Below are 144,179 nucleotides of genomic sequence, written 5' to 3'. Positions count from 1 at the left end.
TGACAAGCTACTGGTGACATAAAAAGCTTAGAGAAAAGACTCATTATTATTTTATTTTTGGAGTTGACACTCATCTGAGGTAGATCTGGCCTGTCTGGATGGAGACATGTTAAAAAGGTGGCTGTGATGTTTAAGTACTCTGCTTGATTTTCACCTGAGACAAGCTTTATTTAAGGTAGTTTATTTAAGGCACCTGTTTGTTTTGTTAATTTAGCATTTATACAGGTGATCAGTTGCTGAGTATTGAACAGTGATAGATTGTTATATCCTTACCACCTGGATATTTTGATGGTTCCCTTTTGCCTCCGGCCCTGTGTGGCCCTAGTTGGGAAAGGAAGGGGTGATACCTTATTCCTCTGGAATTGGTGACAAGGCAGTGGATCCTGGTGTCCTCTGGAGCTTGAGAGTGGAAGAGAACTTTTTTTTTTTTAATTAGGTACAAGGCAAAGATCGTGGCCCTGTCTGTGTGCACATGAGAAACACAGGCGGTAACTTTAAAGTGAGACAATGAGCTCTTATCTTAGTTGGAAATCTTTCTCATTAAGTAACTCTGAAAGTACAATTAAATCTGGTGAGGTAAATAAGGCTGTCCTCTGTTCCCGACAATAGAAAGGAGGAGTGACATCCTAAAACTCCCAGGACTGAGTCAATGGCTCTGGTGTCCAGAAGGAAAGAAACGCTTCCCTGCTGAGTTCTGGGTTCCCTGCTGTGTCTGTAGCCAAGCCTAGGTTTGCTGGAGGTCTTAGCTTGCTGTACCCATGCGTCTTGGTGCCTGGGGGCAGTCAGCTGACTGGTTGTCTTTCTAGGCCGCACCTTTAACAAGGCTGTTGATGGCTAGCTCGGGGCCTTTTTCACTTAAAACAGGGACCCAACAGCTTTTGGGAGTCAGTGAGTGCCAGCATTTGGCAATTTTGTTTTCGGGCTTCTGTCTCTTCCCTGGCACACGTTAAACACCACAGATGACTCTTTTGCCCATGGGGTCAGGAGCCTTGCTCTCCAGATACTTAACTTTTAGCCAGGAACAAGAGATGGATTTTACTCTGTGTCCTGAATTTTTCCTGATGATTGGTGGCTTAAGGACAGCTTTTGGAAGATCTGCCAGTAGGCAGACTGTAAACCGATCCTTTTGGAAGACTTGCCTGAGGCTATAAGCTGTTTTTTTGTTTTGTTTTGTTTTGTTTTTTGTTTTGTTTTGTTTTTTTGGGGTTTTTCTTGGCTTAGGAGCCATCCTGATTATTGTAAACTTAATTGTTTAGATCTCAACTGCTTTTAGACCCGTCTGTGGTTCTCAAGGCAGTTTGAGAATGAGTGGGTGGAGTTAAGGTGAGTTAGGGAGAGCCTTAGAAACCGCCCAAGCCTGCGCATTTGAGCCTGCCCACCGCCGGCACGGAAATCAGACAGAAAAGGTTACGCGTGGCAGATGCTGAAGTGGGAAAAGAAAGGGTTTAGAGCTTTAGCAGAAAGCTCGGAGATGAAGCAACTCTTATTTTCCCATTCGCTGGCTGAAGTACCTGCCACACTGTTATTCGGTCAGGTTTACCAGTACCCGCCCCATCCACCAATGTAAGTGGGTGGTATCCACCCTCTGTCCCATGGCTGTAGCTGAGTGGAAAATAAAAAATGAAAAAAACAAACCGGGACCAGACTCCAATCTTGGGCATCCCCAAAGAATGGAGAGAGATCTAAGAATCAGCTCAAGTTCACCATCCTCTTCGTAAAGGGATGGGAAGGGCTGCGACTGTGCTGCAGTGGTCCACATGGTAGACCAGATGACATTTTTGCTCTGAGAAAAAATGTGCCTGCTGTTGCCAGCACAGCCTGAGGACAACCCCTGGGATTGTCCATCGCAAACATATAGCTCAGATTTCAACCATTAGAACAGCAGACTCACTGTGAAAAATCGTGGCGGTATCAGTAGTGGAAAGCTGCGCTTCTCGTGGCTGGCCACCACCCAGGGCAGCCAGGCTGGAGGTGCGTGCTGGTTGGCGGAAGAATCACAAGCCATGGTTACCTTTCTAGAGCTTTATTGAGAGAGAGAAAGCTAAGATAAAGAGCAACTCTTTCCATTTGCCTGTTCGCTGGCCAGAATTAGTTAAGTCCCGTAAAACATTAGGATTTTTTTGTTAGTTTTTAAAGCATACTTGGGCCATCTCTCAGTACAGAGACAGATAAGCTTGGGAATCTTTAAGCAAGAAGACAGCCTAAGGGAGAGGAAGGACTGATCGAGTTGGAAGCCTTATTTCCCATGTCTGCAGCAGAGAGGCAGAAAAATTAAAAAAACAAATGTGACCTGGAGCCAAGACCTCCCGGAGGCCGGACGGATCTCGGGCACAAGCCACCTTATCAACTCGTCAGCTGATGGGGGGGTGTGCTGTGTGAAGCAAGGACTCCCCAGGAGCTCTTAACGTCCAGCCGCCCCGTTGGGTACGAAGAACATGCCGGCTTCACACAGCCCCAGGACGCACCTGACGATGGTGGTCCTTTCTCGAAAAATATCTCAAGTTGCAGATGTGGGAGGTGGCTGGAAATCTGGGTCTGCCATAGGGGTAGCCAGTGAAGACCGTGGCTGGGGGTTCCCCCAGTTTCAAGAATAACCAGCAAGGCTCAACGGTCAATCTCACGGATTCAGGAAACCATTTACGCTAGCTAGCCGAAAAGCAATCAGAGCAGCGGTGTGGCATGCGGATTTGTGCCACCAGGCTAATGGACAGTAATCTGTCTTGAACGGAGCAGAGTTCCCGGTTTGTGCAGCGCAGTTTCTGTCCCCGGTTCCCAGGTTTCCAGGCGCAGGGCGCCCGGAAGCACCTGTTCCCTCACAGCACCAATGTTAGTTATTTTTGGCACTCTTACCCTGCGAGAAAACGCCCTGAACACGACAAGACCACAGAAGAGTTTTTATTAAAGAGGATAGAAATGTGAATGTGACAGGCCTGTGTGATGCACAGACATGAGTGAGGAGAGGAGAGAAGGTGAGGAGAGGAGAGGAGAGGAGAGGAGAGGAGAGGAGAGGAGAGGAGAGGAGAGGAGAGGAGAGGAGAGGAGAGGAGAGGAGAGGAGAGGAGAGGAGGAGACGAGACCTGTGCAAAATGGCGCAGGCTTTTTAAAGAGTGAGCCTCGCATTTGTACAGGACCGCATGTGGCTACTCCACGCATGCGCGTAGATTACATGGCCCCACGTGCGCTTTACTCAACCATGTAAAGCCACGGAGTCCTAGCCACGTGAGATGTTCTGACCTGGAAATGGCTATTTTGAACCGGAAATAATTAGGCGGTCTGCCGGGCAAGCCCTACCGTGTGGACATGTTGTGATTTCCTATCAGTGACCTGTCCCTCTCTCTACAGCTGGATCTCCCACAATCTCTCTTCAGTTGCTCTGCTTCTGTGGCAAATTTGCCGTGTCATGAAACCAGGTCTGCCTTTCACTAACAGGAAGCTTTAGTGGCTTGGCTGTGGCACTGAACACCTTCTGTTCAGATATCCTGTTTTGGTGTGTATGACAAAGGGCCGTCTGAGTTTGGTTCTGTGAGAGCCTTACACAGCTAGAAGCTTATTCTACACTAAGATGCAGCCATAGGCTGGGGTTTTGCATCTACAGGGCTTTTCCTCTTCTGGTTTCAGTTAATTATATGCTTGGTCATACAAAAGACCAATTGCAGGTTCCTCCTTTAGCCACCAAAGAGAAATATAAAACAAATGGCAACAACCAAAATCTGGGGCTAAGGATGTAGCTCACTTGGGCAGTGTGCTTGCCTAGCAGGCCTGAAACTTTGGGTTCAAGCTCCAGCACACACCTGTAATTCTGTAATTCTAGCACTATAGATGTGGAGGTAGGAAAGAACCAAAGCAGAAAAATAGACACCCCATCCCCCACCCCAACACACACTGAGAAACACCCAAATGCTGGTGCAGAGAGGTGTGATGTGGCCAGGGCTGATGAGGAGTTTCAGTTGGCTGTGAATACCATCAGACATTCATCCCTTTGCCACAAGTTACTGTGCTTCACAGTTTCCTCCCAGAGAGGTTTTTCTCTCCCACCAAAGAACACTTAGCAGTCTATGACAGCTACCGTCCTGGCCGAGCAGCTCCTATGTATTGGGAGAGCTTTTACAGTTCTCAGGAATGTGGGAGGCCAGTGCTGTGTATGAAAATACTTCCTTTGCCTTCTTTTCAGTTCTAAGGTAGAGTTGTCCTATTAAACAGCCGTTTTCAAACTCCAAACTAGCAAAGAGAGGTTGCCATCAGAGAAGTGGCCAAGGGATATACCACCTTCAACCTCCCTCTGGTTTCACTCTCCTGGCTCTGCCCATCCTCCCAGGATAAACTTGAAAATAATGCAGCGCTCTTTAACCCCACCCAGGAGCAGCGGCCACAGCCCCACCCCCAGACATTCCAGAAAAACACGTCCCAGGCTCTGCCATAGGAAAGGAGCAGAGGTGACCCTGCAGAGTCAGGTGACTGTCACCATACCCAGAACACAACTCCTAAGCCAATCAGCGGGGTGGATGGGCAGCGCACATTTCCTGCTTCTAAGCTGAAGGAAAAGCTGCCTTTCGGACACAAGGGGAATCCAGGAGCTGCAGACTGCTAAGGACAGCAAGGTGTGGGGCTATGTGTGCAAGATCAGCGCAAAGTGCAGTCTGTGTTTCTCTACACAGATCAGAGGTCACCTGTGTCCGCTCAGCCTTCCATTGGTCACTTCCCTCTGAATATGGCTGGTACTGAGGTGCTGAGCATGGGGACATGACTCGTCTTTACTGAATTCTTTCTTTTCCGGGAGACTCTCTATACTCAGTGTTAGAGAAGGGTGGAGGCCCTGGATTCTCATTCCAGAACAAGTCCAGCCAATGCCCTTCATAATAGTCATGCATTTATTTACCTGCCATTTATATCATCAAATATTTAATCAGTGTCTACTAAGTGACAGATGGCAGATGAGAACCTGGAACCCCCATGTCATCTACTCATTCATCTTGCTGGAACAGGATGTGGGCCATACCACAAGAGAACTCTGACGCAAACGGAAGTTTGATCCCCAGTAACATATCAACCAGGTGGTACAGGGTGCAATCCTAGTAGAAGTTCAAGGTAACCAATAGGTATATAGTGAATTCAAGGTCAGCCTGAGTATATAAATAAGGCTGTGTGTGTGTGTGTGTGTGTGTATGTGTGTGTGTGTGTGTGTGTAAGAGAGAGACACATATATATACACTATTTGGGAAGTTTGAAATTTACTTTGGGCAGGAAAGAGAAGACAATCATGTCACAAATTTCTCTAGCATAGCCCTTGTTTCTCAAGCTATACCAACCAGGAGAAAAATCAGTAGTACAGGTTATCCTGACCAGGCTTCCTGGAAGCTCTCAGTGATGGAAATCTATCATGTGCCTTAAAAAATTGTTATTTTATTTTATATACATGCATGTTTTGCCTGCTTGTATGTCTGTGCACCACATGCCTGCCTGGTACCCCAGAGGCCAAAAGAGTGCATCTGCTCCCCTGGAACTGGAGTTGTGAGCTGAAAATTGAGTCCCAGACCTCTAGAAGAGCAGTCCAGTGCTCTTAACAGCCGAGCCATCTCTCCAGCCCTGATATCTGCCAAATCCCATGATTTCCCTATAGGAACATGCCCTCCCCTCCTCTACCCTCTGTATGTGGACATGAGAGAACTGTGATCAAGGAGCCCTCCCCTTTCCTCATTCAGACTACACCCATAACCCAAGCTAGATCCATTCCCTACTCTGGGGAATCTCTGAAGAGATTGTCCACTAGTTCCTGCTTCCTAGAGTTCCTCTAACCTGACCTGGTTCCCAGACTTACTGTTTAGCACTGGTATCTTTTTTCTGTGACTATAATAATTGTCTGCAACTAAATAATTTAGAAAGAAAAATGGTATGCTAAGCTCACAGTTCTGTAGGTTCAAGGGCATGGTGCCCGTGTCTGCTCAGGACCCTTGAGGCCATTGTGCTGCTAGGAAAGCATGCAAGAGGGTGATATCATGATGCCAGACAAAAGCCAGACAGTACCTCAGGGGTCAGGCTGAGACTTTTGTAACAGCCCCCTCTTGTGGGAAATAAGTCCCTTATCTTGTCTGAGAGTACAGTGCCAATGACAACATAAGATTCTCTTGCTACGTGGGGCTGGAGAGATGGCTCAGCAGTTAAGAGCCCGGGCTGCTCTTCCAGAGTAGAGGACCTGAGTTCCATTCCCCCCACCCACATGGAAGCCCACAATCATCTATAACTCCATTTCTAGGGGGTCTGATGTCTTCTACTGGCCTCCTCGGGCACTTCATGCAGATAGTACATAGACCTGCACCCAGGCACACACATATATACATAAAACAAAAGTAAACAAATAAATTTTTTTTAGAGGACCTTTAAAAGCCCCACCATTTTGACAGCACCATGCTGGGAGTTGGGCTTCCAACCAGGAATCCTTGAGAGAGCATGTTACAACCAAACCATGGTGTTTGCCCTTTAATTCTGTGAGGTTTCCATATCTTTGCAAGAGCCTTTTAAGATTCTTTCTCTAAAAATGGTAGGAGTTGATTTATGTGGCTCACCACAGTAGCATCTTGACTAACATTCCCTGAAGCTTTACAGAAAGTCATCCCAGAATGCCATAACAATCACCAGCCACAGAACTAGGACCCTCCTGAAAGAAAGCCCTACTGTCCCCTGCAATCACCTCCTCCAGCTTGCCAAAAGACATGGGGGGACCCTGACGGGATAATGCATTGTCAGCTTGAAAGGATTAGGAAACATCTAGATTAGTAAATGAACTCCCTGATGTGTCTGGGAAGATATTTCCAGAAAAAAAATCACAAGAGGAGAAACCTCTCTGTGAATGTGGGTGGTACTACCCTACAAACTAAGGTCCTAAACTGGAAAAAAAAAAAAAAGGAGGAAAATGGAAAAGCCAGTGGTGTAGGATTCATCTGGATGCTTTCTGGCACCAGGAATGGATTGGCTCTGCTCTCGTTGCCATGATTGACGACATCTTTCCTCTCTTAGACTTCTCTTGGGCATTTGGATAGATGGCTCAGTGGGTAAAGAACACTCATTGGGCAAGTGAAAAAACAGGGTTTGGATCCCAGAACCCACATAGCTGCATGCACACCTGTAATCCCAGCACTGTGGAGGGCAGAAACAGGAAAATCACTTCCTGATTGCCATCCTACCTCCAGGTTCAGTGAAAGACTGTGTCTCAAGGGAATAAGATGGAGTGTGACAGAGCATGACACAAGATGTTCTTTGGCCTCTGCACACCCATACACATATATACAAAGTTTTAAAAAAGATAAAGGTGCGACTTGGTTACTGTTCTGTGATGTGATTAAAAAAAAAAAAAAGCACCGGGTGGTGGCAGCACACGCCTTTAATCCCAGCACTCAGGAGGCAGAGGCAGGTGGATCTCTGTGAGTTTGAGGCCAGCCTGAACTACAGAGTGAGTTCCAGGAAAGAAGCAAAGCTACACAGAGAAACCCTGTCTCAACAAACAAGAAAAAAAAACAAAAACAAAAACAAAAACAAAACAAAACAAAACAAAACAAAAAAACACCAAGGCAATTTACAGAAGAAAGTTTATTGGGACCTTATAGCTTCTGGGAGTAGAGTACCTTACCATCATGGTGGGGAGCAAGGCATCAGGCAAGCAGGGATGGTACTGGAGCAGTAGCTGAGAGCTTACATCTTGACCTACAAGATAGGGGCAAAGAAGACACCAGGAAATGACTTGGGCTTTTGAAAACTCAATGCCTGCCTCCAGTAACATACATCTTCCAACAAGGCCACACCTCCTAGTCCTTTCCAAACAGTTCCACTGAACATTCAACTATATGAGCCTGTGGGGTCAGTCTCACACAAAACACCACAAGGTGGAAAAAAAAGAAAAGAAAAGTCAGCAAAAAGAGATAAGTACATGGGGGTCATGGCCAGACACAAGCTTCAAGAACCCTCTCCCAATAAGGCCACACAGGACACACTAATTACTCCAGCATCAGACAAAGTATGGAATGTTGTCATTCAGGGAAGCTCATCAAAAACTCGGTGTCCAAAGTATTTATTGGAAGCTGATCCTACAGGTAGGTTCCCGTTGTCTGCACATACTGTAATTTAAGGTTTCCAGAATGAAAGCAGATGTCACCATAAACCACACTGCACAGCAGCTTAAGCACCAAGGTGTAGTTGGAGAGCTTCTCTCCAGGTTCCATCAAGCCCCAGCAGTCCCACAACCCACGTATAAAATAATCATACAGACATTTATATTATTTAAACTGTTTGGCCATTAGCTCAGGCCTACCATTGTCTAGCTCTTACTCTTATATTTAGCCCATTTTTGTTAGTCTATACTTTGCCACATGGCTTGTGGCTTACTGGTGCATTACATCTCGCTTTTCATGGTGGTGGCTTGCAATCTTTTTCTCTTCTCTGCTTTTCCCATCTATACTTCCTGCCTGGCTACTGGCCAATCAGCATTTTATTTTCACAGAGTGATATCCACAGCACTAAGGCCTTTCTCATCAGTTAGGGAGTTTGGGAGGGAACTTTCCTAAAATCAACCAAGCACCAACTTTGAAAAAAGCCTTTGCAAGGGAACAGCATCAGGCCTGGTATGTCAACACTTTTTTCACAGATGAATGCACTGTCTCCCTTTTACCTTTATAATTATTCATTTCCTATAGGATAGATTTTGCTTAAGCATCTCTTAAGAATGGTATATTGGTTAGAGTTTGTTAATTTAAAACAAACTAGAGTAACTAGGTATTGGTGGTGAATACCTTTAATCACAGCACTTGGGAGGTAGAGGCAGGAAGATCTCTATGAGTTTGAGGCTAGCCTGGTTTACAAGGGCAAGTTCCAGGACAGCCAAGGCTTCACAGAGAAACCCTGTCTCAACAAAACAAAACAAAAACAAACACAATTCAATCCTCAACTGAAGAATTGCCTACATTAGGCAATTACCTGTAGGCATGTCTATGGGGAATTAATTGTCTTGGTTAATGATTGATGTAGGAGGGCTATGTCCACAATGGGCAGTGCCACCTCTGGGAAGATGGTCCTGGGTTCTGTAAGAAGACATGCTGAGCAAATCATGGAAAACAAGCTAGTAAGTAGTGTTCCTCCTTCCTCTGTGTGGTTTGAATAGGAATGACCCCCATAGCCTCATGTGTTTGATTGCTTAACCTATAGGAAATGAAACTATTAGGAGGCATGGTCTTGTTAGAGTAGGTGTGGCCTTGTTGGAGGAAGTGTGTCACTGTGGGGACGGGCTTTGAGGTCTCATGTACACTCAAGCTACACCCAGTACACAGTCTCTCCTGCCTGTGGATCAAGATGTAGAACTCTCAGCTCCTTCTCCAGCACCATGTCTGCCTTCATGCCTCCATGTACTGCCATGATGATAATGGCCTGAAACTCTGAAACTGTAAGCATGCCCCAGTTAAACGTTTTCCTTTATAAAAGTTGCTGTGGTCATGGTATCTCTTTACAGCAATAGAAATCTAAACTAAGACATTCCCCAAGTTCTTCTTTGTCAGTATTTGATCTCAGCAACAGACAGCAAGGTAGAACAGATGGTACAATGTGTTTCTGTTCCCTGTATTTCCCATGAGCTGGTAGTTCCATCTATAGGCAGCTTGAGTGGTGGCTATGTTTGCTGCCATTTTTCTTCCTGGTAAAAAGATGACTTCATAAGTAGTGCTGTGTACCTTGAGATTTGTCACACTGGGTGGTTTCTCTACTATGATTCCACTGCCTCCAAGCTAACCTCCCATTCTCTTATGCATGAGGGGTACATGTAGAGAGCTGCGTACAGCCGCACCTTCCTTGCTGGTCGAGGTGGTCGTGACAGGTACAGAGTGATAATATCCTTTCATAGTATCTATTTGCTAGAATAGTCTATAAGGAGACACTTCTCTCATTACATTTGATTGCTCAGTGGCAGTTTGTGAATAATTAGCACTACTCACCCCCCCCCCCAGTTTTAAAACTAATGAGGTCCTCTAGATGCCTCTAAATGTTCATATTTTTGGAATATCATTATACAATTACAGGTTTCACTAACCTATTCCCATTGTTGCCCACAGTAAGTCTCTGCAGTTTAGACTATTTTTTAAGTTACTATTATTTTATTTTTAGGAGTGTGTGTGTGTGTGTGTGTGTGTGTGTGTATGTGTGTGTGTGTTACTGCAGTGGCCATGGATATCAGAAGAGGGCATCAGATATCAGGAGTTACAAGGCAGCTGTAAGCTGCCTGAAGTGGGTGTTGGGAGTCAAACATGGGCCTTTGCAAGAGCAGAAAACACTCTTAACTGCTGTCTTAGTTAGGGTTTCCATTACTGTGAAGAGACACCATGACCACAGCAACTCTTACAAAGGAAAACATTTCATTGGGTGGCTTACAGTTCAGAGGTGCAGTACAGGCAGACATGGTGCTGATGAGGTAGCTGAGAATTCTACATCATACATAGACAACAGGAACTGAACTGTCTCACTGGATGTGACAAGCATATATGAGACCACAAAGCCCGCCTCCATAGTGACACACTTCCTCCAACAAGACCACACCTACCCCAACAAGGCCATGCCTCCTAATAGTGTCATTCCCTTTAGGGGCCATTTTCTTTCAAACTACCACAAACGCTGAACCTTCTGTACAGTTCCAAAACCTGATGTGTGATTCTTCTGGTCTTTGCAAAACAACTCACTTTCTTTCTTTCTTTTTTTTTTTTTAAAGTGTTTATTGTTTTTATTTTATGTGCATTGGTGTTTTGCCTACATGTATATCTGTGTGAAGGTGCCAGATCCCTTGAACTGGAGTTATAGACAATTGTGGGCTGCCATATGGGTGCTGGGAATTGAACCCTGGTCCTGTGGAAGAGCAGCTAGTGCTCTTAACCTCTGAGGCATCTCTGCAGCTCTGATCAACTCACTTTGTTTGTTTTTTCTGTCTTTTAAGGCAAGTTATCCCAAGACCCCCATGTGTATTTCTTGTTCAAATCTTGAACAAGTAGTTTCTCCAAGAAATCTTTCTTACTTTAAGAGAAAATTGATATTTAGCATTTATAACATAGGTTTTAAAGCACTTAATCTTAGCCAGACAGTGGTGGCCCATGTCTTTCATCCCAGCACTCGAAAGGCAGAGGCAGGCAGATCTCTGTGAGTTTGAGGCCAGCCTCCTCTACAGAGCAAGTTCTGGGACAACTAGGGCTACACAAAGAAACTCTGTCTTGAAAAACAAAAACAAACAAACAAAAAAAGCACTCAATCTTAATTTTTGAAAGGGGATGATGAGACAAAAAAAATGGTATTTTAACATTGTATACATTTGTGGAAAAATTATAAATATTTGCCCTAGCTGAATTTTTGTAAGGCGGCTCAGGAAGGATTCACAAGAAATTAACTTCAATCAGACTCCTTAGGAGTGGGGTCCAGGCACTGGGATTTTATAAAGCCCCCTTGAAAATCCAAGTATAGCCAACACTGAATTTCACCCCATTAAAGATTAAATTTCTGCCTCCTCAAGTTCATCAGGGCTGGCATGGAGTGGAACATTGGGTAAAATCACCTGTACATTAATAAAATTTTAAAAGTTTGAATTTTTTTCTTTTTTCTTTTTGGTTTTTCGAGACAGGGTTTCTCTGTGTAGCTTTGCGCCTTTCCTGGAACTCACTTTGTAGGCCAGGCTGGCCTCGAACTCACAGAGATCCGCCTGCCTCTGCCTCCCGAGTGCTGGGATGAAAGGTGTGTGCCACCACCGCCCGGCGCCTTGAATTATTTTCTTAAATATGTTCTCTTCAGCCCAATTTCAAACCCTCCCTTTCCTTCCTTTCTGCACATACATCCGGTTGCGTTTTAAGGTCTATGCTGTGTAATGCTGTCTCCACTCCACTGTCGCCCACAGCTTAGATTCCTGTCTTCCTTGATTTTCATCTCCCAGTGTATGCTCTGCTCTCAAGCCTTCCATCCAGTTCTGACCCCTCCCCCTTCACTTGCTATTCAGGAAGACCCCAGCTGTCACCTGAATAAAACACTTCAACAACCACCTTGACCATCAGCCTTCCTGAGTCGGATGTGCCAATCATGTCTTGAGGGAGCCCATTCTCACATTGTTGCACAGTGTTGTACATGGCTTAGTAAGGCATGCCAGTTGATGGCAGGGAAGAAGCCTTCTTTGGTTCTCTGAGAATAGATGTGATGTTATGGGGTTAGCTGCTGACTGAGTGAAAGAGAATTAATGGCAGAAAACTCAGAGGGGAGAGAAAAGACCAAAGCTCTTTGGCCTCCTGCAAGGCAGGCCCTGGGGATCCAGTTATGAAGGCACAGTACCGGCCTTAAGGAAATCACAGCCTTAGAGGAAGCCTGTAATTAAACAGGTGAGTCAATGTCTCATGGAAAGTGCTTGCTAAAGATGAGCAGGGCTATATGGAAGCCTTCTAGAAAGATGCCAGGAGGGTTCCACTTTACTTTTAACTTAAAAATATATGGGTAGTGTGGGTTCAGTGTAGGAAGTCAAAATGAGTTAAGAAAGGATGCTGAAGGTAAGTAACTAAAAACATCCACAGAAAGTGTTCTGCCTTTTGCCAAGTTGGAGGGAGTTAAAAGAGAGATCAAACATGTAATGACTCCCTTGTATCCAGTGCTACCCTGGACTTGCCTGGAGATGCTGGAAGAGTGTTATGCTGAAGTCAGCACTCTGCAAAGAATGCAGAAACAAGTGGATCCAAGGCCTGGTCTTTACAGGAGCTGGCTTCCACCCTCCACGTTATAGACAAGTGACTTGAAAGATCCTCCTGTTGGGATCTGCCTTTGCATCCTATTTTTTTCTTCATCATATCTTTTTCCAGACATATGAGGAGTACAGAATACTAAAGGAAATACAGATGAGGTATTCTTTCAAGTACCAATGTCTCTATTATATGTCCTCAAGCATGAGAATATTTTCTGAGTTGAAATCCCAGTTCTTAACATATAAATATTGTTAAAGAATGAGTGTATGAAGCAAGGGCTAGTGTTGCAGTTCAGTGCTAGAGAACCTATCTGCCCAATAAGCTCAAGGTTCTGACTTTGATCTCCAGCAACAAACATGCACACACACACACACACACACACACACACACACACACACGGGCGTGCACATGAAGGAAAGGGAGACCTGAGGTTGGCAGATGACTCCCAAGTACTGCCTGCTAGAATCTCTGAGGAGCAAACTGGGAGAAGCTGCACTATGAGCTAGGGGACTGTGGGAACACACTAGTGTTTGTAGCCAAGAAAGAAAGGGAACTTTAAAAAATAGACAAAAATGGTCCAGAGGCCTTCGGAGAGGCCTCAGCTCCTCGAGCAGAGTGAGTGCAAGCTTCAGATGGAAAGCCTGACCATGTGCACTCTACTTTCAGTACCAGATTTACAGAGCAGAGCGGGGTGGGAGCGGGGTGGGGGGGGGAGGGAGAGAGAGAGGCCCAGAGAGCCCATGGCAGCTGCATATGCGGTCAGAGACCAAAAGCAAAACAAAAAACAAAATAGAGATTCAAAATATACCCCCACACTGGACATGTTACTGACTAGATTTGCAGTCCATCCAGACAGTAATCTTTGGGTCCACACAGAATACACACACCAGGAAGCCATCTCCTCCTAGCTTCTGACCAGAGCAACCTCCAGAAGTGGAGAACGCATGCCTTTAATCCCAGCACTCGGGAGGCAGAGGCAGGCAGATCTCTGTGAGTTTGAGGCCAGCCTGGTCTACAGAGCAAGATCCAGGAAAGGTGCAAAGCTACTCAGAGAAACCCTGTTTTGAAAAACAAAACAAAACAAAACAAAACAAAAAACCAAGACCAAAACCAAAATCAAACCAAAAAACAAAACAAAACAAACAAACAAACAAACAACCCCAGAAACTGATTTTAAAAGACCATTGCTGAGCAATTGGCTAGGTGGCTGTAGAGGCAAAGATGCCTCCTTTGACTACGTTGTGACCAATGGGGCATGTGTCAAGGGACTATTCACGGAGTGCTGGCACACAGACTATTTGGCTGAACCCATCTAGACCTAACTAGTTTTCTGGAAGAGGAAAGGGCAGTACCAAGTGTTTAAAGATGCTGGTGTCCAGTGTAAGTCAGTGGAGAGCTTCCTGGCAGTCCCAGGTAGTACCCAGAGACTTAAAGACATCTCTAGTTACAATTCCTAAGGCCCAGCACACAAACAATACCCTATGGTTGCTGAGCAAACAACCAAAGGTCAACACAGGAAATGAAATACCACAAAGGTTTTGTTTTGGTCAGAAGCCACCAACACAAATAGAAAGAGAAGAAAAAGAAGAAGACACAGAAACAGGATCTGCATCTGTGCTCAGGTGAGTGCAGCACAGACGCAGACACTATTCAATCGCTAATTTAATGTTGGGGACCATTTTGTCCTAAGCCTGCCCCCCACTCCTCTCTTTATGCGGCCTCTCCCAAGGGCTGGAGCTGGGCCTGGGAAGCTCTCCGACGGCCTCTTGAGTGCTGGATTGTCTTAGTTTGTGTGACTGCAGCTCTTTACTTCTTTCTCTTTGGCCGGAGCTGCCTTATCTTCTCTTGCTTTTACTGTTCCTTCTTTTCTACTTACATTTCCCTTTTCTATTTTTTTCTCCGATGATATGGCTAGCTTTCTCAGATTTTTTTTTTTCCTGACTTCTACACTTAGCAACAAATATATTTTTTGTTTTGTTTTGAGACGGGTCCTTTCTACACAGTCCTGGAACTCACTTTGTAGACCAGGCTGACCTTGAACCTACAGAGATCTGCCATCCTCTGCCTCTTGAGTGCTGGGTTTAAAGGCGTGTGCCACCATGCCAGGCTTTTTTTTTTTTTTTTTTTTTTTTTTTTTTTTTTTACTGTATTTTCATAGTAGGCCTATCCATTAGCTATGGTTGCTTTTGAAGTTAGTTTTTCTGTTCTTAGCTACTACTGGGCTATATCTTCAGTCCAGTAAGGAAGATTTATACCTCAATCCTACCTCAGCCTGATGCTGCTTGAACAGTGTGCAAATACTTCAACTGAGAGAATGCAGATGATCACAGTATTGCAGCCAAAACCACCCAGCCAGATGTGCATGTCTCACTGCAGAAATGCAAGAAAACTGAGACTTAAGGCAGCATGAGTCTTCCAAAAATTAGCAGCTTTATAGCAATGAGACTGAATTAGATAAAATCCCAAACATTGAAAAAAGAATGATTATAAGAATTTTCCACATAATAAGGAAACAAATTACACAGGCAGTGGTGGCATATGTCTTTAATTCCAGCACTTGGGAGTTCAAGGCCAACCTGGTCTACAAAGCAAGTTCCAGGACAGCCAGAGCTATACAGAGAAACCCTGTCTCAAAAAATTAACCCCCTGCCCCCCCCAAAAAAGAAAAGAACGAAAGGGAAATGAATTAACTCCTGAATGAATCCAAAGTGATTATAAAAATCTAAATGAAATAAGGAAACCAGCATAGGATATGAAAGAGAATTTCAAAAAAGAGATGAGAAATAATGAAAAAAAATGAAGCAGACTTTAAAACGAAAAACCTCAGTAAGTCACAAAAAAGTTGAAATAAACATAAACTGAACTCAGTGGAAAACATTACCAACAGAATGGCTCAAGAGAAGTACAGGCAGATAATGAGAAATATAAAGTAGTGAGAACGCGTGAACCGTGACTGGAAAGTGGGTGACTGGTTAAGAGAGCTTGCTATTCTTCCAGAGGAAACTGGTATGGTACCCAACACCCATGTTAGGCAGCTCACAACCACTAGTAACTCCTGTTCCAGGAGGGGTTTTTGTTTTGTTTTGTTTGTTTGTTTATTTTGTTTTGTTTGTTTTGTGTGCATTCTTTGGATTTGTTTTGTTTTTCTAGACAGGGTTTCTCAGTGTTAACAATCCTGGCTGTCCTGGAACTCCCAGAGATCCACTCCCTCTGTCTCCCAAGCACTGGGATTAAAGGCATGCGCCACCACTGCCCAGCTCTATGGGACTCATTTTATGAACCATTGTCATAGAAGAATGAGAACTATAAGCTAAAGACATAGAAAATAATTTCAATAAATAAAATTTTCTGAGTCTAGGGAAAGATGGCTATCCAAATATAGGAGGAATGTAGAACACCAAAATAGATAAAACCAAAAAGGAATATCTCCATGTCATACTATAAATAAAATAGTAAACATATAAGATAAAGAATGTTGAAAACTTCAAGAGAGAACATCAAGTCACATATAAAGGCAAGCCCCGAAGAAAAATAGCAGATTTCTAAACAAAAAACAAAACACTGTAAAATCCAGGAGAGCAAAGAATGGTAGGAATAGCATATTTCAGTCTTTAAAAGACAACCACCAACAATCCAGATTACTATATCCAGAATTACCTTTTATAGTAGAAGGAGAAATAAAAACTTCCCATGATGAATACAAACTAATGGACTTTGTGACCCCTAAGCCAGCACTACATCAGGTACTCGAAGGAATCCTACACACTAAGGAAAAAGGTAAGCACATCCACATGGCCAAAAGAAAGAATGGACTCACCAGAATGGTAAATGAGCAAACGGGGACCAGGAGAGACAAACACTACAGAAACAGCAGGCTGTGGAGCTCGCCACGGAAACGGCGGGCTGTGGAGCTAACAGACACCTTCCCATAACAACTCCGGACATTAATGGTCTCAGTTCTCCAATAAAAATTCATAGAGGGTTGGATTTTAAAATGAACCTTTTGTTTTGTTTTTCTTCAAGACAAGATTTCTCTGTGTATCCTTGGCTGTCCTAGAATAACTTAATGTCTTTTGTTTATTATGGAATGAAAACTATAAATCAATAGGAAGAGAAACCAGAGAAAATCAAAATAATATTGTTGTATTTGTATAGATAAATATCTTTATATCTGGAGTATGTACATAGTAAAAGAATTACTGGATTATATGATAACTCAATATTTAACATTTTTAAGAAATAACCAGTGTTTTCCAAAGTATCCGCACAATTTCTCATCCTTAGCTGTGTATAAGGGAGCTGAGTTTAGTCTATTTCTGTCAATTTTTTTTTTTGTTTTCTTTTCTTTTGATTTTCTGTTACTGGTTCTGTTATCACTGTGATCTACATGACAATTTTGGTTCACATTTTAGCAACAGTTTATGTAAATTGTGAACATTCTGTGTAATGTTTCTTTTCCTAGGAGATGTTCGTTTGTTTGTTTCCCTGATCCAGTTAGGGAATGTGGTTCTCTGAGGCCAGCTTATATTACCCCCTTGCCCTTACTGCAGTCGGAAGCCCACCAGGGGTCTCTGCAAAGCCTGGTGGACACATCAGAGCTGTAATCCTGGACCTGATCTGCACTTTCAACTCCTCAGTACAATGAGATTTAGTGCTCATTGGTGTTCTTCTTGCCTCCATCTGCTAAGAGTTTTGATCTCTTACTTCCTGGCTTAGGAATCAGCAAACACTTTGATAGACTAAGAGGGCACACCCTCCGCCTCGATTCTCTGTGTTTATCATTTTGCTGCTCTCTTAGCCCTCCGATCCCAGCTCCCTGGCTAGCCCTCAACTCTGCATTCTGTTTCTGTTGCCTCTTGAGACTCTAAAAATTTCTCTGAATCTTAGTGGCCCTAAGATTCTCCCTTATGATTCAGCAGGTGTTCCGAGGAGGAACATAGTGGAGACGGTTACCTTGATGTAATAACGGCTTTCTCTTTCTTCATATTTAGTCCATCAAGTCCTGGATGCCTTGATTCTTGCCTGATGCGTTCAAAGAGTTGCTGCTGCTGCTGCTGTTTCAATATAATCGATGGAGAAAGTCAGTAAGACATTTGCTCTAAAGCCAGCTACTGTGTCGGAGCTGGAAGCAGATGCCCAATGGGTGATAATTTAATGAAACTCCAGCGCTTTGCTGACAGCACACACAATGCCGGCAGTGGAGATGTGGGCTGTTTTCTGCCTGGCTCACTAACAGAGCCACATGCTGTGTGAGGATTTGATCCTCTCAACATTTTTGTCTAGTTCTGAACCACTGTGGAGTGCTTGCTCTTGGAGGCTGCCAGCATTTTGGTACTTATTTAGAAGGAATAAATCTGTTTAGTGCAAGAACATAGCTCTCTTTTTCCTAAATTGCCTCTGACAATTCAAATACCATTACTTCCTTGTCAGTCCTGTAGACATAAAATGCAAGGTTGGACCCTTGGATGCAGGAAAAAAAAAAAAAAAAGTCAACTAGACGATCCTATGACACATTAAAAAGTTATCATATAAATGAAAACAGCAAGGCCCCAATCATCTCATTCCATTCTTATAGAACATTAACACTGGGTGTACTGATGATCCTTGTATGAGAAATACTGTATCTATACAGTTTTTGGTATATAAAGTGACACTTGGCATTTATGTTACTTAACTTTTTTTTTTCTTTTATGTGTTTTTGAGACAGGGTTTCACTGTAGCTTTGGAGCCTGTCCTGAACTAGCTTTGTAGACCAGGCTGGCTTCAAACTCACAGAGATCCACCTGCCTTTGCCTCCCGAGTGCTGGGATTATAGGCGTGTGCCGGCACTTAACTTTTTTTTGAATTAAAAAAAAAATGTGTGTCTTTGTCTGTGTGCCACATATGTCCTGGTGCCCATGAGACAGAAGAGGGCATTGGATTTCCTGCAGCTAGAGTTAGAAGGTACCTGTATGCTGCCCAATATAGGTGCTAAGAACTAAACCAAGGTTCTCTGCAAGAGCAGCACGCACTCTTAACGACTGAGCTCCTATGTTGTTTATTACGACCTAGTTGTTTTGATTTTTCTGATAATAAAACTGTGTAAACCTTCCCTATAAAGAAAAGAGGAGTAACATTGTAGAAATATAGAAGAGAAGAACATTACTGATATAAGCAACCCCCGAGACAGCTTGGAAGAAGTGACCTCAGCATATACCTGATGAAAGTGGACTCTCAGATTCCTAGTACAAGAGATGAGCAAGGATGTCTAGTAAGACACCAGCAATACACTGCGAGGGCCAAAGAGGAGAGGCAGATGGTCCCTGAGCACACAGCAAGCCACTTGGCAACTCCTGGAATGTTACTCTCCACCCACGTTACCTCCATTTCTTCCTGAAGGAATGAATTAACCCTTCACCTCTTCACATGAAAAATGGAAGCTATGAAGATGTGGGCAATTTTCTAGGAACATCCTCAGAGCTGTGCACATTTAAGTATTTGTGATGTTTCAAGGTCCAGAGACCCAGCACCTGGCTGTATTTTCATTGTTGCTGCTGTGTGTGGTTTTATTATTATTATTATTATTATTATTATTATTATTATTTCAGAATCTTAAGAGTCTGAACTTTGATTCTTGCAGCAGAGCATGTACAAATGGGCACGTACACATGAGTACATGTGGGTACATATGCTGGCATTTGCTGCTAGGTTTATATATATACAGACCTACATACACATATACAATGTATTTTGATTATATTAACCTCCATGTCTCCCTTCTCACTTCATAGCCTCCATTTTTTCTTAAACCACTGAGTCCAGTTAATGTTCTGTAGGCTGAAGTTTTAGTCGTCTTAGAATCACTTGGGTTTGATTACAAGGGAAGTTGAACAAAAGACACTCTATCAGCACACTGTGAAGTTCTGGCAGCACAGATAGGATGCTACGCCATAAATCAAGAAGGGAAATCATCCTCTTTCTGCGGAAGAATTTGGACTATGAAAAATCTCAGAGACTAGGGTCTAGAGAGATGGCTCTGTGGTTAAGAGCACTCCCTGCTCTTATAGAGGACCTGGGTTCGGTTCCCGGCACCCACATGGGTCATAACTGTCTCTTGTAGTTAGAGTTTTCCTGCCTGGCCCAGTCAGGACAAATCTCTCTTACCCGCCAGTCCCACAGTCACTCAGACCCAACCAAGAAAGCATACAGAAACTTATATTGTTTAGAAACTGTATGGCCGTGGCAGGCTGCTTGTTATCTACTTCTTCTATCTTAAATTAACCCATTTCTGTTAGTCTATACTTTGCCACATGGCTTGTGGCTTACCAGTGTCTTTACATGTTGCTTTTCATGGCGGCAGCTGGCGGTGTCTCCATCCAGTCTCCTACTTCCCACAATTCTCTCCTCTCTTGTCCCGCTTATACTTCCTGCCTGGCCACTGGCCAATCAGAACTTTATTTACACAGAGCAATATCCACAGCACTTCCCCTTTTCTTTTTTTTTTTAAAGGAAGGTTTTAACTTTTACATAGTACAATTACATATAACAAAACAATTATCAAGCAAGAATTACAGTTACAATATTAAAGAAGATATCCTATCTATCTTATATTTGTGAGTCTAAGGTTTTATATCTAACTTATCTTTTATCATAACTGAGGAAATTATAACCATCTAGTCTTCAACCACATCAAAGACCTCAGAAGGATATAATATTACCTGAGAACCGGGAGAAGGATGTAAGCATTTTTCAGGAGTCTTGCAAGAGTAGACAGAGACAGCTGGCAGCCTGGACAGTCACCTAATGTTCCTTTGTAAAGTTGGGGCATTTGTTTTCAGCCCACAGGGCTAGAGTCTCTCGTTCACTTCTCTCAGTGTCCTGTAGAATGTCTGGCAGTTTCCTCTGTGAAGCAGGAACCTGAAGGACCATTTTGTCAAACAAAGTTTAGTGGTCACCTTTCTATGGGTCCTGCATGTCCAGTTGATCAAGCAGTCTAGGCAAGAACAGTTTCTTGCCCAAATGGCTATTTTTGCCAAGGTGAAGATAAGATATGAAGTGTCTTCAATGCCCATCCTTGTCTCTGAAGTAAATCGGTGCTGCCAGGAGCAGACATGTCTCACTGTCCAGAAAGTCTAAATTTTAAATGCCATATTCTGTAGACCTTTGAAGTGTTTGAAGATTACCTGTCTATCTGAAATATCTCTGTGTATACCTAGAAGACTTAACTAACATGGCTATGAGTATGATTATCATAGATGACCAGTTATTAATCTATTTTTAATTATCCATTACAATTTAAATGAGCTATACAAACATAATACCTTAAACACAGTAGAAATATATACATAGTATAACAAAATTAACTTTAAGTTTGTATCAATAGACTAAAATCTAAACCAATGTAAAACATTTTAAACAAGTTGTTGCTCTTTAGAAGTAAGTTCCTTAATCTACCCTTTCATCCTATTATATCTGTATCATATCCCCTTTTCTTCTTTAGAAAGAGATCTCATTTATAATCAACCTGCTTTAAATAAAAATATTGGTTTTTCTCTGTCCCACACCAGAGGGCTCTTCTGATTTGGGACACAAGAATCTCTTAACCTTTTCTTTTAGCAATATGTCTGGGTTTAGAGAAGGAGTGAGCCAGTTCCATCTCCAAAACCAGCTTGATAATTTTGGGAATGTGGGCGTAGTTTCTCTTACTACTTCCTGCTGGAGGGGGGCGCTGTATCTTATGGGGACACAAAGAAAATTTTAGGATTATGGAGTAGTCCATTAGGGTGAACCTCTGAGCCAGTTGCCTTGAAAGCATTCTGGATGTTGGATCATCTGGGCCATTGTGTCATTGGAGACCTTTCAGGTGGTCTTGGCTGATCAAACCTGATGTATCTTAATCTGGAACAAATCCACAGCCTCTTGCTTTCTGTGGAAACAAAAGCAGAGACTCCTTTCCAAAGCAACATATCCTTATATCCAAATTTTGAAGTCAAGGTGTCTTTAAAATTTACATATTTGTTTAACTCAGCAGTTTTTATGATCAAATCTTTTTTTGTAGTTAAAAATCCCAAAGACAAGACAAACCAGATTCTCTGTGTAATATCCATCTTTGTAAGATTGAAACGCCTCTGTGGCTGCTGGCTCCACCCCACCTCAGCTTCCCAACATGGCAGTGGTACAGTTTACTGCCAGCTCTGGGTCTGGAGCCATGTGTACCATCAACTATCAGAAGCAGTTTTATCAAAACAGTGCATAGCCCAGAATTTTTTTTTTTTTTAAACTAGCAAAGGCTAAATCTACCACACAGCAGAGTAAAGTGCCGCTTGTAGATTCCTCATTCCTGCCACACTGCAGGTCAGACACACATGCCAGGAACCCGCCATAGTAGCTCAAACCGGCAGGCTGTCGCTACCTTGAGAAAAACAACTAGGAATATTTTTAGAATATTTTTTCTCAGGTTTTAGGTGGAAATTCTTGCCAACACGTTGGGCGCCATTTGTAGTTAGAGTTTTCCTGCCTGGCCCAGTCAGGACAAATCTCTCTTACCCGCCAGTCCCACAGTCGCTCAGACCCAACCAAGAAAGCATACAGAAACTTATATTGTTTAGAAACTGTATGGCCGTGGCAGGCTGCTTGTTATCTACTTCTTCTATCTTAAATTAACCCATTTCTGTTAGTCTATACTTTGCCACATGGCTTGTGGCTTACCAGTGTCTTTACATGTTGCTTTTCATGGCGGCAGCTGGCGGTGTCTCCATCCAGTCTCCTACTTCCCACAATTCTCTCCTCTCTTGTCCTGCTTATACTTCCTGCCTGGCCACTGGCCAATCAGAACTTTATTTACACAGAGCAATATCCACAGCAGTCTCTAACTCCAGTTCTAGGGGATCTGACACCCTCTGCTAGCTTCTATGGGTACCAAATACACATGCATACCTGTAGGCAAAACACTCATCCATATAAACAAAAACAAATCATTTTTTAAAAATCTTAAAAGTCTGAGCTTTGATTCTTGTAGCAGAGCTTGTACAAGTGAGCATGTACACATGAGTGTATGTGGGTATATATGTTGGCATTTGCTATATATACAGACCTACAAATCTCCCATCTAAAGAGCACTTTAAGATGAATATAGTGGATAGTCCTTTTGGGCCCGGAACTTGACTGGACTGGGTAAATTCAGAAGTGGACAGCTGAGCTATTCTTCCGCTGTCAGTGGTGAGAGACAGAGGCAGAGTTCTACACTGTCACCCTCAGTGAGTGGCTCCCTTATCTGTTCTAAACCTCCACCCAGGCAAACACAGGATTCATGACTTGAACACAGGAAAGAACTTTGGAAGTAGCCAGCATGAAGCAGAGTTGGGGTTTTATGAAAAACAGCAAAAGAAGTGCTCCAGAAAATAATTAGAGCATCCCAAAGAATGTGATGGGGCTTCTGATGAAAAGTTGTGTTGTAAGTGTCCTCATGGTGACTGCACCTAGGATTCTTGAGTTCTCTGGGATGTCATAGCTCGATGGGTCTCTGAGGGACACATCCCTCCACCACTGTTCCCTTCTTCCATAAGTGAGATTCTAGGGCGGTACCAGAGGTTCCTGGATGAGATAACAGTCTGATAACATGGAACCAGGAACCACTAGTGTTGGACAAAGGGTTTATGACATGGCTTTTTCCAGTTAATCGGTTTTCTGGTGAGATGCCTAGAAAATTGTAGATTTATAGCTGGGAAGGGAGAGAGGTCTCAAATGATTGCTAACTGTGTTGGAATTCTTGCTTTCTTCACTGACTAGAGGTTACAGCCTGCACTCTGGAGCAAGGAGCATAACTACTTATGGCCTGGATTTAATAATACTCATTGTAAAAGTGTGCATCACGCAGCAGGGAGGCATCATGGTGTGTGGAAGGTGCTCTCTTCCTTACAGCTAGGAATTGTGTGAGATGCTTAGTTGGCTGCTATAGTGAAATCAAAAAGAGCCATGCATGTGGAGGTCAGAGGAAAACTTGCAGGAGTCTATTCTGTTTCTGCCATGTGGGTCCCATGGATCAAATTCAGGCAGACAGGGTAGGCAACAACTGCCCTTACCTGCTGAGCCATCTTATCAACCCCAAATTCCCTGTATTTTGACTGTAGTGTATGCTACTGAAATTCACCCAAGTGTTTGCTTTCCACAGTTATAATGTACTGCATTACCTTTATTAACACCAACTACGCCAGGCGGTGGTGGCGCACGCCTGTAATCCCAGCACTCGGGAGGCAGAGCCAGGCGGATCTCTGTGAGTTTGAGGCCAGCCTGGACTACCAAGTGAGTTCCAGGAAAGGCGCAAAGCTACACAGAGAAACCCTGTCTCGAAAAACAAACAAACAAAAAACCAAAACAAACAAACAAACAAACAAACAAAAACCACCAACTATAATTCTCGCTTCCACTCAGTAGAAGAACTGTGTTTTTATTTGAAGTGGCAGTATGCTTTCCTTGCATCTTGGGGTGGCTGTTGGAAATGATCTGATCTGTGATGTGCAAATAGGAATTCCCTCATTTGGGCTTCTATTCTTGGAAAAGGGCAAATTCAGGTAGCCATGTGCTCCTGGTCTTTCTCCTTTCCTTACCAGAAGTAAAGAATTGGTGCTGGAGTTGCCATCCCAAGATTGTGAGGTGACAAGCAGGAAGGAATTTGGGAAGGAGGGGAGAGAGAGATCACAAGTCTACATCATTGTGGGACCGTTGTGCCGTGGAGAACAATAAACCTCTTACTTAATCACTGCTTGAAAGTCTTTTGTTATTTGTATCCAGACATGATGTCAAAGACTCAGACTCGTCTCTCTTTTAAAGGATTGAGTTTGCAGTTTCTAAATCTCAGATCCATCTCACAGACCTAAATCAAGCTTGTTTCGGATCTTAATTATTTAGGGCTTCCCTGGCTCAGGACACTGCAGAGCCAGGCATCTTTTCCTGGCCTGGACTCCCTGACCAGCTGTTCTGCCTAGTCCCGACTTCCTCTCACTTGCCCAAGACACTCAGAACTGGGCTCTGAGCCCCTATCTTTCACTATGATGTGCTGTGCTGACTGAAAGCTGACGTGCTTCCTTTTCTGCTTCAAGTTATTATCCCAGTCAGCTGCTTCTGAGTCATGACTGCTTTCTTTTTTTTTTTTTCCAAAATAGAAAGATTTGCTTGTCATTTTCCTGAGTAAAGGAAATGATCCTTGTTAGCCTTCCCATGGCTGTTCTTTTCTGGGTATTTTAACCATCAGAGCACTTATCTTTGTTTTGATAAATAAATAAAGCATATGCATCATCATTAATGTCTGTCTCCCTACCTGGATAGTCGATAAGTTTCAGAAGAATAAGCACTACAACTGTTTTGGTCACATTCTTATTAATTACTGGATGCAGGTGCCATGAGATACTCCCTAACGTCTAAAGAAACAAATCTATGAACAAAACACACAATTCACAGATAGCAAGCAGACTCCCAACTCATTAGCTTACATTAATAGCCTTCTTCATGCCATGAACACTTTGTGAAAAGTTTACAAAATCATCAAGATTGTCCCTGATAATATATGCACCAGCTAATTTAAAATGAGTTATTACAAGCTGTTAAGAATAATTTTTTTTTTCTGCCAAGGCTACACAGAGAAACCCTGTCTTGAAAAAAAATCATCTTTTTATTCTGATGTCAACTTGTTTGAGCTTTTTTAAATCTACTTTTCTGTGTTTCAAAGTAATTTATTCTCCATGGATGCCTCCTCATCTCTGCATTCAAAGTGGAAAGCGGAGCTGTTCCTGTGTCCTCATCTAGGATATTGCTTCCACAGTTCCCTCCATCCATTGCAACAGCACTCTCTTTCTGTCCACATGTTTCCTTCCTTTCCAACATTGAGTATTTATTTATCCATCTAATAAATATTTATTAAATGCTTACTAAACATCTAAACTTTGTTAGGTACTTCAAATTACACCGATAAGCAAATGATCAAAGACCTTACATACAAGTAGAGGTACACAGGCAATAAAGATAAAAATAGTATGTGTAGCATTTAAAGTCTGAGAGAAATAAAGAATGTGGTGATATATTGTGCACCCCAATAAAACTTATCTGGTGATCAGAAGACAGAGCCAGCCACTAGATTAGACATAGAGGCCAGGCAGTGATGGCACATCCTTGTAATCCTAGCATTCAGGAGGCAGTGATCCAGCCGGATCTCTGTGAGTTCAAGACCACACTGGGAATAGAGCCAGGCATGGTGGCACATGCCTTTAATCCCAGCACTAGGAAGAAAGTAAGATGACAGGTCACAGAGAGGTATATAGGGAGTGAGTAAACAGGAAGTCTCTCTTTTGAGGCTGAAGATTTCATAGAGGTAAGAATGTGGATGGCTTGTTCTGTTTTTTTTGATCTTTCAGCTTTCACCCCAATATATGGCTCCTGTTTTTTTTTCATATTATTAATAAGACCACTTAGCAATTCATGTTACAAAAGAAAGAAAAAGAATAGACAGTAAAGTCATAAGGGTTTCCATTTTAAATAATGTGGCTAGAAAACCCTCATTGGGAAGGTAATAAAACTTTGAATAAAGTGAAAGACCACATCTGTGGGTGTCCAGATGTTATATACTGAACTATGCCCTACCCCCAAATATGTATGTTGAAATACTTACTAACCCTTAGTATTCCAGAATATAATTTGGAGATAAAAATCTTTCAAGAGGTGATTAGTTAAAATGAAACCCTAGTGTGGAGCTCTAATCCAGTATGGCTGATGTCTTTTCAAGAATAAAAAGAAGGTCTGGAGAAATTGCTAAGTGTTTAAAAGCATGTATTGCTTTTGCATAGGACAATAATTTGGTACACAGCAATCACACCATGCAGCTCAGAATCCCCTGTAACTCTAACTCCAAGGGATCCTCTGCTTTTTTCTGGCCTCCACAGGCACTGCACTCAAATACACAAACTTATACTCAGAGATCCACAAATACATATGATTAAAAATAAAGTAAAAAACCTTTACATTAAAAATTATTAATTTTTTCATACAATATCTGATAAATATGTCTTTCATACATATATAAAGTATATATGATATTCTGCCCCCTCCCTCTACTCCTCCTCACCTCTCTACCCACCCGACTTCATGTTCTTTCTCTCTAACACAAAACAAAATGGGTGGGGGAGGCAACCAAAAATCAAAGCCGACAAGCAAACTGGAAAAAAATAATAAGAGAAAAACACCAAAACAAAATAAAAAGCACATGTTTTGCTAACCAACTAACTACTCTTAGGCATGGGGCCTGCCTTCGAGTGTGGTTGATATACCCAATGAGACTCCATTGGAGAAAACTAACTTTCCTTTCCCAGTAGGTATCAATTGCAAACAGCTCTTGTTAGGGGTGGGACTTTGTGTCTACTTCCCCTTGTTAGTGCTGGGATTTTGTCCGGGTTGAGCCTGTGTAGGTGTTCTGTATGCTGTCACAGTCTCTGTGAGTCCATATATGCAACAGTGGCACAAATGTTATGGAGTGGCCAACAACTTTTTGATTGGATTTAAGACCCACTCTATGAGATAACACCCAAAGCTGACACTACTCAAGTGACCAAGAACCTGAGACTAGATCGGTCATAGGCTTAGGGTAAGCAGTACTATTACTCTGCTGTACAAACAGCAGTACAATGACTCCTGATGACATATTGCTATACCCATAGACTAGAGCATTGCTCAATCCTCATCAGGAAAGCTTCTTTTGCAGTAGATAGTAATTAATAAAGAGATCCACAACTGGACAATGTGCATAGAGTATGAGACTTTGGAACACTCAGCCTTACATAAGACGTCTATATCAAACCCCTCCCCTCAAGGCTCGGAGTTCTGTGCAAAAGAGGAGGTGGAAAGATTGTCAGAGCCAGAGGCGGCAAATAACTCCAAGGAAAGAGTTTCCTTCACACACAAGGCTGGTACACATATGAACTTAAAATAAAATGTTTAAAAATAAATAAAAAGAGAAAAGGTCCCCATGAAGAGGCAACAGAGTAGCCACCTACAAGCCAAAGAGGGGGCCTCAGAAGAACCCCATCCTGATGGCTTCTGATGGTGGAATTCTAACCTCTAGAACAGACAGAAAATATATGCTTTGTGGGATTTACTATGACAACCCTAGAGAACTAATATACAATAAGAACTTCAAGCCTTTCATTTCCATCCTGAGCAATACAGGAGGTCATTTGAAGGTCATATTCTGCCCTATGGGGAATCAGGGAAACAAGTGACCAAGTATTTCACAGAGGAAAGACTGAGTTCCAAAGCCGAAGACAGCTGGGATGAAAGAAAACAAGAGTCTCCTTCAAATTCATCAAAAACAACTCGAGTCTGAGCAATTTGGGTGGAGTTGAGGATTACTAATATGCAGTGCAGTGTGTGTGTGTGTGTGTGTGTGTGTGTGTGTGTGTGTGTGTGAGAAATGGGAGAAGACAAGACGTTTAGAGATTTGTTGTACAGAAGAGCAAAGGAATGTGGTTAAGAGCTAAAGGGAGAAATGAGTTTATATGGACCGGGGCTAGGAGGAAACTGAGTGTGCTTGTGTGCAGATGGACGCACCTTCTTACTGTTCCACATACCTGCTCAGAAATTGTCGGGCTGTTCTCAACTGCCTTAAGAGAATTTTTAAACATTCAGACCTTTTCCACTTTGGCTGTTTGTAGTTTTATTTCTCCCGAGGGCAGTGGAAAGCATGCCAGACCAATCAGTAGACTTGAAATAAAGTCACGGTTCTGTGACTATGTGACCTTGGGCAGATGACTTAAGCCAGGGTTCTTCGATTATAAGGAGGTAGGAGGCGTTTACAGTGCACTGGGTTATCTGTTCTGCAGATCACTGTCATCTTAGCAAAGTTGTAATTGTAATTCTTAGTACCGTGCTGGCCACTAATTGGACAACTTCTGAACTCGTCTTTTCTCTTCTATCCACCTAAGGACACACGACCTGTGCAGTCACTTCCCCCCACCCTTCTTCTTTCAAAATAGATTCGGCTTGGGAGGAGCCAAAGCATCTGTCCCTTTAAGGTCGGCCGCCTCCCGGCCACCTGGGACTCACGCCGACTCTCCCTTTCACTGGGGACCGTCCTCTTCACAGTCAGAATCGGCCACGTACTAAGTGCCGCTTCCAACCAATCAAAAAGCAGTTAGCTCAGGCCTTTGGAAGGGCATGCACTTGCACCAATGATCTCCAAGCCTTCTCCAGCGCCTCACTTTGAGAGGCGAGGCCAATAGCAGGGCAGGCCAATCTGTTCCAGAGAAGGCATTCGGGAACTGAAAGGATTCACCAATCGGTTAAGAGGACTCTGGGGAGGGTCATTTCTCATTGGTCATCGCTTCCGGAAAAGGGCCGGGCTCCCATATGCAAAACTATAATTTCATTGGTAGGCATGATGTTGACAACCGGGAGCGCGTCCGCCTGGTTCGGAGTGGCAGGGCGCGCAGCCAATCGCAGAGCAGGAGTGCGGAACGCTCACTCAATGGGCGATGTCCGCACAAGGCTGTCACTCAGGTGGCGGTGGCTGAGACGTGGCCCGGCAGCCCTGCTGCTGCGGCGCAAAGTCGGGAGGTGGCGGCGGCGGGGTCCGTGGCGCGCGCTTGCGGTGCTCCGAGGCTCCGAGCGGCGGGACAGGCGGGCGCCGACGGCCGGGTCTCCATGCCCGCGCGTGGGGCGGGCGGCTGATGGAGCGCGCCACCCGGCCTGGGCCGCGCGCGTTACTACTGCTGCTGCTGCTTCTCCTGGGCTGCGCGGCGGGGATCGTGGCGGCCGCGCGCTCCCGCAGCCTGCCCGCGCCCACGACGGACGCGGCGTTCGGCTTAGGGGCAGCGGCCGCCCCGACTTCGGCCGCGCGGGTGCCTGCGGTGACGACGGCCGAAGTGACCGTGGAGGACGCCGAGGCGCTGCCGGCCGCCGCTGGCGAACATGAGTCACGCGCGATGGAGCCCGACGAAGATGTGGAGCTGCGGCCGCGAGGCAGGTGAGAGGTTGCGGACCGGGATCCGGGTGCCTCTTGCAGGGATACGAGTGTCTGTGTACAAGCAGAAAGCCGTGACACCTTCTTTCCCCGATCAGAGTGCCTTCCCGGTTCTGGTTGTGGGAGCGCAACAGTATCCTCAAAGGAGGATGAGGGCTGCTCGGAGAACCCAGCACCTGGCTAAGAGAGGAAAGTCCACTTCCCCGCTTTCATTGTTTTCAGGCTTAGCCATCCTCCTGGTCCCTTTTACACTCTCCTTCCCAAGTATGTGACTCGTTTTATACTGGCGCCGTTGCGACAGCTGTTTTGAGAAAGGACTTTCGAAAGAGATGTCTACATGTATCCTTCAAAGACAAGTACGTTGTGGCTCCTAGTCGAGGGCTCTTGATTTTCTGTTTCTCTAATTGAGATCTGCTGGAACACCTGCATCAGAATTGCCTGGGGGATGCTGGTTTAATAGACATTTTCTAGGCTCCGCCCCGGTTCCACTGAACCAGACCTTTTCTGGGTAAGAACCTGGAATCTGTTGTATTGAACAAGCGCTCCCGACAGCTCTTGAACACCCTGAAGTTTAAGCGCTCTGGTTAGGTTCTTGTATAGATTCTGGCAGTTCTCTGATATCTAAAGAGGGTTACCATAGTTTATTTTAGTTGGGTTTCTTAGCCTTATAAGCATACAAATTCAAGAGACAAGTTTTGAAGCAATTTTCAAAGTCTGCATGAAATGTAAAACACTGTACCGATAAAGAATATTTCGGACAGCACTTGCGGAGAAAGTGGTACTATTTAACAAAAGGAATGACAAAGGAGCAATTAGGTAAAGTAAGACAGGGAAAGCCAGATCTAAATTAGAAAGTTTTTTTAAGTTTGTAACATAGTAGTTACTATGTTATAATAAGTATCAGAACCTTACAGCGACTACTAGAAATAAGCTAAGTCCTAGAATTCTCATACACTGTTTGAATGCTTATATTTAAAAGGTTTTTAAATAGTAAGTAACACAATTTTCATACACTTGCAATGTATGGACTCTCCTGGATGAGTGGAGCAGCTGTGCAGAGTAAATTATACGAAGTAGAGTGAAACATTTTGTTTTCCTTAGAACACAGCACCTACCCACTGCAGCAGGTACTTACTAAAGCCGATCGGAGGCCACGATTCAGTGGTGGTCCCAAGGTGGAGCAGGTAGCCCCTGCCCTTGGGAGAAGTATGTAGTCCAGAAGTCAAGATGAAGCAGCACAAATGAAGTGTCATGGGTGACGCAAGGCTTTTGTGGTTTTCATAAGGAATTACTGTGACAGAATGATTTGGTTCTTAAAAATGGGTAGAATTCTGATAGATAGTGGACATAAGACAGCAAGAGGTGTGGGGGCTGGAAATTATGCTGAGACCATTGTCGTGGGGTGTGTGTGTGTGTGGGTGTGTGTGTGTTTGCATCCCTACCCTAACAGCATCATCACTTGGAAACATGTTAGACCTCCAGAATCAGGTGCCACCCCAACTTACTGACCAAGCATCTGCATTGTAATAGATCACCATATGATTTATATGCACGTTAGTTTGAGAAATGTTATCTTGAATGGCAGTCTTGAGCAAAAGTTATGCTAAAATATTTCTCTAGCAACAGGGTTTACTGAAACTCGAGGTAAGGATACTAAAAGAACATTATAGCAGTTCAGTATCATATGCCATTACATGGGACTAATATGAGAAATAGTTGGAACAAGATCTTAGTTGCGGCAAGTAAATTGGTTCTTCTTCTCTTGATGACAGCAAACATAGGAACATCAAGAGGTTTAGGGAATCTGGGAAGAAAAGGTAAGGGGTGTTGGTCCTATGCCTTGGAGATGCAGGACATCCAGACTGATGCTTGGCAAGAAGGTGAAAATGAATGACTTGAGCTAGGGGGAAGGCCGGACAGATAGCTACAGTTACAAGAAAAAGGAAGTGCTCAGGAAAAAGCCCCAGGAAATGCCTTTATCTCCTAGAGAGGACAGGCACAGCTCACTAGGGTAGGCCTGAGTCTGGAAAGAGTTTAAGTGCAGTAGGAAACAAATTGCAAAAGGTGAGGACTACTCTCTGCCCGCCCCACTCCCCCTTCCTCACCGTAGTGTCTGAGGAGGGAACCTGTGCAGACAGGTTGAAAAAGAAAGGGATAAAGGTGGCTCTTTATTCCACGTGGCTCCTGCTTCTCATCCCAGCACCTGGGAGGCAAAGGGAGGAGCATTGCCGTGAGTTCTGGTTCAGCGAAGGGTCTGTGTGTTGGACCGGAGTGGTCGGGAGGACCACTTTCTTCCTACTCAAACAAGAGAGAAAATGGAGGAAATGGGCCAGGAGAAGAGTATCTGACCCCTGGCCAAGAGGGCTGCACGGCCGTGGTGTAGTTAGCCTGCTGTGTATGAGTGAGAAGCCATGGTGAGTTGGGTCAGCAGGAGATAAATATTCAAAGTTTAGTAAAAGTTTTTCTAAGTGTGCTTTACAAGTGAAAAAGAAAAATCTGTGAATATCAGTTCCATAATTATAGAACGGTATCCTGTTTGTTTCGAGGGGAGCGCTGTAGTGGCAGAGCTGAGTTAACCAAGCGTTGATTGCAAACAGCTGTGAAGAACTATGGTACTTGCAGAACAGGGGGAGGTGGGGATTGAAGGTCTGTATGTTTGTGCCTTGTCTTTTGATGCATAGCCTGATGGGACCTTCTGAGAGTCACTCTCCCGTTTGATATCCTTTCTTTACCCATGGCACTCCACGTGATCATTCTGCATCTCAGGCATGTGACTGACTGGATAAACATTCTTTTTTTTTTTTTTTTTTTTTTTTTTCCCAAAAATGTAAGCTTGTTTTTCTAGTAGCAGTTTTTTCCTAAGCTTTGGACTGGTAAATGGTATGCCCTCCCCCACCCCACCCCACACACAGAAAACTGGGAGGAACACCTCAATCACACACTTAACTGTTGGATTTATGGATACGGGCAGAGTTTATATTAGCCGCTCTAATTTTAACATGTAATGAATTGCCAAGTCTTACTTGGTTCCTGTAGAGGGTTACTTGGTTCCTTTAGGGGGTTGGGCCTGCAGAGTGTTACTTGGTTCCTGCAAGGGGTTGGTCATTTCACACCAAAGACGTTCTGAAGTTATAAAGAACTAATTTGATCTTGCTTGTCACACTCATTGCCTTGCTTGTTCTCTCTACTTCCTAACACAAGTATTACTGAACTTGACCTTTCTTCCTGGTGTGTCTGTACACCGTTCACCTGCTAACAGAAGTTTTGGGGTTAAATGAGATAACGTCAAATACTTTGCAAATGTAAGATGATTTAATTCCTCTTTGTTTCTCTTTCCACTCTGCCTTTTCCCAGACTGAGTGGATAGGAAGTAAAGGTGTAGAAAACTGGTCTTCCTCAGATTTTCAAATTCATACGCATGATAGTTTGTTTGTTGTTTTAAACCCCCTTTAGGCCATTAATAAATAGTATGTCTGAATACTTGTTGAAAGAGAGCATTGCCAATCATGTAGGCCTGTCAGTGTTCACTTTTCCCACTCCAGACTGGAGGTTAACCAAAAGTCACATTTAAAGAAGAATTTACACGTAACTTCCCAAACAGGTTGTAAGCCAAACTAAACATACTTTGGGCCAGTAAATGGACTGTCTTTCCTCTCTACAGTTGCCTTCAACTTGATGCCTAGACTCTGAATATCTGTGACAGGGACTAGATTGTTCTTTAAGGGACCTGTGTGTCAGGTGCTGTGAACAGTAGTTAGAAATTGGTTCTTCAGTACCAATCACCTGGGATCTCCACCTGCTTTTTCCTTTTTCTTTTTAATGAAAGCAGCTGTTTATACATGTTATTTATACAAGTTGTTTTAAAATACTTTGAGGGACCCTGGGTGTAGATCTGTGACAGACAAATACTTAGCATGAGTGAGGAGGCCTAGAGCTTAATGGGAAACATCAAAAACAGGCAAGCAAACAAACACACAAACCTACCAAATAAGACAATAGTAACTAGCAGTAGAGAAGAACGTGTAAGGTACAGGGTAAATGTGAGGGAGGAAATTAAATATGTAGTTTTTTAAAACTCTGTTCTATTTGTGAGTAACCACTTTGAGTAAAATGTGTTTAATTGTATAAATTAGAAATGCTTTTTTATTTTCCTCATGTAGCCCAGGCTGGCTTTGAACTCATGATCGTCTGTCCCTCCACCACCTAAATGCTGGGGCTTTTTGTTTTGTTTTGTTTTTGGTTGTTTTTTAGAGTGTTACAATGAAGCCCAGAAACCTCAAGGACCCTCCAGATTCCCTAGTGCTAGGATTATAGGCATGCCCCACCATATCTTACCTGGAAAAAATGTTTTCTATCTTAAAAAGGACTCTCTGTTACTTCTCTGTTACCTGTAAATTTGCTTAAGCTTCCTCAAGGTCTAGCTGATATATCAGAACAAAGCTCAGCTGACAGCTTTAGGTATTATTTGTTCTCATTTGAAGACTGGCTGTTCTTAGGATCTGTTTAAACATAGGAGGCTTGGTTGGAGGACTTAGTAGATGAGGACTAGGGCATCAAGTCCAGTCAGTATTAGTTTTTGGGTTTTTTTGGTATGAAAACACATGCTTCGTATATGTTTTGGTGGAAGATCCTTGGCCCTATCACATATATATAGCTTGTAAAGTATATTCACTAGAAGAAAATAAATAGAAAGTATTAAAGTAAGCAGGGTTTTTGTTTGTTTGTTTTGTGTCAGAGTTTCTCTGGGTAGCCCTGGCTGTCCTGGAACTCACTCTGTAGACCATGCTGGTCATGAACTCACAGAGATCTGCCTGCCTCTGTCTTCCAAATGCTGAGATTAAAGGTGTGTGCCACCACTGGGCAGAAAGTAAACAGTTGCTAATCTGTAAATTATTCAGTCCAGATAATGCTTTCTGTCACCTGCTGGAAAGTCCACAGGAAGTCCAAGACTCCTTTGAAATGACTTTATGAAGGAGTTTAGCATCTCCCAGAATCCAGCAAACTTAACTGTCAGTAAATAGACTAAGTCAGAGCCCAGGGTTCTTTAAAATCAAGGCAGAGCCAGTGAAGCCTGTGTATTCATTTGGCCTAAAGTCATTTCTGCTAAATTGAGGATGTAATCCGAGTGGTTACAAGATAAATGACACCTTGATGTCATTTCTGGAAGCAAAAAAAAAAAAACAAGAAAAATTGCATATTACAGTAGCATCCTGGTCCTTTGGGCGGATTTGGAGTTGATAGACTAACAGAGCTAGGAGGAATGTATCCCCCAGGCCTGTCCTAAACTTATCTGTGAGTGATCCTAGGCAAGTTCCATTTCTTTGCGTCTTTCTTAGCCTCTCTATTTGATGTGGATAATGTCTCTACATCCTATAATCAATTCGTGTGGTAAACATCTCCTCATTTTACTAGTTAGGCACTGCCAGGCACTGAGTAGAGAGACGCTCAGAATCTGGCAGAAATAACTTTGTTTACAGAATTAACTAGACTGTAGTAGATAGTCAGGCATCCTTATACTGGCATGAAGCTGAAGAAAATGGGAGCGTCACTGTCATACTATCAAATCCTTGAATGTAAGAGTCAGGTGGTGGCGCACGCCTTTAATCCCAGCATTCAAGAGGCAGAGGCAGGCAGGTCTCTGTGAGTTCGAGGCCAGCCTGGGCTACCAAGTGAGTTCCAGGAAAAGGTGCAAAGCTACACAGAGAAACCCTGTCTCAAAAAACAAACAAACAAGCAAACAAACAAACAAAAGTCAGGTGGAGCTGGAGAGGTGTCTCAGTGGTTGAGAACACTTGCTACTCTTGCAGAGGACCCAGGTTTGAGTCCCAGCACCTATATGGTGGCTCACAGCCATCCATAACTCCAGGTGATCTGATACCCTCTTCTGACCTCCACAGGCACCAGACATACACATGGTACATCCACATACAAACATGCAGGTAAAACACTCGTACACATAAAATAAAATATGTCTTTCAAAGAAATGTCAAGGGCCAAAGAAATGGTTCAGTAGATGAAATGGCTTCCATGAAGCCCAATGACTACATTTGATCTCTGGGGTCCAGATGAGGTGGCACATCTGTAATCCCAGCACTCCTGCATCAGGATGGAGGCAGAGACCGGAAAGGCACCAGGTGCTTACTTGCAGGTCAGCTAGCTCCCAAAGAAAGAGAGGAAGGAAAGACTTGACTCCCAAAGTTGTCTTGGGATATCCATATGCACAGGCACATACACACGGGTGTGCACATGCAAGTAATAATAAATTAAAACTTTCTAATTTGAAAAAGAAACTCTCTTGGTCAGAATAGACCACAGAATCACACAAGCAAGGGCACAGTGGGAGTTTTATAGTGAACTTAGCAGGATTTCCAAGCCTGAGTTCCCAGATCACTGTGGATCTATATAAGGGATCTTTGAGATCCAGTGGGAATCCATGGACTATAGGTTATTTAAATAATGTAATGGAATGAGACATTTAATAAAGAAAACACTAATTAAAAAGCCAGATGTGGTGACACATACCTGTAATCCCCGCAGCACTCAGAGGCAGAAGGACTAGATAAATATTAAGTGCCATCCTCTGCTATATACACAGTGTATCTGAGGCTATAAAATACCCTGTCTCAACAGGCGAACAAACACAAAAGAGTGAACTTCTTTGCTTTGAGCTCCAATTATGTCAAACCTTCAATAATAATTGTATTTCTTTCTTCCCAGAAATGCTGACTATTTAGGCTAGTTTTAAATATTTTCTTTAAAGCTAGGGCAATGTAGGCTACCAAAATGGGTCAGCAGGTGAAGGAGCTTGCCGCCAACCCTGATGCATGATCTCCATCCCTAGAACTCATTTGGTGAAAGGAGAGAACCAATTGTCCTCTGACATCCGCAATTCAGATCATGGCACATGTATGCCCCCCCACCTAAACAAATAAAATAAATATAAAGAAAATTAATGGAGTATTAAGCACTTGGCAAAAGAAATATTTGAAGACAGGGTGAAAATTGAGTGAACAAAGGAAGCTTGTTGAAAGGGCTGGAAATCCCTGGGGTGGGGTGTTGTCATGGGTTGAGAGAGGTGTGAGGAGAGGGGATTAGCTTGGCAGCAGAGACAGAATGAGGTTAGGAAAGTACACAGGAGCTGAATTGTGAAAGCGTTCTGTCCCTTACAAAGCGGTGGGCACAGCAGAAGTTAATCAGAGCTCTCCCATGGACTCAAACTCATCAGAAATGGGAAGAAATGGTTCTGAGGCCAGAAAATATGTCAGACAGGCTTTTACGGTGTTTTAATGAAAATGCAAGTCTAGGGCCAGCACAGGGATAATGCAAGTCTAGGGCCAGCACAGGGATAATGCAAGTCTAGGGCCAGCACAGGGATAATGCAAGTCTAGGGCCAGCACAGGGATAATGAAGAGGCAAACTTAAGGGCAACTTTGGAAACAGAATCAGGAATACATGGCTATGATCGTAATGTCTCGAGAGGCTAAGAGAGCAAGTGGGGGTGAGGTCTGTGATATGCGTTAGGTGGCAAAGTGAACAACGGGTGTAGTGTGAAGAGAGGAAGAAGTAGAAGGAAGAAACTGGCTGAGAGGTTTAATTTTCTGATTGTGTCATCCTGATAAGGGGTGGAACCTACCAGCTGAGCTGTCCTGAAAGGGATGGTCCACCGCAAATACCATGTAGGTTTGTATGGGGCTGTCCTTTCCACGAGAGAGAAAACTGGGCCCCGACTTTCCAGGAAGAGTGTGCAGTACAAACAGAAAGTGCCTGCTAGGAAGAGATGGAGAGCTATGGAATGACAGGCGAGAGTCTGGCAGAGGCCGAGGCCTCTGTGGGACACTTGAAAGGGGCTTAGATTGCCAAAACCCTTCCTACAGTAGCAGGAAAGGTTTGGGGTGCTGCTGGCTGGGAGCTGCTGCACTAAGGAGCTAGGGCTCCCAGAAGCCGTTAGAGGTCATGCTCTAGCGAGGCTTGAATTCTTGGCCTCCTCTGCTACAAATCGGTTGGCACAGCTTAACTTGCATGAAATTCATTCTGGATGTCACGATGCATTGTCTTGTGAGCCTTTAATAGTTTGTAATTGTTTGTTTGGTTGGTTTTTTGAGACAGGGTTTCTTTGTAGCTTTGGAACCTGTCCTGGACTAGTTCTGTAGACCAGGCTGGCCTCGAACTCGTAGAGATTCACCTGCCTCTGCCTCCCAAGTGCTGGGATTACAGGCGTGTGCCACCACTGCCCAGCGTTATCGTTTTTTATAATCGGGCAGTTTGTGTTATATTGAGCGAAGTGAAACAGCTCTATTTTACCTATTAAAAAATAAGGCGAGGGGCTGGGAGATGGCCCAGTGGGTAAGACACTAGCTGCTCAGCAGGTGTGAAGTCTAGAACCATGCTCCTCCCCTCTCCCACCCTCAGCAAGCTGGCTAACTAGACTAGAGGGAATAGGCCAGCTCTGGGTTCCAAAAGAGATTCTGTCTCCATCAGTGAAGTAAAGGGGCAGGAAAAATGGCTCAGCATTCAAGAGTATTTGCTGCTCTTCCAGAGGACCCAAATTTGGTTCCCAGCACCTGTGTCAGGCAGCTCAGAGTTGCCTGTAACTCCAGCTCCTGGGGCTCCAACGCCCTTTGGCGCCACAAGCACCCACAGACATGACCTACACATGCAAAACATATGGATGTACATACTACACACACAAAAAAAATATCTTTTGGGTGGGGGTGGGGGAGGTATGGGTTTCTCTATGTAGCCTTGGCTGGCCTGGAACTCACTATGTAGACCAGTCTGGCTTGGAACTCAACAGAAATCTGCCTGCCTCCTGAGTGCTGGGATTAAAGGCATGCACCACCAAGCCCAGCTAAAAATAAATCTTGTTCAATTAAAAAAAAAAACAAAAAACCAACTTTAAATAAAATGGAGCACAACTGAAGAAGACACCAGTGTTAGGCATGAAACACATATACAATGCAAAATAAATGTATAAATAAAAGTTATAAAAACCCCAACTGAGTGAAACTTTGAGGAGAATATAGGCAGAGCCATGGGGGTGTGTCCAGGTCTGACTTCCAGGTCCTACCTGTGAATTCTTTGGTTCTTGAATAAGTTAAAGGCTTTTCACCTTGTTTGAAATAGTGTGTTCATGGGGAGATAAATGCATTCTGTTCCCCCCCTCTTCATCTCTCTCTTCTGATGCCTGTTCAGGTCTTGTTTAGACAGCCGTGTTGAGGTGAATTCAGGGATGTAGCTTCTCTGACATTTCTAGGAGACAGTCTCACAGCAAACTTCCTGTTCCTCTGATTCTTACAATCTTTCCACTTCCTCTTCTGAAATGATCCCTAAGCCTTAGGAGTTATATTGAGATGTAGTGATTGGGACTGGGTACCACATGATCTCTTGGTTTCTTGTCCTCTGCATTTTAATTGGCTGTGGTTTTCTGCAATAGTTGCTGTCTGTTGTATGTGGGGGGAATTAGGAAAATATCCAAGAATGGTGGCACATGCTTTTAGTGCCAGTACTCTGGAAGCAGAAGCAGTAGACCTCTGTGTTTGAGACCAGCCTAGTCTACATAATGATGCCCAGGACAGCCAGGGCTATAAGGGTTTCCAGTGCTTAGAGAGACCCTGCCTCCGGAAAAATAAATGAATGAATACATAAATCAGGAAAACGTGGTATCTCAGAAGCCACATAAAGGGTATGTTTCACAACATGCAGGAGTGATAGTTGACCCTGAGTATTTGTCATTGTGAAGGTCAACAGTGACTCCAGCGAGAAATGCTTTGGTGCTGTGGGAGTTTTGTTATAGAAAGATGCAAGAAAGGGATTAGAGGCTAGAAATAAGAGTGGTTTGTTTGGCTTGATTTAGTAATTGGACTTTTGGCTTTTTTTAAGAGGGGGCTATGAGACAGGGTCTTTCATTGTAGCCCAAGTTGGCCTTAAGCTCTCAATTTTCCTACTTCAGCCTCGCAGATGCTGGGAACATAACCGTATCCTCTAGGCCTAGCTGGTTCTGATTTTAAGTTGGGAAGTATAGGAGATTTGAATCCTCATCTTGTGTATTCAGGCTGCCATAATAAAGTACCATAGACTGGGAGGCTAGAAACAACAGAAATGTTTTTCTCACACTTGTGGATAAGAGAGAGGTTAGGGTTGTAGGATCAGCGACTTACACCTTCTCATGGAGTCAGGTTTGTTGGAGTCAGAGAAGAGGAAGCGAGCAGGAAAGAAAAGCCTTGGTGGCTGGAGTGAGGTACTTGAAAGGTGGGCCTGACCGGAGAGGCCGAATAGACAGAGTAAAACCCCAGAGAACTGAGGAAAGGTCATGCGAGTTAGTGGCAGTCCCCAGCAGCTAAACTCTTGCAGGAATAAGCTGGTGACCTATGAAAGGGTCAGCATAGGACCATTAGGAGGGTTGATGGATGGAACGGCCTGATCCCAAGAATTTTGAGGGAGAAGAGAAGGAAATGGGCCGGAAGTAGCAAGGAAATGAAAGACCCACTAGTCAAGAGTCATGGTAGGAGAATGTCCTCCCTTCCTTGGGGAAGTAGTGTTCTTAAGAATGTTCTAGGAAAGCAAGCAGCAGAGTGAGAATTTGGGGAGGGGCTGAGAGTGAAGGTTAGGGGAAAGCCAGGTCGGGGCTTATTCAGGTTAAGTGCTTGCTGCAGAGGCCCAGGTAGAAGCTGGCTGTGGTGGCACACTACTGGAATTCCAGCCCTGGGGAAGGAGAAACAGGAAGACCCCTGGGGCTCCAGCCTACACACATGTGCACACATACACATGCACACATACAAGAAAGTTTGCAGAGGAATGTGTTGCAAAGGAATGGATCTCAGGAGGTGAGGAAAGAGAGGAGGAGAGGACACAGCCAGGATATTGAGGATGATGAGGTGATGGAAGGTGATGAGGATGTGGAAGGAGGGGAGACCTAGGAATCGAGGGCTTTTCATCAGAGGCTTGAGCAGATAAAGGGTGTAGTGAAGTTAGTTGTCTTGCTCTACAGACAGATAGGTGACAAGACCTTAAAGGTTGAGGCGCAGTGGTCTCCCCTCTTTTCTTACTGATGGGACTAACTTTCTTAGATTGCTTTCCAATTTTTGTTCTATTTATTTTTCATTTACAGATCCTTAGTAATTATCAGCACTTTAGATGGAAGAATTGCTGCACTGGATGCTGAGAATCATGGGAAAAAGCAGTGGGATTTGGATGTGGGATCTGGTTCCTTGGTTTCATCTAGCCTCAGCAAGCCAGAGGTAAGAAAACTCAGGTTGTGGTGAGAATCGCCGCTGTGTCTTCTTGTGAAGCTTGAGCTCAGAGCTTTTGCCTGGGTTAGAGATGTCAAGCGTCCCTTCACGTTTCTGTAAAATGGGGTAGATGACAGCAACCACTTCTTAGGATTGCAGCAGGCGTTGCATGTGTTAATCATATAAGTAACCGAGAAACCATGTCTGTTCTATCTGTATAGCACATTACCTGCTTGATGACATGATCATCTTTTCATATTGTCATCATAGGATCCCCAAGGAGGAGCAATAATTAAGATTTTCTACACTACAGAACCCTATGCTTTGTTATTCTGTACATTTTTTCTTAAGTATTGTACATCCTAATTCTCTTTTGTATGGTCCAAACCAGGTCACTTAAAAAAAATATATATATAGCATACATACATACATACATATATATATATATATATATTAGTAATTATATATAAATAATATATATTTTATTAGAGTGGAGGAGAGAGAGGACCTAGACACACAGGCAAGCACATCCAATATTGCACATATGGAGGTTGTAGGTCAACTTTATGTACTCAGTTCTCTCCTTCCACTGTGGGCTCCAGGGACTGACCTCCAGTCGTCAGGCCTGTGGGGCAAGAGCCATCTCACCAGCCCTAAGTGCACTACATTTCCTCTCATTTTATTTATCGCAGAAAATTTGTACTTCCTAGTTCTGAGCTCTGGGATATAGAGAGCAACAAATGTTTAGACCTCGTGCTTCGGCTCCACCCCTTGGCAGGTTACTTCCCCGTCGGTGAGGAGCTGCCCATCTTGGAATGGCGCCATGGGGAGGAGTAGAGGGGAGAAGCTTGTTTTCCAGTATTTAATCTTGACTCTGGGTTGTCTCCTGAGCTTTAGTCTGCTGCCTAAGCCATTTTGAGTAAGTCCATCTCCAGAGCCGTGGTAGCTGACATGCAGTCAGTCGCCTGTTGAATGCCCTCAGTCTCCTCCCACATCTAGTCATTGCTAACTGTGGACACCCCAACAGTGGTCTTTTCTTTAAAAAGCTTCCTAGCTGGTATCAAGTTGGGAGGAGACAAGAACTGACATGAGGGGCTGAAAAATGACCTTACTGTCATTGGTGGAGCTTTGTGATGGGAACACTGCTGACAACCTCCTTTCTGTACCCGCACTTCCCGTGTCTTCCATTTCTGCGGCTCTGAGCAGGGGACTTAAGGAAACAGTCTTGCAGAGTCTCTACATCTCCTGTGTGCTAAGCCCTGGCTAGACTTTGGGCGAGCAGTGTGTATTATGCTTTTGTAGTTGTCAGACTGTATGCTGACACATGTTTTGGGATTCATGAGCTTCTGTTGTTAAGAATTACTGATGTGAATAGCGACTTGACTGTCTTTAGCCTGAAGTCAGATTTTAAGAATGATATTCAGATGTTTATTTGTGCTCTTCTGGAATTTTCCTTATTTTTAAACTAGATGTGAATATGATCCGCAAAATGAGATTATAAACCATTTCTATCTGAGATAATTTCAGTGTGTAGTAGTGATTCAGAGCATGTGTGTATTTGCAGACTGAAAATCCACACACAGAAATGGTTGAGCTGCATGGCATGACCACGTAGAATGTGAACAGCTGTACTAACCAGAGTCCTGACAGCTGTGAACAAGAGTTCAGGGTCATCCTCAGCTGCATAGCAAGTTTGCCTGGGTTGTGGAAGAGCCTGGCCTTCCATCCCACCACACGTAAAGACACAAAAAGAAAGCTCAATAGATACTTTTCATGCAAGAAAAAAAAAAAAAAAATCCATGGCTCAGTGGGTAAAGCTGCTAATTTTCCAAGCCTGAATACCTGAGTTCGAACCCTGGGCCCACATGATGGAAGAGAAGAGTTGACTTCCAAAGGTTGTCCTCTGACTTCCACATTGCACCCTGTGGCTGTGCCTCGCCCATGCACAGATCAATCAATTAATTAATAAATATAATTCATTTTTAAGCATCCAGAGGCCAGAAGAGGGTATTAGATCTCTTGGAGCTTGAGTAGCAAGAGTTGTGAGCTACTCAGTGTGGGTGCTGGAATCTGAACTTGGGTCTGCTGCAGGAACAGAAAGTTCTCTTAATTGCTGAGCCATCTCTCCAGCCCTCTCCCCCACCAAAAAAAAAACTAAAGTGGGGGGGGGGAGCTGAGACCTCTTTACATTATCTAGTTTTTAATTTTCTACTGTATAAGAAAAAAAATCTGGGGCTGGAGAGACGGCTCAGTGGTTAAGAGCACTGACTGCTCTTCCAGAAGACCAGGTTCAATCCCCAGCACCCACATGGCAGCTCACAACTGTCTGTAGCTCCAAGATCTAACACCCTCACACAGGTAAAATACCAATGTATATAAAATAAGAATAAATAATTTAATTTTAAAAATATTTTAAAAACAGAAAAAAATCTAAAGGCATTGATCATTTGTGAAAACATGATAGCTTAGTGTACAGCTATGTTAATGATGTTATTCTTAGCATCATGATGCATACTTGGTGTTCCTTACAGTAACCCTCCTGTTGCTAACTCAATCCCACCTTATAGAACGTTGAAACCGAATCTTGGAGCTGTGATTTTCTTGAAGTTGCAGTCCCACCTTGTGATAACGACTTCCTGGCTGTACTTTGTGTATCTGCTCTGGAGCCTTTTCCACATTTGTGTGTGTGCTTCCTGTATAGACACAGGCTGTTCATAAAATATGGCAAGTCTCAAACTCTTGGTCTGATGAGCCTCCTATATTTATTTTGAAATTCTTTATTATATTTTTTTTTGAGCTGATGATCGAACCCAGGGCCTCGCGCTTGCTAGGCAAGCACTCTACCACTGAGCTAAATCCCCAACCCTTTATTATATTTTTTAAAATTTATTATGTGTATTGTGAAGGGCATACATACCACAGTGCAAGTGTGGAGATGAGGGGACAACTTTCAGGACTTGGTTCTCTCCATCTACCGTATGGGTCCCAGGCACCATATCAGGTTGGCAGGCTTGTAGACAAGTGCCTTCACTCTCCAAACCCCGAGTTCTTAAATTTTATTAAGGGGACCAAGGAGTGTATATATTTATATATATATGACTTAGTCAGTATTCTGCTGTGAAGAGACACCATGACCTCTTTTAAAGGATGACATTTAATTGGGGCTTGCTTACAGTCTCAGAGATCTAGTCTATTGTCATCATGGCCAGAAGCATGGCGACACACAGGCAGACGTGGTGGAGAGGTAGCTGAGAATTCTACATCCAGATCGGCAGACTGCAGGAAGAGGGAGAGACACACACTAGGACTGGCTTGAGCATTTGAAACCCCAAAGCCCACCCAGACAGTGACACACTTCCTCCAACAAGGCCACACCCACTCCAACAAAGCCACACCTCCCAATCTCTATCAAGTAGCTCCACTTCCTAATGACCAAGTATTCAAATCTACAAGACCATAAGGGCCATTGCTATTCAAATCACCACTCTGTCTGTCTGGCTGTCTATCTACCTATCTATCTGAAACAGTCTTGCTATGTAGCCCAGGATAGCCTTCTATTCCTCATCCTTCTGCTTCAGCCTTCTGAGTGCTGGGATTATAGGCATATACCATCACATCCAGCTACATATCTATATTTATAACATTAAAAATTAAAATAAATTGTTCAGGTGGCTGGATCTCTGAGTTTGAGGCTAGCCTGGGCTACAAATTGAGGTTCTGGAAAGCCAGAGCTATACAGTGAGACCCTGTATTAAAGCAAAACAAGGGGGAAGGGAGAAAAGGAGAGGGAGAAAGGGAGAAAGAGAATTTCCAAAAGACTTACTAATTAATAATAAACCCAGTACATAATAGCATGACGTGTTATCAAGATAAAAGAGGCACCTTTTTTACACATTTGCACATCTCTTTTAATTTTCAGTTTAGTAGAAGAAACTAGATTTTTATATCTGCTTCTTTATCAAATATATTGCATTGTTGTCAGGCAAGGTAGCTAACGACTATAGTCCCAGCACCCGGAGATAGAGGCCAGCCTTGGCTACATTGTGACTTCAGGGCCAGCCGGAAATACATGAGATCCGTCTCAGAAAAACAAAACAAACAAACAAAAGTTATATTGCATTTTTTGGTTCAGTTATGTGAAGAAAAGTCAACCCCACACATAGGTTGTTGGAGAAGGGAGGAATATTTTAGTGGCCTTTTGCTTTGTTTTGACACTGCCCCCAAACAAATGTAAGTTTCTGAAAGGGTCTGAAACCAAAGCAATTAACATTTTTTAAACGTTTTTATTTATTGTTGGGTTTTTATTTTGTTTTCTTCATGTCAGGGGCTCACCATGTGGCCCTGGCTGGTCTGGAACTTGCTGTGTAGTCCAGCCGGCCTCAAACTCACAGAGATCTGCCTACTTTTGCCTCTCGGGTACTAGGATTAAAGGCATGCATCACTCTGACCTTATTTTTATTTATGTGTATATAAGTGTGCCTGCTTGTGTTCCTCATTTGTGCAGTACTCACAGAGACCAGAAGAGAGTGTTGGATCCCTTGGAACTGGTTGTGAGTCATTGAGTGTGGATGCTGAGAACTGACCCCAGTTCTCTGCAAAAACAGCAAGAGCTCTTAATGGCTGAGCCACCTCACCAGCTCCAGCGATGAACATTTTATACTCGATTGCATTAGCCATCTTGCCTTTTACTCTAACATCATGGTTTTCTGACTTCACAAGGAAATATTGACTCATTGAGTTATTATTAATACTTAGTACATTGGGGAAAAATTCAAATTGTCACTAACATCACTGATTTAATCAGAAGCTGTTGGGTTGGTTTGGCCTGGGTTTTGGGGGTTGGGAATTGAGGGCTTCCTGCACACTAAACTAGCCTGCCACTGTGCTACCCACACAACCCTTAAATGTCCCCTGAGTACCAGAGAACTGCAGGTTTTCTCCTGTGGACACAGCCTACCTAGTTTTCTGATTTTCACTTGCAAACTTGAATTTCATCACAAATACTGTCCGCTGTTTTCTTTGAAGAGGAAAGCCCACTTTGTTCTTTTGGAGTAAATGTCTAGAATATTCCCTCATTGCTATTGTTGGTTTCAGTTGATGGTTGAACAAAATGAAGCCATTTAAACAGAGCAAATAATGCAGTACACACCAGTGCTGCTCCTGAGACAGGCTTCAGACACACTTAAGATGTGCACAAGTGTTTGACACACTTCCTAGTTAGTGACAAGAACAGGAGGAAGATAGTCCTGAGGGTCAAGATTGAATAAAATTCGTCCTGTTTGTTGCTTCAAATGTGTTTTCTCTATGTGTGTGTCTCTTTCTATCTTCCTCTCTCTCTCTCTCTCTCTCTCTCTCTCTCTCTCTCTCTCTCTCTCTCTCTCTCTCTGTGTGTGTGTGTGTCTTGTAAACACCCCCCCCATTCTTTTCCTTCCTCCTCTCCCTTGCCCACCCCCCTTCTTTCAACAAAGTCCAGGAGAGCCCAGGCTTTCCTAGAAATCACAACCCTCCTGCTTCAGCCTCCTGAATGTTGAGTTTACAGGCATTCACCACAGTCTCTGGCTAGCATCTTAGTGCTAAGGATTAAATGTGAGGTCTTGCACATGCTAGGCATGTGCTCTACCACTGGGCTTTATCTCCATCAAGAACAGTTTGTTTGCTTGTTTGTTTGATTGGTTGGTTGGTTTTGGTTTTTGAAACAGGGTCTCACTATGTAGCCCAGTCTGGCCCTGAACTCTCAGAGATCCACCTGCCTCTGCCAAGAACATTCTTAAGCTAGACATTGTGCCACCCTCCTGTAATCCTGTAATTTAAGAGACAGGCAGGAGGATCATTACAAGTTTAAGGCTAGCATAGTCTTGAAGCCAGCCAGGGCTATATAGGGAGACCCTGCCTTAAAAATCCTGAGGAAAAACAAAAATAAGATTTCTGTTGCTCAGAGTGTGCAGCAGAGAGGAACACAGGATCTGATAGGCATTCGGAGTGTCAGCACATGCTGCTCTTACACACTCACAGCGTGTGGCAGCAGTACAGGAGCAGGCAAACCCTATTTTGAAGACTATTTGACCTTCTGCAAAAATCACAGACCATCCTTTCAGGGTTGCTAACTTAGTCGATGATAGAAATATTATAAGGACATTTGAGATTATAAACATTTTCCAAGAGACAGTTGGATCCATCTGTCATTCATACTAGTAGTTATGTTCAGAAGTTGTCAAGGGCTGGGCATGATAGTGTGCACCTTTAATCCTAGAACTGGGGAGGTAAAGGCACTTGGATCTCTTTGAGTTTAAGCTCAGCATGATCTACATAGTGAGTTCCAAGCCAGCCAAGGCTACATGTATAGTAAGATTCTGTCTTAAAAGGGGGGGAGGGGTAGGCAAAATACTACTACAAAAATACCCTGAACTGCAGGTCACAAACTTTCCAAGAACATCTGGAGCAATGGTTATGAAGACCCTAGTCTTCCTAGTGGCTATTATTTCCTACTGTAAATAGTGTTCAGTGGGCAGCCATCATCAGAGGAGGGCTATTGCAATGGGCAGGAAGAACTGGCATGGACACACAGCAAGTGTCTCCCCAGTGACGATAAATAGAAGTGTGGCTCCACCTGGGTCCTCCTGTGCTGGATGCTTGGTCTCTCTCAGCTTTCATATGTAGATGCAACAGGTTTGACCCCCAAGACCTGAGTTGCTCTCCACGCAGAAGCTATTAAATATTAAAGATCCTCTTGGTTTGCTAAGGTGAACGGTAAAGGACCAGGTAGACTGGTCATTCCAGCTCTTATTGATTGAAGAATTGATTGTGGATCACATGTATGTGGAAGCTTTTTTAGACTTTGTGGTATTGTGGGGGAGGGACCAGAATATGGGACTTCCTGTACTAGTCAGGGAAGCTCCTTCAGTTTGCTGTATACGGCCAGACACAGTGGTACACACCTGTAATCTCTGAATTCCAAAGACTAAGGGCAGGAGAATAATGATTTCTACACCAGCCAGGGTCATATCGTGAGAATCTGTCTCAAAAGACACGGACAAAGCCGGGCACATGGTGGTGCCTTCAACCCCAGCACTTGGGGCAGAGATGGGTGTGGGGGAGTGTAAAAGAATTCAAGGTTATTCTTGGCTATGTAGTGACTTCAAGGCCAGCTTGGATTACATGAAACCTTGTCTCAAAAATAAACAGAGACAAAAAAGAAGTTTGTATAAGCTGGCAAGGTAACGTGCTTGCTGCTTAGTATGGGGACTTAAGTTGAGATCACCCAACACCCAGTTGATAGCTGGGTGTAATGATAAAATCTTATAATCCCAGGACTGGGGAAATGAAGACTGGGAGATCCTGAGACTTTCTGGTAAGCTTCTCTTGCTGAATCAGTGAACTGTCTCAAACAGGAGGTACACAGTGATTGAAGGAGGTACTCAAGGTTGACCTCTGGCCTCCATTTATACGTGTACACAGACGTGTATTTCCCCTGAACACCCCAAGTATGTACATGCACATAACCCATATGTACACACACTATTAATGTTTTATTAAAAGTGCACATTCATTACACATTATCACACTAGGTTCAGATCTCATTGCATCCTGGTTTGTTCTAATGTCATGAACTCTTTCTATTCCAAAAGGGTCTATAAACTAGTGTGTTGTTTTCTCGTTTGGTGTGTTGCTTTGTGCCCTGACCATGTCAGTGAAATCCCGTGTGTACAGGGAGAGTGACAGCTCCATTAGGAACAAATATTTTGTGATGTATTTAAAAACCGCATGTGGCAGGAAGGCTGAGGTGTCTTGGGACACACATCTCCTTTACCACTCCTTCCTGTTTACAAGGCACCTACAAAACTTCCTCAAAAGAATGCTGACACGAAACCATGCTGCACCTGCACCTCCGAGTGTGTTCAGATGACAGGGAACCTGGGTCCTCCCTGAGCTTTAGCCGATCACATTCCCTAGGTAATGAACCCACTATTATTTGGACAGCCAGTAGCTGAGACTTGTGTTTTAAATTTTCAGAAGGACCTCCTGATGTGAAATCTGATTTGCTTTTCCTCTGGTAATCTAAATACAGGCTCAACCTTGAGAAAGTGTGGATATTTGGCTATGGTTCCTCACTGATTGCCTTAAATTTTTATTTAATAAATAACAATTTGTTCTGTAGTGGTTTTGTTTTGTTTTGTTTTGTTTTTTTGAGGTCCCTAGGCACCTTTGGGCCACACTTAAATCTGAATAGACTTAGAGCTGTCAAGGTGGCTCAGTCCTCTACCAACTGCTCAGCCCAAGGATCTGACTTTGATCCAAATCCATATAGTGAAAATAGAGAACCTCAAGTTGTCCTCTGACCTCCACCACCCTCATGCTATGGCATGTGACACACACACACACACACACACACACACACACACACACACACACACATTAAATGAATGTAAGTAAAAAACAAAATCTCAGTTGATGGGCTAGGCATGGTGGCACACACTTTTCTTCAATCCCAGCATTCGGGAAACAGAAGCAAGTAAGAAATCTGTGAGTTCAAAGCTAGCCTGGTCTACATAGTGAATTCCAAGCCACCAGCTAGGGCTACAAAGTGAGTCCCTGTCTCAATCAACCAACCAACCAAATAAATAAATTTCAATAGACTAAAGCTTTTGAGCTCTTATTTCTCTATGTCTTGGGGCACTTTTATAAATACGCAGGCAATCCTTATTTTTATTTAGGATGCCTTTATAAAGAACACTCAAAAGTGTGTCTATTATATAGCTAACTTGTACTCAGATGGCTGCTTTTATCTTTTTGTTACTTAGACTTTAGACATATTGTTTTCTGTTTTTGCGCTGTGCCCCCTTTTCCTCCTAAAAAGAGCAAACAACTCTATTGTAGTCTATACTTAATTAGAATTCAGAGTTTTATTTTATTTTATTTTAAGCATGGTTTTCCCCAGGAGATGAGCCTTTCTGTTTCAAACAGGTGCATAAACAGACAGGTGCATAAACAGTCAGGGGCCTAAGCAGACAGGGGCCTAAGCAGACAGGTGCATAAGCAGACAGGGGTCTAAGCAGACAGGGGCCTAAGCAGACAGGGGCCAAAGCAGACAGGGGCCTAAGCAGACAGGGGCCTAAGCAGACAGGGGCCTAAGCAGACAGGGCCCAAACAGACAGGGGCCTAAGCAGACAGGCCTAAGCAGACAGAAGCCTAAGCAGACAGGGGCCTAAGCAGACAGGGGCCTAAGCAGACAGGTGCATAAACAGTCAGGGGCCTAAGCAGACAGGGGCCTAAGCAGATAGGGCCCAAACAGACAGGGGCCTAAGCAGACAGGCCTAAGCAGACAGAGGCCTAAGCAGACAGGGGAATAAACAGACAGGGGCCTAAGCAGACAGGTGCATAAACAGACAGGGGCCTAAGCAGACAGGTGCATAAACAGTCAGGGGCCTAAGCAGATAGGGGCTTAAGCAGACAGGGGCCTAAGCAGACAGAGGCCTAAGCAGACAGGGGCCTAAGCAGACAGGGGCCTAAGCAGACAGAGGCCTAAGCAGACAGGGGCCTAAGCAGACAGAGGCCTAAGCAGACAGGGGCCTAAGCAGACAGGGGCACAAACAGACAGGTGCATAAACAGACAGCAATGACATGGTGCTCTTGGGGACAAGAGGGTGTTTCACCAACTTGCCTTCACTCTGACTAGCACAGAGGCTTCCTGCCTCTGCCATCACAGTACCAGGATTACAGGCATGCACCACCACACTGGTTTGGTGGAATACTTTTGAAAAGATGTACGTGGAGCTGGGCATGGTGGCAGACATCTATATTCCATGCACTTGATAATCCCAGCACTTAGGTAGCTGAGGCAGGATTATGAGTTTGAAGCCAGCATAGGCTTCATGACAGGCTACATGACTCAGATCCAATCACAAACATAGGAAAGCAAGTGTATGTGCATACCCACACAAATAGTGTACCTTTCATAGTTACTAATTATGATTTGTTCACAAATCATTCAGAGAAACTAAGTATTATTTTATTAGAACTCAGTTAGGCTGGAGATTGAACGTAGGCCATGTGCTAGCTAGCTTTCTGTCAACTTGATACAAACCTAGGTGCACCTGAGAAGTGGGAACCACAGTTTTGAAAATGCCTCCTTAAGACTGGTCTATAGGCAAACCTGTAGGCATTTTCTTAGTCAGTGATTGATATGGGAGGGCTCGGCCCATTGTGGGTGGGGCCACCTGTAAGCAAGTGGTCCTGGGTATATAAGAAAATAGGCTCAGTGAGCCAGTAAACAACATTCCTCGTGCCCTCTGCTTCCACGGTCCATCAGTGATGGAGTATGACCTGAGAGTTGAAAGCTGAAATAAACTCCTCCAAGTTGCTTTTTTTTCTTTTTTTTTAAATAATTTAATTTAATTTTACATATCAGCCATGGGTTCCCCTGTCCTCCTTCCTCCCACTCCTGCCCCCCCCTTCTTCCCAGCCCAACCCCCCATTCCCATCTCCTCCAGAACAAAGACTCCCCTGGGGATTCAGCTCAACCTGGTAGATTCAGTCCAGGCAGGTCCAGTCCCCTCCTCCCAGGCTGAGCAAAGTGTTCCCACATAAGCTCCAGGTTCCAAACAGCCAGCTCATGCACTAAGGAGAGCTCTGGGTCCCACTGCCTGGGTGCCTCCCAAACAGGTCAAGCTATTCAACTGTCTCACTTATCCAGAGGGCCTGATCCAGTTGGGGGCTCCTCAGCTTTTAGAAGGAAATCAGAGATACATCACCCTTTACAATAGCCACAAATGATATAAAATACCTTGGGGTTACTCTAACTAAGCATGTGAAGGACCTATGTGACAAGAACTTTAAGTCCCTGAAAAAAGAAATTGAAGAAGATGTCAGAAAATGGAAAGATCTCCTATGATCATGGATAGGTGGGATTAACATAGTAAAAATGGCAATCTTACCAAAAGCAATCTCAGATTCAATGCAATCCCCATCAAAATACCAACACAATTCTTCACAGACCTGGAAAGAATAATACTCAACTTCATATGGAAAAAACAAAAAACCCAGGATAGCCAAAAGAATCCTGTACAATAAAACAACCTCTGGAGGCATCACAATCCCCGACCTCAAGCTCTACTATAGAGCTACTGTAATAAAAACAGCTTGGTACTGACATAAAAACCGACATGTGGACCAATGGAATTGAATTGAAGACCCTGATATTAATCCACACACCTATGAACATATAATTTTTGACAAAGAAGCCAAGTTGCTTTTAATAATGGTGATTCACCACAGCAATGGAAAAATAACTAAGACAAGCCTTATGGACTCTACTTCTGTTCCTAGTAGGCAAGAGCTCTACTACTGAGTCCTCTGCAGTCTCTGAAAGGTTGCCTAATTTCGGGCTAGGGAGAGAGCTCAACACTTAAGAACACTGGCTGCTCTTGCAGAGAGACCCAGGTTTGGTTCCTAGCACCCACATAGCAGCTCACCGTCATTTGTAACCCTAGTTTTATCTGTCACCCTCTTCTGGTTTCCATGGGCACCAGGCACACATAACATACATGCAAATACTCATAAAATAAAAATAAATAAATCTTTGAAGATTGTCTAATTCATTCTAAAAGTTGTTCATGTTCTTTAAAAAGATTGATTGTGTGTGTGTGTGTGTGTGTGTGTGTGTGTGTGTATGGGAGAGAGGCAGACGGAAAGACACACACACACACACACACACACACACACACACACACACACACACACACACACGCACGCACATGCACCACGCACAGACTCAGGCTGGCCACCACCTCTTCACTCTTCCTTTTCAGTCTTCCGAATGCTGGGCGTACAAGCATGCACCAGTGTGCCTGACCCACATTTCTTTTGATTTGAACATTCAGAGGTGCTTTTTGAATGACTTAAGTCATCAGCTATGAAGTCCATTTTGAAGAGTGACTGTCAGTTATGCAGCAAGCCAATATCTAAATGCTTAATTGCTTTTAATTATAGAAATGAAACTGTTTTGATTTAATTTTTATTAAGCCCTTCGTGTGGCTGAAAGCAATTCTGTGAACTAAACTAATTTATTCTAACACACATGCTGCCAAATGAGAAATTGAAATTACCCCACAGCTATCGTTTAGGAAATGGGCTCTTCCTGTGCATTGTTTTCTATTTTATAAGTGTTAATTAGTCAGGGTGAGGACAGAGATGGTTATTAAAAATCACTGTTCTTTCATCAAGCGTGAGACAGATAAGTTGAAATAGATATTGAAGTCATTTTCCTTGTGACATTTTACAGGTCTGTTCTTGAGATTAATTCACAGTTTTGAAGATAATAAATACCAAATCATTTCTAGAGTGTTTTATCATCTACATTTTAATTTTTTAGGAAGTGTGTGTGTGTGTGTGTGTGTGTGTGTGTGTGTGTGTGTGTGTGATGTGTAGGAGGTCACACGTGCCACAGCAGTTGTGTGGAGGTGGAGTCAGTTCCCGCCTTTCACTTTCGCACGGGTCCCAGGCTTGAATTCTGCTTGTCGGACATGCAGGTCAGTTGTTTTCTGAGCCATCTCTTGGCTCCTTCTCTACATTTTCTTTTGAGCATGTAACTTTGGGCTGTCCTAATAACTGGATGTGCCCCAGAAGCACTCATAGCCCCCCCTACTGGAACTTCAGCTCTTGTTAGCCGTGACGTGCCACCCCCAACCCCCATCTATGAGGCACAATCCCAAGGGATTCCTTAGCAATCTTGTTTTTATTTCACCATCATTGCAATTTTGGCATTTAAAGTATTTTTATAATACAATAATGGTGGAGCCTCTATTTACTTGTTTCTTTATTTGTTTGCTTGTTTGTTTGGTTTGGTTTTTTGAGACAGGGTTTCTCTATGTAACAGCCCTAGTTGTCCTGGAACTCACTCTGTAGACCAGGCTGGCCTGGAACTGAGAGATCCGCCTGCCTCTGCCTCCCAAGTGCTGGGATTAAAGGCGTGCGCCACCACCGCAGGCTTGGGCTTTTTAAAATTAAGTCACAAGTAATAAAGTAGTACAGTCATCTGGTAGTGTAATCAGTGGTTCGTTTTGGTTAAGTAAGAGTTGCCATTTTTGGTTGAAGATATAACTCAGTTGGTAGAGTGTACAAACCCCTGGGTTCTGTCACCAGCTCTGCATAAACACATGTGGTGAGACAAACCTGTGATCCCAGCAGCCTAAGATGGAGGCAGGAGGATCAAAGTTCAGTATCATCTCTGACCACATAGAGGGTTCAAGGCCAGCCTGGGCTGCATGAGACCCTGTCTCAAAATTTTAAAAAGTTAACCATTTTGTGTCCTGAGTATAGCACATCATCTTTAAAGAATTGAAATATTAAAAACATAACTTCTTGGTTCTGGAGAGATGGCTCAGCGGGCTGTTCTGGAGGACCTAGGTTTGAGTCCCAGAACCAACATCTCAGCCATGTGTAACTCCAGGAAGCTGAGAACTTTGTCTGCTGCCCGTGGGGCCAGTGCAGCCCAAAGGCTTCCTGAAGCTCCTTTCTTTTCAGCATTCCAAACAATTTCCAATACAGTCTTGGCCAGGCGTCACTCCTGAAATCCCAGCGTGGGGGGGGCATGAGGGGGGGGCGTGGGGGTGGCGCCCAAGCAGGAGGACAGCTGTGAGTTCAAGGCAAACCAGGACTACATAGCAAAAACATGTCTCTAAATAAGTAAATACTTCAGTCTTCTTGTTACTCTTTTCCCTCTTTCCAAAATCTTGTAGCTTTTTTTTTAAAAAAAGATACCCCAGTGGTTATGAATATATTTGTGTTTTCTTGACTGATAATTATAATTCCTCATGTATTTTCTCTAGGTTAGTTAATCAACAGCCTCGTGCTGTTCTGCATGTTATGAGCCCTTAGCTGCATCTATCAGACGACCCCAGTGGGGATAGTCACAGGCACTGAATGTAACACAGGCCAATCCAAGTCACCGCTGTGGTGGAGTGTGCTGGTCACTCAGGACCGTGTGCTGAGTATAGGAGTGGCCGGGACAGCTGGGATCCTTGTGTCACGGAACTCTCCCCGGTCCTGTACAGAGCTAGATAGGGAGGCAGACAGGAAACAGCTCTAGTGTGGATAATAGAATTGAGTGCGGTAACTGCCCCAAGATAGGATGGAACAGTAAGAGGACATAGAGCAAGGAGGGCTGGTCACCAGGGCTGGCGGTCAGAGAAGGCATCCGAGAATTAGATGATGAAGAGAGACGCTCGGGCGGATGGGTAGAGAGGGGAGGGAGAGACTGAATGAGGACTGTGTGGTGAGGGCTGTAGCATGCTTAGGAGACTGACAGGATTGAAATGGAATAAGAGACAGCAACAGAGACGAGTTTATGAGTGGGCAGCAAAGAGAATGTCCAAAAAATCCTTTCCGTTTTGATTGTAGAGGATTTGGGGAAGCTTGAAGAGGAGGCGGAGGAGACGTGAGCAAGCGTATTTATTAGATGGCCAAAGTGAGGGACCAGAAGAGGTGTACCTTTTAGAAATAGCTGTGGAAGGGCTGGCAGGATGGCTCAGCTGGTGGAGAGACCTGCCCCCAAGCCTGACACCCTGGGCTCGATCCCTGGACCCCACATGGTGGAAGAACTGGTTCCTTCAGGTCGTCTTCTGACCCGTCCATGGTGGCATGTATGCCTCCCTCCTGCTACACTAACCATCGGTTTTTAGATAAACAAATAAAATAGTTGTGGAGTAATTACTGAAATAAGTCAGTGTAAGGAATGTAAAACGTCTAAGTGTGAGTTTTTTATCCATGGTCTCCCAGCAAGTGCGGAGTGGTGTGAGGGGCCTAAGGAGTGGGGCTGGGTGAGGTGCAGAGCAGTCTGTCATGAGGCTTGGCTTCAGCTGAAGCAAGCCGTGGGGCTAGTAAAGCCGCTGTTCTGGGGAAGCGGAGTGCACAGCTTAGTGCTTTTGGGGAGTACCGGCCACCTGGTTTGCCCCTCCCTACTGCTGAAGAGTTCTCATCTCGGTTCCTTGCATCTCTGTTGTTACTGCCTTGTGCTCTAGAGGCCCTGCAGTGACCAAGGTGAGCAGGGCTGTGTTCCCCTGTGGGGAGTGCTCCCGGGTAATGAATGGTCTTTAAATGTGGTAGTTTCCACCCTTGCCTCACCTTCTCTTCACCTTTTCCTTCTTCATCTTCCTTTCCCATGCTGCATCTGGAACTTGACTTCCTGTCCCGGTCACTGTACTTCCTTGTGGGTTACAGAGCAGACTGGCATCGCTAAGTCACAGGAGCCATTTTCAACGTGAATGCAACTTTGGGGACTTGGTGATGGTTAATGTCTCAGTCGCTCACTGATGAAACAGCTGTGTATACACATCGGGCTTCCAAAGCAGAATGAGTGGAAATTCTTTATAGAAGAAACTTTGTAGCTAATTACGGAATGAGTGATTAAATTAGAAATCACTACTTTGCTTTGTTTGGATGAATAATAGGCTCATCAACCAATACTACAATGAAAAATTGGTGGGAGGTTTTTAAGTGGTAAAGTTGAGCTGACTCCCTAGAACTCACTGTTTGGTAGCAACATCACTAGAAGTAGAGCAGGCAAACACTATGCACCTTACACTATGACATAACACAGGAGCCACCAGGCTTTCTATGTGAAGGTCCCGATGGTGAGTACCTTAGACATGGAGGGACACGTGGCTTCTGTGGCTATTATAACGATGGTTGTAATTATAGTGAACCCTGCAGTCGCAGCTCAGGAGTGATCATGGATAATAGGCAAATAAAAGAATGCATGACTGGGTTATAACAAGACTTTTCTTAATGAAACTGATTGGGCAAGACTTAACCTATGCAGTTCATAGACTTCTAACAAAAGAGGAAATAGCACCAGTTAGGAAGTACCCATTCCGGGAAATGCATGGGATAAAAGAAGATAAACAATGATGTGTGAGGTCCTGACTGTGGGACCTTCTATAGGACACAGAATCCTTTCTTGAAAAGGGGAGTGATGGGACTAGAAAGAGGTGGACCCGGGTTCAATTTGCAGCACCACATAGTGGATTACAACTGTCAGTCACTCCAGTTCCAGGGGTGCCAATGCCCGCTTCTGACAAATCAAAGAAAAGAGGAATGAGCTGGGCAGTGGCGGCACACACCTTTAATCCCAGCACTCGGGAGGCAGAGGCAGGTGGATCTCTGTGAGTTCAAGGCCAGCTTGGGCTACAGAGTGAGATCCAGGACAACCAAACTGCACAAAGAAACCCTGTCTCGAAAAATAAAAAAAGAAAGAGGGAAAAAGAGGGACGAAAGAGGCTCTTCCTGGGTGAGGAGTCGGTAGAATGTACATATGTGGAAGTCCTCATTGTAAACTTTATCTTTGGGACAGTCTGGGAAATGTGAATCCTGATGCTTTTATGAACAGCCTGGTAAGGTATCGGAAATTATTGGAAGTCATTACATGAGGGTCACCGCACTGGCCTTGTTACATTTCATGTTTGAAATATTTCATAGTAAGTTAAAATTGAATATTTGGCCACATAGAAAGTAAGGAAGAGCTAAGCGAGAAAACAGTCCCATGCGGTTGGAGGATTTTTTTTCTGATGTTCATTGTAAAGTTTTTTTTTCTTCTTCAACCGAGATTCCATTTTCCAGAGAAAATCAGAGTTCTTATTTCCACCATAGTCTTGCAGACTGCAGTTCCAATTACACGTGCACACGGAGCCGCTCAGCTTTTTGATCAGTCGCAGAGGTCAAATGACTTTGCTCAGCTGCTGATTCTTGGTAATTGCACAGAAAAGGCTCTGGATCTTTGGTATTGAGCTTGCTAGCCAATGTGACAGGTCCTTTGTTTTCACATTATGAACAGGGGAAGACAAATAGAGGGAATAAGTAAACAGCAAGGATGTGTACTTTTTTAAATGACCAGAGGGAAACCGAAGTCCCATAATTAGCTTGAGCTGCAAAGCAGCGGATCGGAACAAATAGCCGCTCACAGGGACAGATGGGAGGAATGTGGTTGTGCATCACATGGTGTGCAACCTACGTTTTTTCCTGTCTAGAGATTCAGAGCTGACTATCAGAATGACTCATTCCTTTGCTTAGAGGATGAGGTAATGCTATTGTGAGGGGTGATGTCATCTCTACCTGAACTGCATGCATATAGATCAATGCTCAGGCTCTCCAGGAAAAGCACCATCTGCTTTCATATCCACAGCCTGAAAGGCTTTGCAAAGATTGGTGCAAAGGTCACCAGCCTCAAGTATGACTCATAGGCAGCCAATCAGCGAAGAGCAGCTGCTGAAAACTAAACTTCTAAAATCATAATCCAGAAGTGTGACAGAATGATTCAATACTGAATCACAATTATTCTATCTTATGTTTTGTGTTTACAAAGTGACCACCATTGAGGGTTTAACTCCTCAGTGTGGTCAGTCATCTCAAACCTTCTTGGTTGTTTAAAACCTTTGTTTTAATTGAAGATTAATTTTCTGTTGCTTTGGGGATGCAGAGGTCCTCCTTGAATTTCAGTCCACATCAGTTTGCTCTCTGCAGTTAGGAACCTGTGCATTCCCTACAAAGTAGCTGCTCCTTTAGGGGAAGAGGAAATATGTCAAAGGAAATGCTCCCTGCTGTGGCAGACCCACTGATTCTTCCTTTGGTGACAGTGCTCCTCCACCCGCTTTGAATTTACTATAATTCCAGTCTGCCATTTTATTGTGTTGAATGTCATATGTTTCCTAACATATGCTGGAAGACAACAGTAAGTACTTGAATTTTTTATTGGTTTCTTAAAATGGCATACATGTCGTCTACATATTGTTATTGCGTAGTATCTATATCACAACACAAATTTGGTGTAATGACAACTTTAAGTCAGACATTCTACAAATACAAAGCTAATTGTTTTAAATATAATATGCTGTTATCAAGAAATATAAGGAAGGAGGCTGGAGAGATGGCTCAGTGGTTAATAGCACTGGCTGCACTGGGCATGATGGCACACGCCTTTAATCCCACCACTTGGGAGGCAGAGGCAGGCGGATCTCTGTAAGTTCAAGACCAGCCTGGTCTACAGAGTGAGTCCCAGGACAGCCAGGGCTACACTGTGAAACCCTGCCTCAGAGAGAGAGAGAGAGAGAGAGAGAGAGAGAGAGAGAGAGAGAGAGAGAGAGAGAGGGAGGGAGGGAGAGAGAGAACACTTGCTGCACTTGCAAAAGGCCTGGGTTCAGGTCCCAGTGCCCACATCTGTAATCTGTAATCACAAACATCTGTAACTCCAACTCCAAGAGGTCCAACATCTTCTTCTGACCTCCATGGGCACTGCATACACGTGGTCCATACCACAGACAGGCACATGAACACATAAAATGGATAAATCTTAAGGAAACAGAGGTGTGGAAGTAAAGCAGAGGGGCTGGGGAGTAGAACACTCGCCCACTGCCTGGGTGCCTGAGACCTTTGGTTCAGTCCCTAGCTCCTAAAAATTAATAGTGCTGTGCTATGGGGTGGAAATTTTTCTGTCAGCAAATTTTCTGTGAGCAAGTGTGCACCGCCAGTATTTTCTTCAACTTTGAAACAGATAAGTGATACAGGTAGAAGGCAGGTAGTGTCGGTGGGCAGTTGAATAAGAAGGTGTTCCGGGGAGAAGAAACACGGAAGTGCTAATAGGGATATAGTAATTGTTTGGTTAAGTAACCATGCCAGATTTCTGCCCACACAGGGAAAGGGGAAGACAAGGGACAGAAAGGTTGTTGGAGGTCACCCAGACTTTGAATGTCCTCTACAGGACTTTGAGTCCTTAGGATGTGGGGTTTTTAGTAAGAAGATAAAGAGCCATTGAAGATTTTTCAATATTGTCATAACCAGCTTATTGGGCCCAGAGTGATTAATCTAAAAGATAGATCAGCTTAGACTGAAAGAATTTCCAGTTGAGATCTGTAAAGGGGTTATTATAATAGCTCAGGTCACACCTACTAAGGATTTGAACTGGAGTATGAAAGAAGTGAATTAGGACAGTGGTCTTCACCTGTCTTCCAGACCCCAAAGTTTAAGGCAGAGATACAGGAAGTGTAGAGAGTAAGTTGGATGCCAACTTAGAACTACTTAAAGAAAGGCCGCTGCTTCAGAACCAAGGCACCCAGGGAAGTCCTGTGTTAAAGCCAAGGCTGGCATCTGTTTGAGGGTTCGTTTGCAGCTTTAACTCTTTCATATTCTCTTTTCTCAGAGTTTTAAGCCTGATTGATCAAGACAGAAATGTGTCATTAATTGGAGTTGGTGACATTTTATTTTTAATGCCAACAGTAGGGAGATGCCATGAAGATCTGAACTAGAATTCCTAAGGCATTCTTGGCCAGAGACCTTGGGTCATGCCCAGATTTCCTTTCTTTTGCCCGTGCTGCCCAGAGAATCCACCATTGAGACCTTCCTGTTACGACACCGCTCTGGCAACTTCCTCACTTCCTTCAGTTAACTAACCTTGTCTTCTGCCTGCCGTCCATGCCCCCACTGTTGTCCCCAGTCTGCTCTCTCTTCCTGTTGCCTCAGTTATGACCAGGTCATTTCTACCCAGAGATCTCTGCAAGCTTGCTTGCCAAATGTCAACATGATCTACTGTCTCAGGTTGAGAGCTTTGTCCTGCTGTTATTAACTTTCTCAGCAGGATCTGCCATGGGTTCTTTATTGACAGTTCCTTGTCACTCAATCCACATTTTCCTCTGCCCCTGAATATTTAATTCCACTTTCCTCTTAGTGATCTCTATCACTAACATATTATAAATCATCCACTTATGATGTTTGTCCCTCGACACCAGAACTCAAGCTCCATAGAGCGGTGATTTTTGTTTGTCTACTTGCCTCTCATGAGCCATCCATCAAGATTTTATGTAGCTGGGCATGGTGGCACACACCTTTAATCCCAACAAGTTTGGGGGACAGAGGCAGGTGGATCTCTGAGTTTGAGGCCAGCCTGGTATACAAAGAGAGTTCCAAGACAGCCAGGGCTACAAGAATAAACCCTGTCTCCAAAAACAAACAAAAGATAGATTTTGTTTAAAGAAGGAAGGATGACTGCCCACATAAAACACTTAGGAGGCCTAGTTATTAGCTGTCCTACTCACAGCAGCCTTGAGAAATAAAGAAAGGGGGCACTGGTTGATTAGCATCCCTCACCCTGTGTTCCTTTGATCTGACAGTAACTGGATGGAATAACGAAGGCCTAGAAAATAATGCATGTCATCCATTTACTAGAGAACCATACTGTTCCTTAGCGTATTTATGGCTATAAAGACTGCAGTAACCTTTTCTGACTTTTTGCTGGATCCCCAGGGTCTCTTTTGGCAACTTACTCATCAGTATGAAACTTTTTTGACCCATAGCAGAGTTTCAGAAAACCCGTAGGGGACCGTAGGCCAGGGGACTGTAGGCCAGGGACTGTAGACCAGGGGACTGTCAGGCCAGGGGACTGTCAGGCCCGTGAAGTGACAGCAGTTCTTGTCAGTCACTTCTGGTTGATAGACTGTGTTGTTTTAGGTGTTGCTCAAAACCCGAGACCTCAGTTGCTACTCTTCAAAACTTTAAAACGCCAGCTTTTGTTTTAGGTGTTTGGGAATAAGATGATAATCCCTTCGCTCGATGGGGACCTCTTCCAATGGGACCGAGACCGAGAGAGCATGGAGACCGTTCCTTTCACTGTGGAGTCCCTTCTCGAATCTTCATATAAATTTGGAGATGATGTTGTTTTGGTTGGAGGAAAATCCCTCACTACATATGGACTCAGTGCATATAGTGGAAAGGTGAGTGACAATGTATATGTGGGGGGTATTGGTAAACAATGGGATAGAAGAAACAGGGTTTTTAGTCAGTCTCACTGTGTAGCTGGCTAGCCTAGAGCTTGCTGTGTAGACCAGGCTGGCCTCAAACTCACCAGGATCTTAAGTTGACAGTTGAGTTTTATTGTAATTTTTCCCTGAGGATTGTTGTGGAATATTCCTTTACACAGTGAAGATATGCCACTGTGACTGGTTTAATAAAAAGCTAAATAGCCAATAGCTAGGCAGGATATGGGGGGCAGAGAGGATGCTGGGAAGGAGAAGGCCGAGTCACTAGCCAGACACAGAGGAAGCAGCATGAGCTGTACAGAGAGATGAGGTAATGAGCCACATGGCAGCATGTAAACTAATAGAAATGGGTTCATTTAAGTTGTAAGAGCTAGTTAGAAACAAGCCTAAGCTATCGGCCAAGCTTTCATAATTAATAATAAGTCTCCATGTGGTTATTTGGGAGCTGGCTGGCAGGACAGAAAAATCTGCCCACAGAAGATAGAATTAGTTTTAATAAAACATCAGAAGGCTGGAGAGATGGCCCAGCTGTTAAAGGCCCATAACAAAAAGTACGGGAGTAAACTTCAGAGGCAGGAGAATTAATAAATATAATCTGCTATGCTAGGCACTTTTGTAGTGCATTTTGTAAATATCTTCATAATATTCCTAAGGATTATGCATTTTATTCGCATCTTTACAGGGGAAGAAACCTTTAAAGATTAATAATAATCATGATGATAAGAGTAATTGCTGTTTTTTTATATGGTTTAGTCCTATAAAATTGCCCAGGGAGAAAGCCTATGCTCACTAAACAGATAAGGAATTGAAACTTTAGCAGATTCAGATAGTAAAGTCATTAATGACCTAGATTCTCTCTAACAAAAGCTTGGGGATAAATCCAGAATCAGCCTTCTTGAGATCGGGTCTGTAATGTAAATCCATTGTTAGGAATAATTAATTTAAACCATCATTTTTAAAACCCATCTTAGCCCCTGGATATATAAACATTTTCTGTATAGGTTTACACTCTGAAAAGGAAGGATGGGAATTGACTTCTTAGGTTCCCACCGTTCAGCAGTTTCTCACCCAGGTGCTGGGCCCTTCACAAACCCCCTGGGCCTGTTTTTGTCTTCCCCTTTCACCTACATCTGGGGCAGAGGATTCCGTGCTGTCCAGGCTGTCCATTGTTGCTTTTTCTAAAAGGCAAGGGTGTCAATCTTCACCCTCCCTTATGTTAGTATTCTCCTCTGTAAAACAGCAGGATTGGACCCCATCACCTGCTTCTCTGGCTGGATGTACTACTCCAAAAAGTCTGGGATTCCAGCATGTTGTCAACCTTTTGTGGGGATTTTAGTTTGGATCAAACTGAGGATCCTCCTTTTTTCTTAAGCCAAAAGGTGTTAGAAAAGGTTCAGATTTTTCAAAACTGATCCGTAATGCTAGATGGAAACTGTAGACTCATCTGGAATTTTAGTAATGACATTTTTGCAAAGATGTCATTGGTTATTTATTTCTTCTTGTATATTCCATGGAATTCTCCCAAATAGGGCTCAAATTATGTGAATCCTTAAAATCACTCACTGCCTGAAATAAATATTGTTGGAACTTTCATGGTTCTAAAAAACTCACTTTAGGATTTAGTAATCTAACTGATGCTCATCACTTGGGTACTTCTTATGCATTTTTAAAATTTCATTTTACTTTTTAAGAATTATAAGTGTGGTGATGTTTACCTTTAGTCCCAGCACTCAGGAGGCAGAAGCAGGCAGATCTCTGAGTTCCTGGCCAACCTGGTCTACAAAGCAAGTTCCAGGACAGCCAGGGCTATTACACAGAGAAACACTGTCTCAGAGAGAAAGAGAGAGAGAGAGAGAGATCTTGTGCTGGGCATAGTGACACACACTTTAATCCCAACATTTATAAGGAGAGGCAGGTAGATCTCTACAAGTTCAAAATCAGCTTTGTCTACACGAGCAAGTTCCAGGCTGGCCAGAGCTATATAGAGGTGTGCATGCATATGTGCACGTTGCTTCATTGACTCATTTCATATCTGTCTTTTCAGCTGAGGTATATCTGTTCTGCCTTGGGGTGTCGCCGATGGGATAGTGATGAAATGGAAGAAGAAGAAGACATCTTGCTTCTGCAACGCACACAGAAGACCGTGCGAGCTGTTGGGCCTCGAAGTGGCAGTGAGAAGTGGGTATCAGAATACCAGTGATGGCATTATTTAGAAGTTTCTTCAGTAGCTGAGCATGGTGGTGCACACCTTTAATCCCAGCAGAGGCAGGTGGATCTCTGAGTCCCATCTATGCAGGGAAACCCTGGGGGATATCTGGAAGAGACTCCTTTGAAGTCAAGAAGGATGGGAATGTGACTTCTTAGGTTCCCACAGTTCAGAAGTTTTTCCCCACAGATTTTCCTTTATAGAGTTTCTGTGAACTATTTATTAAACTAAAAGCACAATGTACTTTTAAGAGAAACAAATGCCTTCCTGTGTTAATCCCAAAGATTTGAGGAGAAAGACCACCAACCCAAAACATCATGGCCAAAGTAATCAAAGCAAACAGTTAATTAAAGCAAGCTTTTTCATTCGTGTACACAGGCTGCCTCCCCCAAGGCAGGGTTTGAGAGGTCAGCATTGGACCTGAGGAAGACAAGGCTTGTATAGCTCAGGAGTAGGGAGTTTCCACTGGGGGATTTGGCATGCAACATAGGAGGAGTTAGAGGAGCAGAACATAAACATAACAAGTCAGTCATAACAACCTCCTGAAACAAAGACATGATTGCAGGGTGGTAGTAACAAGGTAGTCATAACAGATTGTCATAGCAACTTTGAAGCAAAGGTAGAGTTGCAAGATGGCTATACCAACTTTGGAAACAAAGACATGGTTGCCATTACCTGGAACAAGCAATACAGAACCATTTGTAGTTAAGGTTACAGGTGGGGCACAGCCCAATCCTTGAGAAACAGATTTAATCATAAACAGAATGAACCTAGTTTGTCTTTACTAGAAGACTGCTTTTAAGCCAAAGATGGAGGCAGGCTGGTTCATCACCTGCTTATATTGACAGACACCAAACGGCTTCACTTTGTGTGCTTCAAGGTGTGGTAGCCAGGAGTCCCATGGTCTTAGGTCAGTGGCACTTGGCGTAGTAAAATGACTGAGATAAGTTATCTGATGGCAGGAAACTCTCAAGACAAACTTACTGTGTACTCTTGGAGAGTCTAGTGGGTAGTTTCATAGTTTGTCTTGTTAGCTCTATTTTATTTGTCTTTTCCTCTCAACCCCAGCTCTTTGACATGCTAGGCAATATTCCATCCATGAGCTGCAGTCCCAGCTCCCAGGTTTAGAAGAATCACTTACTCTGCTTTCTTTAAAAGTACTAACCATTCATTTGATCTAACACTTCTTGTTTCTTCAAATAATATAATTTAATTTATCTGATTTCTCCACTTAAATATATGATTCAAATATTAGATATGCTGATCTTCTGTCATGCCCAGACATTTTCAGCTCTGAGTTGTCTGTGTAGCTTTAAAAAAAAAAATCACTTTAGATTCCATCTTGATCTTTTGAAGCTGAACCAGACTTTCAGATTTTGTCATCAGATGAAATAGAATTCAGGTGTCTCTCCTGAAATTTGTTTTTTTCCAAACCCAATTAAGAATGTATTTCTTCTTTCTATTTTTTCTGGCCTGTGAATAGAGCTATGCATTTACCTGCCACTCTTTATCCTGCTGAGGCTGTTAACTCTGAGAGTTCAGCCACCTGGGAGCAGAAGTGCAGCTTAGCAGATTTGTGAGTTACCAGAACCTGAAGAGTGTGTGTGTGTGTGTGTGTGTGTGTGTGTGTGTGTGTGTGTGTTCTAAGCTCCATGTTCCTTAAACATGAACATATATGTATATGTACTTATACATACATATATATGTATATATGTGTGTGCATATATTACTAGATTTCAAGAATTCTTAGCTACTATTTTATATCTAAGCGACTTAACATTATAGTTAAGTCAGTAGTTAAGTGGCTTTCCTGTTTCATAACTCTAGAGGAAACATTGCCGCTTTATGGATAGGAACACAGATTCCTAGGACAGTGAGAATGACCCACCATATCTTGGTTAGTAGAGAGCTGACAGTAGAGTTTAGGTGACTGAAAAAAGCTGAAGTTGTTCTACAAGGCCATCTTTTCATTAGAATCTAAAATTGATGTGTATACCTTGCCTTTTATAGTGATTTGTTGGGCAGCATTTTATTGCACTTGAATGGAATGTGCTCAGGTAATTAAGAAATTAAGGCAGGCTGCATGTCAGTTCATTTTACGGTGATTTTGTTGTGCTTTATGAACCGTGTTAATTTTTGAGAGACCATCTGGCCCTAGGTGTTTCCAGTCTACTGCCTCAGAATGAGTGTTTGCAAGGGGTCAGCCACAGTTCTCTCAGGCCCTCTTGTGGTGGAAATGAGCATTGCATGCCTTTCCAGAAAGCTATGGTGACTTGTTCTCTCATCACGAAATCGTCCTATTTTCTTCTTCAGTCTAAAAGCAGTGCTGTGTTATTAGGTCCTTTCATGTCACTATAAGATTCTAAAGCACATCTTTGTGAATTTAAGGTGGAATTTCAGTGTTGGCCACTTTGAACTTCGGTATATTCCAGACGTGGAAACTAGAGCAGGCTTTATTGAGAGCACCTTTAAGCCCGGAGGAAACAAAGAAGACTCTAAAATTATTTCAGATGTGGAAGAACAGGAAGGTTCCATGCTGGACACGGTGATCAAGGTTTCCGTTGCCGATTGGAAGGTCATCGCGTTTAATAAGAAGGGAGGCCACCTGGAATGGGAGTATCAGGTACTGGAGACCACTGACCTCGGTGGCTGTGTCCCCCAGTCCCTGTTTGCCCACACACATTGCTGGAGGGAGGTAACTCCATTTAGGGTTCTCAACTCTCCTCTGCTTTAAAACTGACCCTAAGAGACATTTTGTGGAGCTGGCAAAATGGTTCTGTCAGTAATTACTCGATGCATTAACAGGAGGATCTGAGTTCAGATCCCCAGCACCCGCATGAAAAGGCAGGCCTGGAGATCCAGGTCTACAGCCAGGCCTGGAAAGGCAGAAAAGGGCAGACCCATGAAGCTCCTTGGCCGGCCATTGTAGCGTAAACAGTGGGTTCCTATAGTTGGTGAGAGACCCTGTATCAAAAATAAGTTGGGGAGCTGGAGAGGTAGCGGGCTCCGTGGTTAAAGGCAGTTGCTGCTCTTGCAGAGGACACAGGTTAGATTTCTAGCACCCACATGGCTACTCACAGCTGCCTGTTACTCCGTTTGCAGTAGACCCAACACTTCTGACCTCCACAGGTACCAGGCGGGCAGGTGGTGCACAAACGTACGTACGTACGTGCAAGAGAAACACTCATATTCGTAAAATAAGAATAACTAAATAAAAGCAACTAAGGAAGAGAGCCAGCGTCAACATCGAGCTTCCTTGTGCGCGCGCATGCTCACACCACACATCCACACCCAGCAAGAAGTTATAAGTAAATGGCATTTACAAGTTGAAACCTCCTAAATGTCTTCCCTTCCTGTCTAGTTCTGTACGCCGATTGCGTCCGCCTGGTTGGTGAGGGACGGCAAAGTCATCCCCATCAGTCTGTTTGACGATACAAGTTACACGGCTAGTGAGGACATTCCGGAGGACGAAGAAGACATTGTGGAGGCCGCTCGAGGAGCCACAGAGAGCAGCGTGTACTTAGGTGGGTAGCTGCAGCCAGTGAACGGCCCACTGAGGCCCAGAGGCCTTCGCCGACGAGCCCTCCCTTGACAGCTCTGCCTCGAACTGCATTCCTGCAGTTTTTCCTGATTGTCCGGTTCTGCAGTCTAATTAGTATAGTCTATTCTCTCGCCTGAGACTGATGTTAGAAAGGCTTGGCAGTGCTCTTGCTGCATAGTAGAGGTAAAACCCTCCCCTCGCATCTCCGTAGGTTTGCTCTCCCCTTACAGGCTGTGGTTTGTTTATGCCGTGGCATCTTGACAGCTTTTCTGAAAGACAGTAACAAAGTTCTCCTGCACTGCTGGACTACTGAGCATATCATATAAATATATTTTGAAGGGTTTCTTTTGTATGTGTTTGGATTAGTTTGGGTTATTAAATTGTCCTAAAATTATATAAACTATATGCCACCCATACCTCAACTTGGTCTCCAGGAAACACTGTAATAGGAATGTCTTTGGCAACATGAACAAGTCACATGTATCTTTACGTAATATATTCATGGAAATAAAGACTGCCCTCCTCTTTGTAAAATAAATGAAAATATAATGCATGTGTTGCAATAGCATTTGGCCAGGCTGTTAGTCATGGCAATGGAATTACAGTGTGTAGATGAACTTCCCATGGAGACAGTCAGTTCATCTCTTGGAAGTACAGGGAGTCTTACCTAGTGTTTTGGTTGGAGTGGCTTTCTGTTATTGAAAAGGCGCTATTTATTCAGTGAGAAACATTGTAGAGGCCATATATAAACAATGTAGTTGGACTTTCTCTGTCCTGCCAGCTCCCGAATAATGACACGGAGACTTCTTATTAGGTATGAAAGCTTGGTCTTAGCTTAGGCTTGTTCCCAACTAGCTCTTAAAACTGAAATGAACCCATTTATATTAATATATGTTTTGCCATGTGGATCATTACCTCTCCTCCATATCATGCATTCCATTTCCTTTGCTGGCGAATTTCTTGCACCTCAGATTCCTCCCAGAGTTCCCCTCTCTCCCCAGAAGTCCCACCTATTCTCTCTCATAACTATTGGCCATCCAGCTCCTTATTAAACCAATCAGAAAGTGCCTTAGCAAAGACACATCTTCACAGTGTACAAAAAGATTATGTATCTTGGGTTTTGTTGAGTCAGTTGTAAATCCCTTGAGCATCTTTCTTCTCTGGAAAAAATTGTGTAGCAGACAAAGAAGTAAGTAGAATTCGTCTAAGTGCATTAAATCAAAGCAAACTTTTAAGAACCCCATCATGTGGCTGACATCATTTTGTGGTTTACCCAGGGATGTACAGAGGCCAGCTGTACCTGCAGTCATCTGTCAGAGTCTCAGAAAAGTTCCCTACAAGCCCAAAGGCCTTGGAGTCTGTCAATAGCGAAAATGCTATTATTCCTCTGCCGACGATCAAATGGAAGCCCTTAATCCGTAAGTCACTTAAAACTTTACAAATTCCACCGAAGTGTCTAGGTAAGCCAGGTGTGGTAGCACAGGCCCACAACTTCCCAGCATCTGGAAGGTGGGAGCAGGAGGTTCGGAGGCATTGAGGGCCCTGATCAGCTACGTAGTGAATCTGAGGTCAGTATGAGCTTACAAGAGACCCTATCTCAAGAAAAGAACAAGCACACCTTTAATCCAAGCACTTGGGAGGCAGAAGCAGTCCGATCTTCTGTAGTTCAAGACCTGGTCTACGCAGCGAGTTCTGGCCAATCTTACAGGGCTGCACTGTCTTCAAAACAAACATTAATAGCATTTAAAAAGAGAGAAAGAGAGAGAGAGAGAGAGAGAGAGAGAGAAGGAGGGAAAGAAGAAAGAAAAAGAAAGAAAGAAAGGAAGGAAGGAAGGAAGGAAGGAAGGAAGGAAGGAAGGAAGGAAGGAAGGGAAAGGAAGAAAGAAAAGGAAAGTAAAAAAGTTACCTGGTTATCACATCATATTTTTCAGAAAAATAGATGAATTGAATTGAAGTACTGGGCCAAATCCTTTAATTCTCTTTCCAACCTTTTCTTTTGTTTATTATAAACATTGTATTTGAATAACTTTTTTTTTTTTTTTTTTTTTGGTTTTTCGAGACAGGGTTTCTCTGTGTAGCTTTCACCTTTTCCTGGATCTCACTCTGTAGACCAGGCTGGTCTTGAACTCACAGAGATCCGCCTGTCTCTGCCTCCCGAGTGCTGGCATTAAAGGCGTGCGCCACCACCACCTAGCTTGAATTACTTTTTAAAAGAAATTTTTTTAGTTTAATTTTATTATGGGCATGCATGCCCTATGCACATGTGTCAGTCTGAGGACAGCTCTTGAGTAAGTCTGTCCTTCCACCATTATGTGGGTTCCAATATCAGATTCAAGTTTTAGACTTGATTGGTAAATGCCTTTACCCAATTAACCACCTTGCTGAACCTTGACTCTCTCTGCGTCTCTTGTCTTGAGATATGATCTGTGTTGCCCGGGCTCATCTCCAACTCCTGAGCTCCAGTATTTCCTTCCCCCCATAGCTAGGACTGCAGCTGGGCCATCTTCCGGGTCTCGTGTTCTGTGTAGGACTGTTTGCATCCCAGCAGCCAGGGTGTTGACCTGTGTTCTTGAACTAAGCTGTGGGTGAATATCAGCTAAGTGATGCCTTTCATTAAAGTCATGTGGTTAATAGTTTACATTCTTTTTAGATTCTCCTTCTAGGACTCCTGTCTTGGTTGGGTCTGATGAATTTGACAAATGTCTAAGTAATGATAAGTTTTCCCATGAAGAATACAGTAATGGTGCACTTTCAATTCTACAGTATCCATATGGTAAGTGTCATTACTCATAAATGGAAATTCATTTGTCTCATTCAATTATTTGAAATTAATAGCATTCAGATGAAGGTAAGTTGATTGACACATAGAAAAGTAAAAAATAAATTTGGGAGGCTATCAGCAGTACAAGCTTCACAGCTAGACTAGAAGGGTCCAATCTCAGTGGCCAATACACTAGCTTGGGCACCCCTATCTTCCCTGTGTCTGGGTTTTCATATCTGTAAAGCCACTAGTAACTAGTACATATTCGTTGGACACACCTTTGAGATCGTGGGTAACAGTATGAACTAGCATTCTGCCTGCCACAGCCTAAGTGTCCATAAATAAGTATTATGTTTTGTTATTAGCTCTAATTTAATTATCTGCTTGATGCTTCCCCTTGCTCTAATGGTTGAGATTCATTCCTCTGCCATTTATCTGACTATAAAATATAAACTATATATAATTAACTCTATAATGAAAACAGCTGGGTGTGAGGGCACAAGCCTATATTCTCAGCACTCAGGAGGCAGAGGCAAGAGGATCATGCGTTCAAAGCCAGCCTGGGTTACTTAATGAGGCCGTCTCAGACAGGCCAGTACATAAAGAGATTTGCTGCAAAATCTGATAACATGAGTTGCTCTAGACCCATGTGGTGAGAGGAGAGAACCCCCTCCTGCAAGTTGTCCTGTGAACTCCACATGGACGTGTGACACACATGTACATATACTTACACAATAAATGCATAATTTTTTAAAGAAGATCAGAAAAAGAAAATGGTTATTTCTCAGGGAGCTACATGAAAATGATCTAAGATGAGATCATTTACTTTTATCCTCAGAAAAATTTATGCACAAGTCAAAAATAAGTGAGACTTAACACAAAATAATATATGTAGTACCACCAGCAGCAATTAAGATTTATTTATTTTCTTTTTTGAAACAGGGTCTCACTATGTAACCTTGGCTGGCCTGGACTCTGCTTATGTAGTCCAGACTGGCCTAGGGATCATAGAGATCCATCTGCCTCTGCCTTCCAAGTGCTGGAATTAAAGACCTGTGCCAGGGGCTGGAGAGATATCTCAGAGGTTAAGAGCACTGCTTGCTCTTCCAAAGGTCCTGAGTTCAATTCCCAGCAACCACATGGTGGCTCACAACCATCTGTAATGAGACCTGGTGCCCCCTTCTGGCCTGCAGACATGTAGGCAGAATACTGTAAACATAATAAGTAAATAAATCTTAAAAAAAAAAAAAAAAAAAAAAAGAACTGTGCCAAAGGTGTGTGCCACCATGTCCAGCAGCAGCAAACTTCTTTAAAGTTAGGATATAGGGGCTGGAAAGGTGGCCCAGTAGTTAGGAGAGCATATTACTTTTGTAGAGGACCTGAGTTTGGTTCCTAGCACCTACATGGGGTAACTCACAATCTGATGCCCTTTTCTGGCCTCTGTAGTTCCAGCATTCATGTGCATACAAATACACAAACACACACATCTACACATAATTTATAATCGGTAAGTAAAACTGGGGTATATTCACACATGGAAGTCTTTTGTCACTTCAGAGGTTAGAACTGAAAATTTATTATGTAACTCAAATCAGTAAGAACAGAAGGCTGTGAACTAGAAATAGTAGACATCACCTAAAATTGATGGAAAAACAGTAAAAGAGAATTTTGTAGTTTGCTCCTGTGTGGTGCAAAGTGGAAGGTTAAGGATAGACATACTGGCACTGAAGAGATGGCTCAGTGGTTAGGAACACTTACTGTTCTACAGAGGACCCGGGTCCTATTCCCAGCACCCACACAGTGCCTTATAGCTATCCATAATTCCAGTTCCAGGGGATCTGCAACACTCCTCTGACCTCCACGGGCACCAGGCACGTACATGCTACACATAAATACATGGAGTTAAAATGTTCATACGCATAAGAGTTAAAATAATAAATAAAATAAGACATACTGATTGTCAGCACAGATTCACTCTGACATCCCAAAGTGAACCAGAGAGCATGATGGAGGTTGTCCTACAGCTGTAAGGAAAGACTGTAGTAACATCTGCTGTTTAACTGATCCCAAGTGAAAGAAAACAGAAGACCCCTTGAAGGAAGCTTGGGTACTAACTTACTTACCAATATGGTGATGAATGGGTCAGCCCTTGGAAGCTTTCCCTAATCATTATTTACTATAAATTTTAAAATGCTCTGTGTGAAGTAGAGAAATGACTGAGCTAATAAGAATGTGTGTCATTATTCAGAAGACCTGGGTCCAAGAGAGTCAAGGAATTGGTGCCAGGCATGGTGGTGCACACCTTTAATCCCAGCACTTGAGAGGCAGAGGCAGGCATGTCTGAGTTTGGGCTACACAGGAAAACCCTGTCTTGAAAGAAAGAAAGAAAAAACTAATTGGTGTCATAACCATAAAATAGCCTGATTTTTAAAGATAAGACTATTGCCCCCAGCACTTAGGAGGCAGAGGCAAGCAGATCTCTGAGTTCAAGGCCAGCCTGGTCTACAGAGTGCGGTCCAGGAAGTCAAGGCTACACAGGGAAATCCTGTCTTGAAAAAAGTGGTGTGGTGTGGGGGGACACCTTTATAGTTGTCTTAACAGGAAACCCTTTTTGATGTTGTTTGTCTCAGATAATGGTTACTATCTGCCGTACTACAAGAGAGAAAGGAATAAACGGAGCACGCAGATCACAGTCAGATTCCTGGAGAGCCCACATTACACCAAGAACATCCGCAAAAAGGACCCCGTCCTCCTCCTGCACTGGTGGAAGGAAATATTTGGAACCATATTGCTTTGCATTGTAGCCACCACCTTTGTCGTGCGCAGGCTTTTCCATCCTCAGCCCCACAGGGTGAGATGCTCTTTCAACCTAATGGGTTTCCAAATGTCTGCTGTACAGAAAGCTTACGGGATGGGGAGGCTAATGTATTCTGATTTTACCACAGGATCACTTATGCTTATACAGTCGTCCAGCACTGAGCCATGAAGGAACATTCTGGGAAATGTGTCCCAAGGCAATTTTATCACGGTGCAAAGGTCCTAGAGCGTACTTCCACTCTAGACGGTCAAGGCTGCTGCTGCGTACTGGACAGTATGGCAGCCTGCTGCTCCTGCTAGGCTGCAGTCTTGTACAGTGTGTGCTTACAGCAGTGTTCAGTGTCTCTGTATCTGAAACCGATAAGGCACAGTCAAAAAGAATACTAGCCACAGTTGGTTTGCAAGTCTAGGATAATGTTTCGGGAGGGCTGGAGAGATGGTTCAGTGGTTAGGAACGCTGACTGCTCTCATGTACCCACACCAGACGGCTCTTAACTCCCTGTAACTCCAACTACAGGGAAGCTGACGGCCTCTTCTGGCCTCCATGGGTGTCCACATGTATTTTGGCATAGGGTCATACATAAAAATAAGATATCTTTATACTAATAATACATTTATGAGCACACTGCTGTGTGCGCGTGCCGTCGAGGCCTGAATGGTTGTGATGCAGGGCGTGGCTGCACCCGTTAGAAACTTCCTTCTCTTTGCTCAGTCCTCTGTCCTTTGTGCTGTGGCTTTCATTCCCTACAACTCTCAAAACCGACCTTGACAGGAGCCCTGCATGACCTTTTGTTAAACGTGGTGGACAACTTCCTGTCCCCCAGCTGAGCCTCTGTGATGACACTGTTTATGCTTCTCATTGACTTTTCCATTCTGACTTCCCTGACCCCGGCCCTCCCAGTCCCCTTCAGGACTTTACCTTCCTCAGCCCCTCCTGGCCACCACAGTACACCTCGGGGCTCTAAAGTCTCCTCACATGTTCTCCTGTTCACTTCAGCATCAAGCATCTTGTAGATTCCCAGATCCCACATCCCTCCTTTTTCTTTTTGTTTAGAAAGGGGCTTACCCTGTAACCATGTTGACCAGAACTGATGTCAGTCCGCCTGCCTCCACTTCCTGGGTGCCAGGATCAAGGTTTCCTCCCAGATCCAAATCCTTTCTCTGGAGCAACTGTCTAGTGAGAACTGTACAAATAGTTCAAATGAGCTGTATCTCAGACTGTGCTCATCCATCCCATCCCGTCTCCAGCCTGTCCCACTGGCCTTTTCTGTCCCAGACTGCAGTGTTCTGCAGCCAAAGCTGTTCTCTCCCTCACCAGTCCCTAGTTCTGTCAAGGTCTCCTTCCTAAATATCTTCAGTTTTCATTTCCTTATCTCTATTTCCATTCCCTCGGTACAAATACGATGGCTCGTCTTCTGATTGCTGAAATATCCTCTGACTGGGCTCGTACCCTTAGTCCACTCTCTGTCTGAAAGCCATTCTCCAGCTCTGTTTTAACACATTTCCTAGCATTAGAACCTCTAATAACTGACTTCACATTCTTATTAGAATAAAGTTCGTCCTTCTTCAAATATGCAAGGGTTCAGAGTGAGTCACGGCCTGCCTGCTCTGTACTTATCTTTCCCCAAACCTTAGATTCCTTAGTTAGGCTCTCTGCTTGTGTCAAAATCACCCCCAGGCTGGAGAGATGGCTCAGAAGTTAAGAGCACTGGCTGCTCTTCCAGAGGACCCGAGTTTAATTCCCAGCAACCACAAGGCGGCTCACAACCATCTATGAGATCTAATGCCCTCTTCTGGCCTGCAGGTATACATGCAGACAGAATACCATATACATAAAAAACAAACATATGAATGAATATCACCTTCTGCCCCTTGCCAATGCATTTAATAGGGACTGTCTCATTTCTCTCTGCTTGTTGATGACATTCTAGAACCAGTTAGTTACTTGTCCAGCTCTCCGGGCCCTTACACAGCACCCAGCAGGACAAGAATCAGTTACAGAATAGATGAGCCATGATTACCTCTGCCCTTTACCATAATATTTAATATCCTCTAGAAAGTCTCTTTGAGGTTGGTAAAGAGACATTGCCAAGTTTAATTTCCTGTAGTCAGAATATTTTTAAAAGCATCTACAAGGGCTGGAAATATGGCTCAGAGGTTAAGAGCACTTAACTTCTCTTGAAGAAGGCCCAGGTTCAGTTCCCAGTAGCCACAGAGCATCTCACAGCCACCTATAATTGTATTTTGATGGGATCTGACACGCTCTTCTGGCCGGGGTGGGCACATGCACACACATATGCATATGGTGCATCCATATACATGAAGGCACAGAATAAAGTCTTTTTAAAAAGAAAAGAGCTGGACGATGATGGCGCACGCCTGTAATCCCAGCACTCAGGAGGCAGAGGCAGGCAGATCTCTGTGAGTTCGAGGCCAGCCTGATCTACAGAGCTAGTCCAGGACAGGCTCCAAAACTACAGAGAAACCTTGTCTCAATAAATGAATGAATGAATAAATAAATTATGAATGAATAAATGAATGAATGAATGGATAAGAGAAAAGAATCCATTTGCTGACAAGGGGGCTGGCAATGGGAATATAAGCCTATTGAAGTGCAGGAAAGGGAACTGCTGTTTCTCGTATAGATGCTTTTCATTTTTTATCCAATGCTGCTTGTTTTTCAATGTTATCTCATCTAAGATGATCGGCTGACTTCCGATCAGCTTTGTACTAATAGTAACTCTGCCTTCTGCCTTCTCAGCAAAGGAAGGAGTCTGAAACTCAGTGTCAGACTGAAAATAAATACGATTCTGTGAGTGCTGACGCCAGTGACAGTAGCAGCTGGAGCGACATTAAAAACTCGGGCTACGTGTCCCGGTAAGAGTCTGATGCTGATGCATACACACAGCCCCTGGTGTGTTCAGTTGTGACTTCAAACCCCAGCTTTGCCGGCCACCAGCTGAGACGGTAGCAAAATGAGACTCTTTTATGTCTCTAATCATGTACGAGATGTCACTCCTTTCAGAAGATAGGAAGGTGGTACAGTTGGCCCTTGAACTGTTGAGGGCTTGTGCATTTGGGGAGGCGGATTTGTACTGAGGTCCTTGACTCTGTTTTGGGGGATTCAGATGATGGCTCTTCCTTCTCTGTGAAGGTAATTGGCCCAGGGAGGGTTGGCGGCGATTATGTCTCCTCCTTAGCCGTCTTCTGAACAGCTGAGGCAACTACTAAATTAACATGCGTGTACAAGTCGTGAGAGCCACTCCATAGAGCAGCTGAGTCTCCATCCGTTCATGCGTGAATTCTCAGAGTAACTCAACCGACATTTGTCAGACCTTTGATTTGCCAGCTAGTGTCCAGATTCTAGAAAGACAGAGAGAAAGAAAAACGTTTCTTCCACATTTGTGGTCCCCATGATGCAGCGGTGCTGAGAAACACCAGCATCATTGCAACTGTCAAAGAAAGCACTGTGTGGAACAGTTAAACTGGTGAGATCAGCAGGATGGAGGAAGGATGGGATTTCATTAAGTGCAAAGAAGCAGCTAGCTGCCCAGGAGAGCACAGGGCAGGAACAAATACCCTGAACCTGAGAGAGAGAGAGATGCACAGCATAGGTCGGACCCCTGACTTCTCCCGTGACCTCATACCCAGTATACACAGCCTAAAATTAGTTAAATTAGTTCCACCATGGGGAACACAACTCCAACCTGAGCTGGTTTTGGAGTGAGAAAATACAATGAGACACGCTTTCCCTCTGAACCTGACGAGAAACTTAGAGAGCCAGTCATGGTGGCCCACGGCAGTAATCCAGACAGTCGGGAGGCTGGAGCAGGAGGACCACCATGAGGCATCAGAGGGAGCCGGGCTGTGGGTGGCAGTGACAGTGGTGAACTGAGCTTCTCTGAACACCTTCCACGGTGGGTGTACTGGCTGGTGACACTTACGCTCCCAGTGTCAGCTTTGCTTCCTCCGGAGAGTTCCGGCTAACGGTGTACTTAAATATAGTAAGGTTGATTTCACTCTCTTCAGAGAGAACTTACAAGCAACGGAAGGCAGAGAAAGGACATTTTAACAGAGGCAGAATGCTAAAGAAAAGAAAAGTGTAGAGAATGGAGAAGATGGTACTATGGAGCTGACGAAGTTTGGGGTAGGACGGATATTAGTACAGTTACTATAAGAACAAGTGGTTACCTACTAAGCAAAGCCATTTATTATTTATGTGTATGGAATTTATGTGTGTTTGCTTATTTACGCACACAGGTAAACTTAGAATACTGCTAGTATTATTCACACTGTGCTTTTTATGAAATACGTTCTGTGAGTTTACAGAGTTTAAACATTGTGTGTGATGATGTAATATTGAACTGATTTTGTTCAATATTGAAACGTTATATAACATTTAAAACTATTTCAAACTTTAAAAATGTGTATGGTTGTTTTTGTTTTTTGTTTTTAAGATATCTAACTGATTTTGAGCCAATTCAGTGCATGGGTCGTGGTGGCTTTGGAGTCGTCTTTGAAGCTAAAAACAAAGTAGATGATTGCAATTATGCTATCAAGAGGATCCGTCTCCCCAATAGGTAATGGGTGATGCTTTTAGTAAATTGGATCTCATCTCACAGGCAAAATGCCTTTGCTTGTGCTCCGTCGTCACAGTGTAGTTTCTTCTTCCAACTCCGTGGTTCTGAGTGCTGCCAGGTAACAAGTGGTCTTAAAGTCGTGAGCTCTAGATTGCTTTAAAGTGTGGCCTTCCAGGCCAGAGAGATGGATGGTTTGGTGGTTCGGCGAGAGCTGCACAAGCCTGAAGACCAGAGTTCTGATCCCACCACCCAAATAAAAAGCTGGGCATCCTGCACATACCTGTAACACCAGATTGGATGGAGATGGGAGGGTCGCTGAGGCTCCCTGGTTTCTAGCCAGATTTAGGAAAAAGAGAAGAAAAGAAAAGAAAAAAGCAAGCTCCAGATTTGGAAAGACCCTGCCTTAAAAGGAATGTGATGGAGAGCGAGAGCGATAGAGGAGGGCGCCCAACACCTTCCTCGGGCCTTTCTGTGTCCTCACACACACGAGCATTTTCCAGGACCACACAGCATATACACACAGAAATGCCTGTGAATTCTTAATATTTCCCCAGAGGCGAGTATAGGAACTGTAGTCACAGCATCTCAGAATCATTTCTGTTATAATGTATTAGCTGGTGTTCCACTTACGTAACGAAAGAGCAGATAAGTCACTTTAGAGGTGTTCATTTTGGCTCGTTGGCCCCAAGGTTTCAGTTGATAGTTGGCCTTGTTACTTTTTAGCCTGTGGCAACGGGGAGAAGGTGTGGTATAGAAAACAGTTTAACAGTTCATCACGTCTAGGGAGAGAGGAGAAGACTCAGAACTCAGCAGCTCCCCTTCAAGGGCACACCCCTGGTGGGCCACTGTATAGTTGCCATCACCTCCCTGTGGCTCCAGGGATGTTCCATATCCAAACTGCAGTTTGTGGCTTACCACTATGAAACAAGACCTGCCCTGGGCCTGGCGGTGCACGCCTATCATCCCAGTAGTCAGGAGGTTGAGGTGGGAGGGTCCTGTGTGTCATTGCTGTAACCAATGCCTGGTAAAATCAGCTTAAGAAGGGAGGGTTTGCTTTGCCTCACGGTTTGAAGACACAGTCTATCATGCCAGGGAAGGCGTTGGGACAGGAGTGTGAGGCACCAGGTCACATTGTGTCTGCAGTCAGGGAGCACAGGGAGAAGGATGCTGCTGCTCAGCTTCCATCCTTCCTTTTGACTGACAGTTGACAGGTCTTTCTACCTCATTTAACCTGATCTACATAGACCATCCCTCGCTGTGTGCCAGACCCTTATCTCCTGGGTAGCTCTTCCTGTCACAGACCAACAGACATTTAAGAGTCAGTCGTGATTTTCATTCAGCTAAGAAACTATTTAGATGAGGAAGTAGGTATGTCAGTAGCCATTATTTCCAGAAATGTTTAAAACAAAAACAAAAACAACTACACATGTTGTTTTGTTTGTAATTTAGTAGTTAATATGTGCCGAAGGCTAACGGTGTTCTTGATTTTACATTCAAAGAGACTTGTATCGCATTCTTTGGCTTTCCCTGTTGGACAGACTATTTCAGCTACTGACAGACCCCCGTGTTCTGTGTTTCAGGGAGCTGGCTCGGGAGAAGGTGATGCGGGAAGTCAAAGCCCTGGCCAAGCTGGAACACCCGGGCATTGTGAGGTACTTCAATGCCTGGCTGGAAACGCCGCCGGAGAAGTGGCAAGAGGAGATGGACGAGATCTGGCTGAAGGGCGAAAGGTAGCTTGGTTAGAGCGACTTCCAAATGAGCGTCCCCTCCTAGGCGGCGCTTCACTGTGAACATGGCGCCTTTCAGCGGCCTGCAGGAGAGAGTGTGGTAGCGTTCTGTCCTGTATCATCATGTTGTTCTCTCAACCCTTGTTAAGTACCTGAGATTTAGGCTTTCTCAACATGCTTTTGCTTAGTATGAATAATATTCAAGGGACCCACAGTGGCTTTTCTCAATATGAAATGCTTCTGCGTTTTTCTTTTTTTTTTTTTTCTTTTTTATGAGGTTTTTATCTTGGCAGTTAACAACTTATAACTTCATTTTAAATAGTTTTAGGCTATTTCAGGGGTTTTCGTTTTGGTTTTGCTTTGTTTTTTGAGATACAGTTTGTCTCTGTAACTCTGACTGTCCTGGAAATCTCTGTAGCCCAGGCTGGCCTCCAACTCAGAGATCCACCTGCCTCTGCCTCCCAAGTGCTGAGATTAAAGGCGTGCACCACCACTGCCTGGGTGGCCATTTCAGTTTTCAAAGTACATACGCTTAGGTAGTCTGCAGATACTCCCCAGGTATGACGTGTTGTGGGAAGTCCCTCAAAAGCCACAGTGAAGGATGATGAAGCAACCTGCCTGAAGAACGTTCAGTCCCTGGAGGTAGCTTGTTAAGTAACACCTGTTATAGACTCCAGGATGAAAGGAAGTGGCCTCTTGTATCAAAGCCTGTGAGCTGCTGTAATTTGCACAGGGGCTTCAGAATTGTGGCCATCAAAAACCCTGTCATTGGTGTTGCTTCACTATTTTACATTTTGTGCAAAAAGCTGATACACAGAATAACTGTTTCAAGTATATAATCAAGCTCTCAGGGCTGGAGAGATGGCTCGGCAGTGAAGGTCACTTGCTGCTCTTGCAGAGGACTTGGGTTCAGTTCCCAGCACTCACATCAAGAGGCTCACAACTGCCTGTAACTCCTGTTCCAGAGAATCCAGTGCCCTCTTCTGGCCGCTACAGGCACTGCATACATGAGGTGCACACACACACACACAGACACACAGACAAGAAGGTACACACACAAATTTAAAACAAAATTAGCTTTCCAATAAAAATTTTGAAAAGGAATAGATGGGATGAGATGTTCTTTGTCCCACGTGGCATGTTTTATTTCCCCTATGTGTTTTTGGTAAGTGTATTTATAATAATTGAAACACTTTAAGCCAAGGTACAGGTCACATAATCTAATCGACATATATTCATTCAGATCTTTGTATTTCTGCCACTCTTAGCACAGACTGGCCACTCAGCTCTCCTAGCCCAATGGATGCACCATCCGTGAAGATCCGCAGAATGGATCCTTTCTCTACAAAAGAACATATTGAGGTCATAGCTCCTTCACCTCAAAGAAGTCGGTCTTTCTCAGTGGGCATTTCCTGTGACCAGACAAGTTCATCTGAGAGCCAGTTCTCTCCCCTGGAGTTCTCAGGAACAGACTGTGGAGACCACGGCGAGTCCGTGGATGCGGCCCACAACCTCCAGGACAGCTGCCTAACAGAGTGCGGCGTGGAAGACGGCACCGTGGACGGCAACGATGAGGGGCACTCCTTTGAACTCTGTCCTTCTGAAGCCTCTCCCTACACCAGGTCGAGGGAGGGGACATCCTCTTCCATAGTGTTTGAAGACTCTGGCTGCGGCAATGCCTCCAGTAAGGAAGACCCCAGAACGACCCGGCTGCACAGTGGCAACCATGATGTGAATAAGCTAGCTGACTTCAGGTACTCTAGCAGCAGGTCCTCTTCAGAAGCCACCCTGTCTACCTCTCCTACCAGACCAACCACTCTAAGTTTAGATTTCACCAAGAACACTGTGGACCAGCTGCAGCCCGGCTCCCCAAAGGTGTACCTGTACATTCAGATGCAGCTGTGCAGAAAAGAGAACCTGAAAGACTGGATGAACCGGCGCTGCAGCATGGAGGAGCGGGAGCACAGCGTGTGTCTGCACATCTTCCTGCAGATCGCAGAGGCTGTGGAGTTTCTGCACAGCAAGGGACTCATGCACAGGGACCTCAAGGTGTGTAGTCGGAGAACGTCACGCCAGGCTTTGGGTGTGACATCCGCGGTTCGGAGCAGGGCTTACAATTGTCAGTCTTTAACCAGAGTGGAGTGATGTAAAGGCATCAGAGAGCAGCAGTCCTGGGAAGGAAACGGGAAAGGAGGAAGTCTCGTGTTTGGAAGGTTCAGGCAAATGCCTATAGCCTGTTGTTTTTTGTTTTACGTAAAAAGTGTTTCCAGTAGTCTTGATGGGGAAAAGAGCCTCCAACTCAAGTCCACCAGTTATACTACATAATTCCTATGCTTTAAAAATATTTTTACAGGGCTAGAGAGATGGCCCAGAGGTTAAGAGCACTGGCTGCTCTTCCAGATGTCCTGAGTTCAATTCCCAGCAACCGCATGGTGGCTCCCAACCATCTATAATGAGATCTGGTGCCCTCTTCTGGCGTGCAGGCATGCATGCAGGCAGAACACTGTATACATAATAAATAAATCAATCTTTTAAAAAAAATCACCAGGCATTGGTGACACACACCTTTAATCCTAGCACGCAGGAGACAGAGGCAGGTGGGTCTCTGAGTTTGAGGCCAGTCTAGTCTACAGAGTGAGTTTCAGGACAGCCAGGGCTACAGAGAAACCCTGTCTTAAAAAACCAAATTTTATGTGTGTGTGTGTGTGTGTGTGTGTGTGTGTGTGTGTGTGTGTGTGTGTATATATATATATGTATGTATATGTATATGTATATGTATATAGTGTGTGTGTGTGTAGATGGATGGATGGATGGATAGATAGGTAGATAGATAGGGTTTTTATTATAGTTATTTAGAGTGTACACTCGTGTGTATGCTTGGTATATGTGTGAAAGCCAAGGGACAACCTCTGAGAGTCAATCTTCTTTTACTGTGTGGATACTTCTTACAGCTTTGAATAACCTTGACACAGGTACCCCTGGGTCTCTACAGCAGCACATGGAGAGAGGAACCTGGTGGAAAGGGAGATGAGTCTTTTCACTGGTCAGCTCTGATTTGGGGCAGTAGATGTCCATGTTTTGGCCGCATTGCTGACTGGGTGGGCTTTGAGGGAGAAGCCAACTAGAGAAAGGTGGCAAACGTTTAGCCCTGTGGCTGTAGCTGTGAAACTAAACCCTGGTCTCAGAGGATACAATATCGAACAGTGCAGCAACACCGTGTGCTGAATTGCATAAAATTCTAAATCCAAGTGGTAGAGCACTCCTGTAATCCCAGCACTTAGGAAGCTGAGGCAGGAGGACTGATGTGAGTTCAAGGCCAGTCTGGGCCACAAAGCCTGTCTCAGTCATGAATACATACATACACACAGTGTTTCCATAGCATACATTTCTAAAAACAAGTGTGCAAGACTGTAACCAGTTCGCTGATTCTATTTTTCTGTTTTTATTTGAGTGTTTCTTGCCATGATCCACATGTTCCTGGTAGCCAGTTGGTGTATATGGAACCTATAAACATTTTTGAGGGAAATGACTTAAATGTTTGGCAGATTTTGCTTCATTTTTAAGTATTTTAAGTTTTCACCCTTTTTTTTTTTTTTTGAGCTGAGGATCGAACCCAGGGCCTTGCGCTTGCTAGGAAAGCACTCTAGCACTGAGCTAAATCCCCAACCCCTTTAAGTTTTATTTTATGTAACTACAAACTTTTGCTCCAGATACTGAAGCAGCTATAGCAGGAGTTGGTTTCTGGGGCTGGGAGTGTATCTCCATTGGTAGAGTGCTTGCTCAGAAAGAAGGGAGTTCACAGGCAGATGCTTCTAGGAGGAGCACAGGAGAGATGGTAGGGAGACAAACATGGTCTCTTCAGTCAGTAACTGCTGTGGAAATGGGAGCAGGGCGCTGGGGATGTGGCTCAGTTGACAGAGTGCTTGTCTAGCATGCATGAAGCCGTGTTGGATCCCCAGCACCACATGAAAAGGAGTTGTGAGGAGAAACCCGAATTTTAAGGTCATCCTCAGCTCCAGAGTGAGGTTGAGACTAGCCTGGGCTCCATGAGACTCAAGAGAAGCAGAGACAGAGAGTTAGTTCCAGCACAAGCCCACTTTTAGTGGCTCTCCCATGGCAGTCACGGGGCCTTGGCTTGGGTCTGTAGCCTGGCAGGGGGAAGGAGGAGAAAGGGACAGAGAGAGAGGCAGGGTCCTTTATTGCTTCTGCTCTGGGGCTGTGGTGAGAAGTTCTGGGCTATTACTCCAGATTCCAGTTACAGGAACCTCACTGCCTCACGGTCCGAGTTTTATAATGTCTTAGGAACCAAGGGAAGTGTTATTTCCTGACAATGTTGGAAGTATTATTTTAGTAAAAGGTTCGGTTTTAGGAGTTAGGTGGCCCCTCTTTCAGGCTTTAACAACTCTCTCACTTGTATCTCTGTTGCCTGGGGGAAAGTGATAGATTTCATGTAGGAGACCTGGAGTTGAAGGAGCTCTCGTGACAGCTGGTTAGGAGCTCACATGACATCCTATATGCAAGTTCCAGTGGGAATTTAGAACTCAGGCCTTAGTACAGAGGCCCAAGTGTGATGGCATAGGAGCGTGGGGGATTTAGAAGCAGGGTATAACAGCAGTCACGAGTTGTGATTCCCTTTGGTGGGTTGTTTCTCCCTCAGACACAGACCAGATGAGAGGTGTGTTACATTTATAAGATGGGCAGATCGTGACCATCTACCATAGAGTAAGGCCTGAGGATACGGCAGCAGAGACAGAGCCAGGCTGCCTGAGATCAATTCCTGGCCCTACCACTTGCTGGCTGGGGCTTTGGTTTCCACATCTAGAGAGTGGAGGACAAACAGTGATTTTCAAGGGTTGTATTACATGAGTTAATAGTAAACTGGGTAGACAGTGCTTTTTCTTCCTTTAAACGTACACCGTATTCTTCCCCTCCCCCAGTTCCTCGCAGAGCCGTCCCCACCTCCCTACCCAACCTCCTGGTGTGTGTGTGTGTGTGTGTGTCTGTGTGTGTGTGTGTGTCTGTGTGTGTCTGTGTCTGTGTCTGTGTGTGTTTTGTTGTTGTTTTGGTTTTGGTTTTTTTTAGAGACAATATTTCTCTGTAGCCTTGGCTATCCTGGAACTCTCTCTGTAGACCAGGCTGGCCTTGAACTCACAGAGATCCACCTGCCTCTGTGAGTGTTGGGATCTCTCTCTCTCTCTCTCTCTCTCTCTCTCTCTCTCTCTCTCTCTCTCTTTTTCCCAGAGCTGAGGACTGAACCCAGGGCCTTGCGCTTGCTAGGCAAACACTCAACCACTGAGCTAAATCCCCAATCCTTCTCTCTCTTAATAGCAAAACAAAAGATGGATTCCAATTTGTGTTGGTCGGCTGCTCCTCTTCATGGGGACAGTGGCTCATTTTAAAGAGTCGTATACTTTAGAATATCTGCTGCTGCTTCTGTTTCTTTTCTGAAATCCTAAAATTCTTTTGACTTTTTTCCCTTCTCTGTGTATACTCACTGTGCTTCCCCACCCCTTATTTCTCCAGCCTTCCAACATATTCTTCACCATGGATGATGTGGTCAAAGTTGGGGACTTTGGACTGGTGACTGCCATGGACCAAGATGAAGAAGAGCAGACTGTTCTGACTCCAATGCCAGCCTATGCCACACACACAGGACAAGTGGGGACCAAGCTCTATATGAGCCCCGAGCAGGTGAGTCTTCAGACTTGTAGTTAGCCAGGCAGTGAGATAGTTGTGGCTGATGAGTCTCTCCGTGTCCTCCATACAGTATCCAGGAATGCACAGCCTAAAAATTATGAAAGTAATTCTGCCCCAGGGAGCACAACTCCATCCACCCTGGGGTTGGAGTGAGAAAATACCATCATGAGACACACTTTCTCTGAACAAGAGCCTGGAAAGAGACTTAGAGAGCCAGGCATGGTGGCTCGTGGCAGTAATCCAAGCAGTCAGGAAGCTGGAGCAGGAGGATTGCCATGAGTTCAAATCCAGCCTAGGTTACAGAATGAGATCTGTCTCAGAAACCCAAAGAAAAAGAGATGGAGTGTGAGGAAGAGGACAGACAGACAGACAGATGCACATCAGCAGTGTGTTCAACAAATAATGAAAGAAATGAAAAAATACTGAAATGTATAGAAGTTTTCAAAGTTCTGTTTGGACTTAAATTTGCTGGCTTTGTATTTGTTTTGGTTCTGAGTCAGGGTCTCCTGTAGCTCAGGCCTCGAACCCCTACTTCCTGCCTCTGCCTCGTACATTTGTTTTATTGTGTGAGCCGTTGTTACTGGAGCACAGTAGTGGTTTGTGCTCAGCACGGGGAGAGGAGCCCCAGGAGATCAAACCAAGCTAAGATAATAAAACAGCATCTCCAGATTGTTTTAATAGTTTTGAATCAAAACAGTAGGTTTCTCTAGCAAATCTACTTAAGAGAAACAAAAAATAAACTAAAAAGGATACAGCAGAGATTTTATGAGCCAGAAAGAGAGGTATCAGTTGGCTAAGGAAGTGGATTGTCTTCATCAAATGATGTAGCTAAGACTTAGTGAAAGAAAAACAAAAACCGGGTAGGTAGAATATCAAAGTCTTCTAAGTATACATCTGTGTCCCAGGGAGGAAAGACCAGAAGAACCATGAACTGTCCACAGCCGTTACTTCTGACCTGAGTGAGGGAACTTGGAATTTTTTTTTTTTTTTTAAGCACAAAGGGATTCAAAGCTGTGTGTTTATTTTTTTTAAGATTTATTTTATTTATTATGTATAAATAAAGAAGAGAGTGCCAGATCTCATTACAGATGGTTGTGAGCCACCATGAGGGTGCTGGGAATTGAACTCAGGACCTCTGGAAGGGCAGTCGGTGCTCTTAACCTCTGAGCCATCTCTCCAGCCCCGGGAACTTGGAATTTTAACCTATTGTGTATTTTTCTTCACTTCTCTATTTTTATACATCAGCATATTACCAGAATTGATATACAAAGAGTTTTAATTGCCTTTTAAACATGCATCATCAACTGACAAGATGGCTCCATGGGTAAAGGCATTTGCCACCCCCAATTTCTGTCCTTGAGACCCACGTGATAGAATGAAGGACCAGTCCCACTAGTTGTCACCTGACCTGCACAGGAACACAGTGATGTGTGTGTACATGCACACACAAAAAATAAATAAACTTCAAAAATTAACTAATAATTTAAAGTTAGCCCTTGTTTACAGGGTCAGAAATAGTGTTTACCTTTAAATATTGTAGATGCAAAGTAGGAGTTACAGACTCTGGGTGCTTCTTAGTGGAGAGCTCACTACAAAAGAGTACCCTGGCAGCCGGAGCACCCACCTACCCACCCACCCCCTGCTACACCCCCTGCTGGCATGTGCGTGTATTCTTTTCCTAGTGTTCTCAGCTCTCTAAAATGACCCTTTCTCCCAGTCTAAAACGTAAGCTATTAAAGTTAGTATCTTGCTTCGCTACATGAAGGCAGGGCGGGGTCTACTTGGAAGAACTAGTGAGGAAAAGATGGGGGTGGTGGTGGGAATCAACAAATAAAGCAGGAGACTTTGATAATTAAAAAACAACAAATTTTTAAAAAGTTCATTTCAAATCATTATTTTCCTTGAAGAACATGGGAAAAATCCAAACACAAGGAATTTAATCATGGTACTATGAAAAAAAAAATCTACCAGGTAAAAATTCTACCTAACAGTATTTATATTAATATATACACACATGTATGTAGGTAGGTATAGATTTACAGAGATGAGTAATTAGGTCCCATGCAGGAAAACAAGAGAACAACAAAAAGCTGTTGCCTGCCTTCTCTTTTTTACACTTCTGCTGTCTAAAACAATGCCTGGACTAGAACAGGTGGGGTCTGCGTCTGTGGATGAGCAGATAGGGAAAGGTGCCACAAAGCCTAAGGACCTGAGTTCGAGCCCTCTGACCTCCTCATGTGCACATGTGTGCTTTTCTCACAAAAAGATAAATAATTGTAATGTGCCGGGGGAAAGGGGTCTAAACAGGGGTGAGAAAGGGACAGGAAAGATAACCAGAGGTTGGGAACACTCTGCTTTTTCTGAGAACCGGAGTCCAGTTCCCAGGACCAGAGTTTAGTTCCCTGTAGGGTGGCTCACAACTGCCCATAAATTTCAGGGATCTGATGCTCTCTTTTGGCCTCAGCAGGCACCACCAACCACCCCAGACACATGCACATAAATTAAAATAAATAAATCTTCTAATAAATAAAAACAGGTGGGCACCACTCTGTGATTATGCTTTGTCTCTAGGTACGGATGTGGGGGAGGGGTGAGTGTGGGATGGGCAGAGATTGATGACATGTGATGCTTTTTTTGCTCTTACTGAAAATGCTGAAAAACACCAAGTGTTTGCCTGTGTAATCCCAAAACTCAGGACACTGAAGCAGGGTTGCAAGTTCAAGTCTTGCTTAGGCTACCCAGCCAGTTCCAGGCCAGCCTGGGTGACATAACAAAACATGTCACACAGACAGAAGAAGGGTCTGAGAGAGGGAAGGAAGACAGAGCTACAAATGTAGGTTAGCTATAGATGCTACAAATGTAGGTTAGCTATAGAAGCCGTTATGCCATTCAGATGCAGCTGGGATCCCGGTCTCCCAGGCCCCATCACAAACCAGGGGTCGGGGTCTCCCTGACATTTGCTTTAAAAACAAAACAAGTTCAGCTTTGCAAGCCTTCAAAAGAGAATTTGGTGACTGGGAATTGTCCTGATTCTTCTTTTCAAAGGTAGTGTCAGGCAATACTCTAGTTGTTACCCAACCTGCTGCCCTCTTCTGGGCGATAAACTGTCCTTCAAAGGCCTCTTCAAGCAATAGTTCAGTCTCCACAAATTCATAGAATTAAAATATATACAACAAATTGTTAAGTCTCAAATATTTTATAATCCAGTAGCGGGTTAATAATTTTTTTCTCTTTATATATTAATCTGTCTTCTGTGTAGGGGATGTGGAAAATATAGGAATTTATAATAAGGAAAAGGGCATTTACTAAAAATACATATAAAACATAGTCATTTCCAGCTACCTGCACATATATTTATCTCATATAAAGAAAAAAACCAGACAGGGATTCTAGCCCATGAACTGGCACTGTTTGTGTATTCCTTGACATCCTTGGACGGCACTCTTGACTCTGAAGCATTCACTCTGTTCAGATTGCTCAGGGTTTGTTCCAGACATTAAAGTTAGTGTCAGTTTTGCTGTTAGGCTTCTGGCTTGGACAGATGCCCCGGCCTCTGTCACATCTCCATCCACCCTGCCATGCACAGAATTGGATGGGATTAATCATCAGCTGTCCAGGTGCCTCCAGCGAATGAGGCCATCCAAATAGTCTGAGGTATCTTTCTTCCCTGTGCCCCTGTGGGCAATGTCCCTGAACACATTTTCTTTGAACCTTCCTAAGCCACAGAGATGGGAGTGGGGCAGGCAAGGGACCGTGCAGATGGATTGCCATAGTCACTTTAGAAGTAGGGTGACACAGCTGGAACTTTCCATCTGCTGTTTCGTGAGCAGAAGCAAGCCATCTGCATAGACGGAACCAGAGAGGCAGATACCTAGAGTGGTGGGGAGAGGAGGCGGCGATGGCCTCAACCCTGACAGCTGCTCCGCCACCCTGCATATTTCCCCTCTCCCTCCCCAGTCAGCAGTTCTGAGGTGAGCCAGGTCCAGAGCTGTTTACCTGCCGTCAAGCAACTGGCCTAAGGAAGTGTTCATAAATGAAAGGGCTCTCCTGAGGCACCAGGAGTTCACTTTGCATTTGAACGGGGGCTTTCCATAATAGAGCAGACCAGTTGTGATTCATTGCTTCGTGGTATCAGGAATTTATTGAGGGCCTTCTCTATACTTAGCCCAGCGCTGAAAGATGAGAAAGGAACACAAAGGCAGCAGGTCTCTTCCCTGCCAGGACTGGGAAAGGAAAAGAAATATGCACATGAAAAATAGAGCTGTGCATACAAAGCAGTCTGCAATTAAGTGCGTAATGAAGGCTCACAGGTTGATTAGTGGCTTGGAGTAATGACCGTCTTCAGGACTATGGTGATTAGAAATGAGATTGGCTTCAGATAGTGTCGCTTTGAAAAGCTTCACCTCAGGGGGGCCCTGAGCAGCCCTCAGAGGCTCCAGCACACAAGGCTCCAGGTTTCTGCCGATTTTGCTGATGCATATCTCAAGCCTTACCTGGGCTTTCCCTCTGTAATGCTGAGTGGTGTAATTACCCCTGCCCACCGTGGTAGAGGGTGGGGAGAGGGCTTAGCAGTTAACCCTTTGCAAACACATTTACACATACACTTCTACCCAGAGGTACTAAGTGCACTCTGGGCTCAGGGATGCTGTCACAGCGACTGAACCATCTCTGTGTTAATGCTGTGATGATGTGCTCCTCTGGGGTGATTTCTTACGTGGTTTTATGCTATTTCAGATTCATGGAAACAACTACTCCCATAAAGTGGACATCTTCTCTTTGGGCTTGATTCTGTTTGAGTTACTTTACCCATTCAGCACTCAGATGGAACGGGTCAGGGTAAGTACATCCGATGCCCAAAAGGATGGAAGGAGAAAATCATTGAACATGTACAAGAGTTTTTAAAGATGGTTATGTTTGTTTTTAAATTTGTAAACTATGTGTATGTATGCATGTGCATCTGAGTGTGACAGTGCAGGGACCCCAGTTTCAGAGGCTTCCGATCCTCCTGGAGCTGGAGTTACACGCAGCTGTAAGCTGCTCAGCTGAACTCTCCAGCACCATTAGATAGTTAACTAGGAGCAGAAAGGATCATGTGGACAACAGGGTTATTCTTAGGTGTTCCTTTGGCATAAATTCATCATAATCTTAACAGTGCTTTGCATTTGGTACCTTTGTGATCAGGGCAAAGCCAGAGGGAGCTGCAGGGGTGACATGAGAGGAAGAAGGAAACAGTGCCCGTTGGCTGGAGGACACCAATCCAGAGGACAAGTGGCCATGCCCTCGTAGACTTCAGTGCTGGAGAATGACACATGGCTGGGTTTTTCCTTCTCAGAACAAAGCATGACCATAGGTTTTCAGGCACACAGTACTAGCTGGGAGTGGTAATGCACACCTTTAATCCCAGCGTTTGGGAAGCAGAGACAGGCAGATCTCCTTGTGTTTGAGGCTGGCTTTTCAGGACAGTCAGGGCTACCAGCTACCTAGTGAGCTCTATCTAAACAAAACAAAAAAAGAGATCCAACCAAATCAAGAATCAAATTCATAGAGTTATTAGTTAATCAAAGACACTGTTGAAGAAGTAGAGAGTTTGGACTGGAGAGAAGACTCAATGGTTGAAAGCCTTTGCAAAAACACACAGACATATGCACACACATAATGCACGTAGACGCATACATTAATAAAAAGTGAAAAGACAGGCTGGGGTATTATCAGTGGGAATGTTTGCCTAACATGTGTGAGAAATGGATCCATATGAAAAACAAAGTTAAAAGATTAAACGCTATTTTTCTTTCTTTTTAGACCTTAACTGATGTAAGAAATCTAAAGTTTCCACCACTGTTTACTCAGAAATATCCCCGAGAGGTATGTATAGTTCTCAGCTTCTTTCTCCAAAATTGTATTCAGTGCTTAAATTATTTTTAATGACACTCATAAACATGAAGGGTCCTTAGCAGTCAACTAGTCAGCTTCCCCTTTTCAGATGAGACACTTGATGTTCTAGAGCAGTGGTTCTCAACCTGTGGGTTGTGACCTCTTTGGGGTCAAAGGGCCCTTTTCCAGTGGTCACCTAAGACCATCAGAAAACACAGATGTTTACATTACAATTCATAACAATAGCAAAATTACAGTTACGAAGTATCAACAAAGATAATGTTATGGTTGGGGGTCACCACAACATGAGGAACTGTATTAAAGGGTCGAAGCCTTAGGAAAGCTGAGAACCACTGCTCTAGAGGACTGATTTATTAGAGCTGCCCTCAACCCAGGGGCCTGCAGAAGACAGACTGCCTTCATCATCCCTGAGGCTGACTTCATAAAGCACCCTCACTGGAGCAGTCATATCACATTAACTCTTTCTGTTGGTGACTTGCTTATCTTGGGAGCTGGACAGATGGCTCAGCAGTTAAGAGCAATGACTGCTCTTGCAGAGGACCCAGGTTCAGTTCCCAGCACCTACATGGCAGCTCACAACTGTCTGTAACTACAGTTCCAGGGGACCCAACACCCTTCCACAGGCAAAACAAATACCAACGCACATAAAAATTAAAAATTTTAAATTTAAAAATGGCTTACCTTAAACAAAAGGCCCCAGTAGCTGTTGATTCCAGGTGTGGGAGTTAGGCCACACAGGAAGTGGTTTAGAAGATTAGGGGAAGATTAAGCTGGTCTTCGTGCTAAAAATAAACTCTAAAGTTGTCATTTCTTCTTGTAACTTTTTTCCCCTAGTGTGTTTAGGTCCACAAGCTTATTGCTTTAATATTTACACATTGATAAACCCTGACTTTTAAAATGCTTTGTCAAGATCATTGTAGATCGTGTGTATTTGTAAGATGAATTTGTTTTTAAAATCAGGTGACATCTCCTTAAGGATGTGATTCTAAAACCTTTCCTTTCATTATAAAAACACCATTTATACTCAGCCTCTGTGCATTGGCAGCCCGGCTGATAGGCTAAATCCAGCCTATTTGTAAAGTGTGTGTGTGTGTACATGCGAAAGTTAGAGGACAACCTTGGGGTTTAGTTCTCTCCACCATACGGGTTTTAAGGAGACGACTCAGGTCATCCGGCTTGGCAGCAAGGACCATGGAAATGGCCCAGTGGGTAAGAGTGCTTATTGAGGATCCAACTTTGCATCCCCAGCAACCACATAAAAAAGTGGACATTCCTACACACACATTTTTAACCTAGCATTGTAGAGGGCAGAGACAGGAGGACCTCTGGCACTTGCTGGCTGCCAGCCTGGCTCCAGGTTCAGTGAGAGACCCTGTTTCAAGGGAATAAGATGGAGTGTGACAGAGCAGGATCCTGGCATCCTCCCCTGCTCTCTGCAGGTGCTCAAGTGCATACGCCACCTACACACACACACACACACACACACACACACACACACACACACACACACACACGCTGATAGAACACAGCCGTGCTCTTTACATAATTCTCTATGGCATGGCTGGCTGCGTTGGAGCTGGAGTGTCAGCTGACTAATCAGATGTCGTTCACACACTTCAAATGGTTACAGAGAAGTTTTGCTGGACCTGAGGCTATAGCTAAATAAAGACCATTTCCCTCCCACCTTCAGAGCCCTGCATTGCAGTTCCCCTACTGCAGATTGAGTGGGGGGGGGGGGGGGGTGGGTGTAAATATGCACCCAAGTGAGAGTATGTGAGTGTATGCATATATGTGTGTGTTCGTTATTTTCCATGACTTAAAGGACTGCTTAATAATCTAAATCTAGAACTTTTAACACAAAACCACTTTTATGTCTCAGCATATGATGGTTCAAGACATGCTCTCTCCATCCCCCACGGAGCGGCCTGAAGCCACAAACATCATCGAAAATGCTGTATTTGCAGACTTGGAGTTTCCTGGAAAAACGGTTCTAAGACAGCGGTCCCGCTCCATGAGTTCATCTGGAACAAAGCATTCCAGACAGCCCAGCTGCTCCCACAGCCCACTGCCTGGCAACTAGCCTTCAGCTGTGCCAGCAGCCCTCGAAAGTGGCAAGGAGCAGACACCTGGAGGAGTGTGGCTCTCCACAGTGGTGGACTAAGATTTTATGCTTTGATCAATTTGATTTGGGACCATTTTTCTAAATCAGACTGGATTATGGGCCTAATCCAGTTTCCTCTTAACTGCACTTCAAGGAAAGGGCTATGTAAATGACATGTGGACTTGTTCCTTGTTGGTGTCCCAAGACTAGGTCAAGCTTTAGAAACCTCACCTTTTGCCAGCAGGTAGAAGCAACCCCTGGAATGATCTGAACTAGAAATATCTTTATAGCACAGAAGAGTCAAAGACTTCCCACACGGTGACTTCCCCTCTAGAAACACGCTCTCTAGAGATGCAAGGGGAATTTGGGAAGGGACTGTTATGAAGCGGACTCCGGTTTGTCCCAGGTGGGGACTTGACGTGTCTGCTCTATTGGGAGGCACAGAGCACAAGCTGGGTCGAGGGTCCTGTGGGTACTGTCAGAGTCTATCAGCAGCATTGAATAGCTTCATTCTTTAGCTGGTTATAGGAGTGTCATGAGCTTTCTGTACTTTTTACCTCCAATAATGGGAAAATGAAGCTTTTTAGGTATTGGTCTATGGTTCTGATTTGAGGGTTTAAAACAGGAAACGGTAGTAAGAAATGGATCTTCTATTACAACTAATGTCTTCAATTATGTAATTTTTATCCTCATAGAATCCTATCTTATATGTAATACAAGTGGGTACATCCCCAAAACTGACTATAGATAAGTTTAATCATCTCAACTTGCTAACATGTTTTCATTTTTCCTGTAAATATGTTTTTTATTTATAAAAATTCTGAAATCAATCCATTTGGGTTGGTGGTGTACAGAACACACATAAGTGTGTTAACTATTATGACTTCTTTCAAGTCTAAATGATTTAATAAAACTTTTTTAAATTATATTTACAGTTGACTCTTATTTTAGAGAGTTCTCAAATGATTTTCTAACTTACAAAATGGGATCATAAGGCTCTGAAAGGTTATACCCCTTCCTTTTCAAGACAACTTATTCTTTTAATTTTTTAAGTCATTTTTTTATTAATATATATGTATGTATATCTGCCCCATGTGCATGGGTGCCAGCATAGGCTAGAAGAGAATGTTAGATCCCCTGGAGCTGGTTGTGAGCCATCTGATGTGGGTGCTGGGAACCAAACTCAGGTCCTCTCGAAGAGCAGCAAATGCTGTGAACTGGAGTCCTCTCTCCAGCTCCATGAAAATTTATTTTTAAGCTATTCAAGGTAAGTGTCTTTTCTGTTACTTCCCAAGTTCACAAGATTCATAATCAAAGATAGGTTCTGTGCCCCACTCCATGCCAAGGACTAGGAATATAGAGGACCATACCCCAAAGTGAGAGTTCAAAGAGAAAAGGAAGGTGGGATTGCTAATTAGGTCAATGGGCCTAATTACCAACCGTGCCTGTCTTACTTTGCCTATTGCTAAGATAAAACACTCAAGGAGAAACTGGCTCACAGTCCCAAGGTACAGTCCATCACAGTAGGGAAGTCAACTCATCAGGCGTGTGGGATAGCTGGTCACATCACATCTAGTTCAGGAAGTAGAGAGGAATTCATGAATGCTGGTGCCCAGCTTGCTTTCTCTATTTTGTTATAGTCCAGGATCCCTTACTGAGGGAATGCCCCTGCCCCAAATGAAGATGAGTCTTCTCAATCAATAAACCCAATCAAGACAGCACTCCACAGATGCTCAGGGGCCTGTCTCCCAAGTGATTCTAGATTCTGTCAAGGTGACAGCATCATCTCAGTGCCCATGAAACCATGTGGCACTCTGAGCCGGTAAATGCAAACCAACTAGACACAGCCACGTGATGTCTACACCCAAGGGCTTGTTGAAGGCTGTCTCCGACATTCAGAGGCAGAACTTTGGAGGTTTGGAAAAGTGATTGGCTCCTGAGGGCATGAGTCTGACAATGGGCTAATTCATAATTAAATGGATTGGGGCCTGAAGAAACAAGTCAACTGGTTAAGAACAACTAACCTACGTTTGGTTTCCAAAACCAAACTCCTGTAACTGCAATTCCAAGGGATCCGGTGTTCTCTTCTGACCTTGGGCTCCTGAACACATGTGGTACACATACATAACCTCAGGCACACATGCGCACACACATACACACACATTTTTATTTTTGATGGACTGTTGGGAAGTGAGACCTGATCAGAGGAAGTGAGCTTATTTATAGGTGTACATTTGAATTGTACATTGCATCTCTGGCATCTTTGTCTCTGGGCTTCCAGCCACCACAAGTGAGAGGTTCTGCTTAACTACACTGTACCATGGTGGTCTGTCCGCAGCAATGGGCCTAAGTGACTATGGATCACAATCATAAGGCAAAATAAATCTTGCCTCTTTTAAATTGTTTCTCAGATACTTTGTCACAATGAAGAAAGGCTAACATGTCTCCATCATACAAATAATTCCATCTACTACACCGGAGCACCTTGTGACATGGAAAAATGCTTCCAAGCTGTCTGGATTATATCAGACTCATACCCAACGGCTGGCCAAGGTTCTGCTTGGCTCCCAGCCAGCCCTGGTTTCCCATTTCCTGGGCAGGTCGGTCTAATTGCTGCTTCCTACTTCATTTTTATGCCAGTCAGGGAACTAGCTGGTTTCTTCCTGACATACCCCATTCATATCCTTGATCCCCACGACAGCTGGATACTAACCATCGAGAAAGCATAGTGACCACCATTCCATTTCTGGCCAAACTCCAGTGCAGAAAGGTGACGTGATTTATCCAAGATCACCCAGATGTAGTGACTGACACAGACCTGCTGAGAAGTACTAACCATAGGGAACAAATACCACAACAGGGAAGGCTGTGCAGGGTGGTATCCTCAAGAATTGGATCAGGGAGACTGCCCTTCAAGACCAGGGGTGTGTTGGAACATGCAGGCTCACACTGGCCCCCATGGTTTCCCACATCTGTCTCCCAGCACTGTGCCCAGGCACCTGTCACTAGCAATTTTTTATATAAAGAGCTGTAATTCCACTGTTACCCCAATCCACACAGGCCCCTCACGTGGTGTCTGGGGAGAGAGTATCAGAGACATTTTCATGTAGTAAAGCTGTAGCCAACAATGACGGAAAAAAAACCCATCAGCCCCTGGTGGCCACTGCTCTCATTGTAGCAGCAGCCTCACAAGTAAGTGTACCTCATGCATTCTGCTCCGTAAACCACCCCAGCTTGAACACTCAGTCACTCTTAACATGGCTCAGAAACCATGCATCTCTGACAGATGTCATATATATTCACTGTGTCCAAACTCACTGGTCACAGCTAAAGAAGCTAGAGGAAGGTTAGACTATAGTGTCCAGCTGGGAAGAAGTTCAAAGCTGCACAACCAACCAATGCCCAAGACGCCTGTTTAGGAGAAGCTTACTAAAAAGGCCATCCCAGAAAAGTAGAGAAACTGGGCATGCAGCTGTACCTATAATCCCCACACTCAGGAGGCCGAGGAAAGGGTTATAAGTTGGAGGCTAGCCTAAGCTGTATAACAGAACCCTGTCTCCAATATATAAAGGTGAGAAAGCTGGGTGTGGAAGCACTTGCCTGGCCACTGGGGTGAGGGGGGTGTATTAAGGTCCCTAATGTTAAAGACAGGCAAAAATCTCAAATCCTGGAGTTTATCTGATGTACTTTCATTTAGATGAGAAGACATGGCTTGGCACACTTGTTCACCCATCATATACCAGAGCCACACATACCTACTGACCCATACCACAAGAGCATCATCTCTGTGTACCAGGCTTTTTCTTTTGGGCCACCAACCAGCTCCCAAATCATGACACAGAGATTATTAGTTTTGAATGCTCGGCCTAGCTTAGGCTCTTTTCTGGCTAGCTCTTTTAACTTAACTTAACCTGTTTTAATCTTTATCTACCTTCTGCCTCAGGGCTTGTTACCTTTCTTCTGAGTATCTTACTTTCACTGCTTCACTATGTCTTGCTGGAGTCAGCCTGGCTTCTTGCCCCAGGCATGTCTCTCCTTCCTCCTCCTCCTCCTCCTCCTCCTCCTCCTCCTCCACCCCTTGTTCTACCCTTTCTCTCTTTCTCTTTCCTAGATTTCTCTTATTTCTTCTCTCTGCCTGCCAGCCCCGCCTATCCTTTCTCTGCCTAGCTATTGGCCATTCAGCTTTTTATTAGACCAATCAGGTGCCTTAGGCAGGCAAAATGAAACAGATGCAACACATCTTTTTATTATTTATTTATTTTATTTATTTATTTATTTGTGTAGACAATGTTCTGTCTGCATGTATGTCTGCAGGCCAGAAGAGGGCACAGATCTCATTATAGATTATTGTGAGCCACCATGTAGTTGCTGGGAATTGAACTCATGTCCTCTGGAAGAGCAGCCAGTGCTCTTAACCTCTGAGCCATCTCTCTAGCCCCTGCAACACATCTTTACATATTAATCACACATCCTTACATCATTAAACAAATGTAGCATAAACAAATGTAACACACCTTTACATAGTTAAAGTAATATTCTGCAGCATAAACAAATGTTAACGCATCTTTCCCTAGTTAAAGTAATATTCTACAACATCCCTGCATCTTCCAGGTTCACCTCCCAGAAGTGAATGGTCCAGAACTGAGTGCTGGTAAAGTCAAGGAGCCTAGGACAAAGTTTTAAATTAACTACATGTTTTCCCTCTTTCTGATGTTAGAATGGGATTGCCCTCACCCCCACCTCCCCTCCCCTTCCCTTCCTTCCCTTCCCTCTGTCTACTTTTTCTGGGGATATACTTACCACAAAAACTGTTTTATTGTTTTGCTTTTTCTCTGAGGGAATGAAACAAATTCCCAGTTCAGCTAGCAGCCACAGTCACTCAGTCTTACTCCTGGAAAAGGTGTCAGTGGAACATCTGCTGTCCCTGTAACTACATCCTCAAGCACAGTTTTCTGGAAACTTTTCTAGGATATTCCATTCCTGCAAACACAGTAAATGCCACCAGGTGGCTCGTTTCCACCAAGGACACCTCATACCTGAAGGCCCAAACTTCATCAACAGGCAACCAAACTCTACAGGTCACATTTTGCAAAATTCACCCACACCAAGTCCAAGAGCATGAACCTTTAAATTCTTCATGCAGGAACTAAGCACATGGCTGTCACCACAGCACTCTGGAGATAGGGGCATGAAAACCAGGACTTCAAAATCACTCTTAGTTACAAAGCAAGTTTGAGACCAACCTGGGCCACATGAGAGCCAGTTTCTGCTGCAGGCCACAGGAATATATCATAAGAACTCAGCTGGTTATGGCAAAGTCACTACCTGGAGGGATCAGGAAATTCCTCCAGAGGAAGCCAAATCCCAAGGAGTTTTTGGTGTTGCTTGGCTTGTTATATATATCAGCTGTATTCTGTTATGAAAATCATGTGTGACTTCATAGTTTTCCCAATTGACTTTTCCCTAAGAAGGGCTAACAGTGTGGACTGATCACTCTCTGGACATACACATTCCAGGTATTTGGAGAATAGCCTTAGGAAAGGCTTTCTTTGGAATCAGTTATCTCCCTTAGCCACTTTCAAGGACTACAGGAAACACCGCCCAAGTGATTTCAATTTGCAAGGATTAACAGTGATAGCAGCCCACATACAAGTCTCCTGACTTCAGGTAAGTTCCAGAAGGGGACACCCACCTAGGCCAGGTGGACATTAAGTAATAGCTTTACACAATTTAGCTCAGACCCTCCCTTTTTATACCGAGACTTCCAGGGCAGAGAACAGAGAAGAGAAAAGAGAATGGAAGAACTAGACAGGTAAGAACTTGAGAGGAACAAACTGAGAGGGGGAAGAACTAGACTGAAGGGCTAGAAGAGAATACTAGAGGAACGAGATGGAAGATGAGGAAGAGCCAGATGGGGAAGAACAAGATGAGGAAGAACAAGATGAGAGAGAAGGAGATGGGAGAGGAGCTGATAGGGGAAAGAACTAGATGGATGAGAACCTAGAAGGGGCAGAACTAGATGAAGGAATGAAGATAGAACCTAGAGGGGCAGTAGATAAATGTAGAGAGAAATCAGGCAAGAAAGGAGCTAGACATGAGAACAGAACAGAAGCTGTGTAGAGAGAAAACTATCACAGAATAATAAAGTGTATGAACTAAGGAGTTTCGTGTACATAGATTCATTTCTTTTCATCAAAGATTAATTATCAGCTGGTTGTAGATTCTTCCTGGACCCTGGGAGGGGCCTATCGAGGGATTGGACCCCTATAGTCCTCCATAAGTTTCAAAAGAGTCAACCAATCAATTGATTAATTCCTCATGTGTGGTGACTTAAAACGACAGAGATGAAAACACAAGAGATAGCCAGCTGCTTCCATCAACTCAAGTCTCCAGGCCCTTCCTCAGCACCTCCCCTTCAGAGACAGCAAAATAGCTAGCTCTCTCCCCTGGTTCTTCTATCTGCTCTGGAGAGAGTAAGAAAAATTGTGGATAACTAGCACAGTGGCCCACACCTGTATCTCCAGCACTTGGGAGTCAGAAGTGGGAGGAGCTTTGAGTTCAAATCCAGTTCCAGAACAGCCAAGGCTATACAGAGAAACTGTCTCAAACACAATAATGATAAGAAAAAGAAAAGAAAAGAAAAGAAAAGAAAAGAAAAGAAAAGAAAAGAAAAGAAAAGAAAAAGGAAGGAGTGGAGAGATGGCTCAGGGTTTAAGAATGCTTGCTGCTCTTCCAGAGGACCCAAGTTCATTGCCAACACCCACACTGGGTGGTTCACAAACACCAGTAACTCCAGCTCCAAGTGATCAGATGCCCTTTTCCGGTTTCTGTGGGCACACATAGGTACATGAAAAGAAAAGAAAAGAAATCTAAAAAGAAAGAAAAAAGTTAGGGGAAGACAATGGCGTAAGAAGGGGTGGGGTATAAAATGCACCTCTCAAGAAAGGCTAAAGGGAAGTAGAATGACCACGGGCTAATGACTTGAGAATGACCCCTGAGGTCTGGACACTACCTATGACCGTAGGTGAGGACAGCATGATGCCCAGGTTTTCAGTATAAGATTTTCCTTAGCAGGGTGTCATTTTGAAATAGACCCCCGAAGCTGCTTTTGTTAAAATCACGGACTCCTCACATGAGCCCACAAGGTCACTAAAAGCAGAATGAAAACCAGGCACCTCTGCCTTCATTCTGAGTGCTTTGGCTGAAGGCACAGAGGTAAATCATCATCCTTAGTGTTAGTTATTTAGCGGCGCTCTTACCCTGCAAGGAACACGTCCCGAACACAACAAATTCACAGAAGAGCTGTTTATTAATATAGGATAGGAAGAGATGTGACAGGCCTGTGTGAAGCACACATGTGAGTAAGGAGACAAGAGAGAGAGAATAGAAGAGAGACCTGTGCAAAATGGCGCCGGCTTTTTAAAGAGTGGGCCGCGCATGCGTACAGGACCGCATGTGGCTACTCCACGCATGCGCATAGATTACATGGCCCCACGCGCGCTTTATGCAACCATGCAAAGCCACGGAGTCCTAGCCACGTGAGATGTTCTGACCTGGAAATGGCTATTTTGAACCAGAAATAACTAGGTGGTCTGCCGGGCAAGCCCAACCATGTGGACATGTTGTGATTTCCTATCACTTAGCCTTGCCGTTGGGTCCCCTTGAATTCTAGATAGAAAAGCACCTGCAAGGACAGATCCTCCATTGCACCCCACACCTGAAGAAAATAGTGAGACATTGATTTAAACTTAAACCCCACAGATGGGGGTCACTAGACATTGGTCTCTTCCCAATAAATAAATCTCTTTTTTTCCTTCTCTGCTTCCCATTTTCATTCTTCTCCTTTTTAACTTGTTTCTGTTGTTGTTACTGTGGAAGTATTGGGACAGGGATGCACACATGCCACGGTGCACATTTGGAGGCCAGAGGACAACTTGCAGGGGTTGATTTTCTCCTTCTACCATGTGGGTCCCAAGAATCAAATTCAGGCTTGGTGAAAGGACCTTTACCTACTATAGACCTGCCCATTACTATCTCTTTAATTGACATATTGGGACTGTGGTCTGAGTTCCAATCTTTTGGAACTGCCCAAGTCCAAGCTTCTATGCTAAAAGCACCAGTGACTATTTGTGGGCAGAAAGAATGGTAAGGGGTCCTCTTTCAGTGTTTTGAGGCAGAGGCTTGCCTGACAGGCAAGCCTCTAACTTTCAGCCTTCTCTCAGCTTCCTGAATACCAGGATTACAGGTAGGCACATTACAGGTAAAGCATCCCTTTAGTGAAAGACAGGCTCACAATTCTCTGGGGAAAATTGGGATCTTATTAGCACACAAGAAGTTGTCAAAAGTTTCTGAGCTGGCCCGGCCGTGGTGGCACACATCTTTAATCCCAGCACTCGGGAGGCAGAGCCACGCAGATCTTGGTGAGTTTGAGACCAGCCTGGTCTACAGAGTGAGACCCAGGACAGGCACCAAAGCAATAGAGAGAAACCCTGTCTCCAAACCACCCTCCCCCCCCCAAAAAAAGTAAAAAAAAATGATGTTTCTGAGCTGGAGACAGCATAAGGAGCGATTTTAAGGTCATTGTGATTAATAACAAAGTGGGTTGACTCGAGGGAGAAAGAGCTCTGGACAGGAAGGCCACACTTTAAACTACTCAGCGAAAAGCCAGAAAGCCTAAGCCAGGGAGCAGGGGCTGAGAGACTTTGCTGTCCAGCAGCTACTGGAGAGACGGTTCCAGCAAGCCAAGGCCGGGCCGGGTGACTGTCTCCACTCTTCACCTGTGAGAGAGGGACTTCATGGGATGGTACGGTGGTTGGGGCCAGCGGCATGCCATTTTGGAAGTACTCGTTGACTTCCTAAGTGATACTAACTTTGAATTTTTATTTATTGGGCTGCCAAGATGACTGGATAGGAAAAGGCATCTGCTGTGTAGACTGACAAGTTTGATCCCTGGGCCCCAAGAAGGGAGAAATCCACCTCCATGAAGTTATTCTTACCTCCATTCACACACTGTGGCATGTGCCCACCCCTTACCTGCCACAAAACAAGTAGAATTTTAAAAAAAAATACACTTCGCATGTGCATATCTGTACATGTGTGTCCTGACTGGGCCAGGCAGGAAAACTCCAACTACAAATGGTGCCCAACATGTTGGCAAGACTTTCCACCTAAAACCTGAGAAAAAAAAAGATTCTAAGACAGAGCTAAAAACAGCTTCCTAGTTGTCTCTCTCAAGTTAGCGGCAGCCTGCAGGTCTGAGCAACTGTGGGACTGGCGGGTAAGAGAGATTTGTCCTGACTGGGCCAGGCAGGAAAACTCCAACTACACATGTGGGGGTGAGCGGAGGCATGGCATTCACGTGGCAGTTCTCTCCTTCCGCCGTCATCAAGCTTGGCAGCAAGCACTTTAGGTGCTGAGCCATCTCAAACATCTGCCCAGAGTTAGCATTTAAATTGTGTTAAGAGACACTGTCATGGGGGATGACAGCAACTTTGGTCAAAGCATCTCTCTTGTCAGTCTCGGGAGCATGGATAGGAACTGGAGCTGTGCATGGAGGCAGACAGGGTGCTCTGGGGCCTCCCAACAGGAACCCTAGATGCCTGTCATTCTTCAGAACTGTGAGCTGAGGAGGAGACCAGTGACACTGAGATGTGATGAAGGAGAAGAGGAGGTCATCTGTTACGAATCTTCCGCAGAATTACTCAGTTAGATGCATAAAGGGAGGTGCAGGGTGTGCAGTCACGCTGTGGATAGTATGTTCAATGAGTCAGCAGCGGAAGGGGAATTTTTAAATGGGGTTTTAGGAAGACAAATGGCAAATACAAGTTGCAGAGAGATGGAACATTATGATAGCAACCAACCAAAATAGTTTCCTGTGGCTTGAAGGGTCCAGGAATATAGAAATATAAAATTATAAGCGTAAGAGATGGAAACTGACAGTCGGATCAGCTCCAAAGGTTACCTGCTAACAGTGGTTCTCTGCTTTATAGCCTGCTCCTCTGTCAACAGCCAGGGGTTAAATTTCTTTCTTTCTTTTGATTTTTTTGAGACAGGGTTTCTCTGTGTAACAGTCCTGGCTAACCTGGAACTTGCTTTGTAGACCAGGCTGGCCTCAAACTCACAGAGATTCACCTGCCTTTGCCTCAGAAGTGCTGGACTTAAAGGCGTGCGCCGCCACCACCCAGCCAGGAGTTAACTTTTAAGCTCCTTGCCTCTTATAGCCACCAACTGCCTGGACCAAAATTAACTTTTAATAGTTGCTTCTATGTGACTTCTATCATGCATCCCATGCCTGATGTTCCTATGTGACTCCTAGCATGCACTCTGTGCCTAACGCCTTCCTCCTTACTATAAAAAGCGGCTCATAACCCCTCTCCAATTGCCACAGCCTTAAAATCCAACTCCGGCTGTAGTCTCAGCTAGCTGATAAGTTTTTTTGCCCCACGGTGATATTCATTTTATTTTATTTTTTCTTTGTTTTTTTCTGGAATAAAGTTTGCTTCTTAATAGACTTTGGTGATCTGTGCCCCATTATTGTGAGACCCTGGACGGATACAACAGGATGAAATGGTTTTCATGGGTATAGAATGTTTATAGGAGCCGTGCCCAAATGTCTGCTCAGGGGTGAACTTCCTCAAGGATGTAACAGTGACTTCCTTGTCTTCTACCACTGTCAACCACACCAAATAAAGGAAATGACACACCAGGACCAGGCATTTCACACCTGAAATCCGAGCACTTGGCAAGTGGAGGCGGGATTTTTCCCAGTTTCACTTTCTATTGCAATCTCACCAAGTCTGCTTGGCTGACCTGGAACTCAGCAGAACAGGCTGGCCTCCACTCAGATCCAGCCTCAACTGTGTGTGTCACTGGCAGGAGGTCCAGAAATGTAAAGTCAGTTTTGGTTCCATAGAAAATCTTGAGGTCAGCCAGGGCTACCTGTGACTCTGTCTCAAAAAACACAAAACAGAAAAGAAAGAAGGAAGGAGCGAAGGAAGGAAACATTTGTAAATATGTTGCGTAATCTTGGATTTGTAGTTTCGTAGAATTTGGCATGACCTCTAATTTTCCTAGGTCTGGGTAAAAACTCTTGGTTGCTGTTTTACACACAGTAGTAAATCACATAACTACATACACTAACATAACTACAGTGGCCTAACAGGAGCTTGTACTAACTAACCCTCTGGCCACAGCACCATCTGGATTTGCATAACAAGTCCCCTTCTTGCTTCTCAGAAACCTGGAGGGCATTTTGGTCAGGAGGACAGGTGACAGGACAGTGCCTTTTGGAATCACAGCCTCGGGCTTCTTGTTTACTATTGTCCTTCAGCTCTCTAATCTCCTTCCACTGTGGCAGCTAACACAGTGTGAAGATTGAATAAGAGATGTGACCTTTATGGTAGGAGCTGATACGAACCAGGAGTTCACGAGGGACTCAGAAGGAAGTCAGCGGTCACATCCCTCAGTTCAAAAGGAAGTGCATTCTCCGAGTAAGGCTAGTGTGGAGACTGGATGGATAAACTGTACATTCACACACACACACACACACACACACACACACACACACACACACACACAGAGAGAGACACACACACAGACACACACAGAGACACACAGACACACACACACACACACACACACACACACACACACACACACACACACTCGTGCACGCACAGAACTGAGAATCCTTCTGTCTGGTGGCTAGAAAGCTAGAAAATGAACTCTGGGCTTTTTCCCTTTGTTTATTCTCAGGTGGAAAGCACAAAAATAGAAATGGAAAGGAGGAAAAGGCAAGAACACAAGACTTGTAAAGGCCAGATGACTTCTGTGGGCACGGCTTTAATCCCAGCACTCAGGAAGCAGGGTCCAGCCCATCTCTGTAAATTCCAGCCCAGTCAGTCTATATAGTGAGTTTCTAGCCAGCAAGAGCTACATAGTGAAATCCTGTCTCAACAAACAAAACCGAGCCTACTTCAACCTGCCACAGAGAAAACCAGGGGCAGAGTGGGAATGCATGCACTTGACTGGCATCAGGGTTAGGGGAAGCCAGCCTGTTGTGCACGAGGTTGATACTGAAGAAGAGAACTAACCTTGAAGAAAGGTGGCAGTGGGGGTTGGGGGGACAGAGACTTCCCTTCAGTTCCTATTAGATAATGAGGGGAGGGGGTTGGGATGGGGCTGGGGGGGAGGAAAGGACTGGGAGTGCCTCCTTCCTTCCTTCCAGGATTTTGACCCTAGACTGAGGAGCACCACCACCCAGGGGATATAGCTACTTAGCGAGTCAATCATCCCCCGTCCGTCCCCACCCCCCTCCGCATCTGACTATGCCTGGAGTCGGGGGCACAGCGTGGAGTCGGGGTCTCCGAGTTTGCAAAGATCTAAAATACAGGGGGGATGCTACATCGATTCTCCCAGTTGAGTCAGGAATCTGGCTCCAGCTCAGCCAGGAGTGGCGCCAGGAATTGTTGGTGTAAAGACTAGGTGCAGGAAAAAGGACTCAGACTGGCAACCTAGGGACCACAGACTCAGGGGAAACCAGGCGAATTGCGGCGCCCTCCGGTTGAGGAAACTCCCTCAAGTGAACAGTAACACAACCCGACCACTGGTGAAACAGAAGCCAGAGGGTGGCCTTGGGACAGAGATATGGTGTGAGGAGAATCTGGGAGCGCGACCTGGCGAGCAGGTAGGTAGATAGAACAGCAAGCTCCTTCCATTAATTACCACCCTGCGGTGGGTTGAATGACTCTATCCCAGGCACACACCTGCTGAGCTGCCAGTGGGTGGGCTCCTGGGTGGGTTTCTTTCTGGTAGGAGTGCTGCATACCAAATTCCATCCTAAGATCCTAGGATGGCTGGATGGACCGGTGGACGGACAGACCAGACATGCACAAACAGATAGCAGGTAGTATTTGCCAAATCCACGTCTAGTCTCCTTGATAACCCTAAGGCTCCTGTTATAGAGCAGCACAGAGAGATTTATCACGTCTAAGAATGTACCCACAATGGGTGTACTCAGACAAAGAAGAACCAGACAGGGTTCCAAAGGGGAGGACCAGATACGGGGTGTGGGGTGGGGGGCGGGAATAAAGGGATAACAAAAGGGAAGATTCAAATGCAGGCTGGGTCAGGAGGGCTGCCAGGGCTGATGACCCAAGTCAGCAAGTCTGTTAACGACTCAGCTCTTTTTATTCCCCTCAAGTGGGGAAGCAGAGAGCAGTTCAGTAAGGGCATCAGGCTGTGGAATGCAGGGAGCTCAGGATATCTCAGGTTTCCCCTTAGCAAGGTACATTCTGGGATGACAAAGAATTTCATATCCCAGTGTCTGGAACATTTCTATATACCGGGGTGGGGGTGAGGAATGGAAAGTGAAAGTTCCCAGAATACAACGCCCCCAGGCCCTGGCTCCAGTCCATAGCCAGTCTTGCCAGGCATGATTCTGGCCAGGTGAGGGCAAAACGCCCACATCCCATCATCAGGGCCTCCAGGCAGTCCAGTCTCCAATCCAGTCTATCCTCCAAATATGCGCACGTGTGTATGTGTGTGTGTGTGTGTGTGTGTGTGTGTGTGTGTGTGTGTGTGTAATACAAATGAAAAGAACAATGACATACTCTTTTCCTACTATTACACAGCAGAAGTTTTAAAGATTTACTCACTGCTTTTAAAATATTTCCCCTCTCATGTTGCTCTTTGTAGTTTCACACATATAAACATGCACCTGTAATTTTCAGTTTATGTTCTGCGTATGGGAGAAAATGTGCTATTTGTCTGTCTAGCTTATTTCATTCAACATAGTATCTGTTTTCCTTCTAATGTCATTTCATTTTTCTTTAGAGATGCCTAAAATTCCACTGTGTACCACCTTTGGTTGTTGTTTTCTTTCTTTCCTCCACCTCCCCCAATCCCCCAATCCCCCAATCCCCCAATCCCCCAATCTCCCAATCCCCCAATCCCGGACTGGCTTGGAACTCATTTGTAGCCGAGAATAACTTTGAAATCCTGACCCTCCTGCCTCTGCCTCCTGAAGGCTTACTTTACAGCACACATCACCATGTCTGGTCTTTGCAATGCTGAGGCTTGAACCCAGGATCTTCTGCATGCTAGGTAAGCAGCCTGCTAACTGAGCTGTAGCCTCGGCTGTCCCACACTTTCTTTGTCCATTCATTTACTAATAGAGCCACAAGCTGGTTCCATTTCTTAACTATTGCTTATAGCACAGCGATAAAAACAAATGAGCAAGTATATTGGTGGCAAGTTGACTTAGAGTCCATAAGACCTATACCCAGGGAGGGGGTGGGAGAGGGGAAGGGGAGGAAACTGTGGCCAGGATGTAAAATAAGTGAATAAATTTAATTAATAATAAGTAAAGATATATACTCAAGAATAACATAGCTGGATTATGTGGTAGTTCTATTCATAGTTAAAGACCTCCACACTGATTTCTGTTGTTGAAATCCAGATTCCCACTAGCAGTGAATAAATTTCCTCTTTCTCCCACAACCTCACCAGAATTTCCCTTTCTTCTTTTCAGACAGGGTCTCCCTATGTAGCTCTGGTTGGCCTGTAGCTCACTCTGTAGACCAGGTTGGCCTCAAACACAGAGATCCACCTGCCTCTGCCTCCAGCATCATTTGTTCTATTGGTGACAGCCCTCTAACTGGGGTGAGATGAATCTCAAAAGCAGCTTTCACTCACTCACATTTCTCCAAGGACCAGGATGCTGAAGTTTTTCAAGACTTTTCATCCTGTTTCCTATTTTAAGAATTGTGTATTCTGTTCATTAACTCATCTACTGACTGGATGATTTGTTCTCTTGCTGTTTAATATTTCCAGTTGTCTTTTCTAGCCCTGGACAGCACATTAAAAGGCTGGATCTTTAAGAACGCCAACACTCTACCTCCTCCTCCAACTCATACATCCTTTCCATCATCCCTCCTCAGTATTCCCTAAGCCTTGGAGAGGGTAGGATATCTGTGTCCCATGTACACGTGAGCATTCAATGGTCACTTATTGTGAGTCTTGGCAGTTGTACTGCCCACTGGGGGAAAAAAAGCTGTGTCCAAAACTTTCAGCAGCACTAATTTATAGATAGAAGCATAATTATTTGGAATTTAATTTGACTGGCGTGTCAAATTTGACAAACAAACATCAGTAGCCTCTCTCCTCAAGCCTATTAGGACCTTCTCAGACCATGTCCAGTACCAGATCTGAATTCTATCCTGTGGATCTTGCCTCAAATCTAATCACAGAATGTGTGGTTATCCCCAGAACAGACTCATGCACCAGTATGTGCTTGCCTAGCCTACTGATAGTGCTGTACACGGGGTTCAAAGCTATGCAAAACAAGTTGGAGTCTTGTCAAAAGTGTCCTCTAGTCATGATTAGTGATAATTTGCTTCTAGCCTTCTGAGTAGCATGGTTCCCAAAACTATGAGGGCTTGCCACTAGTTATTAGGAGCTTGCTGGTTATTAGACTGACTGCCAGAGGGTCCCAGCAGCTACGCCCAACTAACATTAATTTCACTTAATAAGGAGTCTAAAGTGTATGAGTCCATGGTGCTGGCAACTGGCATAGGATGCCAAAGGGTTGGCTCGCATACTGGGTAGAACAGAAAGAGATTTCATCATGGTATTTAGAGTAGCATAAAACAAAAATATTTGGATATAAATGGATTTTTTTATTTGATATTTTGGGGCCACAGTTGACTATCGGCAATGAAAACAAAGAAAGCACAAGCTTGGAAAAGGGGGAGACTATTGAATACCCCAAACTTGTCATTTCCATCCTACAAATACCAAATCATCACCCCTTCTCGCCTTTCTGGTCCCTTCCTCTACTGCTTTCCACTTTATTCTTGGGGACAGGGCTCTTTAATGATCCTGGAGCTTACCATTTAAACTAGATTAGATGGCTAGTGAGCCCCCAGGATCTGCCTAGATCTGCCCCAGTGCAGGGATTACAGGTGCTAGTAATTCGAACTCAGGTCCTCATGCTTTGTGGTGGTTTGAATGAAAATGGCCCCCAAAGGGAGTGGCACTATTAGGAGGTGTGGCCTTTTTAGAGTAGGTGTGGTCTTGTTGGAGGAAGTGTGTCAGTATGGGGGCGAGCTTTGAGGTCTCTTTTCTCAACCTTCACTTAGTGTGACCATCAGTCAACTTTTGGTACCTTCTGGTTAAGATGTAGCCAGCACCACATCTGCTTATACACACAGCCTACTCCCCATCATGATGATAATGAACTGAACTTCTGAAACTGTAAGCCATCGCCTCAATTAAATGTTGGGTTTTGTTGTTGTTGTTGTTGTTCATTTTTTAAGAGTTGCCATGGTCATGGTGTCTCTTCATAGCAATAAAAATCTAAGACATGCCTGTTCAGGAAACACTTTGCCAGCTCACCCAGCTGGTCCCTATCACCCAACTCACCTCTAGCACATCTTAATTTTCCACACCTGAAAGGCACCTGTCTTAGTTACTGTTCCATTACTGTGAGAAGACACCATAACCAAGGTAACTTATAGAAGAAAGCATTTAATTGGTGGCTTGCTTACAGTTCCAGACTGTCATCATGATCATCATGGCAGGGGTGCTGGCAGGCAAGCATGGTGCTGGAGAAGTAGCTGAGAGCTCATATCTGGTCCTTGGCATCCAACTGTGAGGCAGGAATTCATTTAAAAAAAAAAAAAAAAGCCACTTGGCTGTGGCCTTGCAGGTCCCAGCTTGGCCAGAGCTGCACTCGGCCGGAGCTGCAAGGGGCTGTAGGTGCAAGCAGCCATAGCTGCAAATGGCCGGACTGCTTGTGGGTTTACAGAGCCCCTGGCTCAGGCCTGAGCACATGGCCAGACTTTCTTTAGCTTTTAGCTTTTTTTCTTCTCCTTGTAGGTAATAGGCTCTCTCTCTCTCTCTCTCTCTCTCTCTCTCTCTCTCTCTCTCTCTCTGTCTGGATTCCCATCTCTGACTGAAACCACACTGCTTTGAAATTCCCTTGGACTTCTGCTATTCTAAACAGACTTGGTAAGTCAATTAAGATATTTTAAAGGGTAAACAACTTAAAAGAGATTTTTTTCCCACATTAAAAAATGGGAGGGGCTGGAGAGATGGCTCAGAGGTTAAGAGCACTGGCTGCTGCTCTTCCAGAGGTCTTGATTTCAATTCCCAACACCCAGATGGTGGCTCACAACCATCTGTAATGAGATCTGGCGCCCTCTTCTGTGTACATAATAAATAAATCTTTTTAAAAAATGGGAAACATTTTTACAATGGAAGGAAATTGGTCTTTCTTTGACAACACATTAGGCAGTCTAAAAATGGAACGATTAAATGAGAGGATAATTAATGTTGGTGAGATGTACATAACATCAATTATGAATATTATTTGTTTAATTATCCTTCTTTTAGTATTGAAAAGGTTGGTCAATTTAAGTGCTAAGATAAAAGCTTTAGAAAAAAACATGTTAAAATGAATTATTGAGAAAGTCAGACCCAGACAGAAGAGTTTAAAGGTGAAATTATTCCAGGATTAAATTATATGGTTACAGAGAGACAGCCTGTTTTCAAACAATCAAACTTAATTTATCCAGTAGCCTATAGGAACTACCTGCTCAAGGGTATGTACAAGCTAATTGGACTCTATGGAAATGATAGATTTAAGAGATTTAAGGAAGCTATAGTATCATATGGCATGCATTCTCCAGTTGTAAAGCAAATGTTAAACTCGTGGTCAACTTGTAATAGGATTATTCCTAATGACTGGAAAGAACTGGTCACAGCTGTCCTGGAATCCAGAGCACAATTACAGTGGCAAACATGGTTTAAGGAGGAGGCTAAGATAATAGAAAATCAATGTAAAACTAGAGGTATGGAAATTTCCAGGACCAGCTTCTTTGAGAAGGCAAATACTCTGATATACAAAGACAATGTTTATATAATAACCAAACCTTAATTCTATGCTGCATAGCAGCCATGAATGCATGGGACAGAATTGGGAAGCAGGGGAAAAAAATTAATCATTCACAAAAGTTATACAGGGCCCCAGAGAATCCTTTACAGATTTCTTGCAAAGACTGTCTTCAGCAGTAAACAGAATGATACCAAATTCAGAAGATAGACAGATAATAATTGAATCTTTGAATTTTGAGAATGTGAATGCAGCATGCAAAAGAATAATCAGGTCATTAAAGGCAAGATCAGCACCCTTGGATGATTGGATCAGGTACACAATTAATATTGAGTCTCATGACCATGATAATATGTGGAGAGGAAAGGTTATATCAAAAGCTTTGAGGAAAAGTGTCAGATTTCTTGGTTGTGGTAAACAAGATCATATGAAAACGGAGTGTAAACAGGGCATTCCTAGAAAGAATGTTTATTCAAGGAACAAGGGCAACAGAATGCCCCTCCCTTCTAGATTATGTAGAAGGTGTGGTAAGGGTAAGCAATGAATCAACAAATGTAGATCAACAAGGTAATCTTTTGCCTCTGCCGACGGGAAACTCCCAGAGGGACTTCATGCAGGCCCCACAGCAAACTCAATTCAGACCTTTCCTGACATCATAGAAGAAACCCCTTCTCAGAGCAATTAAATAACCAAATGCCTATTAGAATAAACCAGGCTGCTCAGGGTTGTAGAACAGCTGTAGCAGAGAGATCAGGAAATTCAGGAGAAACCATAAAGTGAATTTTTTGGCAAACCTCTATAAATGAACAAAGACCAAAATAAAAATATGAATAAATGCCATTTTCTTGGAAGATTTAGTAGACACAGGTTTGGATGTGACAATAACTGCACCAGAATTTTGCATCCAACTTGGACTCTTCAGGAGGTAAATGTTCAGCTGTTAGGGATTGGAACATTATCTCCAGTGAAACAGAGTGCAAGATGGCCCAAATGTATAGGTCCAGAAGGACAGAGAGGGAAATTAAAGCCATATGTGGCTAATATAGCTATGAATTTATGGGGCTGTAATATATTACAACAATGGAATACTCAGATTAACAGTCCTCCAATCTCAGTAACAAATCATAAACTAACACATGTTTCTGAGAGAAATATTAGGAGGCATTATTCTAAAGAGCAGTCACCAGCCATTCAGATTATACATGAACAGGGCACAACAACTGATGATCTTCCAAAGACACCAACAGCTCTACCTTTAAAATGGTTAACAGACAAGCCTGTATGGGTTCAGCAATGGCCTTTAACAACAGAGAAACTCCAGGCTTTAGAAGAGTTGGTACAAGAGCAGTTCAATGCTCAGCATATTGAAGAATCAACCAGCTCTTGGAATTCTCCTGTATTTGTTATTAAAAAGAAATCTGGTAAATGGAGAATGGTAACATACCTAAGAGCAATTAACAAAGTAATTCAGCCAATGGGCTCTCTATAATCTGGAATTCCTTTGCTTACTCTGTTACCTAAAGGATGGCCTCTTACAGTTATCAATTTAAAAGACTGTTTCTTTTCAATACCCTTACAATAAAAGGTCAGAGAAGATTTGCCTTCAAGGTGCCTACTTATAATAATTCTCAACTGGTAAAACAACATCAATGGAGGGTCCTCTCACAGAGAATGTTGAATAGCCCAACCCTGTGCCAATATTTTGTACAACAACCATGAAAAATAATACATAGGGGCTGGAGAGATGGCTTAGAGGTTAAGAGTACCAACTGCTCTTCCAGAGGTGCTGAGTTAAATTCCCAGCACCCACATGGTGGCTCACAACCATCTGTAATGAGAAGTAATACATAATTTCCTAAATCTATAATTTATCATTACATGGACAATATTTTACTAGCTGACTCAAATGCAGATACATTAGAAAGAATGTTTGAAGAAGTAAAGAAAATTTTGCCTTGTTAGGGATTACACATTGCTCCTGAAAAGATACAAAGAGGAAATTCTACTAATTATTTAGAATATAAAATAAGTCTACAAAAATTAGACCCCAAAAGGTGCAAATTAGGAGAGATTGATTATGGACTCTTAATGATTTTCCAAGATTATTCGGAGACATTTCCCATCTACGAACTGTTGTTGGCGTAAAAAATTATGAACTGAGGCCGGGCAGTGGTGGTGCACGCCTTTAATCCCAGCACTTGGGAGGCAGAGGCAGGCGGATCTCTGTGAGTACGAGGCCAGCCTGGGCTACCAAGTGAGTTCCAGGAAAGGTGCAAAGCTACACAGGGAAACCCTGTCTCAAAAAAACAAAAACAAAAAAATTATGAACTGAGTAATTTGTTCAAAACCTTAGAAGGTGACAAGGACTTAAATATTCCAAGAGAATTATCACCTGAAGCTGAGAAAGAATTGGCCTTGGTGGAAAAGAAAGTATAGAAAGGACATGTGGATCATGTGGATCTAAAGCTTGATTAAAGTTTGGGTATTTTACCCTCTAGGCACTCTCCTGTAGGAATTTTAATGCAGAGGGAAGATATTATATTGGAATGGATATTTCTACCAAATAAACAGAGTAAAAGAATTAAAAACTTATGTGGAAGAGATCTCTGACTTGATTTTAAAAGGAAAATTCAGACTTCATCAATTAGCAAGAATAGACCCAGCAGAAATTGTCATACCTTTAACTAAGGAGGACATTGACATATTATGGGCAGATAGTGAACCTTAGCAAAGAGCTTGTAGTAATTTTTTAAGAGACATTGATAGCAAATATTCCAAAAGCAATAGAATTGAACTTATAAAGAGAGCTGATTGGATTTTGCCTTGAATTGTATGGGAAACACCCATATCTAGAGCTTGTACATTTTATACAGATGCAAACAAACAAGGAAAGGCAGTTTACAAATCAGAAAATTTAAGTAAAGTGGTTCAAAGTCCTCATAATTCAGCTCAAAAATCAGAATTGTATGTTATTCTGTTAGTATTAATGGATTTTTCTGAACCTCTCAACATAGTTACTGACTCTCAGTATGCTGAAAGAGTGGTATTACATATTGAGACTGCAGAATTTATCCCTGATGAGTCAAAGTTAACTTCACTCTTTATTCAGTTACAAGATACAATCAGGAATAGGAAGTATCCTTTATATACAACTCACATCCGATCCCATACTGGTTTGCCAGGCCCTCTAGCACAAAGTAATGAAGAGATTGATAAATTATTGATAGGAAATGTGCTGGAGGCCTCAGAATTTCATTTAAAAAAAAAACATCATGTCATTAGTAAACATTTAAAAAAGGATTTTTCCACAACCTGGCAACAAGCCAAGGAAATTGTAAGGAAATGTCCTACTTGTTCCTTTTACAATCAGACGTCATTACCAGCAGGATGTAACCCAAAGACTACTCAGAGGAATGAAATCTGGCAGATGGAGGATGTGTTTCACATTGCAGACTTTAGAAAACTGAAACATGTACATCACACCATTAATACTTATTCAATATTTCAATGGGTAACTGCTTTGGGTTCTGAAAAAGCTGATTCTGTAATCACTCATTTGCTAGAAGTTAAGGCCATCATGGGTATACTTGCACAAATTAAAACTGACAATGCTCCAGCATATGTTTCTGTTAAAATGAAACAGTTTTTTGCTTATTACAATATAAAGCATATTACAGGTATACCACATAATCCTACAGGCCAAGCAGTCATAGAAAGATCAAATAGAATTCTAAAGGATATGCTAAATAAACAGAAAGGATTAACAAAAAACCCCAGAAATAGATTGCATAATGCTCTATTAACATTGAATTTTCTCAATGCTAATGAGAAAGGAACAACAGCTGCAGAGAGACATTGGATAATAGAAGAAAGAAAAAAAAAACTACAGAATTAAATCAGCCTATATACTTTAAGGATGTGCTGACCTCAGAATGGAAACCAGGATTTGTGTTACATTGGGGACAAGGTTTTGCTTTCGTTTCTACAGGAGAAGATAAGCTGTGGATACCATAAAAATTGATAAAGGTTCTATCTGAACAAGAGAGACCTCTTAATTAGAAGAGGTGATAGTTCATCAACCAGCATGACCATCCAGTTTAAACTCACTTATACCATTAATACATGCCTTTTCATTTAATCTGATGTAACTTGCCTAAAGGGAACCTCCCCAAAGTTAGTCTTGGGGAAGGGATTTTGTTTTTGTCTTTTAGGAAAATGAAGGCTTAGGAATCTGAAGAACACTGGACAAATGAGACAACTGAAGAAAAAGGACAAATCATCTAGAAAAAATGTCCCAAGAAAAAGAGTAAATTGGTCTATTGGTATAACATCTATAAAATTTTGTAAGTCTTCCTAAATATTTGTTTCTGCTTTTCTCTAAAGACACTTAACACAGATGGTCTTCTTATAGTCCCAGTTCATTTAAAAACTAAAGCTGGCTTTGGAGTTGGAGAATGGCTCTCTCCTTCTTTAAACCCAACCATGTTGTTAAAAGGAAAATGAGAAATCTCTGTATCATGTCAGAAGAAAGAGCCATCTTCTGATATGGGACAGAAGAAAATAAAAAAAATTAAAAGACTATTTTATTGCTACTAATCTCAGTTCTTTGGTTCTATTTTGATTCTTTAAACAGTTAGCTGCCTATACGTTTTTGTGTTCAAGTCTCTATCAGTTTTCTGCAGGGAATCACAACCAGGCCTAACATTGAATTAGAAGTCTCCAGAAAGATGATGGGGCCCCACAACAATGATTCTGTGTGTGTGTGTGTGTGTGTGTGTGTGTGTGTGTGTGTGTGTGTGTGCAGCCCCTCCACTCTTGCCTTCTACCAAAATAATGAAAAAAGTGTGCATACATTACATATAATGTAACACACACACACACACACACACACACACACACACACACACACACACACACACACATTTGGAGATTAATGAGCACATTCTGGAATGTGGCTCCACCTGAACGATTTCACATATTTCAACACAGAATTCCTAACCCACATCTATTATATTTCTCTCCAGGAGAGCCTGACTGCTGTTCCCTTCTCCCAGGAGCTCAGTACTGAATTCTGTTCCTTCTCCTATACAGTACCAGTCACTCCTCTGAACTGGATACACACATGAATCCCTGGAACTGGCTCCAGACTCTACAGTGTTCATTTGGACCTGATGCCCACATTTTCTCAAGGAGGCCCAGGTGCCCTCTCCAGGCAGGCACTCTCAGAAGTTGTTACCAGCAGAGAATGTGGGTTGGAGGTAAAGTTCACCTGGAAGAAGCCATTCAACAGAAGTCTGAATCCACAAAGTGAATCCCTGTCCAGCTGCTTGGTACCTTGTCCCTGCTATGAAAAGGGCATGGAAATTCCTAAGTCTGGGGGGAAATGAGCATGAAGGAAGATAGCACCTGTGGCTATATTTTATAAATCCCATGGAATATTCATATTCAAGGACTGTTGGCCTTACCTCTAAGCCCCAGCCCTGTATCTGTAGCCTACTTGCAAGGTGTCCCTCACAGGGTCAAAAAATGACAAGGAATGACAGCCTATATGGTACAAGATTGGGAGACCTTGTCCTTCATTAGAACATGGTGGAGGATTACATGGGGAAATGAGGCAGGGTGCCAGCTCAGGTCTCTGTTTCCTTCTCTTCTTCTCTCCTTCCCCTTTCCCTCCCCTCCTCCTCCTTCCCCTCCTCCTTCTCTTTTCCTTCTCCTTTTTTCTTCTTCCTCCTTCTCCTTCTTCCTCTGCCACAAATGTGGCTGGAGAGATGGCTCAGTAGTTAAGAGCACTGGCTGCTTTTCCAGAGGATCCAGGTTTGATTCTCAGCACCCACAGTGAGGGCTGACAATTATCTGTAACTCCAGGATCTGACACTCTCTTATGGCCTCTGAGGGCAACAGGTTTGTACATGGTGCACAGCTAAGCAGGCGGGACATCAACTCACACACTAAAATAAAATTAAATAAAAATAAAGCCACAAATGTCATCATGATCCCCTTCATTATTAACTCCTCCAATTCTAATTATTTCCCAGATCTCACTTCTAAATACCAGTAAGTAACCTGTGAACTCGGGAGTTATGTCCAACACCCAAGCTCTCTGGAAAGACATTAAAATCCTATCTGTCAGAAAATGATGAAACAGTAAGACTCTGCAGGAGGTCTGCTGCCATGGATCTTTTCAGTTTATTGCCTGAGGTGGCCTCTGTAGTTAAAAGTGTGACCCCCATATGATTGCATTTACACAAACTTTGAGCTTGTTAAACCAATGACATAGGACAGGAGAGGAGTTCTACTTATTATAAAGAAAGACATGCCTGTAATCCCAGAGTTTGGGAGGCTGAGCCGGAGCATCCTATAAGATTCAAGGCCGGGGGTTGAGGATTTAGCTCAGTGGTAGAGCGCTTGCCTAGCAAGCACAAGGCCCTGGGTTTGGTCCTCAGTTCCAGCCATACCACTCTTGAGCATATATACCCAAGGAATGCTCAATCATACCACAAAGATACATGCTCAACTATGTTCATAGCAGCATTATTCATAATAGCCAGAACCTGAAACATCCTAGATGCCTGTCAACTGAAGAATGGATTTTAAAAAATGTGGTACATATACATGATGGAATACTACTCAGCAGAGAAAAACAATGACAGCATGAAATTTGCAGGTAAATGGATGAAACTAGAAAATATCATCCTGAGTGTAGTAACCCAAACCCAGAAATACAAACATGGTATGTACTCACTCATAAGCAGATACTAGATATAAAGCAAAGAACAATCAGACTGCAACCCACAGAACCAGGAAGGCTATATAGCAGGGGGGACCCTAGGATGACTGTGGCTTGTAATAAATTTTGGTTTTACTCAATTACTGGGCAAGCCTCAGTGAAACATTTTACTTTAGGATAGGAATTTGTATTGTATAAAGCTGATAATAGAAAAATAAATAAATAAATAAAAATGAACAACAACAAAAAGATTCAAGGCCAGCCTAAGTTATATAGTAAGGTAAAGTGGCAATTAACAAGGCAATTCCATGTAGTTTATCTGATAGTTGTCAAAAAAGGTTTATTTTGGGGTGACTTAAAACCAGCAAATGGATAGGTTACAGAATCTGGGAGAGGCAAGGTGCAGGCCAATGCAGTTCTCTGGAGAACTCTGACTTGGTCTGCAATCCAGCATCCAGGATCATGAGGTAGCCAAGAGAGCCAGCACTACGAGCATCTCAGGTCTTAAGGGTCCAAAGAGGCCATGCCCCAGGGGCAGGTCAAAGGCAGGTGTAGCAGTTACCTGCTGCCTCACTAGGGGTAGTACTTCAAGGTCAAAGCTGGACCAGCTACCCATTACAGTAAAGTCCAGGCCAGTTGGGCTATAAAATGAGACCTTGTTTCAAAAACTCTCACCCAGGACCAGCGAGACAGCTCAGCAGTAAGGGCATTTGTTGCCAAGCCTGACAACCTGAGTTCAAACCTAGGACCCATGTGATGGCAGGAGAGAACTGACTGACTCCCACAAATCGTTCGCTGACCTCCACAAGCACACTGTGGTGCAACCCTTCCACCGCTGGCCTCCACCAAAATACAGGGAAAAAACATAAACAAACAAAACCACTCCCATCAAAAATAAATAAATATGGTGGGCTCTGGAGATGGCTCAGGGCATAAAGCTCTTGCTGTGTGTGTGTTAAGGTTTCTATTGCTGTGAAGTGCTGTGGATATTGCTCTGTGTAAATAAAGTTCTGATTGGCCAGTGGCCAGGCAGGAAGTATAAGGCGGGACAAGAGAGAAGAGAATTCTACGCCCAAATTCCCAGCTGGCTTTGCAGATGGAATTGGCTCACTCCTTCTCTAAACCCAGACATATTGCTAAAACAAAAGGTTAAGACCTTCTTCTGTCCCAAATCAGAAGAGCCCTCTGGTGTGGGACAGAGAAAAACCACTATTTTATTTAAAACAGGTTGATTATAAATGCAATCTCTTTCTAAAGATAAAAAGGGGATATGATATAGATATGATAGGATGAAAGGGTAGATTAATGAACTTACTTCTAAAGAACAACAACTCATTTAAAATGTTTTACATTGCTATAGATTTTAGTCTGTTGATACAAACTTAAAGTTAATTTTGTTATACTGTGTGTATATTTCTACTCGTGTTTAAGGTATTATGTTTGTATAGCTCATATTTTAAATTGAAATGGATAATTAAAAATAGATTAATAATTAGTCATCTATGATAATCATGCTCTTAGCCATGTTAGTTAAGTCTTCTAGATATACATAGAGATATTTCAGATAGATAGGTAATCTTCAAATACTTCAAAGACCTACAGAATATGGCATTTAAAATATTTTTAAAATTTAGACTTTCTGGACAGTAAGACATGTCTGCTCCTGGCAACACTGTTTTACTTCAGAGAGGAGGATGGGCATTAAAGACACTTCATATGGAGTTTATCTTCACTTTGGCAAAAATAGCCATTTGGACAAGAAACTGTTCTTGCCTGGACTGCTTGATCGACTAGACATACAGGACCCATAGAAAGATGAACACTAAACTTTGCTTGACAAAATGTTCCTTCAGGTTCCTGCTTCGCAGAGGAAACTGCCAGACATTCTACAGGACACTGAGAGAAGTGACCAAGAGACTCTAGCCCTGTGGGCTAAAAACAAATGCCCCAACTTTACAAAGGAACATTAGGTGACTGTTCAGGCTGCCAACTGTCTCTGTCTACCCTGCAAGACTCCCAAAAGTTGCTTGCATCCTTCTCCCAGTTCTCAGGTAATATTATATCCTTCTGAGGTCTTTGATGTGGTTGAAGTCTAGATAGTTATAATTTCCTCAGTTTTGATAAAAGGTAAGTTAGATATAAAACCTTAGACTCACAAATATAAGATAGATAGGGTATCTTCTTTAATATTGTAACTGTAATTCTTGCTTGATAATTGTTTTGTTATATGTAATTGTACTATGTAAAAGTTAAAACCTTCCTTAAAAAAAAAAAAGAAAAGGGGAAGTGCTGTGGATATCGCTCTGTGTAAATAAAGTTCTGATTGGCCAGTGGCCAGGCAGGAAGTATAAGGTGGGACAAGAGAGAAGAGAATTCTCGGAAGTAGAAGGCTAGGGAGAGACACCGCCAGCCGCTGCCATGAAAAGCAACATTTAAGACACTGGTAAGCCACAAGCCATGTGACAAAGTATAGACTAACAGAAATGGGTTAATTTAAGATAGAAGAAGTAGATAACAAGAAGCCTGCCTCAGCCATACAGTTTCTAAACAATGTAAGTTTCTGTGTGCTTTCTTGGTTGGGTCTGAGCAACTGTGGGACTGGTGGGTAAGAGAGATTTGTCCTGACTGGGCCAGGGAGGAAAACTCTAACTACAGTGAAGAGACATCATGACATCATGTTTTATAAAGAAAACACTTTTAATTGGCAGTTTTAAAGGTTCAGCTCATTATTATCATGGTGGGACATGGTAGTGTGCAGGCAGATGTGGTGCTAGAGTAGCTGAGAGTCCTTATTCTTGCAGGTAACAGGGAGTCAACTGACACACTGGGCAGTATCCTGAGCATAGGAAACCTCAAAGCCCTCCCCCACAGTGACATACTTCTTCCAACAAGGCTATACCCACTCCAACAAAGCCACACTTCCTAATAGTGTCACTCTCTATAAGATTACACTCAAACTACCACAGTGTGTAAGCATGAGGACCTGAGATTGAATCCCCAGAACCCACGTAAAGCTGGGTACAACAGTGCATCTTTAATCCCAGTGCTCTTACAGCTAAATAGAAGCAGAGAGGGGAAACACCCCCCTCCCCAGAAGCTTATGGCCAGCTAGCCTAGGGTAAGCAGCCAAAGGCCCTATCTTAAAGTATAAAGACTGCCACCTAAGATTGTCCTCTGACCTCCACACGTGTACCATGGCATGCAGGCACCACCACTCACACAGCTATGCATACGTTCTATACTCAACACTCCAAAACTATAAGAAATAAGAATGACACTAATTCCAGTAGGGCACACACACACACACACACACACACACACACACACACACACACACACACACACACTAATTCTCGCTCCTTTTCCCTTTTCCTCCCTCCTCCTGCACTGAGATAATGCTGATGGTTATGATGAAACAATACCACTTGCCATAAGGAACATCTTCCCAGGTTTATTTTTGGTGCCTTCTCTGTGAGTGCTGGTGTGGAATTTCCTCATGCATTGAAACAACAGGCATTCTCACATCTCTACTGGTAAAATGGCATCAAGGGCCCCCACCTATTCAAGATGGGGACCTTGACTCTCGGATGAGGAGGACAGAAACAGCCAGGGAGTAGAAGGTAGCCCTTGCCCACATCTGGAGCAGGCTGCAGCTCAGGCTCCATGAGGCATGGGAAGTCTGTTCTCTGATGAAGCCGGTGGGGCTCATACTGGGCCAGGTACAGAGCCAGGGAAGCTGGGTATACAATATGGCAGGTGTTGGTGAACCTGCTCTCATTCTTCACAGGGGCTACCGGAACCTGTGGTGGGAAGAAGCCAGGGACTCCCAAGTCTCTTGCAGTCATGTAGGGTCTTTTGAAGGCAGGGTACCCATCCTCCAACTTGGGGTTGGGGCTGGGCATGGGCCGGTAAAACTCTTTGTTTCGGAGCTGAGCATCAAGTTTGGCCTGCTAAAGAAACAAAGGGAAGACTGAGAAAGGTCCCCAAGGCAGTGTCCCTCAAAGCACTCCAGACAAAAGCCACATGACTTTTAAAAAAGGGAAGTTCAGGGCTGGAGAGATGACTTGAATATTGAGAACATTGGCTGCTTTTGCAAAGGGCCAAGGTTGTGTCCCAGCACCCATGTGGTGGCCCACAACTATCTATAACTCCAATTCCAGAGGACTGGACACCCCTGTGGCCTGTTTGGGCACCAGACATGCATGTGGGACAGACATATATATAGGCAAAAGACCCAGACTCATAATTTTTTTTTTTTTTTTTTACTTATTTGGTTTTTCAAGACAGGGTTTCTCTGTGTAACCTTGGCTGTTGTACTAGAACTCACTCTATAGCCTAGGCTGGCCTCAAACTCACAGAGATCCACCTGCCTCTGCCTCCCAAGTGCTGGAATTAAAGGTGTGCTGCACCATAGCCCAGCCAGTTTTGATTTTTTGTTTGTTTGTTTTTTGAAAGAGGGTTTCTCTGTGTAGATTTGCACCTGTCCTGGAACTCACTTTGTAGACCAGGTTGGCCTCAAACTCACAGAGATCCACCTGCCTCTGCCTCCCGAGTACTGGGATTAAAGGCATGTGCCACCACTGCCCAGCTTGATTTCTTTTTATAGCACTTTTATTTACTGTGTGTGCTTGGTTGTGCAATAGTGTAGTATGTGTGTGTGGGCATCCTGGCACAAATGTACCTTACACACATACGAACATAAATAATTTAAAATTTAAAACAGAAAAAGTTGCACAGTGGTGGCACACACCTTTAATCCCAGCCTTGGGAGGTAGAGGCAAGGCAGGTAGAACTCTTGAGTTCTAGACCAGCCATCGAGGCAATACCAGCATAGCCAGGGTTACACAGAGAGAAAAGCCCTGTCTTGAAAAACAAGACAAAAACTGAAAAAGGAGAATTATGACCACGGACTGTATGATTCCGCACTCACCGAATTTTCGAACCGTTTCAAGCTGCACAAGACAGCAGTGTCACCATGGCTGCCACCACTAGCAATGGTACAAACTAGAAGCTTTTAGGGGAAACCGTGTTGCTCACACACTTGAGAATTAGCAACCCCACTCCAGGCATAAGAAACTCTTGCACATTAGGATGGGCTTCCTCTCCTCAAAAACAATTGGGAAGAAAACAGCTCAAGTGTCCACCAAGGGAAGGAACACCCACACTGTGGAGAGTTTGTAGAGTGTAATAGTCCAGCACTACACAGGAAATGAGTGATACCCACAATGCTTAGCGAGAATGAAAGCTACTGATGGGTATGAATAATTCACTTTTCAAAAATTACATACCAATGGGGCTGGAGAGATGGCTCGGTGGTTATTAGCACTTGCTGCTCTTGCAAAGGACTGCAGTTTGGTTCCTAGAACCAACATGGCAGCTTAAAGCCAACTAACTTCAGTACCAAAAGATCTGATGCCCTCCTCTGGCCTTCGTGGATACCAGGCATACATATAGTGCACATACATGTATGCAGGCCAACATAATACAAATTGTTCCTCATTACATAGTACATTTTATTTTTATTTAATCTGTGTGTGTGTGTGTGTGTGTGTGTGTGTGTGTGTATGTGTATCTGTGTGTCTGTGTGCTCTCATGAAAGCAACACACAGGGAGGGGGGTGTGGTCATGTGCACATCTGTACAAGGACATGTGGAGACCAAAGATCAATTTCATATGTTATTTCTTAGATTCACCTTATCTCACTGGTCTCTCACTGGTGCCCATCTGCATGGCCAATGAGTTCCAGGGATCTGCCTGTCTCTGCCTCCCTAGCACTGGGATTATAAGCACATGTTACTATGCCTGGTTTTTTGTATGAGTTTTATGACTCAAACTCAGGTCCTCATGCTTGTACAGCAAGTAGTTTATCAAATGAGTAATCTCCCCAGCTCAAGTAATTCTCTCTTTAAAGTGAAAGAGGAGAGGAGGAACAGGAGAGAAGGAAGGGCCTAGGTCTGGGCAGATTAGAGGGCTTGCCTGGTTCTGAGTTCAATCCCCAGCACCACATAAACCCAGCCTGATGCACATGCCTATCTTCCTAGTACCTAAGAGGTGGAAGCAGGAGTATCAGAAATTCAAGTTCAAGGGCATCCTTGGCTATATAGCAAGCTCAATGCTAGACCATGCGAGACTTTATTTCAAAATAAACAACAAGAAAAATTACAGGAATTCTATAAAAACATGAGCTTAGGCTAGCATTCAGAATATGTGTTGTAAGAGAACCAACATTGCTGTTGGTTTTCTCAATGTTATTTAAATTTTTGTTGCATTTAATTATTTGTTGTACATGCACGTGTACACACCATGGTGTACAGGGAGGTATATACACACATGCCATGGTAAATGAGGAAGTAAAAAACAACTATGGGAATTAGCTCACTCCCTCTACCATGTGGGTCCTGGGAATTGAACTCAGGCTTGGTGGCAAGCACCTCTATCCGCTGAGCCATCTTGCTGGCTCTTGTCAGTGTTATTTAATCTATAAATGTATAATAGTTCAAGTTTTACATGTGCTATACATTTTGGCATATCACGTGCATGCATGTGTACGCACACACAAACATGCAAAAGCTCTAATTGAAGTCCCCAGTCACTGACTATTTTAAAAGCCACAATGTCCACATTAAAATAATAATCATGCCAGGCGGTGGTGGCACACACCTTTAATCCCAGCACTCAGGAGGCAGAGCCAGGTGAATCTCTGTGAGTTCGAGGCCAGCCTGGGCTACAAAGCGAGTGCCAGGAAAGGCGCAAAGCTACACAGAGAAACCCTGTCTCAAAAAACCTAGATAGATAGATAGATAGATAGATAGATAGATAGATAGATAATGATAATGATCATGGGCCTGGAGAAATAGTTCAGTGATTAAGGACAGTCGCTACACTTGCAGAGGAACAGGGTTCAGTCACCAGTACTGCCTTGATGGCTCACAACCATCCATAATTCTGGCTCCAGAGGATCCAACACTTTCTTCTGACTTCTTTGGGCACTGTATGCGTACACAGTTTTTGTACTACACACATACATCAGGTGAAACACATATAAAAATAACATAATAAATAAAGATAACTCCAGGGACTCATACCTCTTGTGGCGTGACTCTGGAGTATTTGTGCTTCGTGAAGGGCTTATAGTCGACCATGTATGAGCTCTTGTATATGTCTAGGTCCACGTAGTTCTAGAGGACAAGTGAGAAAAGAAAACAAGAGCCTGGCCCTGTCATTCTTCAATTTAAGGCTCTTTCAAGACTTCTTGACTATAAAATCGCAGGCAGCTTTGGGGCCTGGCGTCAGGAGTCGTGAGGGATCTGGCTTCTGTCCCTCAGGGCCCTCTTCCCACCATCACAGGAGCCTGACACATGCTCACTACCTGATGAAAACAAAACTGTTCCCCTGCCAACAAGCAAACTCCTGGGCATCTTCTAAGTCAGTCTCCACTTCTTTATGCCCCAGCTCTCAAGAACAAAAGCCTTCCTCCTTTCCCATCTGCTTCAGTAATACACTGTACAAGTGTTCCTTCAGGAGACCACAGTTCAATTCCCAGGACCAACATAAGGCAGCCACAATTACCTGTATGTAGTTCTAGGGAAATCTGATGCCTGTGACCTCTGAGGGCATCTGTACACACACACACACACACACACACACACACACACACACACACAGAGAGAGAGAGGAGAGAGAGAGAGAGAGAGAGAGAGAGAGAGAGAGAGAGAGCACACAAATAATAAATGTTAAGAGAATAATTTAATGAAGTAGCTGGGCATGGTGGTACACCTATAATACAGCACTTGGGAGGTAGAAGCAGGAAGTTCAGGAATAAAAGGCACATGGACCACAAAAGACACTGGCTGTTAGCCAGGCATGGTGGTGCACACCTCTAATCCCAGCACTCAGGAGACAGAGGCAGATAGATCTCTGTGAGTTTGAGGCCAGCCTGGGCTACAGAGTGAGTTCCAGGATAGCCAAGACTATGGAGAGAGATCTTGTCTCAAAAACAAAAACAGACAAAACCTGATAACATTGGCTTCAAAGAACAAAAACCACCAAAGAACAAGCAAGCTGGGACAGAAAGATGGCTCTGCAGGGAAGAGCACTTGCTGATCTTGTGGAGGATCTGGGTTCAGTTCCCAGCACCCATATAGAGTCTCATAACCATCCATAACTCCAGGTTCAGGGCATTCAATGCCTTCTTCTGGCTTCTGCGAGCACCAGGCACACACATATACATGCATACATGCAAAACACTCACACCACACAAAATAAAAATAAACATATTTTTTAAAAAGCAAACAAAAAATAATTTAGCCAAGTGTGGTGCTTTAATCTCATCATTGAGACAGAAACAGGCTGATCTTTGTGAGTTTGAGACAAGCCTGGTCTACACAGCAAGACATAACAAGTTCCAGGTCAGTCAGGGTTGCATAATGAGACTCAGTCTCAAAAACACAAAAAATAAATATACTCAAAAACAAAAGCAACCACCACAAAACAAACTTAATGAAGTACTCTAGACTGAGGCCTTGTTTTAGCTCTCTCAGTCTCTGTAGTCCAGTGCTAATGCCTCGTACATCACACCATGAGTGCCCAGTCACAGCATGATAAACAAATCAATCTCCAGAGTGGTTCAGACTTTCCCTTGTGTTGTGTAGCTCACTCTGAGACTGTTATAGGATATAGAAACCTACATTACTCACCTTTTTGGGGTTCACCATACATGCCATGGCCAAGGACCTAGAAAGACATGTCGGTTAGCCCTGCTCTGCCTCAAGCAGAGGCAATATCCCACTATTTCCACAGCTATACAAGCAAGCAGGACTGCTCTGGTCCCCTTAGTTCATCCCCTCTCCACCTTCCCTAAGATTCTACCTTGCATATTTTCTGGAGTCAATGGAGGCACTAGGGATGGGTGTATGGGGCCCTGTGACAAGGAGACTATACGCAGAATTCGGAGGAATTAGAATTCACTGATTTGATGCTCCACCTCTCCAAAAGGTGCATCAAATAGCAAAGCAAGCTTAATAACCAAATTTTGAAGGAACAGAAGCCGTGACTTTACAGCATCTGCCAATCCCTAGGAAGTAAATACCCCAGCATGGCCACTTTGAGCTTCTAAACATCGCTGGCACTGAGTTGCAGAGGTGTGTGTAATGTGGGATCTCCCCAGCCAGTGTAAACCAGGGCCCACCCTGCCCGGAGGAGGCAAGGCTCAGGCCTGGGGCTCCAGCACTCCAGTTCAGAAGTAGGCTGTCCAACATAAAGAAAGTTGTGAGGCATTCCCAGACTAAGGATGAACATGAATGTCCAATGTCCCCCATGCCCAGCCCTGAAATCTTGAGGGAAGCCATGTTGTATGTCTTTCTGTCTCTGTTTCTATTTGTGTCTCTCTGTCTCTCTGTCTCTGTCTCTGTCTCTCTCTGTGTCTCTCTCTCTCTCTTTCACCTTTCTGACAGGGTTTCAGGCAGCCCAGGCTGGCCTCAAACCTCCGTGCAGTTGAGAATCACCTCAAATTGTGATCGTCCTATGTCAGCCTCCTGAGTACCGGGTGTTACAAGTATACAGCATACAGGAGGCAGAGGCAGGTGGATCACTGTGCATTCAAGGCTAGTCTGGCCTACATAGTGAGTTGTATACCAGCCAGGACTACATACAGAGACCTTATCTCAAAGACAAAAAAAAAAAAAAAAAAAGAAAAAAAGAAACCAAAAAGCAAGTGTGCACCACCATGTCTGTTTAATGTGGTGCTAGGAATTGAACTCAGGGCCTTGTGTATACTAGGTAAGCACCCCACCAACCGATCTACATCCCCAGCAACCACTCCTTCATTTCACTACCAGGAACTACTCTGCCCTGTGGTCCATGCTGATCAGCCAGCTGTGACCTGGCTAGGTAGTGGCCAGACCTCAGCTGATATTCCATGTTTCCTCCTCCCTGAATACAGACAGCCCAGGGCCCGCTTTAGTTCAGAGCCTACCTCCTTTCCTTTTGACAAGACTCAATGTTCCTGCCCTTCCAACCTCAGGAGTCCCTGCTGTATGGAAAGTCCTGTTGGCACTGTCTCGCTGACACACCTGCCCCTGAGATCATCCCTGACCTACACAATTGAAACTGTTTTGGTCATTGGCCCTGGTCATTGTGATGTGAGTAGCTAGTTGTCCCTCTCCCTGAATGTCAGTTCCCCTGTCCTTGGCTTAGCCCTCCTGGAGTCTCAGTACATCTGGACCAACTGGGCCAGAACAAACCTGATGGGATGGTACTGGAGGGGAGATGCTTGTCACTACTCTGCAGGTCCAGCTATTTCCAGGAGAGGTAGTTGGTTGATGACATCAGCCTGGGTTTAGCTAAACCCATGCCTCTGCAGGTTTCATATTGCCTTAGAGCCCACCTCACATATTTTTCAAAGTCTTACTCTCTTTAACTTGTACTAGTAAGGCTATTTAAAAGCAAACAGTGCAGAGAAGAAAGTAGCAAGTGTGGTTCTCACACACTCTTGGTGGTGGTGTAAAACGGTGCAGCTAGTGAAAATAGCTTGGAAGTCTCACAATAGTTAAGCACAGGGGCACACAAGATGGCTCAACAGTGAAAGATTCTTGCCACCAAGTGGCACTACCTATGTTTGAACCTGGGATTTACATGGTGAAAAGAGAGAACAAATTCCTGAAAGTTGCCCTCTGACCACCACATGCACATACAAATATAAATAAATAAATGTTTAAAAAACACATGGAGAAGAACCATGTGGTTTGGAAAGTTCACTTTTAGTCATAAATCAAAAGGAATTAAAAGCAGGGAGGGGATCAGAGATACTGGATTACCACTGCTCATAGCAGCAGAATTCATGATGCCTGAATGGCCACCAGCAGCTGAATGGTTAGCCAAATGTGGTGCAGGCATAGTGTGGGACATTACTCAGAAAGTTCTGCCCCTACTACAGAGGGGTGAAACTAGAAAACGCTATGCTGGGTTCAAAAACTAGTCACCAAAGACAAATGAGATTGCCAAGTGCATAGAGACAGGATGCACATTCGTTTACTTACTTAGCACTTGAGAGAGAAGCCTGCAGGAGTAACTGGGTGCTGTCCCTGCAGCCTGGCAGGTAAGTCTGCTCCACAGAGTCCTTCACTGGAGACTGAGAACCTGAATTGTTCAGTTTTCCTAGCCACAGACCACAACACAAATCATCATCACATAGTACTAAATTTAACATTTTACAAGGCAACACAATATGCTCCTTTGTGTGTGTGTGTGTGGTATTTATGTATCTGTGTGCACCTGTGTGTGTGTGTGCGTGTGCGTGTGCGTGAGAGAGAGAGAGAGAGAGCATGCTTACACACATGTAGAAACTGGAGGTCAACATCACTCCCCCCTATTGAGACAGACAGGGTCTCACACTGAACCTGATTTGGGTAGGCTAGTTGGCCAGTGAGCTGGAGGGATCCATCACCTCTCTGCCTCCACAGCATTGAGAGCACAGATATGTTCCTCCATGCCCTGGCTTTTTTATGTAGGTGTGGGAAATCTGAACTCAGGTCTTCATGCTAGTGTGGTAAACACTGTACCAACTAACTGAGCCATTTCCACTGATCTCTCTCTCTCTCTCTCTCTCCTCTCTCTCTCTCCCTCCCCTGCCCGCCCCCCAGTCCCCATTGTTATATAGCTCTCTTTCTCTTTTGGTTTTTCGAGACAAGGTTTCTCTTTGTAGCCCTGGCTGTCCTGGAACTCACAGGCATCCACTTGCCTCTGCATGTACCACAATCACCCAGAGTTACATGTCTCTCTAGCATCTGCTTTATTAACATGCAAATATATGTTTTCTACATCTGTAAGGGATGGGAAATATGATGAAAAGTAGATTTTGTCTTGTTTTGTTTTGTATAGTTTTCCCTGTAATTCTGAAGGTTGATCCTGACCTCAAGGTTTCCAGATAATTCACCTTGGGTGTGTGTGTGTGGGTGCACACTGTGTGGTGTAGGGTAAGATGTATTAAATAAAAATTTAGTAACCAATAGGACTGTAGAAGCATGGTTGTGCTAAACTAAACAGTGTTTAAAAGGTTGCAAAATGGGGGAAGCGAGCAACAGAGACTGCCTGAACAGGATCCAGTGCTCCCAGGGACATCATTTGATCTTCAGTCCTCCGCTCCTTCCTCCAGTGAAAATAATCACCTCGACATTGATAAAATACTTGCCCAAATACACACTCACAGGCTTGACTGTGAAAAGCAAAGGAGGTGATGTGCATTTAGCTGCTTCACTCCAGGTCTAGTATGCTGTAGGACTTTAATTATTGCTGCAGAAAGTCCCCAAAGCCCTTCTTAGCATGAATCCCACTTCAACTCCTGTACCCCGAAGGGAGAGCCAGGCCCGGCAAACTTCTGTCTATGTAAATTCAGCTTGTTAATATTGTTAGATCACAGGAAGAAATTCTCTCAACTCAGAAGCCCCAGTTCCTCCAGGCTTCTATTAAAGGGATTACAATCCACTTCCTTCCTAACAGGGCTAATGCGCCATGGGAAGCCCCCAGGCCAGGGATTAAAGCATTTGTGCCTTTAATTAGGAGCAGCCTTTCCCTGAACACCAGAAACACAAACAGCCAGGCCACATTACAAAGTACCACGCCCTCTCCTAGAGCCTTGGGGCGGGGCAGGTGGCACTCTTTATCAAACAGACATTCCCCCCCACACACACAAAAAAAGGGCCTCGGTCAGGGCCCTCAGCACAAATTAAGCCCCACTCACTTCGAAAACAACCAACCAGGTAAAGTAGATCTTCTTTGGCACAGCCGGGCAAGAGGAAGTGACCTAGTTAAAAATCCCGGTGAGATTGCCTCATCTCTAGGAGGGATTGTGCTCTCTACTGAGGATGCTGTGCTGTTTCATAGTGGTGGGTCATTAGCGTTCAAGGAGACAGCTCTGGAAATGACAGTTCAGAGCGATCTGTCCCCCAGGCAATGCTGCTGCACCAGGAGCACACAGGCTCTGTCCTTTCCCGGTCCTGAAGCATAGCCTGGCGGTCCCCGAAGGCCAGGTTTCTCCGGGGGCTGCCAAATGACATCTACTTTATCTAGGATTCACGATATTGGCCCTGCTAGCTGTCGTCACCTTTCTCTGTGCCAACTTGAGAATAAATTGAAACAAGAAACGGTGTTGTCACGGTCGCCCCCTACTGTCCTTAGAGGAGAGAGCTGAGGCCCAGAGTTTTCCAGGAGCTTGGACTATGCAGGACAGGTGGTGGGGGTTCACTGCGGAGGAGAAAACACTATCAAAAGCCCCTGAAATTATTATTGGGGCATAAGAATTCAGGGCCTCTCACTTCGTTGTTCAATAAAATGTCTTAACAGGCACATCCCAAGACCCCAGTGGAGGCCTGAATTACTGAGCACCACACCCTAAATACAGTTCTCCTTTACCTGGATACATCTATGATAAAAGTATTATCTATAAATTGGGCATGGTGCAGGATTAAAAACAGCACCTAACAATAAAATGAAGAGATGAGAATAACAGACTGCTTCAGGACCGGGAAAGGACAGAGCCTGTCTTTTTAACAGGCTCTCACACTGGGAAATCCTCTCAGTCTGCAGGGTGAGATGCTACTCTGTCTGGATACACCTTCAGAGGCAAACCCCCCAGATAATGTACTCCCAGCTAGCTGGGCATCCCTTAGCCTAGTTAGACTGAGTTAGCCACAACAGACGGCTAGCTCAAGGTGCCTTGCTATCCACAGCTGAGATACGGATTTATGTGTTTTCTTATTGAGCTTATTGAGCATAACTAATCTTACAGATTATCTGTATCAGAACCAGACCTGGTTAGGTAAGCCTGTGATCCCCAACTACTAGAGACTGAGGCAGGAGGATCTCAAGTTCAAAGACAGTCTAGGCCACACAATGAGTTCAAGGCCAGACAGGGCAATCCTGTCTTAAAAAGTAAGAAGAATCCCAGTGGTGTGGTACATGCCTTTAATCCCAACACTTGGGAGGCAGATGGTTCTCTGTGAGTACGAGGCTAGCCTGGTCTACAGAATGAGTTCCAGGACAGACAAGGATACAGAGAAACCCTGTCTTGGAAAAAAACAAAAAAAAGCAAAAGAGTGCTGGGGGATAATGTTCTTGCTTCGTGTGCATGAGACCTTCAATTCAATACTAGGTATTGAAAAATAGTAAATAAATACCCATCATTAGTGTGTCTCAGTATAGAGAGAACATGGGCACTACCATTTTATAAAGATGTATTTATTTTATTTTATGTGTATGAATGTTTCGCCTGCATGTATGTATACGTACTGCATTATGTGCCTCATGCCCAAAGAGACCAGAAGAAGGGGTCAGGTCCCCTGGAACCAGAGTTGTGGATGGTTATGAGCCACAATGTAGGTGACAGAACTGAATCCAGGTCCTCTGCGAGAGCAACCACTGAGCCACCTCTCCAGCCCAACATGGACATTGTCTAAGACAGACACACAACCAAATAGCTTCCTATTCTACCAATGGTAAATTACAACAGGTAAATGGATACTCAACTATACACACACATCAATAAATATAACAATTTATTATTATTAATGATAAAATAAATTTTTAAAAAGCTATCCAACCAAAGAAGCTAGGTATGATGGTGCATGCTTGTATTTCCAGCACTTGAGAGGTAGAGGCAGGAGGGTCAGGAATTCGAGGACTCCTTCAGCTACGAAGTGAGTTCCAGGTGAGCTTGAACTAAATGAAACTGCCTCACATAAAGTATCCGACCCCAGTGACACCTACTTTCTGATATACAGTTGCTACTATTGAAATGGAAAAGCTGCTGCTTCCTTGTACATTACTGTCAGGTGTCTTAACTGACATAACCTTTGAAGGTGACTGGCGACATCTGTTCAAATGCCAAGAGCCCAAATCAAGTCTTTAACCTAGCAACTGGCTTCCTGGACGTGGTCTTACAGCAACAACTGATTCTCCTGTGTGAGGACAGGCAAGATATGGTTCTGTATGACTTGAAATCACAAGAACCTGCATGCCCCTAAATCTACATTACCAGAAACGGATAAAATAACTTAGATGCATACACACCATAAAATATTAGTGATCGTTAAAGTAAGGACTGCCATGGAGGAAGAAAAAGCATTTCATGAAGATATTCAAATACAATTGTGACATCCTTGAAGATAGATGGATGAGGTCTTTCTGCCTGAAAGCTTGGAAATGGAACGGGAAATGATAGCTGTCAGGATCTCTACTCCATAGTGTGTACGATGTGTCCTGTGGGTGGTCAGTAAGGACCTGCTGCTGCTGCTGCTGCTGCTGATGGCAGAGATAACGGAGGGGAGTTTATGCCACAAAGAGCTGAAAGCACCTAAGAGGCCTTAGCCCAACAATTACTGCAGCATATTAGCTGAGCTTATTTTGCCTCCTGATTCCTCTGTCAACTTTCCTAAATTCTTTCCAACGCTTTTTGGGCCATGCATCCAGGGTCAGTGCTGGGTCAGGCCATTTAGATGTTGAAAGGGCAAGGTGATCAGTAAGTCACACCTCCATTCTCTGTGTGCTCGCCCTGGCTCCGCACGTGTAATCTTGGAGAGCATCTCCCTTTATGCCATCACATTGGAATAAGGCACAGAAAGGTGCGTCTTCCCTGGGTGGTGTTGACAGACTGGCCAGTCACTTTGGGGTCAGCCTGCCTGCTTGCATGTCAGAACACAGAACTGGCAACAGAAGGCTGAGGAAAAGACACTGAGTCACAGAAACATTGGAAGTGAGGATCTTTACACATGGCCTGTACTCCTTCAGTGATGGTGAGAGTATAGACTCCCTTGCCCCAGCCCAGATCTTCCAAACCAGAACTTGATGGCGAAGGCTAGAGAAAGTCATGGAAGTTAACTTTTTGTGTGTTGTTTTTTGAGACAGGGTTTTTCTGTCCTGGAACTCCTTCCATAGACCAGGCTGGCCTCTTAACTCAGAGATCTGCCTGCCTCTGCCCCCTAAGCGCTTGGATTAAAGGCGTGCGCCACCATGCCCAACTGGAAATCAGCGGGATTTTGCAGGAGCGCTCTTCAGCACACTGAAGTCTGCAATCAACAGGAGGCAAACTTGGTGGTATCTGCAATGGTCCTGTCTTTCACGACATCATTATGTCTGATTAAATCTTTGACAAGCACACGTGAAACCCTAGATCTGCTCTGTCACATTGGAATACAAAGTAATTAGAAGAGCCAGGGGTAGTAGCTCACACCTATGATCACAGTACTTGGGAGGCAGGGGTAGGTGGACTGTCACAAGTTCAAGACTAGCCTGGGTCACTTAATGAGTTCTAAGACAGCCTGGCTTACAAAAAATAGAGAGAAGAGGAGGAGTAAGAACAACAACAACAAAATAATAATAATTTGAGGTTGGTCTTACATGGTGTCCTCTCTCTGTTTTAGCAATATCAAACATAATGCCAAAAGAGTGACAATAATATTAAGAAAACTTCAAGAAAAACTGCATAGATCCATGTGCTTTACTTATTCACTTTGTTAACAAACGCTTACTACTGTATGTCTCAGATGTTAAATATGTGTGTGCATATACGTATACGTGTATATATTTGGTCTCTCGCTTTCAGAGATTCCTCCCTTATTTGCATTCATTTATAACATGTAAAATAAACAGGTGAAACTTGCTTTTTTCTTCTCAACAAAATCTCGAGTACAATTGTGTCTTTGGTTAAGGTCAACAGTGTAATATGTGTAACATTACATCAAAGATGACACCATTCCTCCACTCCTCCTTCCTTCCTCTCTCTCCTTCCCTGCCTCCCTGCCTCCCTTTCTTCATTCCAGTGATTAGTAAGAATGTACATACACCAGTCACTGAGGACATGTAAGGGAACAAGGATATGGCCCTACCTTTGGGCGAGATCACTATATCACACCACACAAATGTAACGGAGTAAAGAGATGTGGCTTGAAAAAGCGGACTGACTTCATGCAGGGCATGTGGACTTGGGTTTAAACTCAGTACTTCAACACTTACTTGTTAGGTTCTAGGTGGTCCATTTGGTTTTGGGTCTTCTTATAGGAAAGTCAAATAAAGGGGCTGATGAGCAGGAGTGATGACCCACACCTTTTAGTCCCCGCATTTAGGAGGCCAGCCTGATCCACATAGCGATCTCCAGGACAGCCAGGGCTTCATAGAGAGACCTTGTCTTCAAAATAAAAGGGGTTGGGGGTGAGACGGGTAATGGGTAAACCCTTGCTATAAAGCCTGATGACATGAGTTGAATACCCATGTCACACACACGTGGTAGAAGTAGCCCTCTGACTGCCACACCAGTACTGGGACACCCCCACCCCAACACACATAATTAAATTTTCAGAAAAAGAAGAGGCAAATTAAAATGTCTCCAATGGGATAGATGATTGGTTTAGAGGTAATCCATATAAGACACTGGCTCCAAAGCAAAGCTGGATAGATGCAGAGGTCTACCCTCTCCAAGAAAAACCAAAGCCATATGCATATATGTGGGGAAATGCACATATAGTTCATCTACTTGCTCTGCCATCACTATTTATTTATTTATGAATTTATTTTTTGTTTATTTTTAACTTTTAAAAAGTTAGAGCTGTGGTGCCACACACCATTAACCCCAGCACTCAGGAGCCAGAGGAAAGCAGATCTCTGAGCTTAAGGCCAGTCTTGTCTACAGAGAGAGTTCCGAAACAGCCAGGGTTACACAGAGAAAATCTGTCTCAAAAAAAACAAACAAACAAACAAAAAATTTATTTCATATGTATAGATGTTTTCTCTGCATGCATATCTGTGTACCATGTGTGTGCCTAGTGTCTTTGGAAGCCACAAGAGGATGTAGGATCCTCTGAAATTGGAATTACAGATAATTGCAGTCCACCATGTGAGTGCTAGGAATTGAACCCAGGTCCTCTGAAGAGCAGCCAGTGCTTTTAACCACTGAGCACAATTAACCACTGAGCCATCTCCCCAGCCCCTGCTGTCACTCTTGAACATGTATCTGACCCCCTCTACTGCTTCCCTTTGAATACATTTTCTTGTTACGTTTAGAGAAAACACACACACATAATTACGGCAGCCGTCTTTAAATAATGTGTTTAGATTTATTTTAGTTTCATGTGAGTGTTTTGCCTTGCCTGCGTGTATGTCTGTATACCATATGCATTGCTGCAGAGGTCAGAAGAAGGTGTCAGATCTCCCAGAACTGGAGCTACAAATGGTTGTGAACCACCATGTGGCTGCCAAAATTTTCCATATACATCATTATGCGAGAGAGTAAGAACCACATTTGTCATCAATACCCCATGCTGCCTCCAAGGATGACACAGAGTGGATACATGCCTATTGATTTCATGAAAGGATGCCCACTTACTTTCTTCTCACAGGACAAGGATGGACTCAGAGAGGCTCAGAGCTGGCCTGGGCCACTTCTCTTTGTTTCGGTTTTGGTTTGTGTTTGTATGTGTGTAGCTTTGTGAGAGTCTGTCTTGTGTGTGCCAGAAAAAGCCAGAAGAGGGCACTAGATCCCTCGGAGCTGGAGTTGTAGGCAGTTCTGAACTTGCACAACATGGAAGCTGGGAACGGAAATTTGGTCTTCTGGAAGGACAGGAAACACTAAGAGCTCTTAACCACTGAGCCACCTCTCCAGCCTTTCTCCCTCTCCTTCTCCTTCTATCCTTCTATCCCTTTCTCCCTCTCCCCCTCTCCCCTCTCCTCTCTCTTTTCCTCCCTCCCACTCAAGACAAAGTCTCAATATGTACCCTCCGCTGGCCTCAAACTCACTCTGCAAAGGTTATCTTTGAACTCACAGCAGTTACTTTTGCCTCTGCCTTTGCAGTGCTGATGTCACAGCCATGTGCCCCACATCTGGCTGGACCTACTTCTTGCCTAGACCCTGCCCCACTTCCTACTGTTCTAGGCTGCAATGCGCCCAGCTTGTTCCAAGTCCCCAGTTCCATCATCTTAGGCTACTTGCTCACAAATGCTGTAGATTTTCTTCTAGTTATAAAGAAGTTATTCAATTCATTCATCTGTTCATTTGTTTGAGACAGGATTTCAACATGCAGCCCAGGCTGCTCTCAGTTTGTGGCTAGCCCACTGCTTAGACTCTAGAAAGTCAGGAGGACAGACACAAGCCACCACACCTAGGTGGTAATGAATCTTGATTATCTGATCTTCCTTGAACATTTCACTTTACAAAATGAGGCTGCATGCCTTAACTATTAAAAAGTGCATGTGTGTATTTGTGTATATTCTCCACACTATGGCCCTCAGCTATCCTGGGTATTGAGTCTCAGAGGCATCAATTTGATTTTTTCTGCCAAAACCAGCTCCTGTGTGTACTGCAATGGCTCAGCAGTAATAGATCCTCGGGGCACACCTGTGATCCAAAGGTGAGTGGCAAGGAGCAGAAGGTCAAGGATTCAGGGCTAAATAGGGAACTCTTGTCTCATAAGTTAGAAAACTCAGACCTCAGGCCAGTCGGTGGTGACACACGCCTTTAATCCTAACACTCGAGAGGCAAGCGGATTTCTGCGTTTGAGGCCAGCCTGGTCTACAGGGCTAGTTCCAGGACAGCTAGAGCTGTTACATAGAGAAACCCTGTCTCAAAAAATAAATAAACACATAAATAAATAGATAAATAAATGAAAGAAAAAAAGAAAATGCAGACTTGGTGGTATGTGACTGTCATAGCAGATTTTTTTGTTTTTAAAGATCTATTTATTTTTATGTGCATTGATGTTTTTCCTGCATGGATATCTGTGTGAGGGTGTTGGATCCCCTAGAATTGGAGCTATGGACAGTTGTGAGCTGCCATGTGGGTGCTGGGGATTGAACTCCGGGTCCTCTGGAAGAGCAGCCAGTGCTGTGGAGCCATCTCACCTGCCCTAAAATCAGCTCTTGAAAGGCTGAAAAAGGTAGATCATTTGACGCCAGAGTGAATTCAAAGACAGCTGTTTAACTGCACTGTGTATCAAAGTAAAAAGTGGGAAAGGGGCCAGTTGTTGTGGTGTGACCCCTTAATCCCAGCACCAGGAGGCTGAAGCAGGGAGATCTTCTAGAGTTTGAGGACAGCCTGGTCTCCATAGTGAGACTTTGTCTCTAAATAAATAAAGGAGGGCTTGAGATGTAACTCATTGGTAAGACAGAATGCCTAACATGTTTGAAGCCCTGGATTCAACCCTCAGCACCACACACACACACACACACACACACACACACACACACACACACACAATAACACTGAAGAAAAATTCATGTGGAATGGTGTGTCTTTGTATGCTTCCCGGGGCTGCAAGAATGTATTACTATAGATGTGATAGTCTAAGACCACAGAAAACGTGTCCAGTCACAATCCTGCAGTCCGGAAGTCTAAATCCAAGCTATGCAGACCTCTCCCACACTTGCCTCATCCAAGGTCTGGTATCTGCATGTGTCCTTGGTGTGTGAGGGCAGAGCTGCCTTCTCTGCTCAGCTTGGCTGTCTTCACAAGGCTGTCCTCTCTGTGGACCCCTCTGGCCTTTCCTGTCTCTTGTGATGATGCTCTGGTATTATTTAGGGGCTGCCCTCAGTTTGTATAACCTCAGCTTGATTCTTACCTTACTTATAGCTCTGCAAAAGCCCCATTTCCAAAGAAAGTTACAATCTGGGGTGCTGAGTGGACATGGAGAAGGGGCAGGGAGGCTTATTCCACCATATCTCTTTAGAATAGGTGATAGGTAAATGGTGGCGCTGGTGCAGGATCCTAACAATGGGTGGGGGGGGTCTTGCAGAAAACACCTCCCTGTTGCCCTGAGCAATTCCCCTGAATACTCTGCCTACCAGGCCCTGCTAGACTTTTCAGGATTCAGTACCAGGTGCTTCCTTCCCCAAGCCACCTAGGAAAGCATCAAGGAACAACAGTTTGGCATGGTGGTGCAGGCCTGAGGCACTGGAACAGAGGAGGCAGGAGGATCCAGAATTCAAGGACACCTCATGGGGATATAGCAAGTTCAAGGACTGTTATGATCAGATTAGGAAAAATAGGGTAGCAGGGGGGTGGGGGGGGGGGGGAGAGAGATAGTAGAAAATGACCCTTGATAAAATGAACTTTGCTAGAAGAGAAGGCCTTGGTCACGAACCCTGTGCTACATGAGACCCGGCCTTAAAATATGGTCTTAAAATGATAATTTAATTAAACTGAAATAAGTAATACAGGTGTAGAGGGGAATAAGGCTGAGTGGAGGGCTGACTCAGAGGGACTCAAACTCAGAAGCAGTGTCGGGAGGCAGGTAGGAGAAGGAAAGGTTGTAGGGTGGATTGCATGCCTGAGGGAAACCGAGTGCCAGGCAGAGAGCCGGGCCTGCCTCCCACATTTTCTCAGCAGGCGAGCTGCCCTGCTGAATCATTCACTTCCCTGGAGGCTCCCTTTGATATTCATTTGAACCGGAGGATTTTAACTGATAAGCAAAGGTTGTGGGGTCCTCTGGGGCCGGGATTCCAGCACCTGGTTATCTAGAAGGGCAGGTTTGGTAGGAAGGCCATAGGCCCTTAGCTGGGCACTCATTTTCTTGGCCCAGCCTGCTTGCAACTAAGCAACTGTGTCTCCTTGGGCAATTCATTTAGTCGTCCAGCAGATAGAAGCAATGGAGTGTGTGGATGCATGGGGCACTCATAAATAGCTGGGCCCTGTTTCCTCTGCGACACAAGCTTCTAAAGGACAAGGAGACTCTGTCCCGCTCTTTGATGTTATTTCCCTAGGTCTGACCATAATAGGTTTTCAGGAAAAAAATTAACAAGGAAACAGAAATATTAAGATGTATGCTAAGGAGAACAAGAGGGGTAATGGAATGTAGGTGTCATGAGAGCAGATAGAGGAACTATTCAGGAAAGAGAGAGAAGTGGGGTGGGGGTAGCAGATGAGAACAAAGTATAATGTAAAGTGTGGTGTGTGTGTGTGGTGTGTATCTGTGTGTGTGTGGTGTGTGTGTGTGTGTGGTGTATGTGTTATGTGTGTATATGTGGTGTGTGTGTGTGTGTGTGTGTGTGGTGTGTGTGTGTGTGTGTGTGTGTTATGTGTCTATATGTGGTGTGTGTCTGTGTGTGTGTGTGTGGTGTGTGTGTGTGATCTATATATGAACACATTCACAATGAAAGGTGAATGTATTGTATGCTAACTAAAAAGATTTTTTAAAGAAAGGAGACAGGCCTGGTGACACACTCCTGTAATTCAGCACTGGGGAGGCAGGTGTAGGAGAATCTCTACAGTTAGAGGTTAGTTAGCCTGGATTGTCATAGGAAGTTCGAGGCCAGCCTGAGCTACAAAGTGAGACCACGTCTCAGAAAATTCCATGCTAAATTTTTCTTTTAATTTGTAGAAACAGGATTAGCTTTCTCAGATGCAGCAGAGTTGGCTTTAATTTCATAGACCATGCAAACCTACAAACCGTGGGACTGTGGGTAACTTCTTTTCCTCATACCCTTCTCCTGTGTCCTTTGGTTTCTGATTCTCCAGGTTGCTGACTGCTGGTAACAGGCCCCTAACGGTCTGGCCAGCCCTCCACCCTATAGATAGGTGAGCCCTCTTCAGCCTGCTTCAGCTTTTCAGTGTGTGAGGGTCAGCATGTGATTTAAGATATAGTAGTGTATCTTTTACAAAAGTGAGTGCCCTTGTGTTTGAGGGCATAGGCATTAAGAATTGAAAAGTAGAGACCAGCCTCCAGCTCCCATCCGGCTGCAGCAAGAAGCCTCTGCCTGTGGCTCAAGAGAAGGGAAGGGTTTCTACCCAGTGCTGTGGATGGGGAACACCCCGTTAGAGGCTGGAACTCCCAATCTGATTGGTTGGTTCTTTATTTTGTTTTGCTTAGAACAGGTCTCATGTAGCCCAGGTTAGCCTCAAAACCAAGAATGACTCTGAGCCTTCTACTTCCATCTCCCAGTACTGGCCCCAAGCACAGGACATTGTGTCACTTTATGTGGTGCTGGGCAATCAAATTCATGACTGGTGCATGCTAGGCAAGCATTCTGGCCACTGAGCTCTTCCCCCAGACATTTTGTTTTCAATAGCATCTTGATAAGTAGACCAGGCTGGCCTTGAACTTGTGATCCTCTGACTCCCTCTCTCTTAAAGGCACATGCCATCACACCTAGCACTTTTTTTTCTCTCTCTCTCTCTTTCTTCCTTTCTGTTTCAGTTCTATATACATTTGCCTACTACTAAAAATGAAATAACACATCAAGATTTCCTTTTATCTGCTGGGTGGTGGTGGCACGTGATTTTAATCCCAGCACTCAGGAGTCAGAGGCAGGCAGATCTCTGTGAGTTCAAGGCCAGCCTTGTCTACAGAGTAAATTCCAGGACAGCCACAATTGCTTCCCAGAGAAACCCAGTCTCAAAAAAACAACAGCCAGGCAGTGGTGGTGCACGCCTGTAATCCCAGCACTCCAGAGGCAGAGGCAGGTGGATCTCTGTGAGTTCAAGGCCAGCCTACTCTACAGAGTGAGTTCCAGGACAGGCTCCAAAGCTACACAAAGAAACCCTGTCTCGAAAAACCAAAAACAACAACAACAAAATGTCCTTTATTGTAGATTTTTGAAAAAACAGAAAATCTGGCAAGACATAAAAAGAGACACCTGCTGCCAAACTTACTGGCCTGAGTTCCATCCCTGAGACCCACTCTACCTAGTAACTCTCAGAAGCTGTCCTCTGACCTTCACTTGCACATGATCACACACACACATAAACACACACACACACACACACACACACACACACACACACACACACTAAAATATAGATGTAATTTTTTTTTAAGATTTATTTTTTTATTGTGTATACAGTGTTCTGTTTGCATGTATCACTGCAGGCCAGAATAGGGCACCAGGTCTCATTACAGATGGTTGTGAGCCACCATGTAGTTGCTGGGAATTGAACTCAGGACCTCTGGAAGAGCAGTCAGTGCTCTTAACCTCTGAGCCATCTCTCCAGCCCAGTAAATTTTTTTTTTTTAAGAGCTGAGGATCGAACCCAGGGAAGTGCTCTCTCTACCACTGAGCTAAATCTTCAACCCCAGATGTAAAAATTTTAAGAAGAAAAAGAAAACCAGAAGTTCTGATCATCTCCCCTAGTGATACATGCACACTGAACTACCCCAAAAATCTCTTTACATCCTCCAGATTGTTCTATTCCCTCTTCTCAAGCCCACGTGAAGACGAGAGATGTACTGATGTTTCTTTGGGTCATATCAAAGCACAGAAACTCAATGAGATCCTTCTGATACATTCAATCACACAGATTCCTCATAAATTACTTGTGACTAGTTCAGATAAAGATTCCCAGTACCAAAAGGAAAAGAGAAAAGATGCCAGAGAATGCATTCCAGAGCACACACTGTCTCAGGATTCTGAACTACTGCTGCTCAGTCTAACCTAGTACACTACACGGCAGCTTCTCAGGTGACATTCTAAGCAAGAAAGAACCATGTGCAATGCAGGCCTAAGTCAACTCTTTGTGGTAGTCCTTTCCTGGTCTAGACCTCAGAAGGACAGTGAGATGTAGGAAGAAGCTGCAGGGCCCACTTCTGGCTTCGCTGCCATCTCCTTAAACAGACTCCTCTTAGTGGTTCTCTTTTCAGCCAGAATACATGCTGCCCAGGAGATCCTTAATTTTATTTTAATTTATTTATTTATTTATTTGTTTATTTATTTTGGGTTTTTGAGACAGGGTTTCTCTGTAGCTTTGGAGCCTGTCCTGGACTAGCTCTGTAGACCAGGCTGGCCTCGAACTCACAGAGATCCACATGCCTCTGCCTCCCAAGTGCTGGGATTACAGGCGAGATTCACCACTGCCTGGGAGATACCTTAATTTTGTCTCCTGTGATGTTACAATATCCAAACCTGTTTCTTCTGCCTAGAGTGAAAGTTATCTCTGGTTTAGACCTGGGGTAGACCTTCTGGTAGAAGGAAAGGGAGCTTGGTACTAGAGTCGAAAGTGAAGTTGGGAAAGGTCTTTATCATCATCATCATCATCATCATCATCATCATCACCAGTTTTTAATTTTAAGACAGGATCTGATTTTGTTGCCTACACTGGCCAAGAACTCCCTATGTAGTAGACCAGTCTGGCCTCAAACTCACAAAGATCTACCTGCCTCTGCTTCCTGAGTGCTGGGATTAAAGGCAGGTGCCACCATACCTGGCCCGAGAAAGTCCTTTATTAAACACTCTAGATGTAAGCTGCTTTGGAGGAAGCAAGAGGCCCCCTTTGACTGAGCAGACCCATTTTCCTCTTTTTTCTTTTTTCCTTTTTTCCATGTATGCGTGGTCTGCATATGTGTGGGCATGTGTGTATATGCATACAGACATAAGTGCATGGTCTTGTGGAGGTCTAAGATTGATATGAGAAGATCATCCCCTCCTGTTCCTCTACCTTACTCATTAAAGGCAGGGTCTCTCATCCAAACAGAGCTCTCTGATATGACTATCTTGCTAGCTAGATAGATCTGGAAATCCAGTCTCTGCCTTGCAAAGCTAGAATTTCAGGCAGCTGGGAGCCCAACTGGCACTTACCCAACTGGTGGGGTCCTGGGGATCAGAACCCCAGTCCTCACGCTTCCATGATGAGTGCTTAAGCCACTGAGCCATCTCCCCAGCCCACCATCTTCCACGCAATCTACTGCACACCTACTCTGAACAGAGATGAAATTGTCATAAATTTGGTGGCAACTGGAGTCGGCAGAATCCCAGGGGCTTTTGCTGCCTGAAGTGACCAGAAACTGTGAAGGCCAGGATCAGGCACGTCTCTTCTGCCCTTGACTCTACGAGAAGAAAGATCAGACCATTGGAAGTTTGTCTTCCATGCCCCAAGCCAGTGCATTTGTGAACAAAATTCCTTGCTTCCTTGTTTCAGTCAGTGAGGTCTAACTGGAGTAGGTCCTTGCTTGCTTCAGTATCATCTTCCAATTGTAATGGCAACTGACTCCTTTCTTGCCAGCATTTGGAGAGCAGAGGCAGCTGGATCTCTGAGTTCAAGGACAGCAAGGGCTACACAGAGAAACCCTGTCTCCAAAAACAACAACGAAAAGGCAATGGCAACTGTCTCATTTGGTTCATGATTACGCTAGCTAGGGAACTGAAGCCTGGAGTCCCACAGAGTCAACCTGAGTGTCTACAGCCTCTTTGTGTGGGAAGCTGTTGGTGACAGCCTTGCTCATTTCTGAGATTCCTGACTTACTAATCAGGATAAAAGTGCTTTTGATTTATATCAATAATAGTGTGGTCAGAGTCGGGCTGTGGTGGTGCACGCCTGTAATCCCAGCACTCGGGAGTTCGAGGCCAGCCTGGTCTACAGAGCTAGTCCAGGACAGGCTCCAAAGCTACAGAGAAACCCTGTCTCAAAAAAAACAAAACAAAACAAAAAAAAAGAGTGTGGTCAGAATTCCTAGGATAGTGGCTCTGCTCCTGGTTGTGGGGTGGGGGTATGGGGAAGTGGTGGGGCGGGGAGGGTGGGAGGGTGGGGAGTGGGGAAAA

General features: G+C 44.0%; 2 protein-coding genes across 2 annotated transcripts; one reads left to right on the top strand and one right to left on the bottom strand.

Moving 5' to 3' along the window:
• The first annotated feature begins 29,195 nt into the window (after positions 1–29,195).
• Positions 29,196–93,982, top strand: Eif2ak3 (eukaryotic translation initiation factor 2 alpha kinase 3). The gene is made up of 17 exons (XM_036182099.1): positions 29,196–29,712; positions 40,817–40,946; positions 61,493–61,687; positions 63,777–63,910; positions 66,327–66,561; positions 67,300–67,462; positions 68,757–68,897; positions 70,130–70,252; positions 72,871–73,091; positions 75,819–75,934; positions 77,515–77,637; positions 79,218–79,367; positions 80,633–81,413; positions 84,888–85,055; positions 89,796–89,897; positions 90,861–90,923; positions 92,833–93,982. Exons 1-17 carry the CDS (start codon positions 29,417–29,419, stop codon positions 93,031–93,033), a joined length of 3,342 nt encoding a protein of 1,113 aa, XP_036037992.1. The 5' UTR covers positions 29,196–29,416; the 3' UTR covers positions 93,034–93,982.
• Positions 93,983–121,124: 27,142 nt separating this feature from the next.
• Tex37 (testis expressed 37) lies at positions 121,125–130,494 on the bottom strand. The gene is made up of 5 exons (XM_036180341.1): positions 130,427–130,494; positions 128,711–128,828; positions 126,371–126,407; positions 124,760–124,852; positions 121,125–121,624 (listed from the first exon to the last, which is right to left on the bottom strand). Exons 3-5 carry the CDS (start codon positions 126,395–126,397, stop codon positions 121,202–121,204), a joined length of 543 nt encoding a protein of 180 aa, XP_036036234.1. The 5' UTR covers positions 126,398–126,407; positions 128,711–128,828; positions 130,427–130,494; the 3' UTR covers positions 121,125–121,201.
• Between the last annotated feature and the right edge of the window lie 13,685 nt (positions 130,495–144,179).

The sequence above is a fragment of the Onychomys torridus genome, chromosome 3 (genome assembly GCF_903995425.1).
Source record: "Onychomys torridus chromosome 3, mOncTor1.1, whole genome shotgun sequence".
NCBI lineage: Eukaryota > Metazoa > Chordata > Mammalia > Rodentia > Cricetidae > Onychomys > Onychomys torridus.
Note: the sequence above shows the minus strand (reverse complement) of the source record. Positions and strands in the feature narration are given on the sequence as shown.

What these genes read in the sequence shown, in the direction of transcription:
- Tex37 (XM_036180341.1), bottom strand. Translation starts at nt 126,397, where the DNA reads ATGGCATGTATGGTGAACCCCAAAAAG. An exon ending in GTATGGTGAACCCCAAAAAG is followed by an intron (nt 124,853 to 126,370) that starts GTGAGTAATGTA and finishes CTTGTCCTCTAG; the next exon opens with AACTACGTGGACCTAGACAT. An exon ending in CCAGAGTCACGCCACAAGAG is followed by an intron (nt 121,625 to 124,759) that starts GTATGAGTCCCT and finishes TTGTTTCTTTAG; the next exon opens with CAGGCCAAACTTGATGCTCA.
- Eif2ak3 (XM_036182099.1), top strand. Translation starts at nt 29,417, where the DNA reads ATGGAGCGCGCCACCCGGCCTGGGCCGCGCGCGTTACTACTGCTGCTG. An exon ending in GAGCTGCGGCCGCGAGGCAG is followed by an intron (nt 29,713 to 40,816) that starts GTGAGAGGTTGC and finishes TTTCATTTACAG; the next exon opens with ATCCTTAGTAATTATCAGCA. An exon ending in TCTATATGAGCCCCGAGCAG is followed by an intron (nt 85,056 to 89,795) that starts GTGAGTCTTCAG and finishes ATGCTATTTCAG; the next exon opens with ATTCATGGAAACAACTACTC.